The sequence below is a fragment of the Cervus elaphus genome, chromosome X (assembly GCF_910594005.1).
Source record: "Cervus elaphus chromosome X, mCerEla1.1, whole genome shotgun sequence".
In the NCBI taxonomy this organism is placed as follows: domain Eukaryota; kingdom Metazoa; phylum Chordata; class Mammalia; order Artiodactyla; family Cervidae; genus Cervus; species Cervus elaphus.
This window is the reverse complement of record NC_057848.1, coordinates 132,038,665-132,182,843: the sequence shown is the minus strand read 5'-3', so window position 1 is coordinate 132,182,843 and position 144,179 is coordinate 132,038,665. Positions and strand designations below refer to the sequence as shown.

The window sequence follows — 144,179 nt, the reverse complement described above, 5'->3', positions numbered from 1 at the left end:
GACCACCTAGATTCAACATTGTGGCACAAGCTAAGCAGCCTTCACATTGATGTCTTTAAACTTTAACTTATCCGTGTTTAAAATGGATTGTCTTATTATTTAATGCATTAAGGTATATATTTTTATGATACAAGTTTGCTTTAAAATTGATACATTGCAAATTATTTACTTTGAAATCCCATGTGTTTTATTTTAGACTTATACACATTATTCTGAACTGCCCAGAGTTCGAACTATAAAAGTAGATCACTGGGAAAAGCACAGAGGCCTTGCAGCAATTGCAGAGAACACATCTTCCAAAGGACAAGAAAAATCACTGCAGCATTTTTTAAAATGCTGTACTGAAATATATCAATAGTGAGCAACAACGAGCCTCTGGCTCTTTTCTACCTCAATCTAAAGTTCCAAATTGCATACTGTCAATTTGATTGGGAGTAACAAAAAAGATGTGGCCTCTTGACTTTTCTATATGAAAAGTATTTAACCCTTAAAAGAGGTCAGCAAATAGATATCTCCAAGATTGCTTGTTTGCAATTAGTACACAGAAATTTGTGAAGCAGACTTTTTTTCAGGGTTGTGAAGGTACCTGTCTTTTTATTTCTTTTCCTTTTGTCCGCACCAAGTGGCTTGTGGGATCTTAGTTTCCCAACCAGGGATCGAACCCCAGCCCTGACAATGAAAGTGCTGTCTTAATCACTAGACCTCCAGGGAATTTCAAATATATGTCTTTTTAAAAGTTTTATTGAAATATGGTTGACATACAATGTTGCATTTATCCTTTTCTATTATGGTTTATCACAGGATATTGAATATAATCCCCTGTGCTCCACAGCAGTACCTTATTTTTTATCTATCCTATATATAATAGTTTGCACCTAAAGCAGATTCCTATATCAGCCCAAAATGGCACTGCCTTCAGAGTTACATCTGATATTTTTAGAAAAACTTCCCAGCTTTCTACATAGAATTATCACTGTGGGTAGCAGAGTTGATACTAGTTTGTAAATCTTCACTGCTATATTATGGATGTAAGAAAGATGGCTTTTTTCAACTAAGTCAGATAGTAGAAATACAAACCAAATTCCCTGGGATCAAAGGCATCTAATTGTATATTCTTGTTTCAGTTAAAAAATAAAAAACTTATAGTGCAAAGCATGGCAACCCTTGGGTCATCTGCTCTGTGCCTAGGTCAGCTAGGACTTACAGATGGGTTCTTTGAGGAAGAACCAGAATCTGGACTCACACACAAGATACATATAAATACCTCAATACACTGAAGAAAAGGCTCATGATGGAATCAACAAGGTCCCCATTCCATGGTCTCGGACACAAAGAGAATCAATCAGTGAAGAATGCAAGTTTAAGATAATCAGGAAACAAAAGATGGAATAGGAGAGGCTTCCTACTGAGAGGATGATGAGTTCCTTGCTAAATTCCCTGATTCTAACATTATAATTTTTAATGGAAATATTTCTATCCATTTCAATCATTTTAGCACCTGCCATGTGTCAAGGACTAGACAATGAGATCCAAAGGTAAATGACTGTTCTTGACCTCAATGAGTTTGTAGTTTATCATTTTGCATATTTAGGCATATCAGACTTGATACGTTCAAAACAGAGCTCTTCAGGATCCCCATACAGTATCCCGCCACACACACACACACACACATACACACACCCAGTCTTATTCATCTCAGCTCATGTCATCATCCACCCAATAGTCTGGGAGAAAATTCTTTGCTACCCTGGATTTATCTCACATCCCACAGCCAATTTGTCAACAGTCATGGAAGTTAAAGCTTCAAAGTTTTCAAAATTAGACCCACTTCTCACTACCTTCCTCAAACCCACCTGCACCACCACCACCTGCTTGACTCTACTGCCAAGTCCTCTTAACTGATTCTGCTCTATTCTCACCCCCGCTCAAGTCAGGGTGACCTATCAACCACATATGTCAAGTATACTGCCCCTGCTTAAAACCTCCCAACGAGGGACTTCCCAGGCAGTCCTGTGATCAAGACTCTGTGCTTCCACTGCCAGGAGCCCAGGTTTGATTCCTGGTCAGGGAACTAAGATCCCAAAAGCCACGTAGCCCCAGTGAGGTGACAATATATTGATACTTAACAACAACAACAAAAATCCCAACTGCAAACTCTTTACCATAGTCTGCGAGACTACATAATCCTGTCCCTGTCTGCCTTATATCTTTCTGCTTTCCTTCTTATTCAGTACTCTTCAGCCACATTGGTCATATTTCTGTCCTCCTGCACTTACTGGTAAAAAGAAACTCCCTCCATCCCTCCAGGCATTCACTCTACTGCCTCCTTCCCATTCAGGTCTCTACACTACAGAGGCCTCCCTTATAACCTTAACTAAAATAGCTACCCTTGCTGGAGCTACCCCAACCACATAACCCTGTTTTGTCTTTATGGCTGCTGCTGCTACTGCTGCTAAGTCACTTCAGTCGTGTCCGACTCTGTGCGACCCCATAGACGGCAGCCCACCAGGCTCCCCCGTCCCTGGGATTCTCCAGGCAAGAACACTGGAGTGGGTTTCCATTTCCTTCTCCAATGTATGAAAGTGAAAAGTGAAAGTGAAGTCGCTCAGTCATGTCCGACTCTTTGCGACCCATGGACTGCAGCCTACAAGGGTCCTCCATCCATGGGATTTACCAGGCAAGAGTACTGGAGTGGGTTGCCATTGCCTTCTCTGGTCTTTATGGCACTTTGTTCTAAACATTTTGATATGCATGTGCCATTTCACTAGTACCACTAGTCCTCATTCTAGATCCTGGGGATAAAGTATCAATAGTCTGCCAGGTCTTATGACTGCCTGACTCAGTGACAACCACCCCTGACTGTTCTTTCTGTTAGCTAAGTTTGCCTATAAGTACAGTTATTTGATTTCTGTCTAATATCTGCTTATTCTGTTTCTTAAATGTATTCACTTACCTCTCTTACTCAGCTTGAGACAGCTTCCTCTCCACTTTACCTGCTCCTTTTCCCCCTATATGCTCTATTCTCAGAATCAGACATAAGCAGACATCTACCTGATGCTTCCCATACAAAGATAAGCATCTCCTTCTCAGTGCAAACTTTGCCTATTTGCTGTCCTAACAGCAGACCCTGCCAACAATTGTTGTTGGTTTTTTTCAGTTGCTAAGTCATGTCCAACTCTTTGGACTGCAGCACACCAGGCTTCCCTGTCCTTCACCATCTCCTGGAGTTTGCTCAAACTCATGTTCATTGAGTTCATTGAATTCATTGATGGTTGGTGATGCCATCCAACCATCTCATCCTCTGTTGTCCCCTTCTCTTCCTGCCTTCAGTCTTTCCCAGCATCAGGGTCTTTTCCAATGAGTCAGTTCTTTGCATCAGGTGGCCAAAGTATTGGAGCTTCAGCATCAGTCTTTCCAACGAGTATTCAGAATTGATTTCCCTTAGGATTGACTGGTTTGATCTCCTTGCAGTCCAAGGTACTCTCACAGAGTCTTCTCCAGCACCACAGTTCAAAAGCATCAGTTCTTCAGTGTTCAGCCTTCTTTATGGTCCAACTCTCACATCTGTGCATGACCCCTGGAAAAAGCATAGCTTTGAGTATATGGACCTTTGTTGGTGAAGTGATGTCTCTGCTTTTGAATATGCTGTCTAGATTTGTCATAGCTTTTCTTCCAAGGGGCAAGCATCTTTTAGGGTTTATAATGAATACACTAGGAAGTCTTTCATATATGACAGAAGTCTAACAGACCTATGGGAGACCTGACGTAAGGAACAAAACTATGACCCCAATTTGTTCTAGAGATGGACACTGGAGTCTGCTCCTTTTCAAATTGGGGTCATCTAGTAGGTGAGCAAATCAGAGTTGATCAAAGCCTATAGCTTTTGGAACCAGAGTTTCCTCTCTCATTGCAGGACCCATTCATTGATCAGTTGAAGCAGATTAAACCAACCTCTCAGATTCTAGGGCTCCCAAAGCTGCTGAGGGCAGCTCTGCAACTCAGATGTTGCTGAAAAGAGTAGGATTGCAGAGAAACAACTGAGTCAGAAATGCTAGCCCTGTAACCTCAAGTAGTAACTGCTCTGATGCTGCAATGCCTGTGTTGCTACCATCCAAGTCTAATTGCATCAAGCTCACCCACTTGTCTGGCTGTTCTGCTCAGCTATAACCAAATATGGAGCTACAGAATCCAAAATTCATAGGGAACAGAACAGCAATATTCTTTAGGTCCCAGCTTACTAAGGAGGCAGGACATGGGGTAGAGCCACAACTCTAGTCATGACATTTGGCAATCCATAGAGAAATCATGACATTTTCATCACAAGACATGTGCTCCATGCACATACATCCATGATCAATGGCATTGGCCCCATTGTTAAGCCCAGGAAGAGGAACATGGAGGTGAGGGAGGCAATGATCCAGCCCAATGGGCTGCCCAACCTCTAAGTGAGTAGATTTGAGAATGGCTGGAGATCAATTCTATTCACCTTTCCCCCACCATATTCCTTGCTTACCTCCACTGAACAGGATATGGCATCCTGCAGCCAGCCGTGTTCACACTAGCTCCCACACAGGAGGCGTGCCCTACAGGTGGGCTGCTACAGTGTGATGCCCCAGGCTCAGAAAGCCTTTGCCCCTTCTGCTAAGAAGCACCCTGGGCCAGTGGTAGACATTGACAAGCAGGCCCTTATTTGTATCTCCCATTTCCCATGCTCATTTCATCCCTCTGAGCAGTGCTGCTGAATACACCCATCTCCAGTCCAACATGATGGTCTATCAAAGAGAATCTGCAGATTTGTGAACCAAGCCTTGGTCCAACAGTCCAGTAGAAAATGAAAGCCACCTGTTGATGGGTAACTCCTGCCAGGGATGGGGCGATATCTCACAAGACCACCCTATGAAGCAGACTAGTGTCTTACTTTACTGACTTTACCGAGCCTTTGGCACTAGGATTTTTTAAGCTACAAGCTTCATCAGTGTGACCACAAGATCCAGCCACTATTTTTTTTCAGCTGTGCCACCTGACCTATTTATGTATCCCACAACACCTTGCTCATTATATTCATATTATAAGTGCTCCATCTCTACAAGTATTTCAAACACAGAGACAAGGGGGTTGCCTCTATGTTTTATATTCCTGCACAACTGACTTAGTTCCCAGGACCCAGTCCATAGCAAAAGGAGACTCCCTTCTAGAAGCCAGATGAAGTTTGCTAACGCTAACTTGCAGCAGGGGTTGTTAATCCACAGTTTGGCTAATGGAGAGTTCAACCTCTATTGTGTCACCAAGATCAGAGCATAGCCCACTCACTCTGTTTTTGATCCTTCACATGTGAAGGTGACAGGTCTTTATCAAACTATACCTCTGGGATACCCCCAGTCTTGCCAGCCTTCAGAAAGGACTTTTAACTGTTACTGAAGCAGGAGAAAACAATTTGGTTTGGACAATGGCTGGATGCCCACCAACAGCAAGAACAAAACCCAAGACTATGGATGGAATTCGGGCAATTCACCTGGGCGTTGTCTCCTTGAGAACCTATTTCAGGTAGACTCAATAGCTCCAAGGAGCCTCCGTTCACCTCTTCCTTTCACCACACTTGTAATATAGAGATGCCTAGTGACATAACTGACAACCTTTGAGAAACTCTTTGCAACACCTGAATTTGGCTTAGAACCAGGTATGGGAACTTGAAGATCATTCACCCTTCCAAGCCCTGAACATCTCTGGATTTTGTATGAATTTTCCCAGTAACTGTTGTGTCTACACTAGTGGACATCTTCAAAGAAATGGCATATGTCAGACTTAACTCAGGTACCACATTTACTCTATCCACTACCACCTTGCTTAGTGAAACTTTATGACATGTGGGCTAAACCACTTTATTTTTAGCCCAAGTCACATTTTTGAGGATAAGCTCCAGTCTCTTCAAGTCTGTACCCACAGCTCCTTTCCCATCACTCCCAAGCATCTAAGGTACATCAGTGGAGTTTAAGATATATATATATATATATATATATATATATATATATATATATATATATATTTCATATCCCATGAATAACATCAATGTTGCACCTATACTATAGTCAGCAATTTTTGTTGCTGCTATTTAGTTGTTAAACTGTGTCCAACTTTTTGTGACCCTTTGGACTGTAGCCCACCAGGCTCCTCTGTCCATTGGATTTCCCAGACAAGAATACTGGGGTGGGTTTGCATGGATCACCCCCAAAACCATTCCACACAAGCTACAGCTTCTACACCTCTGGCATCTATTCCTGAATGCTTACCAAATGGACAACACTTGGGGTATATCACTCCTCCCCAATATCCTAGAAATCCCCAGCTGCGACCAGTCATTTAACTTATCTCAATGGGTTCTGTTGTTCAGGACTTCCTGGGTTTTTTATTGGAGTAGTCACCCTTGTAAACAGAGTGGATTATCCTATATCTGATTTGGCAACTTGACTTTTTAACTGGCTACTTGCCTTTAAGATTTCTTCAACCATTTTTTAAAACTTTTTATTTTATATTGGAGTAAAGCCAATTAGTAATGTTGTATTATATACACTGTACTATATTTAAAATGGATAACCAACAAGGTCCTACTGTATAACACATAGAATTCTGCTCATGTTACATGGCAGCCTAGATGGGAAGGGACTTTGGAGCAATTGACGCATGTAGATGTATGGCTGAGTTATTTTGCTGTGTACCTGAAACCATTCATGTTTGATACAGCATGAGGCACTGCTACTTACTAGTCCAAGCCCCTCTCTCTGTTTCCAAATAGCACGTGGCCCTCTTTTGGAGCCACTCTGACCTCTCAGCCACTTTCAGATCCATATGTAACTAGCCTGTCCACACCTGCACTGTTATTCTACCCAATAGGTCCTTTCTCTTCCTCGGGGTCCCCCACTGGTTTTACTCCCCAAGGGCTGTCACAACATGGCCACAGCTGAGCTGAGCCTTTGTCCTATTACAGTACAGTACTATAGAGCCCACTATGTTAGTTGGGTACCTCAGCTAACTCTGTTGGACTTAAGAACAAACTGGACTTACAAACGTGCTCTCAGAACGTAACTCATTCATATGTAGGGGACTTACTGTAGTCTACGTGATGTCTTCCCATATGGTCCAGTAGTAGAGAATCTACCTGCAGATGCAGGAGACCTAAAAAACGCGGGTTCGATCCCTGGGTGGGGATGATCTCCTAGAGGAGGGCATGGCAACCCACTCCAGTATTCTTGCCTGGAGAATCCCACAGACAGAGAAGCCTGGCAGGCTACAGTCCATAGAGTCGCAAAAGAGTCCGGCACGACAAAATTCAAAGGCAACTGCAGCCACACAGCGCCCTTACATGGTAAGGAGCAGTGGTGCAACTGGGCAAACCTCTGCAAAGCAAACCGCAACTCAGAGCCCCAGGGGCTTCAGATAACAAAACAGGAAATTCTGCAAAATTTTGGAGTCCAGCAGAGTTTATGGACATGGAATGAAACTCACCTGTCCTTTCACAGACTGGGAAATTGAGGAGGAAAAAGAGATGCACACGATAAAGAAAGAAAGAGGCAGAGTCAAAGTCTTTGCAAATCAAGACCCTTACACCTCAAAGGATATGACTTGACTTAATGACTTTAGTCAATTTTTCTTCACAGTTAACTGCTTAGGTATTTTAGAACAACATGTCCAAGTTTAAGAGGTAGAAGTCACTTGTGGGTAAAAAGCAAAGTCTGAATTAGAGAGACTTCGTGAAGAATAAGAAAAGTTGTTAAAGTTTCCAGTTTATTTTCCTCACTTGCAGACCTAAGATGAGAAAGCAGGTAGAACAGAGAGAGAAAACAAAGGGGATTTACCAACCATGAACTTCAGCTTTTTAATATTCATAGGCACAGGACACAAGTGATGTCTGGCCAAGGAAAGGTTGTTTGTTCTCAAAGCAGGCCAGGCTGCTTTAGTAAGGGCTCTGTGTCACAAGAGAAGTTGTTCCTACAGAGATTAACTCCTTGGATTACTGAAGTATCTCATCAGGTTATAGCACAGACTGAGATGTTTGTTGAAGAACACTATTCTCCAAGAGAAGCCTCTGTCTAGAAACCAGCATGAAAGTATGTAGGTTCCTTCCTTATTCTCAACTGTAAAATTGAGCTGGTTGTACGTGGGACATAGGGGAGAAAGGATTGGCTGCACACCAGGGGAAAAACTGTTTGCAAAGGACACTGAGGCCCTGCTAAGCCACATTTTGGCCAAAATCTTGGCCATTGGCAACTTACAAAACCATTCCAAACAGCCAAAAATCTGACAGACTCAGCTCTCTTTCTTTCAGAAGGAGTCTTGCCCTGGTGCTTTTTGCACAAACAATTATTTCCTAAACAACCAACCACCCATTGGCTGTCTATTTTGATTCATGGTGTGTGCTCAGTCACTCAGTTGTGTCCAACCCAGGGATTTTCCCAACCCAGGGATCGAACCCGAGTCTTTCAAGTCTCCCGCATTGGCACGTGGATTCTTTACCACTAGTACCACCTGGGAAGCCCTGAACTAGGACCTGCGGAGGGGGGCGGGTGGGTGATGATTAGCAATATCCTTGGCAACCTTGTGTTGAAGCACTCCTGCTGAGGATTCATAATAATAGTCTAACAAGAGAAATCCTGTAAAAGACCTACCAGGTATTTTATTAGGTGGAAGTATCATCTGCTAGATGGTTTTTTAAGCTAATTACTCCCTTAAGATAGCAGATTATTTACATTCTCTTTGTTGTAGGGTTCTTGATGCAAGTTTGGGATGTATTAAAGCTAAGATTCTCTGCTCCCCTTCCTCAATATATTCTGTTGCTTTTCTTAACAGTTAAAGGAGTTCTAAAGCCTCTCGGTTAAACTGTATTTATTTACCAGCTCCATTACTAAGCTGTACAGCTGCACAGTGAGAGTTTTTCACTGGAAAGGTAAATCACTCAGACTAAATCAATCAACTGTTTGTCCTCAATTTTTAACAACTTTATATCCTTCTTTGGATATCTTATCCATCAGATATATATATAGACAAAAGGAAGGTAATATGAAGATTGTTGAATAGTAAGGCGGGGAGGGGGGAGGGATTGAGGACAGGAGGAGAAGGGGATGACAGAGGATGAGATGGCTGGATGGCATCACCTACTCGATGGACATGAGTTTGAGTAAACTCCGGGAGTTGGTGATGGACAGGGAGGCCTGGCGTGCTGCAATTCATGGGGTTGCAAAGAGTCGGACACAACTGAGCGACTGAACTGAACTGAAAGCAGGGGAGGGGGGGTGGCTAGCAAATGTTTTGTATCATTCACCATAAGATGCAAGGAGCGCCAGGAAAATAATGCTGAATGAGATAAGTACCCTGCCTTCATGGAGTTTACACAGTTTGTAGGGGAGAGAGAGAAAAAATAATTAAATGTAGGAATCAACGGGGATTCCCTGGTAGCTCAGACGATAAAGAATCTGCCTGCGACGCAAGAGACCCAGGTTCGATCCCTGGGTCAGAAAGATCCCCTGGAGACGGGAATGGCTACCCACTCCAGTGTTCTTGCCAGGAGAATTCCATGGACGGAGGAGCCTGGCAGGTTACCATCCATGGGGTAGCAAAGAGACATGACTGAGCAACTAACACTTTCACTTTCAGGCATCAACCAAATAATTATACGTCATAGATACTATACAGGAGAGAAATAAGGGACTGATAGAGAGGAGATAGAAGGAAAGGGAAATCTACCTTAAAATGGGCTGTCAGAGGAGGTTTCTCTGGGGAAATGACATTTGAGCTGAGACCTGAGGTTAGAAGGAAGCGACTTCCACAAAGATCAACTATCAGGGACTTCCCTGATGCTCCAGTGGCTAAGACTCCATGCTCCCAATACAGGGGACCCAGATTCAATCGCTGGTCAGGGAACTAGATCCCACATGCCGCAACTAAGAGTTCTCATTGCTCAATCTAAAGATTGAAGACCCACATACCACAACCCAGAGCAGCCCAAAGAAAAGATCAAAGATCGGGAAGAACTTGGCAAATACCCCCCTGGGGGCAGGGAAGGGAGGGGAAGCTGGGCATGTTGGAACAAGTGAAAACAAGTCTGGCTGCAGCACACCAAGTAGGGGCAAGTTGTCGATGCCTGGCTTAGAGAGATGAGCATGGACGAGTGTCGCAGGATCTTGTAGGTCATGGGATGGAGGTCGGCTATTGTTCTGGCTACAGAGAGAAGTCAAGGAAGAGCCTTGAGCTAGCAGGTAATATGATCAGTTTCAGATTTTAAGAAGGTTACTTCTACTGCTACTTGGAATGAGGCACTAAAGAAGATCAAGAGTGGAAAAGGAAAGCCAGTTTGGGGCTATGGTAGCGCTCCATACCTGTACTAAGGTGGTGTCAAGGGTGAGTGACAGAAGAGGGCAGATGCAGGATATATCTTGAAAAAGAAAGTCCTAGACTCTGCTGTGGATTAGATCTATGGGCTGAGGGAAGGAAGTATTATCGATATAATTAATAAAATAATAATACCTCAATTCAGTACATGTGCATAAGTGGCTCAGTCATGTCCAACTCTTTGCGACCCCATGGACGCAGGAGCCTGCCAGGCTCCTCCATCCATGGGATTCTCCAGGCAAGAATACTGGAGAGGATAGCCGTTCCCTTCTCCAGGGGATCTTCCCGACCCAGGGATTGAACTCGGGTCTCCTTCATTGTAGGCAGCTTTACCACCTGAGCCACCAAGGAAGCCCCAACTCAACATATATTCCCTGAGAAACCCTGCAGTAGGCACCATGAACTGTTACAGAACATGCAATAGTAGAAGGCATGGGTGATGGCTCAGAGTGATGAATAAAGGTGGAAAGGGGAAGAATGTCTACTGTGTGACAGATTGTCAGCATACTTTACTTCACGAAGCCCTTACAAGATCACTGTGAGGCTAAAATCACTGTGTTCATGTTAGTGAGAAGGAAACTGAAATTCGAGGACATTATGTTCAGTGCCTGAGTCAGGCTGCTAGGAAGCAGTAAAGCCAGAGGTTAGGCCCATATCTGTCTGGTTCTAAAGCCTGTCTATGCTTTCTTCTTTGTTCTTCACAGCCCACAAGGAATTTACAAACCAGTGATGGTATTTGAAGCTTAGGACAAAATTGTATATTGATATTTATGCCACCAAGTTTTGCAAGTGCTACAAAACATAGAAACAAATTTCTAAAACACTTCCAATTGTGTGGGTGCACTGGTTTAGAAAATCAAGGCACACAGTCATCTCTCAAGATTTTCAGCTAGAATCAACTATGTGTATGAACTTTGGTTCTTGATATCAAGTCATCTGGGAAAAGAGAGAGAAGAAAGACGCTTTGAAGAACCCTATATATCCCATATTTGACACTCATAGACATAAAGATTAATTAGACAAAACTTTTCTAAAATGATCTTATTATTTTCATAGTCTACCTTTTCAATGAAGATCTTTATTTGAGTAAAGAATCCCTTTTGAGTTCTTATCAGTACTCTATGAATAAAACATATGCTCGGTTTAAAACAAAAAGATTTTTCAGCTAATTCAAGCTGGAAAGGCAGGCCAGTAAAAGAGCTGCTGAAAGCCAAAATACTTCTGTATTCCAACATTTTGAACCATTTATCAAGTCCACTGAAAAAAATATATGACTTTGGCATGACCACAAGATAGACAAGCCATGGTAACAAGAAGTGCATAAGCTTGATTGTGCTGGGAAGTAAATCTGTTGCAGGACTGCTAATCAGTTTTGCTGCAAGTATTGAATCTTTGAGGTTCCCTGAAGCTTGACTTAAGCCTAATATTAAATTAAGTAAATATATTTTTCCATGGGGTAAGTTTTGGGTTTTGATACATTAAATACAACTTTAGGTTTAAAACAAATTTGAGAAGCAACAATAAGGCATGAAATTCACATGAGGTTTTTGCCTCCAATGAGGTACTGACTCTTTTGGAGATATCATTCATCACTAAAACACAGAAAGGGCAAAGAAAATCATTCCAAGCTTTTTTAATATCGTGAAGGTGGCACAGCCTTGTGAAAATTAAACAATTTTAAATGCAGAGTTTCCTGCATGTCTTTTCCACAAAACCTAGAGATTTTTTTTAACACTACAAATTTATGGTTTCCTTGCTGTCTGTGTGTCATAAGATAAAGTCAAACTTTTGGAAGTAAATTAAAGACTTCTTTCCCAAGAATATTCATAGGTAAGAATCCCTCACCCTCAGCTACCCATCATAGTGGATTGTTGTACTAGTTACCCATGGCTGAGTAACAATTTACCTCAAGATTTGGTGGCCTAAAACAACAAGTATTTATCAAACACTTTCTGTGGGTCGAAAATTTGAGTGGCTTAGTGGGTCGTTCTGATTCAGGGTCTGCTGTGAGGGCGTAATCAAAATGTTGGCCAGGACTGAAGTCACCTTACACTCAAAAAGAATGGAAGCCTGGGGTTGGGGATCCAACTCTAAGCTTACTCATGTGGCTTCTGGCCAGAGGCCTTAGTTCCTCACCAGATGGGTCATACCATAGGCTGCTTGAGTGTCCTCCCAACATGGCAGGTGGTTTCCCTAAGAGGAAAAGATCAAGACAGAGGAAAATAAGGGGGAAACCACAATATGATTATGACTTAGCCTTTGAAATTAAATAGCATCACTTCTGTCATATGCTATTCATTAGAAGTATCTCTTAAGTCTAGCCCACACTTAAAGAAAGTAAACTCCACATCTTGTCTTGAAAGGAGAAGCATCAAAGAATTTGTGAACTTTTAAAAAAAATCACCATAATCACTGAAGTAAAAAAACTAAAATGCTTCCCCATGAAACAGAAAAAGTTCCTATCATACATTAGCGGTGCTCTGTTGTGATTATCTGTTAAGAGTGATGGTGACCTGCTGTGTCGCATGGGAAATCATTTTGATGCAGTCATTAATATTAAGCAAGCTATCCCAGAATCCCAGAGGTTACAGAACAGAAAAGTTCACAGACCAAAGTACGATGCAAATAATAAACATATAGTTTATTAAAGCTATCTGAAACACAATGAGAAACAAGAAGGAAAAGATGGGATAGTTTAATACCCTTAAGATAGGTAGAACAGAAGAACTGCACACCTAAATCTTTAGACTACTCTTTCTTTTCCCCTCTCTCTCTGTTTTCCCCCCTCTCTCTCTTTTTCCCTCTCTCCTTCTCTCCCCTTCTGGGCGACATCAGCCTTTGCCCACTGACGATGGAGTTAGGAAACTGCACTGTGGGTTTCAGGGACAGGCATTCCTGGACACAGATGTAGGCTGTCAATAAGCCTGCTGAACAGCTATGAGATTCATTTGTTTCTCTTGGGAAGAGCACATGTGAAGCCATAATTGAACCCTGCAGGATATGACCAATGTGTGGCCAGTTTAGAGGTGACATGACTGTCAACCAGAGGTAGCATGATCATGATTTGGTCTTGTTTTTTCCATTACTTTATATCCAGACAAGAACACTCTTGTCTATTCTATTCTATCCTTCATTTGTTCTATTTAACCTTGACATATCTTTTAGGTTACTAACTTATTATCTAAATTCAAAACCTCTTAAAAGTTCTGCCTGTCTCACAAGCTACATGCTTACTCATTGTCTATACTTAACACATCCTATGAATTTTGCATATATCTTATGAGCTTCTAGCTTATTACTATTTATGCTTAACACTTATGGTTTTCATCTGTCCCATTTAATTTTCTTTTCCATAGCAGAAACAAATTATTGAATTCTAGCAGAAATATGAATGATAGCAGCTGTATTATTCTCAAATAATAGCAAAAAGAGACATTTTACACGGTCTATAAAAGCAGAGACAGCTCATTGCTGATTGAGGGAATAGTTTTTCTCATTATGTATTTGGATTATATGAGCTCTAAAAGAAATGAGTGATAGCATTTAAAAGAGCTGATCAGGTCACTGAACAATGGACCTGCATAGCCAACAGCTCTCCCGAACAATAGTGGACTGCCCCCCATACATATACCCCACCCCTACCACCGCCTGCAGAACAACCAGTAACAAGCATCAAGATCTACTCAGCAAAATGCAGCAGCTTTAGTGATGACTTCAGGAGCCAGATGGCACCCAAAGAACCTCTTGCAGATTCAGTTCTCTGGAAGCAGATGCTGTGATAGAATCTGGGGTACAAGATGACTGTGTGCTAAATTGCTTCATCATCATGTCTGGTTCTTTGAGTCCCTATGGACAATAGCCAACCAGAGTCCTCTGTCCATGGGATTTTCCAGGCAAGAATACTGGAATGGGTTACCACGCCCTTCCAGGGGATCTTCCCAACCCTGGAATCAAACCTGCATCTCTTACATCTCCTACATTGACAGGCAGGTTCTTTACCACTAGTGCCATCTGGGAAGGCCACAAGATGACTATTAGAGGTCAAAATGTTTGAAAGAAAGGGGAGCAGAGGGAGAAGTTGAACTATGGTGCAGGCCCGATACAGGCTAGTTCAATCCAGTGAGAATCTGTGAAGATGGGATCGTCCATCAGAGGTATCTCCCAGCCAGATAAAACAGCAAGGCCTTTACCCCACTGTGTCCCTTAGTCATTGGATGTGGGCTCCCCTGGAAGAGTATGACTTTTCACAAGGCTGCCTTCTGCAGAGGAAGAGACCCTGACGGCACTGACAGCTGGAGGCTGCCTGCTGACTCCACTCCTCACAGCTAGGAGCAAATCCTTGAAGAAAGAGCTGGATGGTGCATCACTGTGCTGAACATATCAGTCTTCTTCAGTGGGATGGGATGTGGTTTTCTTGATAGGGAGGAGAGGATATTCAGACTGAAAGATTTGAAAGAAACAGTTGTTGGGAAACAGAGACCAAAACTCAAGAGAGAAAAGCCAACTAAGAGTTAGGGAAAGCTGGAGAAGGGAAAGCCTGTGTCTCTGGGCACATCCCTTGAGAGATGGACTGGAAACTCAAATGAAGCAAAAACTTTGATTTTTATCTCTACCCTCTGTTCCTCTTTTCTATAAAAAACTTTCTCTCTTTAGGGACAGGGTAGCCAGAGGGTGTCTCCCATATCTCTGAGAGAGAACACCATGGTGATTTCTAGCCCTGGGAAGTTTCCCACAGTTAAGCCAGAGGTAGCAGAAAGCACCAAGCCCCTAAGAGAAATGTTCTGGATAGAGCATATGCAGAAAATAAGACCAAACCTTTAGACTGTGGCTATAGATAAGGAAAATGACAACTCTTAAAAAAGAAGGGGGCTTCCCTGGTGGCTGAGACGGTAATGAATCTGCCTGCAATGTAGGAGACCTAGGTTCAGTCCCTGGGTCGAGAAGATCCCCTGCAGAAGGAAAGTATTCTGGCCTGAAGAATCCCATGGACAGAGAAGCCTGGCTGGCTACAGGCCATGGGGTCACAGAATCAGACACAACTGAGAGCCTAACACTTTCACTTTCAAGAAAGAAGGGAGGGACCCAGCAAACTCCCAGTTTACTTACAAACTTTCCACATTGTGAAGTAGCTTTTACTGAAATGTTTGCCTCAGTTCAGTTGCTCAGTCGTGTCTCACTCTTTGCGACCCCATGGATTGCAGCACACCAGTCTTCCCAGTCCATCACCAACTCCCAGAGTTTACTCAAGCTCATGCCCATTGAGTCAGTGATGCCATCCAACCATCTCATCCTCTGTCATCCCCTTCAATCTTTCCCAGCATCAGGGTCTTTTCCAATGAGTCAGTTCTTCACATCAAGTCGCCAGAGTACTGGAGTTTCAGTTTCAGCATCAGTCCTTCCAACGAATATTTAGGACTGATCTCCTTTAGGATGGACTGGTTGGATCTCCTTGCAATCCGAGGGACTCTCAAGAGTCTTCTCCAACACCGCAGTACAAAAGCATCAATTCTTCGGTGCTCAGCTTTCTTTATAGTCCAACTCTCACACCCATAGATCACTACTGGAAAAATCACAGCTTTGACTAGACAGACCTTTGTTGGCAAAGTGATATCTCTGCTTTTCAATACACTGTCTAGGTTGGTCACAGTTTTTCTTCCAAGGAGCAAGCATCTTTTAATTTCATGGCTGCAGTCACCATCTGCAATGATTTTGGAGCCCCCAAAATAATGTCTATCACTGTTTCCATTGTTTCCCCATCTATTCGCCATGAAGTGATAGGACTGGATGCCATGATCTTAGTTTTCTGAATGTTGAGTTTTAAGCCATCTTTTTCACTCTGCTCTCTCACTTTCATCAAGAGGTTCTTTAGTTATTCTTCGCTTTCTGCCATAAGGGTGGTGTCATCTGCGTATCTGAGGTTATTGATATTTCTCCCAGAACTCCTGATTCAAGCTTGTGCATTATCCTGCCTGGCATTTCACATGATGTACTCTGCATATAAGTTAAATAAGCAGGGTGACAATATACAGCCTTGACGTACTCCTTTCCCTATTTGAAACCAGTCTGTTGTTCCCTGTCCATTTCTGACTCTTGCTTCTTGACTTGCATACAGATTTCTCAGGAGGCAGGTCAGGTGGTCTGGTATTCCCATCTCTTTCAGAATTTTCCACAGTGTATTGTGATCCACACAGTCAAAGGCTTTGGCAGTCAATAAAGCAGAAGTAGATGTTTTTCTGGAACTTTCTTGCTTTTTTTGATGATCCAGCAGATGTTTGCAATTTGATCTCTGGTTCCTCTGCCTTTTCTAAATCCAGCTTGTATATCTGGAAGTTCATGGTGCGTGTACTATTGAAGCCTGGCTTGGAGACTTTTGAGCATTACTTTGCTAGCGTGTGAGATGAGTGCATTGTGCAGTAGTTTGAGCATTCTTTGGCATTGCCTTTCTTTGGAATTGGAATGAAAACAGACCTTTTCCAGTCCTGTGGCCACTGCTGAGTTTTCCAGATTTGCTGACATATTGAGTGCAGCACTTTCACAGCATCATCTTTTAGGATTTGAAATAGCTCAGCTGGAATTTCATCATCTCCACTAGCTTTGTTCATGGTGATGCTTCCTAAGGGCCCCTTGACTTCGCGTTCCAAGATGTCTGGCTCTAGGTGAATGATCACACCATCATGGTTATCTGGGTCATGAAGATCTTTTTTGTATGGTTGTTCCATATATTCTTGCCACATCTTCTTAATATCTTCTGCTTTTGTTAGGTCCATACCATTTCTGTCCTTCATTGAGCCCATCTTTGCATGAAATGTTTCCTTGGTATCTCTAATTTTCTTGAAGAGATCTCTAGTCTTTCCCATTCTATTGTTTTCCTCTATTTCTTTGCATTGATCACTGAGGAAGGCTTTCTTACCTCTCCTTGCTATTCTTCAGAACTCTGCATTCAAATGGGAATATCTTTCCTTTTCTCCTTTGCCTTTTGCTTCTCTTCTTTTCTCAGCTATTGTAAGGCCTCCTCAGACAACCATTTTGTCTTTTTGCATTTCATTTTCTTGGGGATGATCTTGATCACTGCCTCCTGTGCAATGTCATGAATCTCTGTCCACCATTCTTCAGATCTAATCCCTTAAATCTATTTGTCACTTCCACTGTATAATCAGAAGGGATTTGATTTAGGTCATACCTGAATGGACTGGTGGTTTTCCCTACTTTCTTCAACTTAAGTCTGAATTTGGCAATAAGGAGTTCATGATCTGAGCCACAGTCAACTCCCATTCTTGTTTTTGCTGACTGTATAGAGCTCCTCCTTCTTTGGCTGCACAGAATATAATCAATATGATTTCGGTGTTGACCATCTGGTGATGTCCATGTGTAGAGTCTTCTCTTGTGTTATTGGAAAAGGGTGTTTGCTATGACCAGTAAATTATCTTGGCAATACTCTGTTAGCCTTTGCCCTGCTTCATTTTGTACTCATGCACTCCAATGTTTGCCTAGGAACCAAAATATAATTCTCATATAAATTCTGTATTTTTTGTTTCCATCACAGGTTCCCATAAATGGTGGGTGTATTAGTCAGGAAACAGTAACAAATAAACCCTAAAATCTCAGTGGCTTCACATGACAAAAGATTAATTCTCACTCACATTATACAGTCAAGGGGACACTGTGCTATATACACTCAGTCACCCAAGGTGTAGAAGGTCCACCATCTTGAAGCTATGCCCTTCAGAAAACATGTTCTCCACTCACTTCTACATGTCAGCTCATTAACCAGAATGCAGTGCCATGGCTACAACTTCAAGACAATAGAAGTTGGAAACTGTAACCTTCCTATGTATCAAGATAGTAGAAAATGGAATGGATTTGGTGAGCACATGGCATTGCCTTTTGCACAATGAGGAATAGATGGCAGTTTGGTTCTGTAAAAAATCCTGGTGCACCTTCAAAGCCACTTCTCAGTTACTCTTACTTTTATCTGGGTTAAATAATCCCAGATTTGGCACTGTATATCAGCAACACCAAACAACTGCTTTGGGGAAGAAGACATTAAATTTTGAGACAACTTGGTACCCAGGGACTATTGTCTTAGCTTATCTATACATCTTGAAACTACTGGGGTATAAAAATGATGAGTAGGATTGAAAAGCTATATTAATATATGCTCAAGTTCAAATACTATTTTAGAAACAAAATCTTCACAATTTTAAGAAAACCAGAATCAAGAGAGGACTGGTGGTCTGTCAAAACAGCAAGGAGCCAAAAAAGCATTCTTCCACATTCTCCCTCAGATGGCAAGATAAGGTAGCTCACTGAAGTTGTTTCTTTGTCTCATTTCTTCTAAATATATGAATAAACAGAATATTTCCAGAACATGCATGCCATCTAAACTCACAAACAAATACGGTGTCTGAGTATCTTTTATTCATTCCATCTCTTTCTCAGTTCAACAAAACCATGATAGACTGGTATCACAGGCTGCCTCCTTGAGATGAGTAAATGGTTTACTTTCTCTCTACAAATATGCACTGAACATATATTAAGTGTGAGGCAGTTTTCTCTGAAGATGAAACAGTGGCCATACAGAGAAATTCTCTACCCATTTAAAGCTTTCATTCTAGTGGATACAGATAGACAAATAAATAATTCAGTGAGAAAAATAGTGTGTCAAAAGGTTGTAAGTACTACAAGGAAAAACAAAGCAAGGAAGACAAATGGGAGCTGAGTTGGGAGTTGTCATGGGCTTTGGGTCATTGTGAGCTGGTTCCTGGTGCTCTCAAGGCAGATAGTAGCAGGAAAAGGAGACTTGGGTATGGAGGTTTTGCCAGAAACATGTAGTGTGCTGATTTCCTTCTCATTCCTGTCATTGGTGAGGTGGAGACTGAGGAATAGATTACAGGAGAGACTGTAGAGTTCTGGAAAGCTCCTCCTGAACTCTTGCTCTCCATTGATTTTTCTGCTTTTCCCATTGAACTGTGAATTCCCTGAAGGCAGCGACTGTAACTATGGGGATTCAATAAATGTAGGATGACTAAATAAATCTCTCCTTCTTTTCGAGTGTTGTGACTGAATTGATTAGCTAGCAATCTATAGCAGTGTCTTGGTAACAGTGGTGGCTTTATAATGTGTCAGCTTGGCTAGACGAAACTACATTTTCCAGAATTCCCTTTCTTGTACATTTCCAGTGAGGGTCAGCCACTGGGGAGATTCTTGGGAAATTCGGAACCCAGAAGGGAAGCAGCAGGCATTTTGTAGCTCAGACATATCGATGCTGATCTGCTGACTCACTCACTAGTGTGAGGCTAGATCTGAGATCATTCTACCTTTGCCTGAATTCCCCTGCAGCATCTCCAATTCCTGAGGCAGGTGTGTGTCGTCAACTCTTTAACAACACATCACAGTCACACCCACTAAGGTCAAGGGCAACAAGAATTAACATGGATCTCAGTCCAGGCTGCCTTTTCTCTTTCTACTTTACAGCTATCTTTCCTCCCTGATTGCCTGCCCTGAGGGCATCATGTTCTAGCGTCAGACACAAAGATTTACACACACACACATCCTTGTGGCTCTGCCTCTAAAGCCTAGTTGAACCATAATGGATATATATACTTTAATTATTAATGTCCCTAGAGAGTTATGAGAAACTATTGCATCTGTGAAAAAAAGACTAGGATACTATAACAAAAGGGACATTTAGAAAACAACCCAAAGGAGTTATCAGAACTCAAAACCAAGACAGCAAAAATTTAAAACTTCAGTAGATGGTTTGGAAAATATAGATGAGATAATCTCCCAGAAATTAAAGCAAAAAGATTATAACTTCTGCCTTGCTCACTTTCTGATACTTCTGACTTGCTTGCTCTGATGAAGCCAGCTGCCATGTTGTGATCCACCCTATGGAGAGGTTCACGGGACAGGAAACTGAGAATGGCCTCCAGTCAACAGCTAGGGAAGAACTGAGGCCCCCAGCCCAACACGCGGAACTGAATCCTGCCAACAACCACATGAATGTGATGGGAAGTGTGTTGTCCTCTACTCAAGCTTCAAGGCGACTGTGACCCTAGCCAAGGCCTTGACTACAGCCTCATGAGAGTCCCTGAATCAGAGGCCCCAGCCAAGGTGTACCCAGATTCCTGACCCACAGAAACTGGAAGGTAATAAACGTTTGTTGCTTTAAGCTACTAACTTTTCAGGGTGATTTGTAGTGCAACGTTACATAGCTAGAAGGGCTTCCCTGGTGGTGCAGTGGTAAAGAATCCCCCTGCCAATGCAGGAGGTTTGATCCCTGGGTTGGTAAGAACCCCTGGAGAAGGAAATGGAAACCCACTCCAGTATTCTTGCCTGGAGAATCCCCATGGACAGGAGCCTGGTGGGCTACAGTCTACGGGGTCTTAAAATGTCAGACACAACTGAGAGACTAACACTATACTAATGGTAGGTGATCATTAACCTAAAATAAATTGATCTGTATCCAGAAGTTATAAGTAAAGCATAAGCACTTATTACAGACATATCTTAATGCAATCACGTTCAGGTTAGGTGGAAAGCATTACAATTTTGGAGTGTTAAATGGTATAAACTTTGTTCTAGTCTCTCTCCCTGACTAATAGTAGCATGGATTAAACTTGGCAGCGAACAAGACGTTCTCAGAAGAGAAAAACAGGCTTCCATGGGTCTAGGACTAACCCCAGAATCTGGCAAGTCTGAAGAAAGCAAAATCCTGACTTCTAAGGAAAACAAAGGATACATTTGTTTGTCAGTGATTAGGCTTTCCTAGGAAGTTTTCAGAAGTGAATAACTCATATCTTGATATTCCAAGATACCTATCCCTAGGTGAAATGCGCACTTATTAAGTTTGTGTCATGTACAGATATATGCAAAACTGCCTTAATGTAAGTTACAAATCACTGAGAAGGGCCGAGGTTATGCAACTTCAGGATTGGTCTTAATCCTGAGATTCTTTCTTGGCTCTATGTTTTTAGGGGAATATGCCGACATGCCAACTTGCAACATATTTTTACTGTCAAATGAGTGTGTTGGTCTCATTTTCCTTTTCCAGACATTTGCACAGTGCGTGCACCCATCCTGTGATTAACAACTATTCTATATTTAGCAAATATATTTCATGAAAGCAGTGAAAGTAGTGGTATTTAGATAATGGTTCAAGGATTTTGGTGTGAAAAACTATGTCACCTAGAGCTGTTTTTATAGTTTTTAAACAGATTTCATATTGCAATGAATCCTTCACACAGGTTTAAGGATTTTAAGAATATAGACAATGAAGAGGATGAAATGAAGCCTACCTTGTTGAATTCGAAAGGAATTAGTACACACTTCTCATGTGATATTCCACCACTATCATGCAATGCTCACTTAGTACTGACTTTTTTAATATTTATTTATTTTTAGTTGATTGATGATTGGTTTACAATAGTGGTTTGATTTCTGTCATGCATCAATATGAATTAACCATAGGTGTATTTTTTTTAGTATTTATTTTCTCACTTCAACTCTGTGACTTGCTAAGTGAGTAAGAAAAACTCACCTGTCTGGTGTGTCTTTTTATGACTCATATAGAATGTTTCACTTCCAACACTCTAGCCACCCAATGTGTGGGAGATAGGGTTTCCCCCACCAAGCAATTCTCTGCGACACTAGCGAAGTGTCCTATAATTCAATTTAATTTAATTCTGATACTATCTATCAAGAGTTAGCATCAGCTCCTACAAGGTAAGAGTTCAGGTCCATAAGACTGCCCCAGCCCCACTTCAGATACCAATTGCAAGTCCAGGTTATCACTTGTATTTTTTACGAACTGGCTATAAATCAAGTTCCCAGGATCCCTTCCTTGGGTTGGATAATTTCCTAGAAAACACAGAACTCAGGGACACACTATTTACTAGTTTATTATATAAAGGATAAGATAAAGGGTATATCCAGATAGAAGAGACACAGAGGACGAAGTACATGGGAAAGGACACAGAGCTTCCAGGACCTCTCCAGGAGCACCATTCTCCCAGTACCTCCATGTGTTCATCAATCTAGAAGCTCCCCAAACCCCATACCACTGGAATTTTTATGGAGACTTCATCACTTATGCAAGATTCATCATGAAGGCAGGTTCCAGCTCATCTCCCCTTCCTGGAAGATGAGGATGGGGCCGAAAGTTCCAAATTTCTTGTCATAGCTTGTCTTCCTGGTAACCGGTCCCCACCCAGGAACCCACAAAGCATTGCTTCGTTAGAACAAGAGATGTTCTAATTCTCATCACTTAGGAAATGATAAGGCTTTTAAGAGCTCTGTGCCAGGAACCAGGGGCAGAGGCCAAGGTCTATTATTCCTATGGCTTCACACTAAGTTGTTGTTGTTCAGCTGCTAAATCATATCTGACTCTTTCATGAGTCTGTGGACTGTAACCTGCTAGGGTCTTCTGTCCATGGGATTTCCCAGGCAAGAATATTGCAATGGGTTGCCGTTTCCTTCTCCAGGGAATCTTCCTGACCCAGAGATCGAACTCATGTCTCCTGCATAGGTAGGCGGATTCTTTACCACTGAGCCACCAGGGAAGCCCCCCAGAAGCAAATCAGCAAATAAAACTGCATGTGAACAATTATAGGAAAACATCATAATAAAAATTAACTTCAATAGCTTAAAACTCTCTAAACACAGGGGGACTATCAAATTCATTTTTTATTATGAGACTAGCTTTTAAAATGGAAGAACTGGCTAGAACAATTAGCAGAACTACTTGAACAGCATATTTTTCCTGAAATTCAGGTGGTCCACTTAAAGCTTAACTACTCTGGTAGGTAGCAGTGGTTGAAATCAGGAAAGCATTTACTTGACTTCAGGTCTGGAACTTTTTTCAATGAATAAGAGGAAGATGGCTGAAGAAATATCTAACAATGCACAGGAAACATCTATGCCTTTCCCTCACCTTCTCTTTAATCACCTAAAAGAAAATCCATGCACTAAATCCCATGTAACTTTTTCTTACTAGAGAGTCCTAATTTATCGCTCTGAGTTAATTTACAATTCTAACATATTTCATTCTTTCATTAAACAAATACTGAACACCTACTCTAAGTCAGCTCCTTATGCTAGTTATTGGGATTATAAGAAAATAGGAACAGTTCCTGCTCTAACAAATCTCGCATTGTATAGTGGGGCTGGGGGAGGCAGATATAGATAATGAAACAACACATGATAATAACATATGTAGTATTAATAAAATAAATTTTAAAATGTAGTGTCATTACTGGAGGAGAACTGAGGGAACATGTGTCACAGAAACTAGTGAAGGCAGTCAGGAAAAGTGGACTTTCCAGTCAGGTGGAAGATGATGTCTTTCATTAAGGTCATAGAGGAGGGGTGGTAGTTACAGCAGAGGAAATGAATTTTATTCTAGGTCTGTTGAGTGAGCTTATGGTGCCTACATACAAGTTATATTTTGGTGGCAGTCAGATGAATCTTGTCTGGAGCTCACAAGAGACCTCTAACTTGGCAGTCTTCACCATATGGCTGGTAAAGGATGTGTGCGTGCGTGTGTGTGTGTGTGTGTGTGTGTGCTCAGTCGTGCACAACTCTCTGCAACCCCATGGCTGTAGCCCACCAGGCTCTGTCCACAGGATTTTCCAGGCAAGAATACTGGAGTGACCTGCCATTTCCTACTCCAGGGGATCTTTCACCACCCAGGGATCGAACCTGCGTCTCCTGTATCTCCTGTACCTCCTATATTGGCAGGCGGAATCTTTATCACTAGCACCACCTGGGAAGCTGGGTAAAGGAAGCCAGAGTGGGTAAATGAGCTCACCCAGTCAGAAGACAGGAAATGGAAGAGAGGATGCCTAGAGCAATACAATGAAAGACAAAAACATCTGAAGGTAGAAGAAAAAGAGTTAGAGAGAGAGCTACGAGAAAAGTAAAGGTAGAATTCCAAGACTATAGGGCTCCAAAAAGAAAAGAAAGAGTGCCTCGGGGAGAGAGGGAATGTTGAATGCTGTGGAAAGCCAAGTAAAATGACAACTGGGGAATGTTAATTAAATTAGTGATAAAACACTAGGATAAACTTGACAAAACCAGTTTAAGAATAGTGGTAGAGACAGAGTACAGATTGCTAGAGTGGGAGCTGAATTAGGAGAAACATCAAGTATAGACAATTTATTCTAGAAGTTTGGCTGTGCAAGGGAGTTGAGAGAGCTTGGACAGTGAGTGGGCAGCAAAATGAGGATGAATTGACTAAGTAATAGGTGAAGCAGGATGGGACAAAAATATTTTTTTTTGTCCATTCCCCTCACCCCCTGCTTTTGGTAACCTTAAGTTTGTTTTCTACGGTCTGGGAAACTGACACAATACTGTAAATCAATTGTACTTCAATCTTTAAAAAGAGAGACTTTTTTTCTCTTTGTCTTTTGAATGGGAGATATTTGCAGGTTCACACTTTGATGGGAAAGAGAGTGTAGAAAAGAAAGGGCTAAAAATAAACGTCGGAGAGGAAGATGGAGATGAAGAGCAAGAAAGGGAATGAAAATGACCAGAAATATAAATACTGAAGGAGAGAGAATTCAGAGCACAGTGCCCACTGCAACTGGTAGGAATGAAGGAAAAGACTAGTGTGAATGCTGATAAAGGTTGGTAGATGTAATTGCAGAAAGTTGAGAGGATTTTGTTGTTGGGTTTTCCAGGCCACATAAGATAAAAAACAAGAAATTAAAAGGAGTGGATTTATTAGGGTCCAACTGTTATCTTAAAAGGCATGAAATTCATTTATTTAACAAACGTTCACCTAGTACTATAATAGGGCTTCCCTAGTGGCTCAGATGGTAAAGTACTATAATAGGTTTTATGAGAATATCAAATTTTTGATGAAAAAATTGTCTTAATTTTACAAACCAATGGAAAAAAAATCTTCCCTCTTTTAGTAAATGGTAACCCTACCATTCTACCATTCATCTAGTTGCTTGGAGGAGAACCCAGGAGTCAACATTAACTCCTTCCTTTCCTTCATCTACCCTCCATACATGCACACACAACACACACACACACACACACATCCCGTATCCAACACTGGGAAGCCCTGTCAATTCTATTTCTAAAACAAGTCTGGAATTTGACTGGTACTTGCATCTCCACTGCCTCAATCTTAATCCAAACCACTAACATTTTTCATCTGGACTACCATAGTAGCCTCTGTTAAAGAATAAAAATTCAACTGAATACAATTTATAAACCTTACTGGCTTTATTCAGTGATTCATGAGTTGGGCAGCATCCAATCTAGCAGATACAAAGGAATTCTGAGGAGCCATACAAGGTAAGAATTTTATAGACAGAAGGAAGCAGAAACCAGGAAGTTGGATGAGGTAACAAAGCAGATTGATTATTGCAAGATTACTTTCCTTTAGGGGATGGCAGGGGTTTATTGGTCAGATTACCTAACTAGCACTGATCAGATTGCTGATTGGCTGGTTTAAGATTCCATTAGTGGGAGAGCTGAGAGTGTAATTAAATTACAGCTCAGTTTGGTAAAGTGAGGCTTAGTATAAACCACTCCATTTTGAGTCTTGAGACATTACTTTGCCAACAAAGGTCCGTCTAGTCAAGGCTATGACTTTTCCAGTGGTCATGTATGGATGTGAGAATTGGACTGTGAAGAAAGCTGAGCACCGAAGAATTGATGCTTTTGAACTGTGGTATTGGAGAAGACTCTTGAGAGTCCCTTGGACTCAAGGAGATCCAACCAGTCCATCCTAAAGGAGATCAGTTCTGGGTGTTCATTGGAAGGACTGATGCTGAAGCTGAAACTCCAATACTTTGGCCACCTCATGCGAAGATTTGACTCACTGGAAAAGACCCTGATGCTGGGAAGGATTGGGGGCAGGAGGAGAAGGGGACAACAGAGGATGAGGTGGCTGGATGGCATCACCGACTCGATGGGCATGAGTTTTAATAAACTCCGGGAGTTGGTGATGGACAGGGAGGCCTGGCGTGCTGTGATTCATGGGGTCGCAAAGAGTCAGACATGACTGAGCGACTGAACTGAACTGACTGAACTTGTTTCCTCCTGATAACCAACAGTGATAACATAGATCAGATCATTATACTCACCTACATAAAACCTTCTAACAGTTTCCAACTGCTCAGAAAATAAAAATTATCACCATACCCTGAAAGACCCTACATGTTTTCCTGATCACCTTCCAACACTTCCCTCATTCAAAACACCTCCAAAAAAAAAAGTTATCATAACTGGAAAAAAAAAAAAAAAAGCAAATCATCTCTTCCACACGGGGACATAGGCCCCATCTTAGTTCCTAGAATATGCTAAACTCCTGTTCATCTTGGGGGCTTTGAACTTGCTGTTCCTCTGCCTAGAGCATGCTTCCTCTGGCTTTTTCCATGACTGGCTCTTATTCAACCCTAATGTCACTCTTCCTTGATAATTTCATTAAAAATGTCTCAGTTTACTACCTATGATAGCACTTTAATGATTCCCATCATAACACCAAAGACAATCTGTAGTCATTTTATGGGTTTCCTTTTGCTGTTTGTATTTCCCACTAGAATGTAAATTCCATGAGGAATTTACATGTGTCTTATCCCCAGTTCCTAGAATAGGGCCTGGCATATGGCAGACATTCAAAAATGCAGCTTGAATAAATGAATTGCTCAAAAACAACTAAACAATAAACAAAGCAGAATGAAAGTATACTGAATTACACATAAGATAAAATTTGTGAGAGCACATAAGAAGAGATGATAAATTCTCCTTGTCTAATAAATATAATGACAATGAGAATGTTTAAGGCAAAACTAATCTATGCTATTAGAGGTCAGTATGATGCTTTCTCTTGGAGGGATGCGGGTTCTGTTTCTTTATTTGGGTGCTAACTACCCAACTGTATTCAGTTTGTGCACTTTTCTGGATGTATATTATATTTCCAAAAACAGTGAAAATTGAGGAAAAACATACTTTATATGGACCATGTGACATCAAGGTACAATAACAAATGTTCATAATGGTGGCCTAAGTGATCAATAAGATTAAGTTATGTTTATTGTGAACTACTTTCTAAAACTCCAAGTGTGTGATGTACTTTTTAAAAGATTTCCACGAAAAATAGTTAACATCATGCCACTGAGTTGGGTCTATTATCTGCAAATTTGACTTAAGTGGAGTACCTTGTGCTTCCCTGATGCTCAAGAAATAAAGTATTAATACATTAATGCCATTAGAACAACCACAAGATCCAGGTAAGGACCACTACCCCATTTTACAGAAGAGAACATTGCGGCCCAGAGAAGTTATCCAATTGTTTTATAGTTGCACATGCAGAAAGGCTGGAGTCAAGTTCCTCTGACTCTAGGAGCAGTACAGTATGCCTCTTACTACTCCCTGTATGAGTACATGGCAATCTGGAAAGAGAAGAGGCAGAGCCAATGGAGTTAGGCTTGGGCCATCTCAGGAAGAACCATCTGATAAGAAGATCCTCTGTGAGCAATGACCATCTTCAAGACTCCCTTTAACATCTCCCATGACTCCTCTCCACCTGCTTTGAGTGGCACTTGACATTCTTTTTTTTTTTTTTTTTTTTTTTTTTGGAGCACTGAAACTTTGAATCTTCATTAAGCATTCACTGAGTCTAACCACTGACATAGCTAGGCTCTGAGTGCAGCCATGTTTTATTTCTAGGGTCCTCTGTACATCTGTTCTCTGGTTATAAATAGTAATAAACAGAAATCACCCTGCAAAATTACCATCCTCTGTTGAGGCCTAGAAATTTCACTTCAAAGCTGATGAAATCATTTAGGCCAATGCCTGGGTAACCACTCCTTAAACATCTATGTTCAAGACATTAATTTATGAACCAATCAAGGATTATCAAGTCCTGATTGAATGAGAATGTAGGCTATTAGAGGAAAAGAAGTGAGACGTATAAAGTCATAAAGTGGTCTCAGGAAGTCCAGTTTTCCCAGAATTCTATCAGATCTTGAGGGCTTGGTGCAGGCCTCACCTTGGGCCAATAAGATTAATATGTGTAATTCACATAAACCAACATAACCACATAGCCCCCATGTGAGCGTCAGAAATGACAGTTCTGTATCCCAGGAGGAACCTGAACTTGATCCAAAGTTCTAAGATAAAGCACTAGATAAGACCAAGAATTGATTGGACTTGAGACCAGATTAGATTTAACAAAGCCTAGGGGCTTCCCAGGTAGCCCTAGTGGTAAAGAACCCACCTGCCAATGCAGGAGTCGTAAGAGACCCAGGTTTGATCCCTCGGTTGGGAAGATTCCCTGGAGGAGGAAATGGCAACCCACTCCAGTGTTCTTGCCTAGAGAATCCCACAGACAGAGGAGCCTGGTGGGCTACAGTCCATGGGGTCGCAAAGAGTCGAACACAACTGTGCGACTGAAAACAAGCTCACAAGCTCCAGCTCAGAGTCAGTTTTCTGGGAACAGGGAACCTGACCTCAAACAAACCCTTATAAAATATAGAAGTTATTATAAGTTTGGGAAACTTAAAGGTCATGAATGTAAATAGCTACAATATGAATGCAGCAGAAAATACCTTCCTTGGAATATTATTTTAGAAGCAGTAAATTGAGACACTGAAAGGAGGACAACGTGAAACTGTCACGGGCAAAGCCCATGAACAATGCCCAGGAAATAACAAATAGAATTTGGGCAATAAAACAAAGTCTAACCTTTTGCTTTCCCTTTGTGCTTAGTCAAGTTTCACTTGCTCAGAGGGTGCCGCCTACAGAGGTCTTGCACGCAGCACTTAAGACTGGAGTGGGAAGACCCAGAGGGATCCGGTGGAGAGGGAGGTGGGAGGGGGGATCAGGGTGGGGAATACATGTAAATCCATGGCTGATTCATGTCAATGTATGATAAATCCATGGCTGATTCATGTCAATGTATGATAAAACCACTACAATATTGTAAAGTAATTAGCCTCCACCTAATAAAAATAAATGGAAAGAAAATTAAAAAAAAAAAAGACTGGAGTTCCAGGTGCAAAAAGGCAGCAACCACACCTGGATTCAAGATGATGGCGACAGGGAGTGTGCAGAGATGCTGGGCTTCACCCTGAAATCCTGGCCGTGATTAACACGTCTGCACGGCTGGAGAGAACTCTGCGCCCCTCCCCCTGAACCAGAGATATCTACAAAGCAGCCCCGCCCACAACCTGACCAGTGGTGAAGAGCAAGTTGCTCACACCTCCTGCCTTTCTTTGATGAAGATTAAAAGCTTCCTTTTGTTTCTGAACTGAACTTGATTTCCTTCCATTGGTTCCAAGGACGCCAGGCAGAAGGACCTTTGATGGGGACCAACTCAGGAGGGTCCATAACAAAACTGCAATTAAAAAAAAAAGATTTAGCTTAGACTTCGTTTTAATTTTAGGGATGTTTCAGCCCACAGCTATTTTAGAACTGGAGACCCAGCAGAAGTGCTGAGTTTTTGTCTGTGGTAAACTGTGCATGGAGAGACCAAGGGTTGACACTTTTAATATCTAAAAAGCTCATCTATAGCAATAAATAAAAGCATTAATACTTCAAAAGATATAAATGTTTAATGATGTGAGTAGATAACTCAAAAGCAATCATATATTAAAAACATCTCTAGTAATTTAAACTGAAATTAAACAAAGCAATATTTTCCTTATTAAATTAGAATACATTAAAAAATTATGAAATTCCTAACCCTAGTGAGGTTTCAATAAAATAAGTTCTTATTTATTGCCAGTGGGGTGCAAATTGGCAGTCTTTGGGGGAAGTACTTTAAAGTTTGATAGTAAAACTAAGAGATTAACATCCTTGGTTAAACTAAATCCATTTCTTGGAACCTATCATGGCTTCCGGTCCCATCACTTCATGGTAAATAGATGGGGAAACAGTGGAAACAGTGGCTGACTTTATTTTTGGAGGCTCCAAAATCACAGCAGATGGTGATTGCAGCCATGAAACTAAAAGACGCTTACTCCTTGGAAGGAAAATTATGACCAACCTAGATAGCATATTAAAAAGCAGAGATGTTACTTTGCCAACAAAGGTCTGTCTAGTCAAGGCTATGACTTTTCCAGTGGTTATGTATAGATGTGAGAGTTGGACTATAAAGAAAGCTTAGCGCCGAAGAATTGATGCTTTTGAACTGTGGTGTTGGAGATGACTCTTGAGAGTCCCTTGGACTGCAAGGAGATCCAACCAGTCCATCCTAAAGGAGATCAGTCCTGGGTGTTCATTGGAAGGACTGAAGCTGCAGCTGAAACTGCAATACTTTGGCCACCTGATGCAAACAGCTGACTCATTTGAAAAGACCCTGATGCTGGAAAGATTGAGGGCAGGAGGGGAAGGGGACGACAAAGCATGAGATGGTTGGATGGCATCACCGACTCAATGGACATGGGTTTGGGTAGACTCCAGCAGTTGGTGATGGACAGGGAGGCCTGGCATACTGCGGTTCATGGGGTCGCAAAGAGTCAGACACGACTGAGCAACTGAACTAACTAACTAATCCTCAAGAAACAATTCCAAATATGGTAAAAGTTTTGTTCTACATTTCTTTTCATCACAGCATTAATTCAATTTGCAAAACTGTGAAAACAAATGTGAGACATTAAGCCTATTTATGCATGTGATGGACTGTTATGCAATCATAAATGATTACAAAGAGTTTATAAAAATTTGGGAAATGCTCATAACTTAATGCTAAGTAAAGTTTTAAAAGATACATACATTGTGTATTTCCCCTCTTCTATTGAGTGGAAAATTTCTCTTCCACCTGATATCGCTTTTGGACAACTATATCCCACATTTAAAGTATTTTTTCTCAACAATTTAAGATACTGAAAAGATATTGTATATCTCAGGGGTTTTTTTTTTTTCATTTTAAGATGATCACTGTTGTGTTGGACACGTTTCTTTCACATCCATTGTCTCCAGCAATCAGACAAAATGGTTCACTGGAACTTTTGATTGGAACACAATACAGTAGCAGGTTAAAACACTGTCCCACTGTGGGATAACTTCAAGAATTTTAGGGTTTTTAAATAGTTCAAAGCCCTGGATCATCGCCCTAACTCTATTTGCTCTGGCAAATGCAGTAAAAAGACTTTATTTACTGAACTACCAAAGGAAATTTACCTCAAGGTGACTCAACCCATAAAGCCATCAACAGTGAAACCCAAGGACTTTCTGGCAGAAAGACTGCATCCTGTTGGTGTTGGCTCCTGCAGGAAGAACTGCTCCATCATTAACCAGTTAGTCTACATGCTATGAGTGGTGTACAGCCAGAAGAAATGGTAATGGCTTTATGTTTTATATAAATGTTCCAGAGTAAAATCTACAGTTAGGTACTAGAAACACAGACAAACTTCTGCATTTCTCTGCATTTTTCAAACAATACTTCTTGAGGGAAGAAATGCTAATCGGATAGCTTGATCTGTGACTTAATTCCTTAGCATCACTGCCCTTGATGAGTTTGATACATATAAAAGTCTATTCTGTTACCAGAGCAGTACTTGGGAAATCACTTACATATTACCAAAAAATGTGTTCGTATAACATAATTTAAATGTTTAAATTTGCATTTCAAATTAAAAAAATGATGAGAAATGTATCATTTATCCTCTTGTCATGTATGCATGTGTGCTCAGTCATGTGTGACTCTTTGAAACCCCCTGGACTGTAGCCAGTCAAGCTCCTCTGTTCATGGAATGTTCCAGTCAAGAATACTGGGGTAGGTTGCCATATCCACCTCCAGGGGATCTTTCCAACCCAGGGATTGAACCTGCATCTTTTTCTTCTCCTGCATTGGCAGGCAGATTCTTTACCACTGTGCCACCTGGGAATAAATTTGCAAAAGTTATTTGTAATATGTGTTATCTTGGCTTTGAAATATGAAATCAGTGGTTTTCTTATTTTTTTATACTTTTTTATTGTCTTATTTCTTCTCAGTGGGATATGATTTTCTACAAGAAGGTAATAACAACATGAATTTTAAGAGCATTTGACATTTGTTGTAACAGTATGATTATTTGTCTCAACCACAGATTTACATACACTCCTATACCAAAAACAAAGGGAATTCCCTGGCAGTTCAATAGTTAGGACTCTGTGTCCTAACATGGATTTTCACTGCTGAGGAGGGCCCAGGTTCCATCCTTGGTTGGGGAACTGGGATCCCATAAGTCTCACAGTGTGGCCAAAACCAAAAACAAACAAATAAAAAAAAATCTTTATCCTCAGGTGTAATTCAGTTCAGTTCAGTTCAGTTGCTCAGTCATGTCTGACTCTTTGTGACCCCATGAATTGCAGCATGCCAGGCCTCCCTGCCCATCACCAACTCCCGGAGTCTACCCAAACCCATGTCCATTGAGTCAGTGATGACATCCAACCATCTCATCCTCTGTTGTCCCCTTCTCCTCCTGCCCCCAATCCTTCCCAGCATTAGAGTCTTTTCCAATGAGGCAACTCTTCACATGAGGTGGCCAAAGTATTGGAGTTTCAGCTTTAGCATCAGTCCTTCCAGTGAACACCCAGGACTGATCTCCTTTAGGATGGACTGGTTGGATCTTCTTGCAGTCCAAGGGACTCTCAAGAGTCATCTCCAACACCATGGTTCAAAAGCATCAATTCTTCGATGCTCAGCTTTCTTCACAGTCCAACTCTCACATCCATACATGACTACTGGAAAATCCATAGCCTTGACTAGATGGACCTTTGTTGGCAAAGTAATTAGAGCAAATCGATTTTGTTAAGAGAACAGTCAACATTCAACAGAGTGTATCAAAGATATGGAGGAACTGGAACTCTTGTACATTGCTAATAGGGATGTAAAATAGTACAACCACTTGGCAAACAGTTTGACAGTTTCTTAAAAGGTTGAACACACTCTCACTGTACAATCCAGCCATTCCAACTAAAGGTTTTATCCAAGAGAAATGAAAGTATAAATCTATACAAATACTTGCACATAAATGTTCATAGCAGTTCCACTGTAATAAACAAAAACTAAAATCAACCTAAATGTCCATTCAAAGGTGAGTGAATAAACAAATGTGATATATTGTTACCAAGTCCAAACTCACTCTGCTCGCTGTATGACAGGCCAATCAACCTAGAGACAGGGTGTTGAGGCACGGAATACAACTTCATTTGGAAAGCCAGCTGACCAAGAAGATGGCAGACTGATATCTCAAAATAGCCATCCTATTAGGATCTGGATGACAGGTTCTTTTATAGAACAGAGATGGGGGGAGATGAGGAAGTAAAGTAAAAAGGCCATTAATCTTGCAAATATCTCCTGGAATGGCCAGTCTTGGGAAGGGGATGTGTTAATTTCTTCCTTCCTGTAGCCATCCACAGGTGGACAAAGGCACTTTGGTTTAATATTCAGGCAGAGGGGCAGGGTTCCCCAAGGCTGGCCATTATATATGGACAGTATCTTTTTAATGAACAAAAGCAAAGAGAAGCAAAGGTTAAAGTAAAAGAAACTGATCCAACGTGGAGTCAGTTCTTCTTCTAACATATCTACAGTTGTACATCATCTACAGATATCTCATATCAGCAATAAAAAATGAACTGCTGATATACATAGTATCATGGATGAGTTTCAAAATAACACACTGAATAAAATCAGATAAAAAAGAATACATTCTGTTTTGAGTCCTTGTATCCAACATTCTAGAAAATTCAAGCTCATCTAAAGTCATAGAAAGCTGATTGGTGGTTGCTCAGGAATTAGGAGTCTGCAGGGGTAGGAGAGTAGGATGGAAAAGTAGCTCAAGGAAACTTTGATGAGGGCTGATGAATATGTTCATTTTCTAAAATGTCGTCATGATTTCAGGTGTGTATACACAAGTCAAAATGTATGAAACTGTACTCTAAATCTGTGCAGTTTGCTGTATGTCAATTATACCTCAATAAAGCCTTTAAAAATTGGAAGTCCCCTGGTGGTCTAGTGGTTAGGACTTGGCATTTTTCACTGCCATGGCCCCAGATCCCACAAGCTATCCAGTGCAGTCAAAAAATAAATAAAAATGAAGGGGGCTTCCTTGGTGGTCCAGGGATTAAGAATCCACCTTCCAATGCAGTGGACTTCCCTGGTGGCTCAGACGGTAAAGCGTCTGCCTACAATGTGGGAGACCCGGGTTTGATCCCTGGGTCTGGAAGATCTCCTGGAGAAGGAAATGGCAACCCACTCCAGTATTCTTGCCTGGAAAATCCAATGGACAGAGGAACCTGGTAGGCTACAGTCCATAGGATCACAAAGAGTTGGACACAACTGAGCAACTTCACTCACTTCCAATGCAGTGGACATGGGTTTAATCCCTAGTCAGGGAACTAAGATCCACACACTGTAACTAATACCTGAGGTAGCCAAGTAAATAATAAATTGATAAATATTAATATCATGAGGTCTTTAAAAATAAATAATAGAAGGAATAATGTTCAACAGAACAAAGGTTGTAAGAAAAAGCAATAAGATGTGGTGACTGAATTTCTTTAAAAGAGGAAACAAAATTTATACATCTTGTCTTTTAAAGAATTGCTTAGGGGACTTCCCTGGTGGTCCAGTGGTTAAGACTCCATGCTTCCACTGCAGGGGGCCCGGGTTCCATCCTTGGTCAAGGAATTGCTTGGGAAGCTACACAAGGACAAGCAACAGAACTGGAAGAATCTTATGGAGGGGATAGTTACTTAGTGCCTTTCTATTCACTAGGTCTTCAGCTATATAATAATACCCCTGGGAGAGATAGAGAGTTTATTAAAATATCAACAATAATGCAATCTCTCCATCAGAGATTTGGCGACAGCAAAGTAGAATCCTGAGCACATAAAATCCTGACCCAAATATAATCTAAAGTTTCTCCATCCAAGAGAGAAGGATATAAAAAATTAAAAACCCTTAGAATACAAAGCAGGCACTCACCTGACAGATTGCAGCCTATTCTGTAGGCAAGGAAAGGTGTCTAGGAAGTGCATGTGAGGACATATGTCATTCTGCAGAATCTCTTCTTTTAGTAAAACTCCACCCATGGACAATTTCCCCAAGCATCAGTTAGTATTTAAAAGTTAAACCTAATTGAAAGATTTTACATTTCAGTTGGGTAAGAGCAAAGTAGAGAGAGTGATAACAAAGGAAGGCCAGAAGCCTGGGGGTCTGCTATCTCTGATTTGATGTGCCAGCCACGGAAGCAGATATCCTAAACAAGTTAGGAATATTGGATCTGTCTTCTTCCTTGAAGCAAAGGATTAATCCTATTGAATATATCTTCCCTCTGAGGCTGCTTTGGAACTGTTGTTTAACCCTAAATCTTCTCTGGATCCTTTTGGCATATGGCTTCGAGATAACAATATGAAAATGAGCTTTGGATCTTATTTTTAAAGACCTTCATGAACAGAAAGAATAGGTTCACATCTAAAAGTTCTGACATGAACAGGGAGATTTCCAGGGTAACACAAGGGTGAAACAGACAAGAAAATGATGAGAAAGACAAAGAATACAAAAAAGAGATGAGAAGAGGGAAAGATAAACTCTAAGTCTGATTATTTTGGGGTTGTTGTTTTTCTTCAGTCACTCAGTCATGTTTGACTCTTTGTGACACCATGGATTGCAGCACACCAGGCTTCCTGTCCTTCACTATCTCCTGGAGTTTGCTAAAACTCATGTCCATTGAGTCAGTGATGCCATCCAGCCATCTCATCCTCTGTCACCCCCTTCTCCTCCTGCCCCCAATCCCTCCCAGCATCAGTGTCTTTTCCAATGAGTTAGCTCTTCACAACAGGTGGCCAAAATATTGGATCTTCAGTTTCAGCATCAGTCCTTTCAATGAATATTCAGGACTGATATCCTTCAGGATGGACTGGTTGGATCTCCTTGCAGTCCAAGGGACTCTCAAGAGTCTTATCCAATACCACAGTTCAAAAGCATCAATTCTTCAGTGCTCAGCCTTCTCTATAATCCAACTCTCACATCCACACATGACTACTGGAAAAACCATAGCTTTGACTAGACGGACCTTTGTTGGCAAAGTAATGTCTCTGCTTTTTAATATGCTGTCTAGATTGGTCATAACTTTCCTTCCAAGGAGTAAGTGTCCTTTAATTTCATGGCTGTAGTCACCATCTGCAGAGATTTTGGAGCCCAAGAAAATAAAGTCTGTCACTATTTCCACTGTTTCCCCATCTATTTGTCATGAAGTGATGGGACCAAATGCCATGACCTCAGTTTTTTAAATGTTGAGTTTTAAGCCAGTTTTTTCACTCTCCTTTTTCACTTTCGTCAAGAGGCTCTTTAGTTTCATTCAGATAATGATTAAATTAGCCGAAAAGAACAAATAAAGATCATCCACGCAGAAATTCATAGAGGGAGAATGAAGCCCAGGAAGCAATGCAAATAAAGAGGTGACATTATAAAACATTGTGCTGCTCTTGCTGGTACCTAGAATGTATGTGTAGGAGGTGGGAATTGGGGCAGGAGAGTGGGGGGGCAAACAGGAAGTTGGCATTGGCAATATGACTAGCTAGACTACTGATCTTGTTTGGAATTTACCAAATAACAATATTTTAAAAATTAAAGTATTAGCATTCCAATAGTAATAGGTATAAGTCAAGGGTGACTGCTAATGGTTTATGTGGACTATTATGTAGAAATTACTTCAGTGATGGGACTTCCCTGGTGGTCCAATGGTTAAGAATTCATCTTCCAATGCAGAGGACATGGATTCAATCCCTGGTCAGGGAACTAAGATCCCACATGATGTAGGGCAACCAAGTCCACATACCACAACAAGAAGCCCTTGTGCCACAACAAGAGAAACCTGTGCACCACAACTAGAGGAAACCCATGTATCACAACGAAGACCCAGCATTGTTAATAAATAAATAATTTGTTTAAAAAGAGCACATAAAAAAAGAGAAAGAAATAACTTCATTGATGATTGTGAGCATGCATCAACCTATTTAAGTATATTTAAGGACTTCCCTGATAGCTCAGTTGGTAAAGAATTTGCCTGCAATGCAGGAGACCCCAGTTCGATTCCTGGGTTGGGAAGATCTGTTGGAGAAGGGATAGGCTACCCACTCCAGTATTCTTGGGCTTCCCTGGTGGCTCAGCTGGTAAAGAATCTGCCTGCAATGCAGGAGACCTGGGTTCAATCCTTGGGTTGGGAAGATCCCCTGGAGAAGGGAAAGGCTCCTCACTCCAGTATTCTGGCCTAGAGAATTCCATGGACTGTATAGTCCATGGGGTCACAGAGTCAGACACAACTGAGTGACTTTTCACTATCATTATCACAATCACTGGCATGAAACGCAGACAGCCTCTGTCATATGGAAGCATGCAATCCAGCTGGGAAGCTGAACAATGCAAATAGAAATGAATACACTAAGTTCTTAAGAGTTCAAAATGCGAGCAGTTTTGTTGGAACAGCTGGAAACTTGCTGCAGTGGTAATTCCATGTAGCCCAAAGATAGCAGGGCTAACAAAAGTTTCAGTCTAAGTGTTCAAAGGGTTGTTTGCTGTTTTTCTGAGACGTCAGGTATTTATAAGCAAACTATGACTTTGGCCTATCAGACTTGATAATTTTGTCCTTTGCTCCTCAGTTGTGGGCAAGTGAAGTTTTCAAAATGGTGTAGAAGGGAAAAGACTCTAGACTGACAAAAGACAGATGAACAAGAAAAAACAAGCAGAATTTATTAACATGTGTATGATGTGTGCACATGGAAGCACTTGGCGGTGAGTAACTCAAAGGAGTGGTCAAAACTTGGGCTTATATAGTATTAATATCTTAAGAACAGAACAATAAATTTGCAGAGATTTGACAAGACAAAGAACCAGGGTTTTAGGCTTCTGAGGGTAGCAAAGTGTGGGAAGGTAAATACAGGGCAGAAACTAATGGCAGGTAAAGGTTACTTGTTCAGGCCCACTTTGGTGCTGACTTTGCATCTTCTTCATGGTCATAAAACTTGCCTGGGAGAGGGGATTTATGGCAGTCCTCATTTCTCAGAACTGTCTCCTTGTATATAGATAAGGAAAGCTCTGGAAGGCTTCATTTTGCTTCTGTTGATTCCCATTTGCCTCCAGTTGAAAATGATCTTTATGCCAAAGTGACATTTAGGTATGGCATATTCTGTTATCCTTTGATGGGAACAGCAAAAGTAAAAGAAAATGGATTTCTCTGTTCCCAGAGACAGTGTTTCTGGGTGCATTATCCAAGGAATTTACTCCCTCCTAAACACAGCAGAAGCTAAACATCTGTTCTGATCATTGAAAAAGTAATGACTGAAGTGATCATTGAGACCTAAGAATCAATAGAGATTAGAAAACTTTCAGTGATTTCTAAGTTACAGCTGGTTAACTAAGGCAGATGATCTTTTTTTTTTTCATTTATTAGTTGGAGGCTAATTACTTTACAATATTGTAGTGGTTTTTGTCATACATTGACATGAATCAGCCATGGATTTACATGTATTTTTGTGGCATGGACCCTTTGGCAGTATGGATAACAATTTTTCTAAATAAATAAAGCAAATGATCTAAGATTACAAAGAAAACCAATTACATCAAAACACAGTTATCAAAGTATTAAAATTTTTATGGTACAGTATTAAGCTTAGTCACTTAGTCGTGTCCGACTCTTTGTGACCCCATGGACTGTAGACCACCAGCCTCCTCTGTCCATGGGATTTTTCAGCCAAGAAACACTGGAGTGGGTTGCCATTTCCTTCTCCAGGGGGTCTCCTCAACCCAGCGATTGAACCCACATCTCCTCTGTCTCCTGCATTGCAGGTAGATTCTTTACCTGCTGAGCCATAGGGAAGATTGTAACACAGGATACGTGTGATTTTTTAAAAATTTTTTTGTGTGTGTGATTTTTTAATTAGTACATTAAATAGAAAGGTGTAGCAGTGGACTTTATAACTAGTTTGAAGTATTGTAATAAGTACAAACGATTTTCAAGATTGTTGCAAGAACTACTATATAACAATGCTTGTGATTCTTGTTGGTGACAAAGTCACAGGTATTGCTAATATTACTGGGGTTTGTTACCCACATCTGAAATTGAAAAAATGCTAATTTCATTTAGAGGTTGGTGAAAGTGTAACCCAGCAGGACCCTGTGAGACTCTTGGGCACTGAAGCCTTTCAAATAGTTGCTAATTTGTTAGGGAAGAGGCTTTCCTGGTGGCTCAAATGGTAAAGAATCTACCTACAATGCAAGAGACCCAGGTTTGATCCCTGGCTTGGGAAGAGCCCCTGGAGAAGGAAACGGCAACCCACTCCAGTATTATTGCCTGGGAAATCCCATGGAGAGAGGAGCCTGGCAGGCTACAGTCCATGGGGTTGAAAAAGAGTTGGACACGACTGAGCGACTGACACCTTGGGCTTCCCAGGTGGCTCAGTGGTAAAGATTCTGCCTGCCAATGAAGGAGATTCAGGAGATGTGGGTTTAATCCCTGGGTCGGGAAGATACCCTGGAGGAGGAAATGGCACCCCCTTCCCGTATTCTTGCCTGGAAAATTCTATGGACAGAGGAGCTTGGTGGGCTACAGTCCATGTGGTTGCAAAGAGTCAGACAGGACTGAGCCAGAACATGAATAAGGGAAGAGAGGGAATGCAGAAACAAGGGAGGAGAAGCCAAGAAACAGTAGTACAATCTTGGGTCAGGGCCCTGGTTCCACCTCAGGGGATGCACATAACAATATCTCTGAGCTCTTTACAGGATTGAAACCCCAAAAGGATAGAAGATGTCAGCATTCTTCTTTCCAGAAAGAACTACCTGAGGCCAGATTAAAGAAACTAGAGAAACTCATCAAGAGACAACCTGAAACCACATTAAAGAAGTGTAAGCCCTATACATACCCTTATCTTTATCAGCAACCCCACACTTGAAACATTGCTATAAAACTCCTCATCAAATCCTCCCGGGTTGAGACACACGGTTTTGAGGGCAAAACCCCACTGTGTTCCCCTTTGCCTAGCAAAGCAATAAAGCTATTCTTGTCTACTTCACAAAACTCTATCTCCAAAATTCAATTCGGCACTGCTGTACGCAGGATGAGTTTTTAGCATCAAAAATGAAGATGTAAGATTTTTCCTTCTCACAATTACAGATCTTCCTGAATTCTATTAGTTAACCTTCATTTAAGAACCCCCAAAAATCTGTGGTCTTCTCAAACATCCCCCAAAACTGGCTCTGCTAGTGTGTCCTGAGAAAATCCCCATTATATACCAAGCTACATGCTCAGACAATACCCAAGGCTTTCCAGACCCCCACCCCCTTTTCGAATCATAGAAAAGTGGTCAGAAGACTGGGCAGTGTCTCTGGCTCTGCTATTTGCACAGTATCTGTTCATAACTTTTTACCCATAACTCTCTCAGCTTGCCCTGTATCTGATGGCCTTATGTAACTTATCTTTTGAAAAAAAAATTATCATAATCATGACTTCAGACTTTAGTTCCCTCAGGACATTTAAAAATTTTTCATCTTAATGTATCACAAATGTACACTGAAAGGATTTCTGTGAACACAGTTGTTCTGTACTTGTAGCAAGAGCTGTTAGATCCATTTTTTTTTAAACATGGAATGTGAAGCAATTGAAAATAATGAAGCTGACTCAGACTCATACTTATCAATCCAAACTGTTCTAAAGAACTTTCACCTCCATGCAAAGGATCATGGTGATGATAAAAGACACCGGGTCACACCTTCTCTTTTTAAACATTCTTTCCCAGCTCAGCAAATTTAGAATGGTATACTCAACCATGCATATACACTGGGATTACAACTTCATTTCTGAAATATTTTAAGGGACTCATTCAAAAATAGAACATAGAAAGTAAACATAGCTCCAAATTCTTGCTTCTCAGAGGGTCACATTGATGCAGTTGACTGGTAATCAGGAGCCTGATCAGAAATACATGACAATGAGTTTTTTTTTTTAATAAATAAAGATTGATTACATTCCATGTTGAAAGTCAAAGTGTTAGTTACTCAGTTGTGTCTGACTCTTTGTGACCCCATTGACTGTAGCCTGCCTAGCTCCTCTGTCCATGGAATTCTGCAGGCAAGAATATTGGAGTGGGTTGCCATGCCCTCCTCCAGGGGATCTTCCCAACCCAGGGATCAAACCCACATCTCTTATGTCTCCTGCATTGGGAGACAGGTTCTTTACCACTAGTGCCACCTGGGCTGAATTTACATTCCATATTAAGCATTGATTATTGTATCCTGTTTTGTTTTGTTTTTAAGTAACTAGAGTTGACCTTTCAGGGACTCCCTTGGGCATTTTTTAAAACTTTTTATTTAGTATTGGGGTATAGCTGATTAGCAATGTCATGATAGTTCAGATGAACAGAAAAGGGACTCAGCCATCCATGTACATGTATCCCAGATGGGATTTTTTAAAATAGGCTTTAAAGAAGGGAACATTTACAAAAGTATGAACTGCATTAAGGGAACCAATAAGAGATGCTAAAACTTGCAGGAATTAGCCATGTTGGAGAGCCATTACTTGGCCTAACTGGGCATGGGGAAGAAATGAAGGAGTTAGAGGAAGACAACCATGGCCATGACCTCATACCACTGGGGAGAAAGTGTGGGGGCGGGAGAAGGGGGACAGAGATGTTGAAGTTAATGGAATATACACTCTGACCTTTCTCCCTTGCCCTTCACTCTCTTGGCACCTCCCACTCCTATGGCTTAGCCCAATGAGAAGTTAAAGGGCAGGAGTCCCCAGGCCATGTATTCCATGGGTGTCAGAGCAAGGTAGAGAAGGGTGGAAAATCAATTTGCAGAAGGGAGAAATGGGGAATAACCAGCACACGGCCTCAGCTTTTTTGAACAGTATTTATACAAAAGAACAAGTTGGGGAAATTGAAAACGGTTATCTGGTTTATAATTCAAGTCCCTCAGAAGATGATGCTTTTAAGGAACGTATTGTTTGCCTGTCATTCCAGTCCCTTATTGATCAAATTGTGGATATAATTGTTTGTTTACCTTACTATCTGACATTGTCTTCCTGGTCCCAGTCAGTGGAAATGCCTGGAGCTTATCTCTAAAGTGAGACAGATTTGAGCTTAAATTTTTTATCTGCTCCAAGGAAAGCACTGCATGTTTGTTGTTGTTGTTGTTGTTATTGTTTAATCATTCTTGTTGTTCAAATTCTGTCTTGAAATATTAAAAGTTAAAAGGATGATTCAAAGAAACCGGACTTCAAATTGCCTAGAGCAACATGATACAGAAGGTTCTCTGACTCTTCGACTGTTGAGGTAAGGGAAAAAGTAAACACGTTTATAAATGTCAGACACAGCCCCTCTAGGGGCTATTGATGCAGACAGCCAGAGACGGCATTAAAAAAATTATCTAAAGGGCTTGATTCAATATCATTGCTGACCAGAAGTCTGGGAAAGAACTGATGTTGATGTGCTTGAAAAGTCTTACCTATCCCCCATCAATGTCACTGCACACAAGACCCTCTTTAAAGGGGCCAGCAGCTGAGATAACAAAGTTGGTTTCTATCTTACTGCTCTACATTCAGTGCCTTGCTCTGTGCTTAAGTCACGTGTTACTGATTCAGAAACTCAACCAACATTTCTACTTCTTGGATGTGGTACACTCTTCTGAGAATTTCATTCAGTCCACATATGCCCTATCTCTGGTCATCACCATGATAATCAGTGTGGTTCCTTCCCACAGTGGGGTTTTATGTAAAAGTATTATTCTGTTAGTGTTCTCTGATTTTCTCTGCCCACCCTCCCTTCACGGATACACAGAGGGTCAATTTCACTCTCCTCCAGTCTACATTGTAGATGAAATAAAGAAATCTTAAAGATATTCAAAAAACTTCTAGCTTTGTGTTAAATGAAGAGTCTCAGAAATGTGTGTACCAGTTTTTCCTCTCCCAGAAATTAGTTGAGACAGAGTTTAGGCAAAGTGGGAAGAGATGGCAAAACAGAAGCCCAAATGGAAGAAGCACTGAATAGTGGGAAGAATGAATTTTCTGTCATAACAACCAGAGTGCTGAGTAAAAGGAATCCCCTCCCCCTCTCCTAGCCAACTGATAATCTCCAGACAAACACCTTTTGAAAATACTGGACATGTATAAGTCTCTTTTCCCACCCCACCTTTGACCACAAGATGGGGATGGCAGGTAAGAAAGGAGAATCTTTGCCCCTGGTAAGCTGGACCTAAACAGAAACATTTGGGAGTATCCTTTTTGAGCAGGGAAACAGTAGATAGAATTTACTGTCTCACATTCTTTTAAAGAGTTATATTGGAAGCATTACACAGAGTTACATTGGAAGCATTAAGCTCGCTGCTTGTGACTCAAACTCCAAATAATAATGGCTTAAATAAAAGGAAATGTATCTCTCATGTAAAAGAAGTCTACAAACATACATACTCCTTGCATCTTATGACTCTGCCAGCCTCCTTTCATCTCATAGTCTCAGGGAATGGAATAGCAATGGGAATTCCAGCCTTCATGTCCATATTCCAGGTAACAGGAAGGAAAGATGAGGGGACAATCTCTCCTTTAAGAAAACTTTCTGGGAGTTTCACTTGATATTTCCAATTATATCTATTTGCTAGAACTTGAAACCCAGCTTGAACATCTGGAAGTTCACATATTACTTGGAGAATTTTAAGCATTACTTTACTAGCATTTGAGATGAGTGCTATTGTGTGGTAGTTTGAGCATTCTTTGGCATTGCCTTTCTTTGGGACTGGAATGAAAACTGACCTTTTCCAGTCCTGTGGCCACTGCTGAGTTTTCCAACTTTGCTGGCATATTGAGTGCAGCACTTTCACAGCATCGTCTTTCAGGATTTGAAATAGCTCAACTGGAATTCCATCACTTCCACTAGCTTTGTTCGCAGTGATGCTTCCTAAGGCCCACTTGACTACACACTCCAGGATGTCTTACTCTAGGTGAGTGATCACACCATCGTGATTATCTGGGTCGTGAAGATCTTTTTTGTACAGTTCTTCTGTGTATTCTTGCCACCTCTTCTTAATATCTTCTGCTTCTCTTAGGTCCCTACCATTTCTGTCCTTTATTAAGCCCATCTTTGGGCTCCAAAATCACTGCAGATGGTGATTGCAGCCATGAAATTAAAAGACGCTTACTCCTTGGAAGGAAAGTTATGACCAACCTAGACAGTATATTAAAAAGCAGAGACATTATTTTGCCAACAAAGGTCTGTCTAGTCAAGGCTATGGTTTTTCCAGTGGTCGTGTATGGATGTGAGAGTTGGACTATAAAGAAGGCTGAGCACCGAAGAATTGATGCTTTTTTACTGTGGTGTTGGAGAAGACTCTTGAGGGTCCCTTGGACTGCAAGGAGATCCAAACAGTCCATCCTAAAGGAGATCAGTCCTGGGTGTTCATTGGAAGGACTGATGTTGAAACTGAAACTCCAATACTTCTCCCACCTGATGCGAAGAGCTGACTCACTTGAAAAGACCCTGATGCTGGGAAAGATTGAGGGTGGGAGGAGAAGGGGACGACAAAGGATGAGATGGTTGGATGGCATCACCGACTCGATAGACGTGGGTTTGGGTAGACTCTGGGAATTGGTGATGGACAGGGAAGCCTGGCGTGCTGTGGTTCATGGGGTCGCAAAGAGTCAGACACAACTAAGTGACTGAACTGAACTCAAGGAAGGCTGGAAAATTACAGCCTTTATTCTGAGCAGCAAAATCTGTGGGTTCCATTTCTAAGGAGAAAAAGGAAAACAGATATTGGGGTATAACTAACTGTGTCTTCCATGAAGATAATCACAGTGATCTTCTTTCATTTTGTTAAAAAGAAGACAACAGGCCCCAAATGGGGTCACTTATGCTAAGCCCCACGTCATCATGCTGTGCTGTGCTTGGTTGCTCAGTCGTGTCCAACTCTTTGTGACCCCATGGACTGTAGCCTGCCAAGCTCCTCTGTCCATGGGGATCCTCAAGGCAAGAATACTGGAGTGGGTTGCCATGCCCTCCTCCAGGGGATCTTCCCAACCCAGGGATCTAACTGGGGTCTCCTGCATTTCAGGCAGATTCTTTACCAGCTGAGCCACCAGGGAAGGCCTCCCACATCATCATACTGTGGCTTAATTACAATTTCAGCTCTCCTAGAAATGGAATTTTAAACCAGACAATCAGGAATTGCCTGATAAGCACAAGTTAGGTTAGCAAGATAGAGCCCTGTCATCTCCAAAGGGAAAGTAACGGTGCAATCACCAGTATACTTTTTGCCTAGTGTAACTTTCTTTTTCCTGCTCTCCTCTGCCTATAGAAATCTTTCATTTTGTACAGTGCCTTGAAGCTCCTTTCGTTTTGCTAGATCGAATGCTGCCTGATTCTTGAATCATTGAATAAAGCCAATAAAATCTTAAAATTTTTACTCAGTTGAATTTTGTTTTATAACAATTTATAATGGAATAAAAGATGGGAATTAACAGAAAATTAGAGAGGGAAAGAGATAAAATAACAGAAAAAATGCATAAATTCTTGGCATTTATCCTTTTTAAGAGTGGAGTATGGTAAAAAAAAAAATATTAACCTGTAATGTGGCAACAGATATATGAACAGCCAATTTTAATATATTTATACTATGTGCAGTAGAAGATGTAATACAGTAGGATCAGAAGACAGACATTTATTCAAGATTGGAGCCTGGTCAAAGAGGGCTATTGTCAAGGGCCAGTTTCATAATTTGCATGGCCCCATGCAAAATGAAAAGACAAAGCCTTGTTCAAAAAGGACATCACTAATGCCACATGCAAGTGAGGCAATAAAAAACAGAGAACATGCATTTTGTGTTTATCTCCTCAGTTCACACGCATGTGTCATTGTCTCCTTGGGCTTCACTTACAAAACACAAGTTCAAAGATAAAATTATTGTTTCATGACAGTGACTTCAGGGTGTTAAAACAATGGCAGGACCCTCTTGATCGTGGAGCCCTGTGGGACTGCACAGGTCACATGCCCAGCAAGCCAGTCCCAAGTGCTGTCGTAGACATGTGCCACTCATTTCCCTCTTCAAGAAAGGACTCTCTCTAAATAACAGACTGGGAACTGCTGTATAGCACAGGGAACCACACTTTAATAACGTGTAATAGAAAAGAATTTGAAAAAGAACATACATATGTACATGTGTGTGTGTGAGAGAGAGAGTAGCTCAGTTGTGTCCAGTGCTATGTGACCCTATGGACTGTAACCCACCAGGCTCCATTGTCCATGGGATTCTCCAGACAAGAATGCTGGAGAGGGTTGCCATTCCCATCACCAGGGGATCTTCCCACCCAGGGATTGAACCTGGGTCTCCTACATTGAGGGCAGATTCTGTACTGTCTGAGTCACCAGGAAAGCCCATATATGTGCATGTGTATGAATATGTACATAACAGAATCACTTGGCTGTACAATTGAAACAAACAACATTGCAAATTAACTACATCAATAGAAAAGATTTAAAAATTTGACAGAAAGGGGAAAAAAGAGAAAAGAAAGGACCCTCTGCCCAGGCGAGGAGTGTGGTTAGCTCGTGAGCTCTAGATGTGATTTTTTTCAGAATCTGTCTCAACTTTAGAGCCTGCTTGGCAACATTCTTGGGGAAGCACAATCCAAGAATTAAGCAAAAGCAGTCTTGTTAAGGGGCTTCCCTGGTGACTCAATGGTAAAGAATCTGCCTCTAAGGCAAGAGACGTGGGTTCGATCCCTAGCTCGGGAAAATCCCCTGGAGGAGGGCTTGGCAACTCACTCCAGTATTCTTGCCTGGAGAATCCCATGGACAGAGGAGCCTGGTGAGCTACAATCCATAGGGTTGCAAAGAGTCAGACATGACTGAAACAACTGAGCATACATGCACAGCCTTCTCAGGGCAACTCCCAGTGATGACTGAGCAAAGCTCTGGTACTCCAGACTGGCCATTTCCACCCAACTTGGGGCTCCTCTGATGGTACCCTTTGCTTGGGGCTCCTGCTGAGTGGTCAGCAGTTAGATCTGCAATGCTGCCCAATTCCACTTCTGCCCTTTTCCTTTTCTACTAAACTTTTTGCATTCCTAGTTTCAACTCAATATCTGCTACCCACAGAATCCTTAATCTATGACAGCCTCATTTGGAAATTAGGTCTAGAACAATGGATACAGAGCACTTCCCTGGTGGTACAGTGGATAAGAATCTGCCTGCCAATGCTGGGGACATGGGCTCAATCCCTGGCCTGGGAATATTCCACAAGCTGAGGAGCAAATAAGCCCATGGGCTACAGCTACTAGGTCCATGCTCTGGAGCCCGGGAGCCACAGCTACCGACGCCCATGTGCTTAGAGCCTGTGCTCCAAAACAAGAGAAGCCACCACAATGAGAAGCCCTTGCACTGCAATGAAGAGGAGTCCCTGCTTATGGAAACTAGAGAAAGCCCACGCAGCAACAAAAACCCATTGCAACCATAAGTAAATAAATAAATAATGGCAAAAAAAATCATATAGAGGAAGAATGAAGCCCCGGAGGCAGCACATTAACAGAAAAATATGAACCACTGTGCTGCTCTTGCTGGTGCATAGAATATGTGTGTGTTGGGAGTAGGGAGTAGGGAAGCAGAATGTAGAGGAGCGTGGAGGGCCAAACCAGGAAATTGACATTGACAATACAGCTAGACTGCATCTCTTACTCAGAGTTTACCTAATAGCAATATTTTAAAAATTAAAGTGTTAGCTCTTCAATAGTGATACGTATGTAAATCAAGCATGCTTGCTAAGGGTCTATGTGGTGTATCATTCAGAAATAACTTCAGCGCTGCTGTGAGCATGTATTAACCTTTGTAAGTGCATTTCCTGGTTTTGACAATGCATTAATAACATAATTATAGGAGTTTCTTAGGAAGAAATCACTTAAAAAAGATGCAATAATCCAAGTTAGAGTCGAATTTAACCCAAAATTAAATTAATTTTAAATTAATTAAATTTAAAATCCACAGGTTGAAAGGATTTATAACACACATATACAGTCATATTATTCTCACAAAATTGTTTAATTTCAGAAGTAAATAAAACAATTTCCTGTAAGTATTCTGAAAATAAAGACATATTTTAAAAAGATATTAAAGTGAAGTGAAGTTGCTCAGTCATGTCCTACTCTTTGCAACCCCATGGACTGTGTAGCCCACCAGGCTCCTCTGTCTGTGGGGATTCTCCAGGCAAGAATACTGGAGTGGGTTGCCATTTCCTTCTCCAGTGGATCTTCCTGACCCAGGGATTGAACCTGGGTCTCCCACACTGCAGGCAGATTCTTTACCATCTGAGCCACCAGGGAATCCCTAAAAAAAGATATTAAATGAAAATGCCAAATAGATCCTAGATCTATGTTTAGGTATAATCATCATCCCAATTAAATCAATCACCAGAGTTTTTAACTGATGAAATGATTCTAAAATTCGTTTAACTCTACAGGAATATATTAACAGAAAGAATATGTGAGAAGATAACAAATAATTTGTAAAAAAGAATATTAAGAAGGGATTCATCTTTCCTTCTGGTAAAACCTACTATAAAGTGACAACAAGTAAATCAATGTGGCGTTGATGGCAATGTGGCAAAAATAAGCAGGTCAATAAAACAGAAAAAACAGTTCAAAACCAGATCCAGGATTTATCATATGATATAAAACAAATCAGTGGGAAATGAAAAGATTTTTTCAACAGATAGTTTTGTTATGATTGATTAACTATTTGTGTGTGTGTATGTGTGGAGGGGTGTTATTTAGAACCTCATTCTACAGCACATAACAAAATCCATACCAATAGATTAGGATTAAATAATTCATTTTTAAAATATCAAACCATCAAAAAAAAAAACAAAAGAAAACATAGATTTTAATCCCTTCCAGTCTCTAAGTTTAAAAGCAATGGAAGGGAGTTCCCTAGTCATCTAGTGGTTAGGATTCAGAGCTTTCACTGTCATGGCCTGGGTTCAGTCCCTGGGTAGGGAACTAAGATGCCACAAGCCAAGTGGCATGGCCAAATAAATAAATAAATTTTGTTTGAAAGCAAGGATTATTTCACTAGAGAATAGGTAGGATCACATACACTGAAATTTTCTGCATATCTAAAATGCCATGTGTGTGTTTAGTCGCTCAGTCGTGTGCCCTCATGGACTGTGGACTGCCAGGCTTCTCTGTCCATGGGGATTCTCCAGGCAAGAATACTGGAATGGGTTACCATGCCCTCCTCCAAGGGATCTTCCCAATCTGGGATTGAACCCAGGTCTCCTGCATTGCAGGCGGCTTCTTTACTGACTGAGCCACTAGGAAAGCCCATAAATACTGGAGTGAGTAGCCTATCCCTTCTCCAGGAGATCTTCCTGACCCAGGAGTCAAACTGGGGTCTCCTGTATTGCAGGTGGATTCTGTACCAGCTGAGCTACCAATACTGCCACAGATTTAGGGTAAGGACTGAAGGCTGTGTGACTTTGTTCTGATTGGTGGGTGGTGAGATATCAGGGCGGTGTTCCAGGAATCTTGCGCTCAGCTTGAAGTTACCATCCTCCACCTGGATGAGATCCTTAGTTCCTTTGCTCAGTTGTGTCTGACACTCCATGACCCCATGGACTGTAGCCCACCAGGCTCCTCTGTCCATGGGATTTTCCAGGCAAAAATACTGGACTGGGTTGCCATTTCTTTCTCCAAGGGATCTTCCTGACCCAGGGATCGAATCCAGGTCTCCCACATTGCAGGCAGACTCTTTACTGCCCGAACCACCAGGGAAGTCCAAAACAACACTATAAACAATACTAAAATATGAGTTGTAAAAAGCTACCTGCAGTGAAAATACCAAGTAAGTGGTTAATGCTATTTTATAAAGCACTCATAGAATCAACTACAAAAAGACAGGCGTTGATCATCCACTACAGAAGAAATTGAACTGGCTATTAAATATGTGAAAAAATTGTTTCATTAATAACCAAAGAAACACTGATTTTTAGAATTCCAGCACCATGTTGACTTTTCAAGTTAATGGTTAAAAAGTTAACTTGCTTGATGTTGCAGTTGGGGTAGTAAGAAGACAGCCATTCTTAGATATTGCTGATGAGGTGCAAAACTGGACAATTTTTCAGACAAGAAATTGGGTAATTTCAATCAAAGAGCTTTAAAGATGCTGCTACTGTCTTGCCCAATAATTCTATTTTTAGGATTCTATCTCAAGGAAATTCTAAAAAATATGTACCATAACTTATGCACAAAAATGTTCAACTCCATGTTTATTATATAAAATAAATGGAAAGTATTAAATGTTTAATGTGATGATTAAGTAAATTATAGTCCATGACATTAATTCTTTAGAAATTAAAATGTGGGCATGTATGAGTCATTATTCAAGTATTTTTAGTCATTTGCTCATTGAAATCTCACTACAAGGGTACTGGATATCTTCTCTTGGCCTTTGAGGTGTACTCACCACTTTTCCCTAGCCTATTATGTCCCTTGAAGGCTGACTTGTATGAACTGCATCAACAGGTTTCTTTGCCTTCTAGCTTCTGGTTGTCTTAGGTCAATGGAGAGAACCAGCAGGAGATTGTTGGAGGGTGAGAGGTAGGGGGTTTATGTGTCCTGGATAACTCTCTCTGGGCTTCCTGTGGGCTGATTGCCTTTCAGAACTAAAGGTCACAGCTGGTATCAGGCAACCCTTTCCAAACACCTCTTTCACCAGGTTCAGATTACTGCTGTCTACTCCTACCCCTTTATAGTGATGTCACCAGGCTGGAGGTACTGTGCAATTCCTTGTGGTTTTTCTCCATCTTCCCATATCTTTTTATTTTTTAAATAAATTCATCTGTACTACTTTTTTGGGGCTGCACTGCGAGGCATCAGTCAATCAGTTCAATTGCTCAGACATGTCTGACTCCTTGTGAGCCCATGGACTGCAGCACGCCAGGCTTTCCTGTCCACCATCAACTCCCAGAGCTTGCTCAAACTCATGTCCATTGAGTTGGTGATGCTATTCAACCATCTCATCCTCTGTTGTCCCCTTCTCCTGCCTTCAATCTTTCCCAGTATCGGGGTCTTTTCCAATGAGTCAGTTCTTCACATCAGGTGGCCAAAGTATGGGAGCTTCAGCTTCAGCATAAGTCTTTCCAATGAATATTCAGGACTGATTTCCTTTAGGATTGGCCGGTTTGATCTCCTTGCAGTCCAAAGGACTCTCAAGAGTCTTCTCCAAAACCACAGCTCAAAAGCATCAATTCTTCAGCTCTAAGCTTTCTTTATAGTCCAACTTTCATACCCATACATCAATACTGGAAAAACCATGGCCTTATCTAGATGGACCTTTGTCAGCAAAGTAAGGTCTCTGCTTTTTAATACGCTGTCTAGGTTGGTCAAAGCTTTTCTTCCAAGGAGCAATCATCTTTTAATTTCATGGCTGCAGTCACTATCTGCAGTGATTTTGGAGCCCAAAATATAATGTCTATCACTGTTTCCATTGTTTCCCCATTTATTTGCCATGAAGTGATGGGACCAGATGCCATGATCTTAGTGTTGAGTTTTAAGCCAGCTTTTTCACTCTTCTCTTTCACTTTCAAGAGGTTCTTTAGTTCTTCTTCACTTTCTGCCATAAGGGTGGTGTCATCTGCATAACTGAGGTTATTGGTATTTCTCCTGGCACTCTTGATTCCAGCTTGTGCTTCATCCAGCCCAGCATTTTACATGATGTACTCTGCAGATGAGTTAAATAAGCAGGGTGACAATATACAGCCTTGACATACTCATTTTCTAATTTGGAACCAGTCTGTTGTTCTACGTCCAGTTATAACTGTTGCTTTTTGACCTGTGTACAGATTTCTCAGGAGGCAGGTAAGGTGGTCTGGTATTCCCAACTCTTTAAGAATTTTCCACAGTTTGTTGTGATCTACAACAGTCAAAGGCTTTAGCCTAGTCAATGAAGCAGAAGTAGATGTTTTTCTGGAATTCTCTAGTTTTTCTATGATCCAGAGGGTGTTGGCAACTTGATCCCTGGTTCCTCTGCCTTTTCTAAATCCAGCTTGAACATCTGGAAGTTCTCAGTTCACATACTGTTGAAGCCTAGCTTAAAGGATTTTGAGCATTACTTTGCTAGAATGTGAAATGAGTGCAATTGTGTGGTAGTTTGAACATTCTTTGGCATTGCCCTTCTTTGGGACTGGATTGAAAACTGACCTTTTCCAGTCCTGTGATCACTGCTGAGTTTTCCAAATTTGCTGGCATATTGAGTGCAGCACTTTCACAGAATCATCTTTTAGGATTTGAAATAGCTCAACTGGAATTCCATCATCTCCACTAGCTTTTGTTCATAGCAATGCTTTCTAAGGCCCACTTGACTTCACTTTCCCGGATGTCTGGCTCTAGGTGAGTGATCACACCATTGTGGTTATCTGGGTCATGAAGATCTTTTTTGTGTAGTTCTTCTGTGTATTCTTGCCATGTCTTCTTAATATCTTCTGCTTCTGTTAGGTCCATACCTTTTCTGTCCTTTATTGTGCCCATCTTTGCATGAAATGTCCCCTTGGTATCTCTAATTTTCTTTAAGAGATCTCTAGTCTTTGCCTTTCTATTGTATTCTTCTTTTTCTTTGCATGGATCACTGACAAAGGCTTCCTTATCTCTCCTTGCTATTCTTTGGAACTCTGCATTCAAATGGGTATAGCTTTTTCCACTGTGGGATGTGGGATCTTAATTCCCCAACCAGGGATTGAACCCTCCCCCGTCCCCTGCATTAGAAGTCAGAGTCTTAATCACTGGACTACCGGAGAAATCCCTTCCCATATCTTTTAAAATATTTCCTTTGTAATACTTTCTCCAAATGAAGTTTCCTGTTTTCTGCTGGAACCTTGACAGACACAACAACTTAAGAGATACTATGGCTGAGATAGGCAGAGAGAAGTTAAGTAATTTGCCCAAGGTTCCAAAGGAGGAAATGATACTTGTAGGATATGTCACAATTATTTATGTATCTATCTTAAACTAACTTGCATTTTTTATTAGAAAAGATAAGCATAATATTCAGTACAAATAAGCAAAATGAAGAGAGAAAATACATTTCTGCCCATCTATTCCATCCATTATATATTTAATAAGATTCCCACATTTTAATCTCCAAATTCCTACATTGAGCCTCAGGCTTTATATTCAATTTCTTATCATATATGCTTCATTTGGATGTCTCAAAGGCACTTGAAACTCAACATGTCCAAAAACAAGTTCTTTCGTGATCTTCCAAATCCTATCCACAACCAAGTCCTGTCAATTTTACATGTAAATGTCTCTAGTATGTCCATATCTCTCCAGCTCCACTGCCACCACCCACCTTAGTCCAAGACACCACCATCTCTTTCTTCGGAGAACTCCAAATCTTGGTCTCCCTGTATTTATCCATCTACTCTTGTCCACTTCAATCTATTATTCATATGGCAGACAGAGAGACCTTTTCAAAATTCCATCCAGTCATAGCGCCCCTTGCTTAAAACCAGGAAGTGGCTTCCACTGGTTTAGAATACAGACCAAGGATCTTATTTTGGCCCAGCTGATCTCAGCAACTTTGCCTCCTGTGCTTCTCTCCTTGCCATAGCTCCATGGGTTGGCTTTCAACTGTTCCAATGAACTATGCTTCTTTCTACTATGGGGCCTCCTTGTTCTCTCTTTCTGGAACATTTTTACACACACCCTCCCTGGCAATGTTAACTTCCAGAATGGTCTAGACACTCTGACACTTTATTGCTATGGACCTTTCCAAAATAATATTTATCAGAGTTTGAACTGACACGCCAACCATGTGGTTTACTTCCTCCACAGCTCCTCTAGTAAGCTGTATGGCAATGAAGGTCTCCAACTGTCTTGTGTCACCTGTGTATCCCAAGTACCTTGTCCCATGCCTAGCCCATTGTATGAAATCAAATATTTGAATGAAAATAATGCAGTGGGACTAATGAGAAAGTTGGACAGAATCATATTAGAAAGTGCTGAATTCTTTATTATTTCCTGTTTCTTTGCTTCCAAGTCTAAAAATGATACCAATTTAGTCATGTTTCAACTCCTTTACTAGAAAGTAAAAACTATTAAAACTGGATAAAGAAAAAAATTAAATTTGTATTTTAGTTTCCTCAAGAAGATACTATTTGATACGAATGGAGGTATCAGGGTAGGCGGGTATGCAAGAGAAATGTTTGTAAGTGCCAATAGATTTTCATTAATTTCTTAGAGTTCTCAACATTTACTCTGAATTCACGTCAAAATTACATCTTTTTGAGGGCTCTAGTGATGACAAATCCAGCTCTAGGAGGATAAGGTGGAAATTAAGGGATAAAACTAGCAAAACAAGAGACTGATTGAACAATAAAACATATGCACTTAATATTCCTTCCAGTTGAACGGGAAATAAGCTTTCTTTTTTAAAATTTGTTTCTGCACTTTAGTCATTCATTGACCTTCGCTTTTAAACTGTACGTCCCACTTAATCTGTGATTTTGAGTTCTTAACTTTTTTGCCTACTTGCTTCGAGTTTGCTAAAGAACTTCAGCTTGAAAAACCCTATAGACCCCCAATAACTGCCAAATCTTCCCCTAGGGACACCTCTCACTGCGCCCCGCCCCCTCTCGAGGGAGGGACCGCGACTGCGCAGACCTCCCTGTGATGTCACAAAAGAGCCAAACCAGGTGGCGGGGAGTTGGGGGGGGGGCAGCCCTGCTATCGGCCTTTCAGGTCCGCTTCCTTCCCTAAGACCACCCCACTACCCCCGCCCAGTCCTCCCCTTTTAGTTAAATCGTTAAGAATAAAAGCACCAGGTTGAATCTCCACGTGGCCACGCCCATACTCTCGTCAGGCCACACCCCCTACTTGGGTGGCGTCCCCCAGGCACCACCGGCAGGAGGGCTCCCGCGCGCGGCGCGTATGGGCGGGGAAGGCGGAGCCAGGCCTCTCCAGCGCCTAGTCTTTCGGCCCCATAGCGGGCCTGGCTCCCCGGGCTGGGCTCTAAGAGTGCCGATCCCGGCCAGCTTGGGCGGGAGAGGCGCGCGCCCCTGAGTGAGGGGTGAAGGAGAGTAGAACATCGCCCCCAGCCCCGCTCCCCCTCCCCCGCCCCGCGCTCCAGATCAATGAGCGCACCCAACTCGGCTGCCCCCTTCAGCAACGGCCGCCGCGGCGGGAATGGGCGCGAGTTACAACGCTCGCCGGGAGTCGGAAACCTCCCGGCCCAGATTCTGGAGGCCGCCAACATCGCGGGCGTAGCCTCGTCCTCCTCGTCCGGGAACACCAGTTCAGAGTGGTTGACCTCCCACCAGCATTCCAGCTGCCTGTCGAACACGTCCACAGCAGCGGACGCCAGATACACCCGAGGCTGCAGCGCGCCCTCCCGACTCATCCCGGGTTTTGGCTTAAGAACTGACACAGGTCTCAGGGTTGGCATCTGGGGCTTTGGCGCCCGCGGCCTGAACGACAGGGTCCGTATGTCTGCCTTCCGCCCGACCACCACAGACGAGGCCGCCTCGGCCTCTAACCTGGGCCCCAACAACCCCCGGGTATCCGTACAAGGATCTGTCCCGCCCTCAAGGTCTCCCCGATTGCCCCTACAGAACACCTTGCACTCAGCACCGGACTCCACCCGGACATCAATAGGAGACACTCCTAGTCCCACTAACACCTTCAGAGGGTCGGTGCAGGGGTCCATCTCGCCCGTGAAGCCCGCCTTTATCAAAATATCGGCACCAGCACCTCCACCACCCAATAACACTCCCCCAGTGTCACTTCTTGGATTAACCTCGCCCTCAGTATCCGGCTCCCCCTTGGGTTCGGAGCAGGGACCACCCAAACCCAGTAACTCCCCCGCACTGTCAGGACAGGAGTCCAACCGTGTCTCCATGCCCGACTTCCAGCAGTTAGCTGCAAAAAGATCTGCCCCGCTCTCAGCCTTGTCCCGAGAGTCGGTACAAGAGTCTACCCCGCCCTCGGTGGTCAGCTTTCCTGAGAGTTTGGTGCGAGGATCTATCACGATTTCGGACTCCTCCCGAGTGTCGATTCGAGGGTCCCCGCCGCCCTCAGATCTTAGCACCCCTCGGAGTTCGATACCAGGACCTCTTACTCCCGTGAACTCTCAAGTGTCCACACAAGAGTCCACTCAGCTCTCAGAGCAAAGTTACCCCCAAAGATTAGTGGAAGGATCGGCTCCACCCCCGGTTTCCCCCGGGGTACCAGTACCAGGGGTCGCTCCGCCCTTGGAGCCCGGCTCCGCCCAGGAATCGGTGGAGGAATCGGCTCCGCCTTCGGGCTCCCCCCGAGACTCGGTAGAAAAGTCCGCTCCGCCCTCGGCCAGACCCACTCCTGTACCCACGCCCCGGGAGAGCCGCAACCAGAGCATGGAGAGTCTGCAGAAGACGAGTGACGCGGGCCAGATGTTCGACGTAGTCGTGATAGGAGGCGGCATTTCAGGTCAGTCTGGACCGTAGCACTAGCCTGAGGGACCCTGGCCGGCCAAGTGTGGGGACTTGCCGTCTGAAAGTGGCGTTTGGGGGCGGAGGTGGGGGGGAGGTGGGGGGGGGGTCTCCCTTGTGCATGCGAGACTGCTACAGCTGCCGGGCCCCCGATCCTGCGAGGAGGGAATGGGATTGAGCCGGTGGTGTGACCTGGGGGAGGCAGGCACAATAATTTTTACTACTACTACGAAATACTAATATTTAATTAGCTCTTGCTGTGCAGTTGCATTTAGCAGTTTACGTGGATTTTCTCAGTCCTCAGCGGTCCTGTGAGGTGGGTACTCTACTCGTCCCTATTTTACAAAACCTAGAAACGGAGGTAACTCTGAGAAGTCACGTCACCCAGCTGGGAAAGTGACAATGGTTTTCTCTCACGTGAGACCCTTACTCCTAATTCCGGCGGTGGTTGTTCTGCCTTGCTGATTTCACGCCCTTTGCCCCAAACAGAACAACAGTTTATGGATTTTTGTAGTATATCGAAGTAGTAATAGTGTTGTTCCAGTCCTGCTATTCTCCAAGTGTTTTTCCTTAGAAAATCTGGTAACTGGAGAGGAAGGAGGAAGAATCTTTTAGGAAAAGGTTTCTTTCTTTAAAAAAAAAAAAAGGTGGGGGCAGGGGGAGAAACATGGGCTCTTAGTTTTAACCTACTCCAACCCCCCCCCTTTTTTTAGAACTCATTTATTGCTCAAAGGGAATCCCTCTGTGAAGCAGGGGCTGCGGGCAGATAAGGGAATACCTTGTTTGTGTCTTTCTCCACCGACTGAATCTTGCCCTGTTATGAGGAAGCTGGCAAGCCTATGTTCCTCTAGTCCCGGTTTGGGTTTGTAGCTGACCAACTGAGTGGTGTAGGAAGTTTCCTCGGATCTTCCTGGAAACCTCCTCATGATTGAAACATTAAATTGTCACTTATGATGTCATAATTGGTAAAATGTTTGAAATTTAAGAATTGTGTTTCACATCTAGATAGAGTCCCACACTAGTTTGTCCACGACCAGGGAGGATGTTAATCACTTCTGAAATATACCTGCAGGATCTAATTTAGAAGGAGGGAGAAATGAGGTGGGAGGGAGTAAGTAGGATGCCTCCAAGTAGCCATTTTTATGTATAATCCTTTGAGGAGACTCTGAACATGCTTACAAATGAATTTTGCTTGGAGATAGCTTTTGACTTGGCCTGTTTCACGTAACATTTTTAACCACCAGGGAAGAAACTGACTTGAGCTATTGCTCTGACAACTCCAGTCAGGGCCAGCAAAAACACATGTATGTCAGAGCATTAGGAAAGCAGATCTTGGTTGAGAGTATGAAAAAGTATTTCTCTTATTCCCCTTCATTCATTTATTAGCTTCTTTATTCATTCAGCAAACACTTGTTGAGTGCCTGCAATGAAGTAGACTGGTGTTTCTAAAAGCCTGATTCTTGTATGCAAGCCCCTCCTAGATAAGCAATGTGATTGTTCATCACTGGAAAATAAAGATGATGATAATGTGTTGTGTAAATTGACTAGGAGTTCCGTCTCCGTTCCCCATTTCCATATCATTCATATTTCACAGTTTAGGGTTCTTACTGTGATTTTATGCCTGTCTTCTTCTTGTTCTAGTATCCCTTAAGGAGCATTTTGTCTTTTACTTTTTCTCTGTCTGATGACTGGCTCTTCTCCCTTTCCACACTTTACTCGAAGTAGTTGGTCATGAACAGAATTGGATTTACCATGTAGCTGATGTAAGGTTCTACAGCCTTAAAACTGCAGGTCCCTTCTGGTTCTCATCCTAAAAAAAATAACCAGTTTCATACTGAGTCTTGTATTTGTAATTTTGTATTCTTTTTTTTTCTTGAAGAGGCAACCAAATTATGTAAGCTTTAGGCTCCTCAAAATCTGGATCTTTCCATGGTCACTAAGAATTATTACTTTGTTCATTTCCACATGAGAGAAGAAGAGAGTATTTCTTGCATGGTAGTTCACACTCCTATTCCAGAACCCAACTTCCACTTCATCAGTGACAGTGGAGAAGGCACTGGGATTCCTTTAATATCATCTCTTATCAGTCAGATTTGATTTTAACACCAAAATTGACCAGAAACATTGCTTTCTGGCTGTGGTGTCTTGCCAGATGCTTCACAACTAAAATGAAAGAAAGTAGATGTAAGTCTAGCTCAGGATAAAACCTGCACATAGACAGGGTGTTTCCCAAGCAGGTGAGAGAGGTTACTTTGCAATGGTTCTTGAGCTCTGAAACACATCATCTTTGTGTGTTCTTAGGAGTATCCCATGAGTTACTTAATAGTCCCCATATCAGTTTTAAATGCTTTTGGGTATTTCTTAAAACTCTTGTCAGAACTGGCACATTTTAATGTGCCACATATATACATACTTACAATATATGGCCAATACTTTGCATCTGCTGTGTTATTCCTGTTATATAACAAAATAGCTCTGCAAAACATACAAATCCTAAATTCCTCAAAAGCAATCCATATGCATGGAATTATCTTTCATTTTTTGTAACTATCTCTGCACAAAGAACAGCAACATCTTAAGGTATCTCCCTTTTGTCATTAAAAATCTTAGAACTGAGCATGTCTTACAACCACAAGATCCCTTTTTCCTCCCACTCACCAGTTAAATTTTATGTATTTAATTGAGAAGGGGCAACCCTTGCTACTCATTTGTAAGTAGTGTTATGGTATCTTCAATGTGCTCTGACCCTTCATCCATCGTCTGTCATCCATCACCAAGTCCTTTCTGGAACTTCTTTCATGCTTTTTGTGACATCATCAGATCATGAATTTTTATCCTACACTGATTGCTCCTTTTCTAGTCCTTTCATTGGGCCCATATTCTTGCAACCTTCTGGTTTTGAAATGGCCTCAAGGTTCAGTTATTCATCACTTTGGGGCTAATATGCACTCTCCTCCTCTCTTTTTCATTCTAGGACTTCACCTTTCACTTTATCTACACAAAGCTCTTAAGTCTCTAGTTTGAATCCTTTGCTTTGTCCCAACTCCTGTCCCATAGCTTATCTGCTCTTGGATATTTATACTTCAGAGTTGACTGTCTTATTCTTACTTCATATTCAACATGTTCCAAAGCCTCCTTGTTGTCCAACCCAGCTTCTCTTACTCACTTCCTCAACTCTGTTCTTGGCACCACTATCCTTTCCATCATTTGGGGCACTCCTTCTGTTTTATCTTCTATGGCCAATCAACAGATCCTTCTAACGCCTCCTCGAAGCTCTTTCATCTCTTGTATGTCCGCCATCCCCAGGAAGGACCCTTAACCCCTTTGACTAACCAGGTTTTAACTATCTTCCTAATGACCACCCTTTGGGGTCTCCCTTCATGTCCATCCCAGACTTGATTTTTTAAAAATACTTCTTTCATCAGCTTGTTCTGCTCAAGACATTCAGTGGTCTATTGCCAGCCTCTCAAGCTCCCTTCCCCACCCCACACAAGTATCTAGTCCCACCTTGTTGGACAAGTAGCATTTCCCACCATCCCTAACATGGCTTTAGTCACACTGCTGTCTTGTCTTTAATGCTACACCATGTTTATTTTGTTCCTCTGGTCCTTCCCTGTTTTTGTTTCTCTTAACACAGAAATGCTTCTCTCTGAACATTTGCATCCTATCCATTCTTCAATACCCGGTTAAAACCCTTTTGCTTGATCCTTTTGCCTCTCCTTGACTTTTCTCTCTTGTGGAGCTTGTAATCTATATCTGACCATTTGAACTTATTTCATGTCCTATGTCTTGATGTTATTTTAAGGATAGCAGTTGAGTCACTGACATTACATGCTAGTTCTTACTCACGAACCAACACAGGTAAAGCAAATGACAGAAACCCAGTGGTGTAAGATTTTAAAATCTGCCCCTGGGAATTTCCGAATTAGCTCTCTTTAGGAAGAGAGAATAAGAGGGAAAGAGAAGGGGGGAGGAAAAATCCCACCTCCAGGGGACAGTGAATACTTCAGAGTCTTTGGGCCAAAGGAGTTTTTAAAAGACAGTCTAGTCCAGTCCCCTAAGATTTTAATCATCTCCACAGCATCTCCTGGCTGCAGCTTTGAACAAACACATCTAGGGAAAGAGAATGCTGTACCCCTAAAAGCAGCTCATTATGAGCAGGGGTGGCTCTGGGGCCTGGAAACTCATTCAAGCATTTTGGGAGCTGCTACCATATGCCTACCAGATCACAGAGCTAGAGGTAGATAAAGAGGAATAACAAGTGTCCCAGCTTACACAGTGCCCCATCCTCTTGTGAACAGTAACCAAGTGAGAAAATAATTGACATTCATACAATGAGAGAAATATTAATATTATGAATCTGAACAGAATGCCAGGACCTTGAGAGATAAGTAGGATTTTTAACAGGTAGAGATAAGAGGATAGAAAAAAGACATATCAGAGAGTCCAGAGGAGTACAGATACAGAGTCGGGAAGCCCTAAGCCACATATGAGCAGTGTTTAATTTAAACCTATGCCACGAGTCCCAGGGAAGGAAAACAGTTGCCTGCTGTGCCTCTAGTGATGTGATCCTGGTAGTCGCTGAGGTCACACTGGTGTGTCACGTCTGCCCCCATGGTTAGCCAGGACACAGTGAAAGCACTTTCATCATAACACTGGATAGTCCTGGGTGATTAAAGTCTTTCCATGTTTTTTTTTTTAGATTAAATTTCAAGTGTCTTATAGAGAGAGGTATTTCTAAATAGTGACTAAGCAGCAGAACCTCCCTGTATTTATATCCACAAGCTGAGCTCCACTAAAAGACTTGAGAGCACTAGCCACTCAGAACGTTGTGCTGTGTAAGAGCAGCAAGGATGGAATCTTTCTTATCACTGGAGACAGAAAAGTCATTTCGCAAGACTGACTGTTGTTCTGAATCCTGCCAGCGAGTCCACAACATACCACAGTTTCCCTTTTTGTTGAACTACACCACCATGAAGAATCATTTCTGCTAGCAGTGTTTTAGGCATTTTTAACCCAGAACTTGGCAGCACATACTGTATGGTTTTGTAGTGATTAAGAAAAGCTTACAATACACTTAGTTTCCATGCCTTAGTTATTTAGATACTCTGTGGTTCACTGCAACTTAAGCATTCATTTTCTGCCTCTCAGGACCACTTCTTTGCCCCTATTTTTTTTCTCTAAGCTAGGATTCTTTAACTTTATTAACTTTTGATGGTGAACAAAGAATACAAGAATTAAATTTATTTGGTTCTGATTTTTTGATGTCTTCATGGTTGAATGAGCTTTGGGGTTTATCTGACATTTAATGGGCAGTTTTAGCATTTGGCCAATACTAATTTATATGAATCTATACGTAATTCTTGGCTATTTAGTAATAGATCTAAGGACTTCCCTGGTAGTCTAGTGGTTAAGACTGCGCTTCCACTGCAGGGGGCATGGGTTTAATCCCTGGTTGGGGAACTAAGATCCCACATGCTGTGGCATTGCCAAAAAGGAAAAGCAAACAAAAAACCCAAACAAACATAAAACAATAGATCTAAGTATAATATAATTATAGAAGTATAGTATAACTATAGTATGGATCACAGAGACCAGTAGTTGAGAAAAGGAAATGTGGAAATCTGTTATTGGCAAGTATTGGGTCATGCAGCCTTTGTGCAGGTGTGACATACACATATATTACATATGATAAATCTGGCCAGTATTTAAATGCAGGTATACTCCCCAAAACTGAGGTAATATTGCAGTTTCGTATCACACACAGGGGTTTGCAAGAGTGTAGACATCCAGTCAGCGCTGGTTTGAAAATGACACTTGCATGTGTGAAGTGAAGTGAAGTTGCTTTAGTTGTGTCTGACTCTGCAACCCCATGGACTGTAGCCTGCCAGGCTCCTCTGTCCATGGGATTTTCCAGGCAAGATACTGGAGTAGGTTGCCATTTCCTTCTCCAGAGGATCTTCCTGACCCAGGGTTCGAACCTGGTTATCCTGTATTGCAGGCAGACTCTTTACCTTCTGAGCCACCAGGGAATTCCTTGCATGTATGAGGTAGATGGATTTCATAATGATAGTTACTTTTCATTTTAAATTCAAGTGTTTAGAACTGCATAAAATGAATCAAAAGAAGTCAAGTTACATTTTAAATGTAACTGTTTGAGACAAGTTGATTATTACGACTACTTTATCCTTTTATTTGAAAAATGTTTTGCAGTTTTACCAGCAATTTGTGTTTTCCTTTGGATGATCTGTTTTTTATTCTGTTGTCATCTAGACTTAGGAATTAAGGCAGCTTAACATCTTTGACAGTTCTGTCATTTGTAAACTTAGAGGTTGGATTAAGTTATGCATGATCTATCTTCCAGTATCTTTGTCAATATAGTTGGTTCAAGGGTCTGTCTTCAGCTTTCTCTTTTGGACCCCTTCTTCAAAGCTTTTTCTTTTTTTCTTCCATGTTGTATTTTGAAAATGATTTTCATCATTCTTCATATTGATATCCTACTCTAACTTAAATCAGTATTTGGGTCTTTCTTCCAGATACTCACTCACACTGTCCATCACCAACTCCCAGAGCTTTCTCGAACTCATGTCCATGGAGTCAGTGACGCCATCCAACCATCTTATCCTCTAACACCCAATTCTCCTCTTGCCTTCAATCATTACCAGCATCAGGGTCTTTTCCAATGAGTCAGTTCTTTGCATCAGGTGACCAGAGTATTTGAGCTTCAGCTTCAGCATCAGTCCTTCCAATGTATATTCAGGACTGATTTCTTTTAGGATTGGCTGGTTTGATCTCCGTACAATCCAAGGGACTCACAAGAGTCTTCTCCAACACCACAGTTCAAAAGCATCAATTCTTCGGTACACAGCTTTCTTTATAGTCCAATTCTCACATCCATACATGACTACTGGAAATCATAGCTTTGACTAGACGGACCTTTGCTGGCAAAGTAATGTTTCTGCTTTTTAATATGATGCCTAGGTTGGTCATAGCTTTTCTTCCAAGGAGCAAGCGTCTTTTAATTTCATGGCTGCAGTCACCATCTACAGAGATTTTGGAGCCCAAGAAAATAAAGTCTGTCACTGTGTCCAATGTTTCCCCATCTATTTGCCATGAAGTGATGGGACCAGATGCCATGATCTTAGTTTTCTGAATGTTGAGCTTTAAGCCAACTTTTTCACTCTCCTCTTTCACTTTTAAGAGGCTCTTTAGTTCTTCTTCACTTTCTGCCATAAGGGTGGTGTCATCTACATATCTGAGATTATTGATATTTCTCCTGGCAATCTTGATTCCAGCTTGTGGTTCATCCAGATAGAACAGTGAACCTGCCTATTTTGAAAAGAAAGAACTTGGGGAGAGAACATTGGTGAAGAAAATGGAAGGCTGTGGTGGTCAATGTGATTTTTAACTACTAATATTGGCATTTACAGATTTTATGTATTGAATTGAAACCATCAGTGTTAAATATACATTTCAATTTAATATACATTTGTAATAACAAATAAGGTCATTGGTCATTGAAGGCATCTGACAGAATTCAGACCCAAATGGAAGAGTTAAGTTATGTTAGTCCATTTATCTATCCAGTGACCGTGTGAGGCATAGGCCCCCTCTATGTAGCAGGGGTTACAACTATGAACCTGAAGTGGCCTTGATGTTTGAGGCTAGTTCAGTGGTGACACAAAAAGGAGAAGGAAATGACAAACAGGAAAGTGTTTCATGGTGGAAATAATGCTTGACAGAAGTGCTGTGGATCCTGGATGAAATCTGAAATGTAACAAGAATGACCTTTCAAGTGACTTTTTTTTTCAGGTTAAATTAATTAACTGTTATCTGTGGCCTAAGTTAAAAATCTTTTTCTTGCATGTCTGCATATATTCTTCACTCATTTATTTATTTATTCAGTAAATGTTGATTGAATGCTCAATATGTGCTTTGAACAAAATTTATGGTTTTAGCTTTTTTCCGTCTTTGGGAACATTGCTTCTAAAACTTCAGTATGAACTGATGTTTGACTGTACTTTTTTCCTTGTAGTATTTGACCCAAGAGTCCAAAAGTGCCATTAATGTAAGAATCCTTTGGTCAGAGAACACGTCACTGAATAATAGAAAATTAATAAAATATTTAATATGTGATATACACTATACACATTCATAGGTGGTGATGAACGTCAAAGTTGAAGAAAAATCCCACTTTAAGAAATAAACAGGAAGAACTAGGAGAGCCAGCAGAACATAAACGATAGCTACACTAAAGCTTTGCTTCAACCCTTAGCTTGTGCTCTAGGCATTGTTCACTTGGGACCCTGCTTAGGTGAGTTTATTACTAAATAGTTGCCAATATTTTAAGCAATGAAACCAGATTTCCCAAAGTGTATTTTTTAGATGTAATTTTTTTTAGGCAAAAGGTGGAGCAATGCTAAGTTAAAGGAGTCTCTTCACTGCAGGACTTATCAGAGCCTTTAGTATGCCAGCATGCATCATAACATTTCCCAGAAGGGAAAACAGCATATGTCCCAACTTCCGTGACCATTGATACTTTACCCCAGAGCATCTTGAAGACTAGTATTCCATAAAACATCTTGGAAATTGCTGCCTAACCACAGTGCATCCGAGTATGTAGAATCTGAGTACAGCAGTGTGGAGTGCCCCTGAGTGTATTTTCAGTTTCAGTGAAAGAATGGGGCAAATAATGAGTTAGAGGGTAATTGCATTCCCTAAGTTGGGTGAGATCCATTTATCTAAAGTGAAGATGAATGCTAAACAATAATCAAATAAATTAGGACTGTCTAGACAACCAGTCTGTCGAATTCAGGGCAAATTAAAGTTAATTGCGAGTTTTTATCTATTTATCATTTGAGACAGTTCTGTCTTTTTAGCTTATCAAAGGGATTAGAAGATTTGGCATTTTCAAAAGCAGATAATTATTTCTCTGAAAGGAAGCGCAAAATGCAGGTAGATATAGATAGATAGATAGGTAGATAGATAACAAGAATGGTTTTATCATGTGTATGTATGTAGAAAATGTACTAGTAGTATTAAGAATCTCCTAACTTACTTAGGCATAAAGGTTTAAATGACCAGGCACTCTATCCTTGTCAGTCTTTCTTAGTTGCTTGAGATAAATATAATCTAAGTAGCTTTGGAAGCTTGACTGTTGCCCTCATCCAGGGCACGGTTTTGTTTTCTTGGTATGTAGTTCCTCTGTTCATTGCAACAAGCGTTTGAGCACCTGCAACTCAGCAGGCTCGATTCCAGGGATGCAAAGGTGTATAACACATATTAGACACTAGTCAAGAGGCAGATCTCTGGGCGGGTGGTTATGTTGCCTTGGACAAGGGCAAAAGGCCACAGTGGTTTGGACAAGAGTGGCCAGGACTACAGTGGTGGGAAGCAGCAGATGTATAGAGAGTGCCAGGTGGTGATGTGTGCTAAGAAGAAAAATACAGCAGGGTAACAGATTGTGAGAGATGATTATATCACTTGTCCATATTGAAAGTGGGGTCACTGAACATTTTTCATGAGGAATATGCTACATTTCAAGGTTTATTCTAATCATTTGTTGTAGAAGGAAAATCAATAATTGAACTGGAAAGGGTAGCACAAGTCAAATGGACAAATTTCGTCTTTTCCTAATGTGAATGTACTTGAAGAAGTAAGGTAAAAGAAAGGGCCCTTGGCGAGGAGGTAGAGAAGGCAGGTATGAAGCTAGGTTCCACAGTTACAGATTATAGCCCAGAAAGCAAAGGGCCATTTCCTCAAAGTCTTCGTTGCTGATATTAATTCCTTCTCCAGGTGTGCTGTGTGGCTTAAATCATTTCCTATCCCATTTCTATGGGGAGGAGCCATCTCAGGATATCAGAAGCACTGCTGAATCTGTGGAAGCACGGTTTCCATGGGCAGCGGCTGTAAGAAGCTGGAGCTTGGTTTGAGGTTGCTATGGCAACACCCATGCTGGCTGCATACATCATCTCACCCAGGCTTTCCTGATCTAATAACCAGGATTAACAATTGCCTGAACTCTCATATGAGGTGTGCTTTTAGCAGACTTGAGTTTTTTTTAAGCCTCTCTAATAAATCCATTAACCTATTTTATTTTGGTTTCTCTAAAACCCAAATGGTTGAAGAGAGAGAAGCCAGAAAAGAAATTATATTGTTTTAAGCTCATCATCCTTATTTAAAATACTTAACTGCAAAGTGATTAAAGGTTCTCTTCTGCCGTTTTCCCTTTTTTGGGTTTTTGCATTTTGAAACTGATCAGATCCTTATATACATAATAGGGCTTTAACAAACTCTCTGTGCATTTATCTTCTCCACAGAAGACCATTGTGACAGAAAACCTACTACTGTCACAGAAAACCACTGGACATTTGGGAGTTTGGGGCTCTATTCCTCCTAATGAACTTGGTTTGCCACGATTTGGGAGAGGAAGAGCTCTTGGTGCAGGTGCAGAAATATTTTACCAGTGCCCCCCTTAGATCTCTTTCTTCAGACATGCCCATGGGAGGTTCACAGGCTAGATACTATGACACTTATGAGTCCAGGATACCAATGAATCTCATACACTTGCAAGTTTAATAGATTGCCTCTGCAAGGCTTGTTTTTCCTTCCCATCTCTGACATGAGTCCAGGAGTCTGTAGGTCTAACAGCATGTGTTGGAGCCAGCTTCTACTGTCTTGAAAGGACTGAGCCTGATCGAACATATGTCTTCCCAGTTTCACGTTCAATGATATCACACTGGTAGCTTGTAATCACTCTGATGAACCAAATCAGCCATGATGAGAGTGTATATATATCATGGAGATACAAATGTTGCAAATCGAGTGTCCTCTCCATGGCCTGAGGCCAGGGATGGTTGTTAACCATTTACTAGCCTACCACTATTAAAACCCTTTCCCCTATCTTGAAGGTGGGGAGGGGTGCCAGGAGGGGTGGGTGGGAAGCTGGCTTCTTTTATTGCCCTAGATTCCATGTGGCCATTAAATGATAGAAAATGAATGACAGGAAGAGCTATCATGCACAATACTCTTAGCTTTGGCTAATCTGTATATCTCTGGCACAAAATGAAATAGGTTTATATGACATTTTCTCTTTCTATAACAAATATGAAAATAAAAAATTTGATTTTAAAATTTATTTTTAGTAGCTACATTGTATTTGATGACTTACCTTCAGACTTAAAAATCTTTTCTTTTCTAGCAATTTTATCCCATTTACCAAAAAAACCCAACTTCTATTTATTGATTTTGAAATATATGTCAAAAACCCTTAAACTAATCTGTGGAGTTGACATTTGAGAGATGATTTTTTCCCATAGGTGGTTATTGAATTTTGTCGTGATGAGGGGAGGGTAGAATGCATAGTGATTACACAGAACAAGGAGGAAAAAAAAGAATTAAGAAATATAACTGAATACTTATACCTTGAAGCAGGCATTATTTTAGTGGTTTTTTTTTTTCCCCATTCAAATCAACAGACAGTAGTTGATATATTAGATAAAGCCCTTTTGGACCACGAGTGTTTGCCTGTGCTTTATTTATGACTTAACTGAGTTATTTATTCAAAATTAGCTATTGTTCAAAAGTAAATTTTCTAATGGCATCTTGACTGTATTTTCATATTCTGTATTTTCTAGCTTTAAATTATCATGGAAGTTCTTTATCAGAGTCTTCTTCACAGTAAATATGCAAGCTGAAACATTCACTCCCCACCCCCAATTTATTCAGCATCTTAGAAAGTGTATTTTTTTAAATGACTTAAATCTTTCCCTTTAAAATTCCAAGGCCTTGTTTTGCCTGAAGTTTTACTTTCATTTTGGGTTTGAAGGATTCGTTAACAAAAGAAACCACTTGTCACACACAAATAAAGAATGTCAATGTAGGACAAAAACCACTACAATATTGTAAAGTAATTAGCCTCCAACTAATAAAAACAAATGGAAAAAAAAATTTTTTTTAATTTAAAACAAAAAACAACAAAAAAAAGAATTTCAATTTTTAATAGAAGTTTATCTAACTTAATTTCAATATGCAGTCATTTAAATGAAAGGTATAGAAACAATAGAGAGAAATAACAGTGTATACATCACCAAATTGAGCTGAAACCTGCCTCTAGACTTGAACAGCACTGGGAAGCTCCAAGTAACAGCAATCTGGAGTCCCAGTTGGGTAAAGGGTCCCTGCCGGTGCCTCCATCCCACTGGCAAGACTTTAGATTGCAGCTTTGGGGGTCCTGCTTATAACCTTAGGCCACAAACTGGTATTATCATCAGTTTGCATGCAAAAATCCAGCTCTGTTTTTTTTAACTTTTACAATGCTGTTTGTTTCATCTTGTGAGTCTTAATAAGATTCCTTAAATCCTGGGGGCCTGGCTAGGTTCCCAGGGGCTTAAGGAATTCTAAGACCTACTCTTTCTTATCTATAAAGTGCCGCTTGACTTGCTGATAACAATTGGTGTGCTTATAGGCAGACATGTAGTCCAAGAAGGATCAGAAGTTGGTCAGAGGCCTGCTCCCCTACTTCTGAAGCCTGAACAAGACTGCTTCCATTTTAATTTCCCTAACAGATCTTTTGAAAACCTTTTTTTCTGGAATCCCTTTGAAAGGTTTTAAACATGTTACTTATTTCTCAAACTAAGAGCTCAAACTTTTTTGGCCCTTGCTGAGACAGGGCCAATCATTTTCCTGTAATGTAGAAACCTTCCCCCCACCCCCAAGCTTTTAAATTTTGTTTATATCCTTAAATGCCAAAGTACAAAATGACCTTTGTTACTGGTGTGCTCATTTGTCCTGGCTCAGCTAGCCCTGCTTCCTCCACCTCCTTTAGCCTCTGGAGTAGTGTTCATTTACTACTGTCACTGGACCCCACTCATCAAGCTTGTTTAGAATTACACATTAGATTCTACTTTATTGAGGCTCCAGCTTTATAAGTTAGTGTGTAAGAAATAAAATTTTTCACTTTTTAGGAGACTTTGTTGTGGACATATCAGGCACTTGGTTTCCTTATCGGGAATATGGGGGTAATAAACCTATTCTGAAGAAAGACAGAGGCAACAGGGAAGGCACCTGAAATTGATCTGTAGGATGTGAAGCCCTAAACCAACTGTCAGGCTGCCTCGGGGGGCATGATTGCTACAGGTCCCAACAGCTGCTGGAATTCAGAGCCACCTCTGCTTCTCCTTAGGCAGCATGCAGAGGGCAAGTTCCTCCTCCCTTAGAAGAGGAGCTAATCAAGTAATTCTAGCAAACCCAAGGGTGTTTTAATCAATCTAATTGGCTTATGGTTAGATTGATTAAGGGAAACTGGGAAGAAGTTAAAACTTTTTGCATCTGAGTTTCTCTGCTTTTCAATATAGAGCAGTGCTTTGAGCCTAAAAAATGTTCATATCTTTTGACCTAGTAATCTGCCTTACTAGGATGTAATCCTACAGAAATAAACATAACAAAGATTTTTGCGTAAATATGTTTTTCATCACACCTTTGTCCTTTTTCTTTTCTTATGATGGTCAGCAGAAGAGGCCTTTGGCTCTGTCCCAGAAAACACATTGCACCAAAGTTTGCAGACATTGGCTCACATTTATTTAAACTGTCACGGGATGCCTTTTTTGTGAGCAGATTCCAAATATTTGTTGCATACCTAAATCTTGGATGGATGTCAGTAATGCAAGGGTACACTGTACTTGAAGGAGTCAAAGGTGCATGCAAACATTAGCAGAGAGCAGCACTGGATATTATGGTTTAGCCTTCCTCCATTTTAGATCTTATAGACCCAAACTCATTCTTGATTCTGGGTATGTATACTTTATACCATTCTCTGTATCAACAAAATACCATGTCATCCTCTGAGAGCAGACATCAAAACAGAACTAGCCATGTTTAGAAGTTTGTTATAGGAAAATGCTGGTGAAGGATAAAGGGGGAGAGAGAGCAGGAGCAGGCAAGTTGTTTTTTAAAGAATGAAAGAAACCAGGTACTCCTGTATAATTTCCTACAGTCTAGATTTTGTTGATTGCGTCCCAGTAATATTATTTAACATGTTCTTCTGGCCCCAAGTGTCATATCTAGAGGCTAGATCACGTTAGAATTTAGTTTAGTTGCTCTTTCCCTTTCTCCCCTTCCTTCCTTCCTTCCTTTCTTCCTAATTACTTCATACATGGTGGTATGCACTTCCTTTAAGAGACTGGTAGTGTCTGGTTATCTCTCTCTTGTGTGTGTCATGTTAGCATCTGTTGACAATCATTGCACTATATCTATTAATTCCTTAAAGGTTGCAAAATGCTGATATTCTAATTATTTCTGTCTTCACTTATTAACTAGTATACTTTTATACAGTGAAATCTCCCTTTGTTAGCTACCTGGTTACTTTGAGGTTCAGTGCAAATAGGGAAGATAGGATGAATGCCAAATTCTTCTTTTTTTTTAATAAGTTGACTCCTTAGTATTTTCCAAAGGTGACCAATGAGAGTTTTTATTTATTTATTATTATTATGAGTGAATTTAAGCCATTCCAGCTGGGGGTTGTTGTTGTTTTGGCCATGTTGCACAGCTTGCTAGGATCTCAGTTACCCAACAAGGGATTAAACCTGGGGCACTGCAGTGAAAGCCCAGATTCCTAACCACTAGGCCACCAGGGAACTCCCTGCAGTTGTTTTTATTTGATACTCAAACTGTTCCATCTTTGGCCAGTGGGAATTATTACAGATAGATTTCTGAGCTGTTTTGTCACGATCCTAGTGGTCTCTGTTAGCCTCCTTGCTCTCTGTTATGATTTGATGTTCCAGACCCATCTTGTACATTTCTTGCCCCAGATTTCTACTTAGTCTCATTGTTCTTACATCTGAATTTCCTATTTCTAGGCCCCAAATCCTGGATCACAGTGATAGCAGCCTGATTACTCATTTGCTTTGTTTCACATTACATACATAATGGCCTCAAAATAACAATTCTAAACCTAGCACCCACAAAATGATTACTGATTAAAATGTTTGCAGTTCTTTTCTGTTTTTAGGATATATACCATTAGAAATGAACTATCACCTTACTGGGCTTTAGAAATCACTAAGAACAGTTCCTCTTCTTAACCACTTGTACACATATTTAGGTATCATTTTACTAATCTTATCTCTGGTGTCATTCTTATTTCTCTTTCACCCTGATATTCTGACATTTTTTTCTCCTTGAGTATATTTATCTATGTAGTCTGCTTCATGTTTTTTTTTATAATAGAGGAGTATAAAGATAACTAGGTATAAGAGAAATTGAAGTACAAAAAAGGTAGATTTTAAAATGTGTATACATGCCCTTTTTTCCTTACTCTGTGAGCTGAGAGGTCTTAGAAACATGATTCTCTAGTATCAATGGGCATGCTTAGAGCCCAGATCTTGGTTTCTGAAACTGTTCTGTAATAAAAGAAACCAGTGCTCACTGGAGAAATAGCTGATTGTAGGGCTGGGCAGAGAAAGACAAGCCTGGTACATCTTGTAATACCAGAAAGTAACGAAGTCCTCAAATACATACATACACACAAAATGCTAAGTGGCCAAAGCTGAAACAATTTGAGCAACAAAAGAAGTAACAGTGTTGGATTATAACCAAAAGTATAAAACAACTGTCTATGAATCCATAAGGATTTAAGTAAATGGTTAAATAAATAAATAAGTGGGGTAGAAGAGACAAATCTCCTATGCAGATGAATTTCAAATAATTTATGTCAGTACTCCACCCTCAGAGAAGGGCATGGCAACCCACTCCAGTATTCTTGCCTGGAGAATCCCCATGGACAGAAGAGCCTGACGGGCTACAGTCCATGGGATCACAAAGAGTCGGACACGGATGAGCAACTAAGCACTCCACCCTTGAGGAAGTAGGACATAACTCTCTACTTCTAAAGTGCAGACTTTACATAGACTTCCTTCCAAAGAGTATAGCATGGAAGGGGAGAAAAAGAATAGCTTTACAGTGGAGAAACCTGGCCAAACACTACCTCAACCTCGGTGATCAAGATTAACATCAGTGATAAGTCATGTTCATAGCATGCACCATTGATATAATGTTAATCTACAACATTTGCTTCTACTTTTCTGGTATTAACTACACTGTTTTTTTTTTGTTGTTGTTGTTGTTGTTGTTTCTTTCATTTTGTTTGATTTGACTTGGCTTGTGGAATCTTAATTCCCCAACCAGGGATTGAACCTGGGCCATGGCAGTGCAAGCAATGAGTCCTAACAACTGGACCACCAGAGAATTCCCTTACTATACTGTATTTAAAAATATACTTTTTATGAAAATTTTTATTTATGAGTGAAAGCCTGTACTCAACTTTGAGCAAATAAATAAAGTATGAAACATGGTTCCTGCCTTTGGTAATTTTTAGTCTAGTTGGGAAAACAAGATCTAGCTAGCATGTGATCCATATATAGATAATCAGGGGTCATTATAGGGGGATTTAAATTGAGTAAAGCACAGAGATACTGTGGGCTGGTCTAAGGTAGGGCGAGTTTCCAGGAAAACACTTCTGTTTATACAGTCAGGATTTCTAGAAGAGCGGCATGATAAGGGTTGATTGAGGAGTTCAACAGATTCTTTTGCATATGATTTGATTATCACCAAACCCCCAAATATATATATATATATATATATATTTTTAATTATTACATTTTTAACCAACCTTATGATAGATAATAAAATTAAATTATGATACATAATATAATATATGCTAGATTATAAAATTTTGGGCTCAGTAATCACAGTGAGGTGATTAGACAGAATCACAAAATTTATTAGACAGGACAATCAATGAATTGTATATGATGTTCTGCATTTATATTATATGTAGACCTGCTTAAATCTTCAATGTTTCACATTTAGATGTTAATATGTTCTTCAACTTTTTTTTTTTTCCCCTTCTAGGATTATCTGCTGCCAAACTCTTAGCCGAACATGAAGTTAATGTTTTGGTTTTAGAAGCCCGGGAGAGAGTTGGAGGAAGAACATACACAGTGAGGGTAAATGATTTTGATACCTACATAAATACAAAATCTCACACAAACTAGAAGTGGGGTCATTGGAAGTTCCAGAGCTGGGGGGAATGTCAAGAGTGTATGCAGTTAAGCCATTGATCCACCATAGTCCTAGACTACTTTATTAAATAAGTATCTGTTCTTTTCAACAAACACCCACCAAAGAGTGTCAGCCTCTAACCTTCAGTAGCTTACATTCTAGTGAAGAAAACAAACCTGGACAAATAATTTCAATACAGCATCATCATTTCCATACCAGAGACCTAAATAGAGGATATAGTATCTCAGGTGAGGTAAGGTTTAGCTGGACTTGAAGTGACTATACCTTCACCACATACACATACACACACACACACACACAATATAGATTCCTTGTTTATTTATCCAAGGACACACAACTTAAAAGAAGTGTGACCACAGAAAGCAGAGGCAAATGTAACGTGTTTCTGTGCAACTTTTTCCTTAGCCCTTGTTCTCCAAGAGGTGCACTGCTGAGAGAGGCACTCTTTGCTCAGGTGGGGTCAGTGAGACATGAGAAGGAATCCCAGCTCTTGCTACATCACAGCCTTTTATTTATTTTTTTTCATTTATTTTTATTAGTTGGAGGCTAATTACTTTACAATATTGTAGTGGGTTTTGTCATACATTAACATGAATCAGTCATGGAGTTACATGTATTCCCCATCCCATCACAGCCTTTTAATACTTAGACTTACATCACCACTTTGGGGAAAATGCAAGCTAACTGGTGTTTACAACTATTTAAAGAAATGGTTGCAGGTTGTTGGATCTGTGGAGATCTGATGAAAGGATACAGGGAAGGAAGAAATAAAGACAAAGATGGAAGTTGAGGAACATGAAGATTTGAGTAGCGGGTAGAGGCAGAGGAGGAAGACCAGATTGGGGCAGTGCCATGAAAATCAGTAAAGAGGATGGGATGATAAACAGAATCAAATGCCAGGGGCATTTGACACAGGATGAAGGCTGTTAAGAGGCTCTTGTATTTGGCATTTAGAAGGTCATTAATGAGCCCCTTTGCTAAAGCACACAAATCGAGCATTAAAGGCTGAGGATTGGCAACAGGGACAAAACCAGACTGTTGAAGTGACTGGAAGGAGAGGAAGCATCTAATTAGAAGATGTATCAGACTTATAATAGAATGGCTTATGCAGTGATAATAATGATGATTTAAGCAATCCAAACATTCAGTCCTTTTATATAAGAAGAAGTCTGGTGGTTTGTAGTCCAGGCTGGTGCAGGGGTTCAGCTCTGTCAGCAAATCTTTAGGATCTCTCTGTCCTTCTGCCCAGCCATTCTTTTCCTGTTGGCTTCTTGCCTAGTGGTAACCAGATGGCTTTAGCATCTCGCAGCATCAGGCCCTCACTCGAGGCAGGAAAGGGCGGTGAAGAGGCGGCCCAAGTCTTATCTGCAACAAAGCCTTTCTTTTTCCAGAAGACCCCGTGAGACATTTGCTTTAGTCTCATTGGCTAGATTTGGGGCACACAGCTACCCTCAGCTGCCAGGGAGCCTGGGAAAGCAAGTATTTAACATTTCCAGGCTGCATAATAGAAGCAGGCATGGGAAAAGGAACATACATGGGTATAAAATAGTCAACCAACATCTAAACAAGGATATTGTACCAGCTCTTTTCAGTCACACCAAGCCAAGCTCCCCTTCTGTCCATCACTTTCTGCCTTTTCAGACGTACAAGGATGTATCATAGGCCTATTTTTACTTTCCTCAGCTCTAAGAGAACCCTACAGCCTTGCTACTCAACGTATACTGTGAGCTACCTGTCTGGGAATCACCCTGGAGCTTGACAGACATGCAGAGTATCAGGCCCTGTCCTAGACCTGCTGACTCTGCATTCTGACAAGATCCTTAGGGGACCCTACAGAAGTACTGCTCTTTGCTGTAGGCTCGCTTGCTTTAAATGAATGTGAATCTACATAAACTGCATTTGAAGCTTTTGAGTACCTCCTCAGAAGGAGGCTATTGGTCTGGGAGTGAGGAGACTGGGGCTCTGACCCTTGTCTTACCTTGGGTAAGTACTATTAGCACTTTACATCTCAGTTTTCTCATCTGGGCAGTGAGATATAAATGGGCTTGAAGCTCCCCCCAACTTCAGGTTCTAATCAAAGGTAGTGTGTTGTAGTGCAAAAGAAGGATTGCATATTCTGCCTGTACCACCTTAATAGATATGATTCATCTGTCATTTTCTGAAGAATATTCCTTCATTTTGGAGATAGGTATTAAGTTGTCCCTTTGCCCTACTTTTCTTATTTAAATAGGAGCATCAGTCATGTTGTGGATTTTTCAGTTCTCTTTTGGCAGAACTTAGTTTTGTTTTTGTTTTTAATTGAAGTATAGTTTCCCTGGTGGCTCAGATGGTAAAGAATCCCCCTGCAATGTGGGAGATCTGGGGTCAATCCCTGGGTCGAGAAGATCCCCTGGAGAAGGGAATGGCTACCCACTCCAGGATTCTTGCCTGGAGAATTCCACAGACAGAGGAGCCTGGCGGGCTATAGTCCATGGGGTTGCAGAGAGTCAGTAATGACTGAGCGACTAACACACACATTGTTGATTTATAATATTATATTGTTTTAGGTTATAGCATAGTGATTCAGTATTTTTACAGATTATACTCCGTTAAAAGTTAATATAAGATAATGGCTGTAATTCCTTGTGCTCCACAATATATCCTTGTTCCTTATCTATTTTATACATAGTACTTTGTATCTCTTATTCCTATGTCCCTAGCTTGCCCCTCCTCCCTTCTCTCTCCCCTCTAGTAAATACCAGTTTGTTTTCTATGTCTTTGAGTCTGGAACAAGTTTCTTTGGGCAAGGGAAATGAGAATCTCAATGTGCTTAGCCCCATCTATGTTATTGCCCCAGACTGCTTTTTCATGCTGCATCATTTATATATATATCAGTGGCATATAGGAACTATTGTGTATTGAGTATGATATTAAAATTCCCTTTTGGAATGTGAGAAATTAACTCTGAAATGCTGAGAAACTAGGACTTGACATCTATAAGATTTCAAATGAATTCAAATGAATAGAAGGGGTAAAAAGGGCTTTACAAAGCAGGCACAGAAATGGTATCTAATCAGAAACTGAATTGAATATTGTTACAGTTGTTTCTACTAGCATAATCAATTAGAGTGTGGGGAGGAGATGCCATAAAAATTACTCTGGATCTTTAACTACTGAAATATCAAATTTTATATTGTCCCTTGGCAGTGGTTCAGATACATCTTCTATTCATTCAAACTTCCCAGTTTGTGCTAGCGTGATTCCCCCATAATTCTTCAGGACCAGATGAATGAAGTTGAAATGCCTGCAAGGCTACCACAGGGATGGTGTATTAGTTTTCCTAATATGGTTATGTGTTTATGGCTTCTTCAAAGGCTGAGTTGTTGTTCAGTCACTCAGTCGTGTCCGACTCTTTGCAACCCCATGGACTGCAGCACACTAGGCTTCCTTGTCCTTCACCATCTCCCAGAGCTTGCTCAAACTTATGTCCCCATTAAGTCAGTGACGCCATCCAACCATCTCATCCTCTGTCATCCCCTTCTCCTGCCTTCAATCTTTCCCAGAGTAATGAGATCCAAACCAAGATCCTAAAGACTGAGGGGCAGCATAGCAGAATATGGTGTTATAGTTCTACTGTCTTCCTGCTGAAGCTGGGGCATCTCCTTTCCAGTGCTTCCACTTTGTAAAGAAAGATTCTATGAAATGTCTCATTCTTTTTACTGCTTCGCTTGGGATTATTTACTTTAAACAGTGTTAGTATTCTAAAGACATCCTGTTTAGAAACTCCCAAGAGTCATCTTGCTGTCTTAGTTAAATTTATTGGACTACTGACTCCAATTTTGTTCTTCACATCTTAATAAGGATGTTGGAGACTGGAGAAGGTTTGGAGCACAGCACCAGTAGTTAGTAAAAGGGAACATTAGGATTATATGAGGGACAGAAGTCAGAGGAACACTTCATTTCTGGTATTATGGTGGAATGACTGACTGTCCCTCTTAAAATAAGTAAAATGCTGAATAAAATATATTGTGCTACCTTGAAGTGAGAAAATTGCAGATCTCCTGGATGTTAAGCAGACATCTCAGATCTAACACATCCAAGCTGAATTTCTTGTCTTCCTCATCAAGAACACTATTCCTACAGCCTTCCCCATAAGGGAGGATGGCAACTCCCCAAACACCTGGAGTCATGTTTAACCCCATGAGGCCCTACATTCATTCTGTCAGGAAATTCTTTTGGCTCTGCCTTCAAAATATATCCAGAATTCAACCTTACCCTCCACTTCCAGGGCTACCACCTGGTAGCAGCCACAGTCATCTCTAGGGAAAGTGTTAGTCACTCAAGTCGTGTCCAACTCTTTGGGATCCCATGGACTGTAGCCCACCAGGCTCCTCTGTCCATGGGATTCTCCAGGCAGGAATACTGGAGTGGGTTGCCATGCTCTTCTCCAGGGAATCTTCCTGACCCAGGGATTGAACCCACGTCTCCTGCATTGCAGGCGGATTCTTTACCATCTGAGCCACCAGGGAAGATTATCTTAACTACTTTCTCAGCTTTTACCCTTGCCCCATAAAATCTACTATTAGTGTGACAGCCAGAATGAGCTCTCAAACCTAAGTCAGATCTTGGCACTTCTCTGCTTGAAACCTTCCAAAGGCTCCCCTTTTCATTCAGAGTAAAAGCTGATATTCTTTCAATGCGTTGTGAGGTGTTCCATGACCTGCCCTCCCCACCCTTGACTTCTCTAATCTCATCTCCAGTTCTCTTTTCCTTGCTCACTCTGTTCTAGACACACTAGTCTGTGTTTTGTGAACACACCAGGCACATTTCTGCCTTAGAATCTTTACACTGACTCTTTCTTCTGCCAGGAATGTTCCTGTCCCAAATAGCCACATGGATAACTCCCTTACCTCCTTCAAGTCTGTATGAAAAGATCACCTTTTTTTGGAGGCCTACGTGTCACTTGTATTTGAATCTGAAATCTTTCCTTCTCTCCTCTGCAGTTTTAATCTGTCTTGTCACTCTCTAGTTTTTTCTTTTTTAAATGTTATCTACTTCTAAGATATTTATTTATTATGGTTCATTTTCTGTCTCTTCCTACTAAATGAAAGCTGCTTGAGAGCAGAGATCTTTATTTTGTTCACTGATATAACAGAAGCTTCTTGATCTATACCTGGTACCTTGTAGGAACTCAAGATATAGTTATTGAATGAACTAATGAGTCCCCAAAGCAAAGTGAAAACATGAAGCTTAGGAATTCAGTGAGCTCAAAATTTGAGTTTCACCTTGAATGCCTACTGAACCCTGAAGACTTTGTAGTTCCACTGGGATGGATGTATGGCATGCAGAGAACAGGAGATAAAATCCTCACCCTGTCAAAGGTAGGAAGTTTAATAGGAAACACTCCAAATTGGAATCCCCTGTGCTATACTCTGTACGTGAAAGCAAAATAAATCTTACCATTCAAAGGGATACAAATAAACCTTGCCTTCATCTGTGGCTTCCATCTAAATTCACACTACCTATATGGCATGAAAAAAACCTTAGAATATATAAAGTACCAAGGATGCTGGCAGAAATAGACTCAATTCCTGTCCACCCAGGACAAATAACTTACACAGAAAAGGTTCTAAAGAAAATGAACGACTTATAGTCAAAAGTAACAGAGCCAAAGAAAAGTGACAGAACATACAAGGAAGCTAGGCACTAAAAGAAATGTCTAAAAGAGTAGGCCTGAGTGTATAAGTAGAAGAAAAAACTTCAAAAGAAACAAAAGAAAACCCTTAATCCCAAAGAAGGAAAGAAATCAGGCAGGAAACCGTTAACAGTGGGACAAATTGAAAGCCATAATAAGTGAAATTAAGACATTTTAAAAGAAATACAATATAAATAGGTTAAACTCAGTTCAGGGGGGGAAATGTCAGAATAAAGAACACTTTAACTGAGAGATAGAAAAAGAGATAATATACAAATACTAATCTAAGCTGTTTTAACTAGATTAATACCAGACAAAATAAGGTTTAAACAAAAAAATGTTTCATTGAATTAAGTATCAGTACAATAGTGATAAGAGACCTGGAAGACCAAACAGTTCTAAACTTGTATATCCTAAATAACGTAGCCTCAAAATATAAAGCAAAAATTGATAGTAATCAAACATGAATGCCCAATAGACTAGGGGATTTTTAACATACTTTTCTAAATTAATAATAAATGAAGCAAACAAAGGCTGAGCACAATTAATCTTTTTCTAATGGACATATATAAAACATACATATTACTTAACAGAAGACTATATGTTCTTTTCATTCTGGAATGAAAAATCTTTGAAGATCAACCATGTGCTAGGTCATAAAGTAAACCTCAAGGATTGATACCATATAATCCATTTTTTTTTTTACCACAATGCAGTTATGACAGAAAGATAACTAAAAAGAATTCCAGCTATAGATATTAAAACAGCAAAACTTTTAGAAACATTGATTTAGACAGAAATTGTATTGGAAATTTGCAAACACTTAAAACTGCACAGTAATGGAAATACTAAAATAAAGTTGTGTAGTTAAAACCATATGAGAGGAAGATTCATAGCCTAAATTTTTCTATCAGAAAAGGATAGGAGGCTCAATATGAATAAGCTAAGCATTCAAGAAATAGAAAATTGAGTGTAAAAAATCCAAATAAAGGAAAAAGGAGCATAAGTCATTGATATATAAAATAAATACTCAATAAAAATGATCAGTAATAGAAAGGTTGATTTTTTTAAGTCTTATTAAAAACTGACATGTCTGCTAAGATTTTTTAAGAAAAAGGAAAAGGAGAGATCTCTAAACAAATAAAAGGGATGAAAATGAAGATATAACCACTGATGGAATAAACAGTAAATGAGAACAGGAGGTCCTGAATTTTATAGCAATAGTTTTGACACATATGAAATATATATATTATGAGAAACTATAATTTCTAAAAATTAACAGATTAAGAAATAGAAAATATGAGTAGTGCTTTAACCTCAAAATAAACTAAATCTGTAGTTTTAAGTTTTTCCCACAAAGAAAACACTAAACCTAGATAGCTCTACAGGTATGTCCTACCTACTGTTCAAAGAAGAGATTATTCTGTTTACATATGAACCCTTCTAAAAAAATAATAAAATAAAGAACAGAAGAAAGTATGATCACTAACTCATGAGATTAACAATACTGTAATGCTGAAAAACAGACAAGGGCTGGAGAATAGAGGAGACTCCTGGGGCAATCTCAGTATCACTTATAAACATAGATATAAAAATTCTAAACAAAAGGTTAGCAAAGCATATCCAGCCATGGGAAGATAATATCAGATTATATTACCCCAGGAAGGCAAGGTTCTAGGCATTCAATTTTATGGAAATAGCAGATAAGGTAAATTGTCCCAGCCCTCCTACTATATACAATGATACTAGACAAATTATACATAGACACCACACACATACACACACACACACACACACATCTTCAAAGCACCAGAGAGCTAACAAGGTAGTGAAGATTCACTAGACCAACATCCAGAAAACATTGGCCTGCTTTTCCCCTGGGGGTGGGGAGGTGGGAGTTTTTGCTGACTACTAGAAAAGCAAGTGAGAGACTGAGCTCAGTTCAGTTCAGTCGCTCAGTTGTGTCCGACTCTTTGCGACCCCATGAACCACAGCACTCCAGGCCTCCCTGTCCATCACCAACTCCTGGATTCTACCCAAACCCATGTCCATTGAGTTGGTAATGCCATCCAACCATTTTATCCTCTGTCGTCCCCTTCTCCTCCTGCCCTCAATCTTTTCCAGCATCAGGGTCTTTTCAAATGAGTCAGCTCTTCGCATCAGGTGGCCAGAGTATTGGAGTTTCAGCTTCAACATCAGTCCTTCCAATGAACACCCAGGCCTGATCTCCTTTAGGATGGCAGCAGTACTTTCAAAATCTTAACAAAGCTAGGGCAACTGAAGGTCAAGTCCAGGGCCCACCAAAGTGTGTGTTTATGGAAGGAGGTGTTTGTAAACTCTTGTGCTTTGGGTTGGGCTTCATCCTAGCACAAAAGGAGAACAGTAAAATGACTAGGCCACGTTGCATTTCAACCTGCTTTCAAATCATCTCAGGCACAGAAAATGCAATAGAATTATCTAGTAATGTTAGCATCCCCAAGTGCTGGGTGGAAGCAGACATAAATCCTCTCTGAGAAAGATATAATCCTTCCTGGATTCAGATTATTTCTGCATTTCTCATGTTCAGGGAATGGCACACAATAAAAAATAATCAGGCAGGGGACTTTCCTGGTGGTCCAATGATTAAGAATCTGCCTTCCAATGTAGGAGACTCAGGTTCCATCCCTGGTCTGGGAGCTAAGATCCCACATGGTGCAAGGCAACTAAGTCCATGGGCCACAACAAGAGAGCTCAGCCAAATAAATATTAAAAACAAAAACAACTGGGGAAGGCAAATTTCATGTTGCTTTAACCAAAAAATAAATAAATAAAATGGGATCAGGAGGCCACCAGTTTGGGCTGACTGAAGAGTTCATCTGCTGGAAATCAGAAAGTTAGGCCTCATAAATCTCTCGGTGGCCCTCCCAGCAACAACCCCAAAGAAAAGCACAGATGACCTAAATGCTTTGAAAAAGACCTAGGTGGGCAGGATGTACTATAGTATTCTTTATTCTTTGTGCATGTTCTTGGCAAATTGTCCTCACCAGTAACTAAACAAATGGGATCGCTTAGTGACGTCATACGGGATTGGGGATCAGTTCTTGAGGCGAAAGGATTGCTATTTTCAGTGGCCCTTTGTAAGAGAGATGTAAGGCACATTTAAACTGTAAAAAATAAACAGGTTCTTCTTGTTTTTATGAGACTTAGCAACATATATATATATATATATATATATATATATATATATATTTTAAGTTCTAACCAAAGTCTTCTGGCCACTTTTTCTCTTTCTACAGAATGAACATGTTGACTACGTAGATGTTGGCGGTGCTTATGTAGGCCCAACCCAGAATAGGATCTTACGGTTATCTAAGGAACTGGGTTTAGAAACTTACAAAGTGAATGTAAATGAGCGTCTTGTTCATTATGTCAAGGTAAGCCTGATGTTTTACTCAAGTGTTTTACTCAGTGGGGAGGCATTTTATTTGGGAAAACATTGGGTTTTGTTTTCAGTTTTGTTTTTTTTTTTGTCAAAGCAATCATGAAAGTAGGTTCTCAGCTTTAAAGTAGTATTCTACCTTGCTTTCCTTCTTTTTAAAAAAGTCCTTGTGGACTCCTGCAGTCTCTGAAAGTGGGCATTCTTCAGCTTGGTCCTCTTCCACCTCACCCACTGTGGCCCTAGAAGGCCACACCCCACCTCTAGTCCAGCTGGAATAGGGGTGGAAGGCTCTCAGCTTCCTTTCTTCCCATCCCTCTGGGGCTGAGGCACCTGAAATAAACACACACACACACACACACACACACACACACACACACACACACACACACACAGAGCCCAGGCAGCTCCTGAGGCACCTATGAGGCAATTCTAAGGCCCCAAGGAACACAACTGTTTGAGGCCACTTAAGACACGAAATGGGTCGTTCATCCTCATCCTTACCTGACATTTCTTTGCACACTTTGATCGTTTTCTCTACACCTAGCCATGACTCTTGGGAAGTCTAGCTCAGTTGTGTAATTTCCTACTGTTTAAACAAGAGATTGTTTGAACTCAAAGTGCTGCTATCCCCTCAAGGAACAGCAGCTGTTGCCCGTGTTATTCTTTCTTTCTGAAGCCAAACATGGAGCAGATGGAGTCTGAAAAAGCACCTGGAGAAATCAAGTTTCTGGTCTGATACTGCAGCCCACTTCCTGGAACTAGTGTCACCAGAGCAGGGGTCATTTACTCCTTCTAATGCCAGGATTCCCACACCACTAACCATATCACTTCTCAACAGACGCATCACCCAACCCCCAGCAATCATGTGGGTGTGCCATCTTCAGGGCCTTTCAGAGCAGGGATTTGAGGATCCTTGAATGTATGTATGGACACCAATGCCTAGTTGGTGAGGTCAGGAATCTTGGGAAACTCTGATTAGCTGCTTTGGGTTGGTTTGCAATGCTTGGGGGAGTTTGGCAGACACATGAGAAAAGAAACCAGCAGCCTTTAGAAAAACTGGGTTCAGAGGTCAAGGGAGAAATGGAAAAAGTATAAAAAAAAAGTTAGACAAAGTAAATTTATGCACACTGGCTTCAATAGGCCATGATCTAAAAGGAAAAACTCCTTTGCTTCCCCACTTTGTCTTCTCTGCACGGCGTGATGTTTACCTGGACAATAACAAAGGTAAGAGTAATAGCAACTATTAAATAACATGTATTGAGCACTTTGACCTGTATTATCATATTTAATGTAGGGAGAGAAACCAAATCCTTTGTACTACTCAACTGCTAGTTAAACAGTCATCTAAATTTACTGTCTAGTCCAACTAGGACTGAAATGAGTCTGGCGATTATCTTGGAACCTGAGCAAGTTTATACTCCGCTTTACAGAGGAAAACACTGAGGTTCGGTGAGGTCAAGTGACTTGACAGAAGTATAAAACTAGTAATGGTCTACCTACCCCCTGAACATACGTGCTCTTTATGAATTTTAGGATTTACTTATATTCTTAAGATGCTAAAGATTGTTCTTTTAATTTAAGACAGTCTCATCTAATGGAAATGTGGAGAATAGACATGCTGTTAGGAAATTCCCTGGCAGTCCAGTGGTTAGGACTCAGGACTTTCACTGCCATGGCCTGGGTTAGATCCCTGGTTGGGAAATAAAGATCCTACAAGCCACGTGGCACAGCCAATAAATAAATAAACACTTACCATTAAACCATCCTCTCACATACTTTAACCTGCCAAGGAGTACCTATTTTCACCCAAGGTAGACTACAAAATTAAGGTTAAAAAAAAAAAAAAAAAACAACTAGTGCACCAGTTAGAGGTTAATTTATTTTACCTGAATGAATGCCTTTCTGCTAGTGTTTCTGATAAATCACATCATTTCTGCAATGAGAAATACTCAGGGTAGTGGATGTTTTTAAAATGACCAGGAAACTAGAAAGTGAGGAGGCCAGATTAGGGAAAGTGCAGGAAGATATTTAACTATTCCTGGTAAGATTGATAATCAACTGTATATGCTTAGTCGCTCAGTCATGTCCAACACTTTGCAACCCCACAGACTGTAGCCTGCCAGGCTTCTCTGTCCATGAGGATTCTCCAGGCAAGAATACTGGAGTGGGTTGCCATGCCCTCCTCCAGGAGACCTTCCTGACCCAGGGATCGAACCCAGGCCTCCCGCATTGCAGGCAGATTCTTTACCGTCTGAGACACCAGGGAAGCCCAGTTAATTGTATAGCAAAAAATAATCCCACTTATTTAAGAATATCTCAACTCTCAGTGTTATGTTTGCTTCTAGGGAGAAGAAAGGATTTTTCTTTCCTGCCAGCATGATCGTGCATTGGGCTAGTAATGCAAATTGTTTATGTGACACTCTACATTAGCTCTCCTCACAAGCTCAGCTTCTGTAATCTAATATAGTATATTCTTTTCAGTAAATAACACTGAAATGAAGTGGGCAAATAACTGGATCATTGCGGCTATCTAGTTAAACCAAGCCATATTCTTTATGATCCAGATTGCTCTTAAATTTTCCTAATCTGCAGCCTTCAAGAATTCCTCCATTGTTTTTTCTGTCAGCAGACTGTAGTACATTCAGTTTCCACCTACTCTAGGATGATTTTCACTATTCACCAGAGAGCTAGTCTTGACCTTAGCTAGATTGTGTTTATGGGGCAAATTTTGATTATGTGGTCCCAACCCTGAGCCTCTGAAGCACTGGGGATAGATGCTGGGTGGTGTTTTCCATCCTGTCCCTTCCCCAAGAGAACTAAGTTTATCTGCTTTAGTGGGATCTTAGTTCCTCAGTTCAGTTCAGTTCAGTCGCTCAGTCATGTCTGACTCTTTGTGACCCCATGGACTGCAGTATGCCATCACCAACTCCTGGAGTTTACTCAAACTCATGTCCATTGAGTCAGTGATGCCACCCAACCAGCTCATCCTCTGTCATCCCCTTCTCCTCCCGCCTTCCATCTTTCCCAGCATCAGGGTCTTTTCAAATGAGTCAGCTCTTTGCATCAGGTGGCCAAAGTATTGGCGTTTCAGCTTCTACATCAGTCCTTCCAGTGAATATTCAGGACTGATCTCCTTTAGGATGGACTGGTTGGATCTCCTTGCAGTCCAAGGGACTCTCAAGAGTCTCCTCCAACACTGCAGTTCAAAAGCATCAATTCTTCAGCACTCAGCTTTCTTTATAGTCCAACTCTCACATCCATATATGACTACTGGAAAAACCATAGCTTTGACTAGATGGACCTTTGTTGGCAAAGTAATGTCTCTGCTTTTTAATATGCTCTCTAGATTGGTCATAACTTTTCTTCCAAGGAGCAAGTGTCTTAATTTTATAGCTGCAGTCACCATCTACAGTGATTTTGGAACCCAGAAAAATAGTCTGTCACTGTTTCAATTATTTCCCCATCTATTTGCCATGAAGTGATAGGACCAGGTGCATGATCTTAGTTTTCTGAATGTTGAGCTTTAAGCCAACTTTTTCATTCTCCTCTTTCACTTTCATCAAGAAACTTTAGTTCTTCACTTTCTGCCATAAGGGTAGTGTCATCTACATATCTGAGGTTATTGATATTTCTCCTGGCAATCTTGATTCCAGCTTGTACTCCATCAAGCCCATCATAGAAATGATGTACTCTGCATATAAGTTTAATAAGCAGGGTGACAATATACAGCCTTGACGTACTCCTTTTCCAATCTGGAACCAGTCTGTTGTTCCATGTCCAGTTCTAACTGTTGCTTCCTGACCTGCATACAGGTTTCTCAAGAGGCAGGTCAGGTGGTCTGGTATTCCCATCTCTGTAAGAATTTTCCAGTTTGTTGTGATCCCAACTGGGGATCAAACTCAGGCCCCCTCCCGTGGAAGCATGGAGTCTTAACCATTGGACTGACAGGGAAGTCCCTATCTACTTCATTTTTAGAAGGTTCTTATGGTTATGCTAAATTCATTCATTGTTTCAGTAAGTAGTCACTGGACAATCAGCTGTGTACCAGATATTGTTCTAGGCTGGATATAGACTGATGTATACATGATTCAGGTTCCTGCTCACATAGAGCTTGCCATTTCAAGGGAGGAAAAAAGTAAATAACAAGCAGTAAATAAGTAATATTAAGTAACATTTATGCCTGTATTCCTTATGGATCTTGCGAATAGAGTTGCTATTCTAACTCTGGTTTAGTAAATCCAAGTCTCATATCGTAGTTTCCTGATTCCTACAGTGAACAGGTTTTATATATGTTGTGAATTTGATATGGCTTTATTTGGGAGACTGTATCTGATTTGTGAAATTAACAGAAATCAATCACGTCTTTAACCTAAAAGGTGGGTTTGAGGTGGTGTCAGCTAGATACTTTAGTTTAAAATGCACTCTGTGGAACTTTTCTTTTGGAAGGTGTACAGGAAGCAGGTGGACTTGAATGTCTCTTGGACTGATTGATTGATTACTTGTATTAGTAAAGAAGATGCACCATCATTGCAGTTGTTTTATGAATTACTTTCATTGAGTTATGGAGACTTTTGGGTTAAGTTTTGCATTGCTGCATCTTGGAAAAGGAGGAAGAAATACTTTGTTTTCTTTTCTTTTGCTTTCTGTGGGTTTCTTCAGACCATAATAATGCAGGTAGGGTATCACGAGGGTAAACACTGCCAGAGATGGAGCAAGGCTTTTTGCAGGGACTGCTTTAAAGGAGACATGGATATTTTTACACATTCTCACTTTCTGCCTGCTTTTTTAATCCTCCCTAAATAAAAATACAGACTAGATAGACCACACATTTGTTTTTAGAGAATGATGTGATAAAGATTTGTTTGAAACAGTCTAGGCTTTCCTGGTAGTAACAGTTCAGCAAGCAATTTTTCTGAGTATTGGTTCTGTTCTTCCCACACATTTACTCCATGTTTCTATGCCAACGACTGAAATCAAAGGCTTTTCAGAACGTGTGTGTTCTGGAATGCTAAGTAATTTTCTTTGTTGTTGCTAAGAGGTGAATTTTGTTTTTGCCAGTAGGCTGTGTTGAAAGCAGAGGATGTGTTTTTTTTGTTAGTTCATCTTAATGCTTGCCAGATATAACTGTGACTTTGACCCTTTGCTTCTAATAAGGTGTTTCTTTTGGATCGGGGACATATATTTTTAAGCTGCTTTTAACACCTTTCCATACCAACTCACAGAAGTCTTTTCTTTTGTCTTCAAAGAAAGTTATGCTTTCACTTTCCACCCCTCTCAGTAGGAAACCCAAGGAGCCAAAAGTGTTAGGCTCTTGTAGGGATGTCGATTGTCCTGTCTGCCTCCTTTCTTTTAATCACCTGAATTCATCCCTCCTGATTCCACGCATTGATGTTGCCTTCTATCTGTAATATAAATGTATCTGTGTTGCCTCATTTGAGCTTCCCAGTGATCCTATGAGGTAGTAGCATTATTTACCCCATCTTACACATGAGAACACTGAGGCTCAGAGAGCTTAGGAGCCAAAGTGGGGCTTTCCAGGTATTGAACTCAGGTTCTGTGAGTTACATCACACCATTCCTTATTCTGTGGGCAGAGTTAACTTGTGAACCCCTTTAGTAAACTGCTCCGAGATATGACAGAAATCATCTTACCCCAACAGGCTTTGGAGTCCTCAGATGCCACTTTGGCAGCAAGGGCTCCTATGGATTCCAGGGGTTGGTGTGGAGTGGGTATGCCTAGGAGTCATATGTGGCACCATTCACCAGGGTGGCCTCATCTCTTATACCCTTAGCCATAGATCCGGTCCCCCTCTGGCCTTCGGTGAGGACTTGACTCCTGAGAAAGCCCCAGGCCGCCCCAGTTAGGCTCAGCAGGCTGAAGAAGATGGATTTTGTTATTGTGTTAAAATACTAAAGCTAGAGGCCTGGGGCATGGCTTAGAATTGTTGGCTATATATTCTTTTTTATAAGTGACTTATGTAAACTTATTAGTCAAAGTATGATCCATAGGAGTACTTTATTTTATGCCATTGTACTCTGCCTGGTTTACAAAAGAAAAAGAGAGAATTTAAAGTAATTTGTATAAGTCAGAGTAGAAGATGAGAAAAGACAATTAGGTAAGGGCAGGCAAATGGTAATGGGCTTGTGTTCATGATAAGAAATTATTTTGATCATAGAAATGAAGTAATACAAAAAGGATGTTTTTCTCTAAATTCAATTATACATAGGATTTTAAAAGCAAAGAGACTAAAATATTTACATATTTTCACTCTGCTCTATCAAGTATTCAGTATAAAGAAATATAGACATAGCTTATAAGAAATTGTTGCTAGTAATTTCCATTCTTTTTTTCTTCTCTATTTTAAAAGACTTCATATACTTCTTGTGGATCATAGGGAAGCTTAATGACAAATTACCCTTAAAGCCTTGTGCTGTTTAGAAAGTTAGATCAGCGTTAACCATTTTCTCAATATACAGCAAAGTCAGATTAATTATTAGATCTTTCCCTTTCATTAATTGAAAAAAAAAACTGTGATAAAATAGACATAACCTAAAAGTCACCATCTTAACCTACTTAGGTGTATAATTCAGCGACATTAAGTACATTCACTTTTTATATTCCTTTCATTCATTCTCCCTGGTGGCTCAGACGGTAAAGCGTCTGCCTGGAATGCTGGAGACCTGGGTTCGATCCCTGGGTCAGGAAGATCCCCCTGGAGAAGGAAATGGCAACCCACTCCAGTACTCTTGCCTGGAAAATCCCATGGACGGAGGAGCCTGGTAGGCTACCGTCCACGGGGTCGCAAAGAGTCGGACACGACTGAGCAACTTTACTTAATTCACTACAGAAATCATTTTTCTAGCCATTCATTGAGAAGTAGTCTAGAATCACCCACCCGCCTTGGACTGGCCTTCACTGGCAGCATAGAAAAGGCAATAGGTCACACACAAAGCTTTTCTCTCACTGAGGCTGTGGGACTTTTCAATTACCTCTTCAAATGGGACTCTGGCATTTTGGTTAATGGCCTAAAGAACTTGTGAATAGAATGACACATTACAAAAGCAGCTCCCTCAAGAGAAACTGTGCTAGTCTCCATGATTACCCAACTCCAGTTTCCAGCTAGAGATCTCCCCCTGCCTCCCCACACCTTGCTTTCTACTTCATCCCTCAGTAGCCCCTATTCCCACCCTAGAGCACACATCCAAGCATCCCAACCAAAAGGCTTAATCATTCAGTTCAGTTCAGTTGCTCAGTCGTGTCCGACTCTTTGCAGCCCCAAGGTGCTGGATTTTTTAACTTTTTTTTAAAATCTTGTCCATTCTGAGCCTTCTGAAGAAGGGAAAGTTCTCTTGTCCCACTGGCCCAGCCAGAAAGTCTTTTCTGTCATTGCCCTGTCTTGCCACTTAACAGGATCAATAGCCCTCTGTCTCAGGTGTGGACTCCAAGCCTTTTCACTTGTATATCAAACTCAGTGAACAAATACCTTTCGAAAACCTAGTGGATCTCAGTAAGTGACAGTTATCCTCACTTTAGAGATAGGAGAAAGGTGTAAGAACGTTAATGTCAGTTCATGTGCCCCATGTACAATGAGGCCAAATAAACTGAAAGGTTGGAGTGTGGAGCAGAGAAAGGTTTTATTGCAAAGACTTGCAGTGAGCCAGGTGGGCTCATGCCCTAAAAACCCCTGAGCTCCCTGAAGGGTTTTGTCAAAGCACTTTTAAAAGCCAGGTGAGGAAGGGGGAGTCACCGGGTCTGTGACCAGTTTGTGCACAGTTCTCTGGCTGATGGTGAAGTAGCAGGGTGGTGTCACAGGGGTTAACATTATTAGTCCTTAGGCTACAGAAGGCCTGGGGCTATATGCTTCTGGTGCTCAAGCAGTTAACATCTTCCATTGTTGGAGAGGGTGTGTCACTAAGTTGTGTCCGATTCTTTGCAACCCCATAGACTGTAGCCAGCCAGACTCCTCTGTCCATGGAATTTTCCAGGCAAAAATACTGTAGCGGGTTGCCATTTCCCACTCTAAGAAAGGGGAAAGTTTTTAGCATCTGTAAAACAACTCAGGAAATGTGCATCAAGTACTATTATCTAGGTACTTCAGAGAGGAGCTAAAGCAGAGGATATGGGGGAAGGCCTGTCTCAGGAAGGCCCCATAGCATCCTGTTCAGTTATAGGAATGCAAGTATTTGGTTCCAGGTCCTACAAGAAGTGAATGAGAGACAAACAGACAGATAGGCAGATGTGAAAGCCTAGTTGATAATTACTCTTAGTAAACACAGAACTTGGAACTGAAAAACAACAAATAATGAAAATAATGTTGATACTTTATATTTGAATGGTCCAGTATTGTTTTCATAGCACTTGATTGTATTTTTTGCCTTGTGATTGGATTTGGTGCAACTGGAAGAAGAAAATTCTAGGTGGGATCACAGAAAATTTGAGTGTTAATTATTGTTAAATGTAATGAATACTTTGCTCGCAAAAGCTGTTGAGCCGGGTCCTCTTCATTTCAAAGACTTTGCTTATGTCAGATTTTTCAAACAAAGAGAACAATTACCAAACTATTAGTACATTTGCTTTCATTCCCATAGCTCTCATGTAATTTGTCAGACTCAGATGATACACAGTGAACCTCAGGCTGAGATTTAATTTTGTGTGTTTGCCAAAGTACCCAGTGGCCTAGTTTCCACAGCCATATCCAGCAGATAAACGGCTCTGAAAAAAAAACATCAGGCTTTAGAGACATGGTAGGAAATCACCATCAGCTCACACTTCCTGACCAGTAGCAGGTGATAAAGTAGACCCTGGGGCCTAGCCGTGGGTGCAGTCACTCACTAATCCACATAATTGTTTGGGCACCCACCCGAGAAGTCCTGAATATCTGCGATTTTCCCCCAATTAGTAGATTTAAAAAAAAAAAATACTTTTCTGATGTCCAAATGTTGGAGAGATTGTGCTAGGAATCTGATGGTTTCTGGTCCACCCTCCCTCCCACTATAAGCCCTCATCACATCTCTACCAGCCTGAGTGCAGGAGCCATCACAGACGAAACTCCATCCAGTACAGGGACAGGGCTGCCTCTGCATGGTCACTGGGATACACAAAGTGAAAGCTCTCAGTTAACAGCCTATCTGGCAGCCTATCTGCTTTGCCCTTGACCCTCTCAACCTGCTCTGCTGTACTTTCTGTCTGTACTGCCCTGTTCCCAGTGGAGCAGAGACCCAGACCTGAGACTCAACACAGAGCCCTTGCAGTTTTAGCTAGATGTACAAGTGACTTTGTTGCAGGAAGGAGGACCCCTTCCAGGGCTCAAGAGTGGGCTCCTGTCTCACACTTGGAAATGAATTGTCCGAGGACACACATGGTCACAAAGAGAGAGACTATTGGGAAGGGGCGCCCAGGCGGAGAATGGCAGGGAGTCTGGGAGAACCTCTCTGCCACGTGGCTCGAAATCTTGGGTTTTATGGTGATGGGATTCGTTTCTGGGTTGTCCCTGACCAATCATTCTGACTCAGGGTCCTTCCTGGTGGCACACGCATTGCTCAGCCAAGGTGGATTCCAGAGAGGAGGATTCTGGAAGGTTGGTAGGACATATGGACTGGAGTCTCGTCCTTGCTTTTGACCTTTCCCAATTCTTCCAGTTATTGGTAGCTTCTTAGTTTCTCATTCCTTACCAGGACCTCCTATTGTAAGATGCCTCCTGAATGTGCTTACTGTCAGGCCTGGCCAAGGCAGGAGGTTTCAGTTAGTGGTTCCCCTAACAACTTCATCTGACTTCTGTTTGACTCAGTGTTGTGGAACTATGTGCCTTTTGTCCAGCAGAGGTATGCATAAGAATTTATTCCCATTTGTAGCATTTGGAAAATAAATATTCTATTTATTTTGGGTTTTCTTTCTAGCCTGTGTTTTCCTGTGTTCTCTCAGGCCCCTACCAGTGACAGCCAGCATATGAAGAAAGCATGCCTAAGGGAATATTTTCCAAGCAATTTTATTTCCAAAAATGCTTTGCAAAAGAAGGAGTTTGTTGGTTGGATAAATTTTGAAAGTGCTCCATATTCTAAGCCTGTCTTTGAGAGCCAACATGTCCATTAGCAAATTAGAAGTATTATGAGGTCTAGCAGTTTTTTTTTAGGCTGTTTAACTATAAGTCAGCATTCTCCAGATTTATGGCCATGGAACTCATTTTCATATAGCATACAGAAAGATCAGAGTGAGAAATGCTAACGTAAATGTGTTTAGAGATTTAGGTTCCCTAAGAAAGTGAGTCTTTCATCTTTCTCCTCTCTTTGGCATCTTACACATATTGAATTCTAGTAACTTTGATGGTAATTTACTAGATTTGGTAATTACTGCCAATGGTAATATTGATTATGGTTATTTTTAAAAAGCTATGCATGTGAATTGATAAGGAAAAATCAGTGCCAAATTGGCATTCATTTGAAGCTCTTGTCTGAGTTGGGAAAAGAGGGGGTCATTTGCATAAAAAGAGAGTGGATCCTTTCTGGGGACTAGGGGAACTAAATGTGATAGGAGATGGGATATAAAAAAGCAAGATCTCCAGTCTTTCTCTTATTCCTTCATTTAACAAGCATTTCTTAGAACCTTGGTATTTATAATACAAGACAATGTAGGAAATGAGGCATAATCCTTCTCAGGTGTGTTGAGACTAGTCCAGAAGGTAAGACATGTACTTAACTCAGTTTAATACATTGTAGGGAATGGCAAAGGGCTTTGAACAAGTGAACAAAGTGCTCTAGTGCATTCAGAGGAAGCTAAAGTGGTTTCTGATCCAGGCAGCTAGGTGAGATCTTTGGGACCATGTCCCTCTCAGATCAGTATTCACTCATGCCTACAATCTCTAGGCATGGAAGCACATCCTAATAGGTTCTCAGTGGAGGGTCCAGTTTAGTGGCTTTGCAGGTCCAATCTTTCCGACATGGAGACTGGGACACAGAACTGGGGGCCAGGGGAGTCTGGACCAAAAGCATGGAGACATGAACTCTGGTTCCGCCACTGCCAGGTACCAGCTGAGTTTAAACAAATTAGAGACACACACATACACACAGGCATATCTCAGAGATACTATAGGTTCGGTTCTAGAACCACTGCAATGAAGCAAAAATATCACAATAAAGTGAGCCACACAACTTTGTTTCTCATTACATGTAAGAGTTATATTTACACTATACTATTAAGTGTGTAAGAGCATTATAGGACTTCCCTGGTGGCTCAGATGGTAAAGAATCCACCTGCAATGCAGGAGACCTGGGTTCGATCTCTGGGTCAGGAAGATCCCCTGAAGGACAGCATGGCAACCCACTCCAGTATTCTTGCCTGGAGAATCCCATGGACAGAGGAGTCTGGTGGGCTACAGTTCATAGGGTTGCAAAGGGTTGGTCACAGTTGAAGCAACTTAGCATGCATGCATGCATGCCTAAATGAATAAGAAGAATTTTACACAAACACTATAATGTGATAAGACCTAAGTTTTAGTGAATATTAGAATGACCTGTGGGATTTGTTCAAAATATAGATTGCCTGCCCACACACCCTTGATTAATAGGCCTGATGGCAGGATCCCTGTAATCTGTACCCTGAGTTATCCTGAGGCAACTTCTGCTATCAATCCAGAAATCCTGCAAATGGAAAGGGTTGAATTCTGGAAAAGTTTATGATGTTCATTCACATGTGTATTACTCTACAGCAGGGTTTCTCAACCAGGACATTACTGACTTTTGGAACTGGATAACTCTTTGTTGTAATGGGGCTGTTCTGTGCATTGTAGGCTATCAAGCAGCAACCCCCAACCAATTATGACAACTAAAACTGTCTCCAGACATTGCCACATATAACCTATGTTACATGACCATAGTCAATTCTGGTTAAGAAGCACTCCTCAACAGGGACCAAAGCCCCAGGAGTCAGACTAGAGACAGTGATACTGATCTTTCTAGATCAAATCTGTTAACAGTGAAGAGCACCTTTCTCTAAAAACTTGAGGCCTCAGAGAAAACATTCTCAAAAGGGTCTGTCTACCTGTCCTCTAATGTCTCAGCTATCCCACTCAAGTACTAGACACACCAAACACTAATAATGAGCTTATGTAGACTTTGGTATAAGACACATTTCCCCTATACACTTTCTACTGGAGTGTGTATCACTCAAAATATCCCAAAGATCTCAATATAGCACTTTACCAGCCTCCGTAGATAGAACCTGAAGTGTAGGCTGAGTTATAGAAGGGAAGGAAATAAATGCCAATAAAGGGTTAATGAGTTGTTACAGCTGTGGGCAACTGAGGCTCAGTTCCCCTTAGTTCTACCTGAGAAATTATGTGGACTATGCCAAAGAATTGCCCCCACCAAGAGCAGAGAAGCTAAAAAAAAAAAAAAAAAAGAACAGAGAAGCTGAGAACATTTATCCATGTTCCTCATTGGCTGGAGTTGCCCTTATGTCCCATGGTGGATGTTGACCGTTGAACATCTGTTGCAGAGTAAGCTTCAATAATCAGGTAAAATATGATCCATCCTTAGAATATCAGCCTCATCAGTCAAGTTTCAGTGAGATAAGCAAAATGACTAATGGATTTATTATAGGGACTTGGCCTTACCTAACTGTGGGGAAATAAGTCTTTGCATCTGATGCTGGAGTTTGAAGGGTGGGCAGTCAGGAAGGGAAGATAGACGTATGATGGGGGAAAGCAAGAACAAGCTGGAACCCACAAGTGTGAGCTGGAGTCCAGATTAGTCTTTGTTGCCTCTGATCTTGACACTATGGGTGTCTTGCAGAAGCCAGGATTCTTCATCATAGAGCTAAATACATATACCTGGCCTAAGAATTGGAGAAAGTGAAGGAGGATCCCAGAAGGGAGGAATAGTTGCAGGCCCTCATGCCATGAAAATCAGCAGCAATATGTGTGACCCCCAAAAGGAGTGGCTGCTTCACTTTTACTCTCTAGATTTCCCATAAGAATCTTTCTTGTGACCTATCCTAACCAGAAATACATAGGAAAGAAAACTCAGAAATCCAATTCGGCCTGAACAAGTTGACAGAGTACAAAGCCATTATATTATCTCTTTCCTCTATCACTTGCTCAGTGAGCCCACATACAAAATGGCATCCATGGCATCAAGGATGGAGACAATGTATGGGCTCAACAATATGACCTTCCACTCACCAAGACAGATTTGATTTTGGCTATCATTAGTCATTAAGGAAATGTAAGTCCGAACCACAATGAGATACCACTTTGCATCCACCAGGGTGACTATAATCAGAGAGACAGACAATAACAAGTGTTGGCAAGGATATGGAGATATTGGAACCTTCATACATTGCTGGTGGGAATGTAAGTTGGTGGCAGCTGCTTTGCGAAATACTTTGACAGTTCTTCAAAATGGAGTGGGAGAAAATTGAGAGTGACTTTTAATGAATAAGGGTTTCTTCTTGGGTTGATGAAAGTGTTCTAAAATTAGCTGTGGTGATGGTTTCACAACTCTGAATATACTAAAAAGCATTGAATTGTGCACTTTGAATGGATGGATTGTAGAGTATGTGACTGATACCTTAGTAAAACTGTGAAAGAAAAACAGCCACTTATCTTCATACTGTAATATTTTCATCTTTTTTCTAACTTCCTGGCTCTCTTGAGTTAATAGCATTTGCGAAAGAGGAAAAGTATTTTTTCAATGCCTTGTCAGTTATCTTTACTTACCCAAGAACCTCCAGAAGAACTCGTATTATTTCTATATTAATTGCTTTATTTGTAATGTTTGTATAACCTAGAGTCCCTTGGGAAAGATGGCATAACTATGCATTTGAAACCTTTTATTCTTGATGTTATGGTATCATTTATACCTGAGTTTAATGGTTCTCTTTTTCCAGGGATGAGATTGCACAACTCAAGTGCCCATTGTGTTAGCTATACAAGTCCTGAGAGAGGGGACTGAGCATAAGATGAAAATGAGGTCATGAATTTAAGAATGTGCTGCTAGCCCTTGAAGTTGTATAAGAGGTAGAGGGAGCAGAGGCATGAAAAATGCAAGCCATAATGCTGTGCAAATGAAATAATAACAAATCCAGATGATGAATGAGTTCCCCAGGGAAATGGATGGGCCAAGGAAGGCTGACGATTAGACCTTGGGAGAGTCAGTAGATCAGAGAAGAGAGGGTCTTACAAAGAAGAGCAGAGGAAACAGATGGCCACTTGGGAGAACCAGTACATTAAGATAAGATATGGGAATTCCCTGGCAGTCTGGTGGATAGGATTCCACACTTTCACTGGGGAAGACCTGGGTTCAATCCCTGATCCTTGGGGAATTAAGATCCCATAAACCTCGTGGCATGGCCAAAAAAAGGGGGAGGGGGAAGATAGGATAGATGTTTCCTTGTAAATTATGATGGCTTTTTCTTGGTGAAGTAGCACTATGTATAATGTTTGAAAAGAGTTTTGCTACCCGCATATGGAAAGAGGTAAAAAAATGATTTTTTAAACTACTAATACAACACGATCCTATTTAATGGGTCTCTTTTTAGATAATTTCTTTATTTTAAGCATCATTATTAACTATAGAAAATTAAACCACCAAAAGATTTCTCATACAGGCTGGTCACAAAACAGTGAGACTAGAAAGGTGCCAGGGAATTCATATGGGTTGCACAGACATGTTCCTAAATCTATCCAGAACATATCTGCTTATTTTCAATATGATTAATGAAAAATATTTGTCACCTTCCCTCAGTCGCCTATGATACTCTTTAATAACACTAATTCCCTTCTGTTCAACTAAATATTAAAAGTACAGAGCTGAAACTCACCACCATGCCAGTTGGTAAATGCTACTTTCTGGCTTATTTTACAGGACCAACAATAAAGCTGTTGGGCTTCCCTGATAGCTCAGTTGGTAAAGAATCTGCCTGCAATGCAGGAGACCCCAGTTCGATTCCTGGATCAGGAAGATCCCCTGGAGAAGGGATAAGCTACCCACTCCAGTATTCTTGGGCTTCCCTTGTGGCTCAGCTGGTAAAGAATCAGCCTGCAGTGCAGGAGACCTGGGTTCAATCCCTGAGTTGGGGAGATCCCCTGGAAAAGGGAAAGGCATTCCAGTATTCTGGCCTAGAAAATTCCACAGACTGTGTAGTCCATGGGGTTGTGAAGAGTCGGACACGACTGAGTGACTTTCATTTTCACTTTTCTTTCAACAATAAAGAATGATGTGGGAGCCATCAACTGTCCTCCTCTCTTATTTTTGAGCTTTATGTAAATTGACTCAAACTCTATGTATTCTTTGACTTTCTTCTTTGACCAGCATATTTTTTAAATTGTTTTTGGCCATGCTTCATGACTTGTGGGATCTTAGTTCCCCAGCTAGGGATCGAACCAGGACCCTGGCACTGAGAGCTCCAAGTCCTAACCAATGGACCACCTGGGAATCCCCTCACTGATATATTTTAAAGTTACATCCATGTTGATTGGTGTTGTTCATAGTTTATTCATTTTTACTGCTCCAGAATGGACATTCATGTGTGTCTTAGTCTGTCTATCTAAAGCTCAAAAATAGGCAAAACCAAACAATGTATTATGCAGGTATGTATACAAGGGAGATGGAAGAAAAGGAATGTTAGACACAAAATTCACTACAGTGGCTCCCTCTTGTACAGAGGAGACTGGATGTGATTGGGGAGAAACATATGGTATACGTCTAAATTTCTGGTGCCGTCATGCTTCTCAAATTGGATGGGGTGCATGTGGTTGTTCATTTCTATTATTTCTCTTTAACCTATCAATTTTTTAATCATATATAGCATATTTCGTAGTAAAAATTTAATAGCATTAAATAGCTTGCTCAGTAACATTGATGTGTTAAGAACGCCCTCCCCCTGCCTTAATTGGGCGAGCATCCAAAAACTTAAAAAAAAAAAGCTACAACAAACTATCCTCTCCTGGCAACAGTCTCCCTTTATTATGAACATTGGTAGAGTGAAGATGTGGTTTCTCAAGGAGACTTAAGTATTTGGGGCACAATTCCAGGGACATTGCGTTCTACTTGACATCAACAACTCTGGCTGTGTCAAAGACACAGAGATTACAGGCCACTTAGAAAGGGTACAAAGGTTTCAGAGTATAGGCACAAAATTAACTTTACTTTTACCCAAGATTTTTAAAAAAATTTTTGCTTTAGCCATGCTATTTGGAAAATGAGAGATCCTGTCTCACATTCTTAGGTTATAAAGGCATTTCTTGCTGAGAAGTGGTTTAAGATTGAGAAACACCTGACACTTTGGGGAGAAAACTATAGAATCATCTGCCAATGAAGGAGACATAAGAGATGGGAATTCAATCCCTGGGTTGGGAAGATCCCCTGGAGGAGGACATGGCATCCCACTCCAGTATTCTTGCCTGGCAAATCCTCATGGACAGAGAAGCCTGGCGGGCTACAGTCCATGGGCTCACAAAGAGTCAGATATGACTGAAGTGACTTAGCACGCACACATGCATAGAATCACATTTAAGATAACGTGAAGGTGCATTCCCAAACATTTTTCACCCAGTTAAGAGCCATCTCCAGGCCCTCCCACTGCCCTGTTTTAGCGATTTACCCAGGCAGAAAGTAGTCTTGAATTGTCTAGTTTAGAAGCAGGCCATGGAGGAAATAAGCCTTCAGGGACTGGTGAGAAAGGAAGAGGTACGTGACTGTTTCCACATACATACATTTCTTCAGCACATTGAGATTTTCTGTGAAATAAGAACAAAGAAGCCAAACACTGCTAAGAGAGAAACTCATGAACACCTTTTATCAACTTAGTACCTCTGTCAACAGGATAAAAATTAACATCATGGCGGGCCTCTATGATCTCCTTTTAAAATATTTCATGACTCCCATTTCTAAAAAAAGATGGCCAGGCTAGACCCTTCTTGCTCACTGAATGCTTCATCTCTCCTGCCACCTCTCTTTGTTGTTCAAAGCTCACACCACAGGGTCTTTAGAACCTTGGGTGAAATCCTATTCTGGTTGGTATCATACTTATCATATTTATTTATCATACTTAATGTCCCCTGATGATTAGGCATATTTAAGGATTTTCAGTGAAACTAGGCTATGCCATGTGGGGCCACCCAAGATGGATGGGTCATGGTGGAGAGGTCTGACAGAATGTGGTCCACGGGAGAAGGGAATGACAAACCACTTCAGTATTCTTGCCTTGAGAACCCCATGAAGAGTATGAAAAGGCGAAAAGATAGAACACTGAAAGAGGAACTCCCCAGGTCGGTAGGTGCCCAGTATGCTACTGGAGACCAGTGGAGAAATAACTCCAGAATGAATGAAGGGATGGAGCCAAAGGAAAAACAATACCCAGCTGTGTATGTGACTGGTGATAGAAGCAAGGTCTGATGCTGTAAAGAGCAATATTGCATAGGATCCTGGAATGTTAGGTCCATGAATCAAGGCAAATTGGAAGTGGCCCAACAGGAGATGGCAAGAGTGAATGTCGACATTCTAGGAATCAGCAAACTAAAATGGACTGGAATGGGTGAATTTAACTCAGATGACCATTATATCTACTACTGTGAGCAGGAATCCCTTAGAAGAAATGGAGTAGCCATCATGGTCAACAAGAGTCCGAAATGCAGTACTTGGATGCAATCTCAAAAATGACAGATTAATCTTTCTTCGTTTCCAAGGCAAACCATTCAATATCACGGTAATCCAAGTCTATGCCCCGACCAGTAATGCTGAAGAAGCTGAAGTTGGATGGTTCTATGAAGACCTATGAGACCTTCTAGAACTAATACCCAAAAAAGATGTCCTTTTCATTATAGGGGACTGGAATGTGAAAGTAGGGAGTCAAGAAACACCTGGAGAAACAGGCAAATTTGGCCTTGGAGTACAGAATGAAGCAGGGCAAAGGCTAGTAGAGTTTTGCCAAGATAACGCACTGGTCATAACAAACACTCTCTTCCAACAACACAAGAGAAGACTCTACACATGGACATCACCAGATGGCCAACACTGAAATCAGATTGATTATATTCTTTGCAGCCAAAGATGGAGAAGCTCTATATATTCAGCAAAAACAAGACCTGGAGCTGACTGTGGCTCAGATCATGAACTCCTTATTGCCAAATTCAGACTTAAACTGAAGAAAGTAAGGAAAACCACTAGACCATTCGGGTATGACCTAAATCAAATCCCTTATGAATATACAGTGGAAGTGAGAAAGTAGATTTAAGGGGCTAGATCTGATAAACAGAGTGCCTGATGAACTATGGACGGAGGTTCGTGACATTGTACAGGAGACAGGGATCAAGACCATTCCCATGGAAAAGAAATGCAAAAAGGCAAAATGGTTGTCTGAGGAGGACTTACAAATAGCTATGAAAAGAAGAGAAGCAAAAAGCAAAGGAGAAAAGGAAAGATATTCCCATTTGAATGCAGAGTTCCAAAGAATAGCCAGGAGAGATAAGAAAGCCTTCCTCAGTGATCAATGCAAAGAAATAGAGGAAAACAACAGAATGGGAAAAACTAGAGATCTCTTCAAGAAAATTAGAGATACCAAGGGGACATTTTATGCAAAGATGGGCTTGATAAAGGACAGAAATGTTATGGACCTAACAGAAGCAGAAGATATTAAGAAGAGGTGGTAAGAAAGACAGAACTATACAAAAAAGATCTTCATGACCCAGATAATCATGATGGTGTGATGAACCACCTAGATGGCTCTAGGTGTGATGATGCATCTAGAGCCAGACATCCTGGAATGTGAAGTCAAGTGGGCCTTAGAAAGCAACACTACGAACAAAGCTGGTGGAGGTGATAGAATTCCAGTTGTGCTACTTCAAATCCTAAAAGATGATGCTGTGAAAGTGCTGCACACAATATGCCAGCAAATTTGGAAAACAGCAGTGGCCACAGGACTGGAAAAGGTCAGTATTCATTCCAATCCCAAAGAAAGGCAATGCCAAAGAATGCTCAAACTACCGCAAAATTGTACACATCTCACGCTAGTAAAGTAATGCTCAAAATTCTCCAAGCCAGGCTTCAGCAATACATGAACTGTGAACTTCCAGATGTTCAAGCTGGTTTTAGAAAAGGCAGAGGGACCAGAGATCAAATTGCCAACATCTGCTGGATCATCGAAAAAGCAAGAGGGTTCCAGAAAAACATCTATTTCTTTTTTATTGACTATGCCAAAGCCTTTGACTGTGTGGATCACAACAAACTGTGGAAAATTCTGAAAGAGATGGGAATACCATACCACCTGACCTGCCTCTCGAGAAACCTGTATGCAGGTCAGGTAGCAACAGTTAGAACCGAAAATGGAACAACAGATTGGTTCCAAATAGGAAAATGAGTACTGTATATTGTCACCCTGCTTATTTAACTTCTATGCAGAGTACATCATGAGAAACGCTGGGCTGGAGGAAGCACAAGCTGGAATCAAGATTGCCGGGAGAAATATCAATAACCTCAGATATGCAAATGACACCACCCTTATGGCAGAAAGTGAAGAGGAACTAAAGAGCCTCTTGATGAAAGTGAATGAGGGGAGTGAAAAAGTTGGCTTAAAGCTCAACATTCAGAAAACTAAGATCATGGCATCTGGTCCCATCACTTCATGGCAAATAGATGGGGAAACAGTGGAAACAGTGAGAGACTTTATTTTGGGGGGCTCCAAAATCCCTGCAGGTGGTGATTGCAGCCATGAAATTAAAAGATGCTTACTCATTGGAAGAAAAGTTATGACCAACCTAGATAGCATATTAAAAAGCAGAGACATTACTTTGCCGACAAAGATCCGTCTCGTCAAGGCTATTGCTTTTCCAGTAGTCATGTATGGATGTGAGAGTTGGACTATAAAGAAAACTAAGCACCGAAGAATTGATGCTTTTGAACTGTAGTGTTGGAGAAGACTCTTGAGAGTCCCTTGGACTGCAAGGAGATCCAACCAGTCCATCCTAAAGGCGATCAGTCCCGGGTGTTCATTGGAAGGACTGATGCTGAAGCTGAAACTCCAATACTTTGACCACCTGATGTAAAGAGCTGACTCACTTGAAAAGACCCTGATGCTGGGAAAGATTGAGGGCAGGAGGAGAAGGGGATGACAGAGGATGAGGTGGTTGGATGGCATCACCAACTCAATGGACATGAGTTTGGGTGGGCTCCGGGAGTTGGTGTTGGACAGGGGGACCTGGTGTGCTGCAGCTCATGGGGTTGCAAAGAGTCAGACACGACTGAGCGACTGAACTGAACCGAACTGAACTGAACTGAAGGATTTTCTTAAATTGTTTTTTTTTCAAAGCAAAGGTAAGTTTTGTATAAGACTATTACTTGAGTATAAAATATAGATTTTTTTTAAAGTTTCAATTAAGGAAAGAATTGCAACAAAGCCAACTGTTCTGAAGGCTGCTGGCAAACTATTATTTAATCCAGTCTCTCTCCTGTACATAGTTATTTTTCTGTCTGCCAGTTTCTCTCAGAACATTCTTGCATATTTTCCAAAGTTGACCCTGTTACCCTTGAGCTTCTTAGTCTCCTTGTTTATTCCTTAGAAACATAAAAGATGTGTGGAAGATTTATAAGGTTCACATTTCAGAGTTCTCTTTCTTTTAGTCAGGAAGTTTAAGATGTCTCTTGGACAAAACTATCTCAACATTCCATCAATCATATAAGAGGCCGGAAAGCTTATTGTTTATGAGCAAAAGCTGTGGGAGCAGGAAATTTCTGTCCTACTGTTTTCTAGCTAATATCACTAAGCTTTGGTTTCCTCATTTGTAAAATGGGAACATTAATAGTTCTTTCCTCCAGAGGGTTGGGGTGAGCATTACAGGAGACAATGCATAGAAAGAGCTTAGGCCAGTGCCAGGCATGGAAAAAGATCTTAATGATTATTAGTAATAATAGTGGTGATGGTGGTAGTGATGATGATAAAGGATTTGGAGTCTTTGTCTTGCAGCACTACAACACAGCATTTTCAGATAAGAAATGAGATCATATAATCTGCCAAGGTTATTTGAATTTGCTACTCTGGAAGGGAAAATTACTCCTTTGTCACTTAATGGCCGCCATGTAGTCTTACTCAGTTGGAGAGTGTGTGAGTGTGCACCCATGAATGCTAATGCTCTTCTGTCTTGTGTCCCTGCCTTGATGATCAGGAGTCTTACTTTAGCCCTTTTTGAAAATCTAGCTCTTAATATTGTTCAGTGCACACAGTACACACAGTAGGCTTTCTACAAATACTGAATATGCTTCTATTCAATAAAATGGAAATTGTGTGCAAAATGTATTAATAGACAATGTTTTGACCTTATGAAGATTTACAAGATGTTTTAAAGAAAAAAGAATTCAGTTAGGAAATAAAGGGAATTCCATGGCGCTTCCAATGCAAAGGGCACGGGTTCAGTCCCTGGCAGGGAACTAAGATCCCATAAGCTGTATGGCGTGACCAAAAAAAAAGAAAAAGAAAGAAAAGAAAGCCTTAGGAAGAATCTAGACCTGCTCTCTTTTCCTAAGGATTCACCCTTCCTTCATAGTAGCACAGTGCCTGTCGCACAACTGAAATGAAGTAAATGGTGGCTAAGTGGTTAGGATTCTAGGTTTTCATTGACAGGGCCCATGTTCAACCCCTGGTCTGGGAACTGAGATCCCACAAGTCAAACAGCCAAAAAAAAAAATCAGTCAAAACCAGCTAAAATGACACTAGGGAATTCTTGATAATCTAACTGTAATTTGAGTCTTATATAGGTGCTGTCCATCATTGCTTTTTGACACAGTAGAGGATCCTGTTTCTTTGAAAATGGCTCTGAGGTTGACTGGTTGGGATTTTTAGAATGTCATCCTAATTTAATATATTATCCTTTTCTTTTAGGGAAAAACTTATCCATTTCGGGGTGCCTTCCCTCCAGTATGGAATCCCATTGCCTATCTGGATTACAACAACCTGTGGCGGACCATGGATAACATGGGAAAAGAGGTAAAGTGTGTGTTCAGCTTGCCCTTAACCTGTGACTGAAATCAATAACAAATGTTTAATATCCTTCCACAGTGCAGGGAACATTGATGCATATCATTTCCAATGTGCCCAATAACTCTGCCACTTTGGTAGTATTTCTGCTTTAGTGAGAAGAAATTCAGTGCCAAGGGGTTACATAATTTCTCCAAGATCATACAACAAGGGAACCAGGATTCAAACCCACACGTCTCTGATACTAATGCGTGTACCTGTGTGTTTTCAACTCTATACCACCGAGTATTTATATGACATATTTTTACTGGGAATCCTACTTAGAGTGATCTTATCCATATATTATGCCACCTGAGATAATAAAGGGGAGAAAGATTTGATTCCTCAAAATGTTTTTTCACTGAGTATCAATAACTCAATAACTGTAATATCCATCTCTCCCATCCAAGTACTAACCAGGCCCGACCCTGCTTAGCTTCCGAGATCAGACGAGATCGGGCGCGTTCAGGGTGGTATGGCCATAGACAATATCCATCTCTCAAACTTAATTTGGGAATTTAAAATGGCTGTTGTGGGCACATGTGTGCATGCTAAGTCTCTTCAGTCATGTCTGATGCTTTGCAACCCTATGGACAGTAGCCCACCAGGCTCCTCTGTCCATGGGATTCTCTAGGCAAGAATACTTGAGTAGGTTACCATAGCCTCTTCCATTAGCTTTCAATAATAATTATGATGATGACCATCATAATTACATATTAATTTATATTAATGCGTATATTTAGGTATTATTTTGGCAACAACATTAGGGCATAGAATCCAAACAGCTATCCATCCCAAACCCACCACTGGGTGCATAGTATACACATGTAGTGTATACATACACCACTGTCTATATGTACATAGGATTCTATGCACATCACACATTCCAACATAGAGAAACCAGTTTTCAGAGTTTCTCCTGAGCGCTTCTTGGCAGTCCAGTGGGTAGTAACCATCAGACCTAAATGTCAGCCTTCCTTTCTTTGCAGATTCCAACTGATGCACCATGGGAAGCCCCACATGCAGTGGAATGGGATAAGATGACTATGAAAGATCTCATCGAAAAAATCTGCTGGACAAAGTAATATTGACTATTTAAAATGTACTTTTTATCTTCCCTTCATATCGTCCCTATCCTATCTTGAACTTCAGAGTTTTTCTTCATAAGTTATAGGAAAAGTTAAGGGAAAACTTAATGACCTTTCCATCAATAGTGACTTTAAGGGCCCTTGAGACACTCAGAGCAGGATTCAACATAAAGTGAATATAAAACATAAGAAGAAAAGTAGGTGAAGGAAGTTGAACTTTTTTTTAATGAAAGAGTTGTGCGCTTTGCCATAAAAGAAGTAATTGTGTTTTCAAATAATACAGAGGTCAGCTGCAAAAGCAATTTGGAAAGGAGTTAAAGTAATTTCATATAAATGTAGGATAACTTGAGGGAAGCTAGTCTATATTAATAAAAACTATAAACTGTATGTTTTCAATGAGAATCTGTGTTATTAACTGAGTTACAGATCATTCTGTCAGCATTTTGGGGCTTCTGTGTGAAGGCACCATATGAAGCACTGCGGAATGGTGGTGAACTTATGATGCATGGCCCCTAACCTCATGGAGTTGATATATTTTTAGCAGGAGAGACTGTAATTATACACATGTTACATAATTCTAGGAGAGATTGAAATGGGGGAACCTAACCTCTCTTGAGGGTGAAGGAGAGATTCTTTGTTGAAACAAAGGAGTTAGTACATCAACTAAGAATGAGCCACAGAGGGTGGTAAGGGACAGGGAAGGATGGATGGTGTGAGGGCAAGCTATCTTCCAGGAATGTGCCTAATGGATGAAGGAAAGAGGAAAGATAGATGGTTTGAGAAAATGGCATCTTCAATGAATGAGCCATAATAGATGGGGGAGACAGGAAGGGTGGATGCTGTGGGAATTAAGAATCTTCATTGAAGGCGCCATAGAGGGTGGGAGAAGACAGGAAGGGTGTTTAGTGTGGGTAAATGGTATCTTGCAGGATGATTAACAGGATAGGGGAGTTAGGAAGAGGGGATGGTGTGAGGAGATGGTATATTCCAGGAATGAGCCAGTAGATGAGGGAGACCAGAAAATGGATGCTGTGAGGGGATGGTATCTTTCAGGAATGAACCACAGGGGATGGAAGGAGACATAAAAGATGTGTGTGCACATGGTGTGTTTTAAGAATGAGCCAGTTGATGAGAGAGAAAGGAAGGGTGGATGGTGTGTGGGGTGCTGTGTTCAGGAATAAACCATATTGTGTGCAGGGGACAGGAAATAGTGGATGGTGTAGCAGACTGGTATCTTCTGGGTGTGAGCCTCTGTTGACAGGGGAAACAGGAAAGATGGATGGTGTGGAAGGCAGGTATGTGCCAAGAATGAGCCATAGTGCATGGATAGAGACAGGAAGGATGGATGATATGGTGGGATGGTGTCTTCCAGGATAAGCCACAGTAGATGGAGGAAGGTGGGGAGGTTGTGTGGTTGTGGGGATAGTATCTTTGAGAAATGCACCAATTGGTGGAGGATATAAGAGATATATTATGTGAGACAGTGGTATTTTTCAGGAATGAAGCACAGTGGGTGGGGGGAGAGAGGAAAGAGGGATGATATGTGTAGATGGTATCTTCCAAGGACAAGTCAGTTGATGGAGGAGACAGGAAGAGTAGATGACGTGGGGAGATGGTATCTTCCAAGAATAAGTCAGTTGATGGATGACAGGAAGAGTATATGGTATGAGGGGATGGTATCTTCCAGAAATGAGCCACAGTGGATGGGGGGAGATAGTAAGGATGGATGGTTTGGTGCAATGTATCTTCTAGGAGTGAGCCATAGTGATGGGAGGAAAAGAGGATGGTGTGAGGGGATGGTATCAACAAGGAATGAGCAGCAGTGGATGGTGGAGAAAGGAAGGGTGGATGATATGAATGGTGACATCTTTCTGAAATGAGACACTGTGGATGGGGGTAGATGGAGAAAGGTGGATGATGTGGCAGGATGGAATCTTCCAATAATGACCTGCAATTAATGGTGGGAAGCTGTCAGGAAGGATGGATGGTGAGGAGGATGTTTTTGTCCATGTATCTTAAAGGAATGAGTCAGTTGATGGGGGGATATAGAACTGATGGATGGTGTTGGGGGATGATGTGTCTTCCATGAATGAGCCCAGTGGATGAGTGGAGATCAGGGTATGGGGAGGATATATGTTCCAGGAATAAATCACAATGAATCGGAAACAGGACCAGTGGATGGTGTGGGGTGTTGGTATCTCACAGGTGAGCCACAGTGATGGAGGAGGACAGGAAAAGTGGGTAATGCAATAAATGGTATCTTTAAGGAATGAGCCATAGTGGATGGAGGAGACAGGATATATGGTTGGTGAGGAGGGGTGATGTTGCAGTAGTGAGCCATAGTAATGGGGAAAAAATAGTAAAGGGAGAGGGATGGTTTCTTTCGGGAATAAGTCATAGTGGATGGGATGGATGGAAGGATGAATGGTTGAGGCATGGTGTTTTCCAGTAATCGACCACAAATAATGGTGGGAGATATGAAGGTTGGATAGTGTGGGAAATGCTCAGCCCCATGCCCAGTATAGAAGGGGCAGCTTATGAAGGCCCCCAAGATGGGTAGATTGACATGTTTTAACAATGAGTGAACAGTATGTATGCCTAGACCATAAAGATGCCATGAGGAAATGATGTATAGGAGTTTACAGAACTTGAGAGGCTGATGGTGCAAGACACATTATTGACCATATACAAGACTTTTTGCCCTTTGCCGTTAACGTCATTGAAGGGTTAGAGAAGGAAATGGCAAAGCACTCCAGTATTCTTGCCTGGAGAATCCCATGAACAGAGGAGCCTGGCAGGCTACAGTCCATGGGGTCTCAAGAGTCGGACATGACTTAGCAACTAAACCACCACCACCAAGCAGAGTGTTTATTTTTTGTTTATTTTGTTTGTTTCTTAGTTTTGGACTGTGGAAAGACTTAATTGGCCATAATGTAGAGAAGGATCATGAGAGGATGTAGTCATATGACTAGGTAGGGATACCCAGAAGCAGCCATCACTGTTTTAACCCAGGTGAGGGACAGTGGTAGCCTGGACCAGGGTGGGGGCAGTGGAGGTGTTGAGGAGAGGAAGTTTGTTCAAATAAGTGAAAACAATATCCTCAATGAACCCTGACAAGCATATTAGCCTTTTAGACTGCACTGGAATTAGCATGTTTGGAGCTAACCCATAATTTCCAACAAGTCAGGAAAAAATTATTTTCCCTGAGAGTTCAAATCTGCATTCTGTCAGACACTGAGTCCATGAGTATTTTTTTAAAGGCATAGAAATGGTTTCTAACCATACTAACTTATGTTTTTAAAAGATAATGTCATGTAAAGCATGTATGTATTTACTCCTGACCCTTGTTCTATGACCAGGACTGCTCGGCAGTTTGCATCTCTCTTTGTGAATATCAATGTGACCTCTGAACCCCATGAGGTGTCTGCCCTGTGGTTCTTGTGGTACGTGAAACAATGTGGAGGCACCACTCGGATATTCTCCATTACCAACGGAGGCCAGGTATGAAGTGTCCATTCTCACACTAAACTTCATGTCTGATTTTATCCTCAGCCAGTGCAGTATATTTTGAAACATGAGTGAATTTGAAACAATTTCAAAAAAACTTTTCTGAAAACAAAATTTTCTCATTTCCAAAAATAGGTTCACGACTAAAGAATATTTCATTTTGAATTTTGTTTGAGGAATTCAGTTCCTTCCTTTTGGAAGTAGGTGAAATTAGACTATGTAGGAGGAGCTCAGTTATTAAAATCAACTAATTTTCAAAAAAATCTAGTGCTTGTAAAATTGTCATTAAAGTCATCTCTGTTCCAGGCATGAGACTTTTGGTCCCATTCTGTGTCTCAGAGTTATTAGTTTATGTTAACTGTTATAGCATGGAAGTGACTATTCTTCTAATACAAGTGATTTCTGGTTACTCTTTCAATAGTAAATTCTACATTTTGGGGATAAATTTTGCTGCCTACTAGCATTTGCCCTGCTTCCATACTACATCCTAAATCAAATCCCTTATGGTTATACAGTGGAAGTGACAAATAGATTTAAGGGACTAGATCTGACAGAGTGCCTGAAGAACTATGGATGGAGGTTCATGACATTAGATAGGAGGCAGAGATCAAGCCCATCCCCAAGAAAAAGAAATGCAAAAAAACAAAATGGCTGTCTGAGGAGGGCTTACAAATAGCTATGAAAAGAAGAGAAGCGAAAGGCAAAGGAGAAAAGGAAAGATATACCCATTTGAATGCAGAGTTCCAAAGAATAGCAAGGAGAGATAAGAAAGCCTTCCTCGGTGATCAATGCAAAGAAATAGAGGAAAACAATAGAATGGGAAAGACTAGAGATCTCTTCAAGAAAATTAGAGATACCAAAGGAACATTTCATGAAAAGATGGGCACAATAAAGGACAGAAATGGTATGGACCTAACAGAAGCAGAAGATATTAAGAAGAGGTGGCAAGAATACACAGAACTATACAAAAAAGATCTTCATGACCCAGATAATCATGATGGTATGATCACTCACCTAGAGCCAGATACCCTGGAGTTCGAAGTCCAGTGGGCCTTAGGAAGCATCACTACGAACAAAGCTGGTGGAGATGATGGAATTCCAGTTGAGCTACTTCAAATCCTAAAAGATAATGCTGTGAAAGTGCTGCACTCAATATGCCAGCAAATTTGGAAAACTCAGTAGTGGCCACAGGACTGGAAAAGGTCAGTTTTCACTCCAATTCCAAAGAAAGGCAATGCCAAAGAATGCTCAAACTACCGCATGATTGCACTCACCTCACACGCTAGTAAAGTAATGCTCAAATTTCTCCAAGCCAGGCTTCAACAGTACATGAACTGTGAACTTCCAGATGTTCAAGCTGGATTTAGAAAAGGCAGAGGAACCAGAGATCAAACTGCCAGCACCCCATTCGATCACCAAAAAAGCAAGAGAGTTGCAGAAAAACATCTACTTCTGCTTTATTAACTATGCCAAAGCCTTTTTGACTGTGTGGATCACAACAAACTGTGGAAAATTCTGAAAGAGATGGGAATACCAGACCACCTGACCTGCCTCTTGAGAAATCTGTATGCAGGTCAGGAAGCAACAGTTAGAACTGGACATGGAACAGCATACTGGTTCCAAATCGGGAAAGAAGTATGTCAAGGCTGTATGTTGTCACCCTGCTTATTTAACTTCTATGCAGAGTACATCATGATAAACGCTGGTCTGGCTGAAGCACAAGCTGGAATCAAGATTGCCAGGAGAAATATCAATAACCTCAGATATGCAGATGACACCACCCTTATGGCAGAAAGCAAAGAGGAATTAAAGAGCTCTTAATGAAAGTGAAAGAGGAGAGTGAAAAAGTTGGCTTAAAGCTCAACATTCAGAAAAGTAAGATCATGGCATCCAGTCCCATTACTTCATGGCAAATAGATGGGGAAACAGTGGAAACAGTGGCAGGCTTTATCTTTTTGGGCTCCAAAATCACTGCAGATGGTGACTGCAGCCATGAAATTGAAAGACGCTTGTTCCTTGGAAGGAAAGTTATGACCAACCTAGAGAGTATATTAAAAAGCAGAGACATTACTTTGTCAACAAAGGTGCATCTAGTCAAGGCTATGGTTTTTCCAGTAGTGATGTATGGATGTGAGAGTTGGACTATAAAGAAATCTGAGTGCCAAAGAATTGGTGCTTTTTTTTTAAAGTGGTTCTTTATTCATAAACTTGATGCAAGTTTACAAATTTTACTGTACATTGCCAAATAAATCTGCAATGAAAAATAAAGTCCAAAAATACCCCCAGAACCAAAAACCACAGCATGTCAAATGTGCAGCTGTCAATCTGCCAGCCATCAGGATAGTAAAGAATTCAATAATATATTCAAGATTTAGCCTTAGGTTTAAGGAACTTTAATGCTTTCAAGAATTCTGCCTTGTCACTTGTTATCTGAGCAACTGACAATCAGAAGCTTATACAAATTAACCAAGTGAACAAGAATGCTGGAAAATCTTTTTATACTATCCTCTTAACCAAAATAGAAAAAAAGAGAAAGAAATGAAACACAATAATGCAGAAGTGCCAAGTCTTCAGATGTGGTTTACAAAGTTAAAAACTGAGTCTTAAGACCTAAGAAACACTTTTGAACTTTGTAACTGATTTGTGCAAGGAAAATGTGCTTCTGGATTTCTTTTTTTAAGTGCTTAATAACTAGAGTTTACTTTTAAATCAAATTTGGGTATATAAAAAAAATCTATTACCAACCTAATAGGACTGATTCAGGTAAGGCAATAAAATGGAGAGTACACTGATTTGAGTCTAGATTTTATCAAAGAATTAATATATGTAGAATTCCTATTAGTCTTTCAATGTAAAAGCCATTATTATGACTATGGAAAAAACTTAGCATTCAAATAAGATACTTTTTGTACTTAACTGTACAGATTTTGTTCAAGGAGTCTTTGTGCAAATCACTATATGAGGTTATTAGTTTACAACTGATTGCAATATTCCATTAATAAAATGGAAACGTAGAATGACTTAGTATTTTAAATAATTAGACCTCTATACTTCAAGATCTTCTTCATAAGAAATATTGAGCCAACAAGAAGCAGATTCAACTCAGCAAGACTCTGATGCCCCAGTGAATTTATGCTTTTGAACTGTGGTATTGGAGAAGACTCTTGAGAGTCCCAGGGAGTGTAAGGAGATCAAACCAGTCAATCCGAAAGGAAATCAGTACTGAATATTCATTGGAAGGACTGATGCTGAAGCTGAAACTCCAATACTTTGGCCACCTGATGCAAAGAACTGACTCGTTTGAAAAGACCCTTGTGCTGGGAAAGATTGAAGCCAGGAGAAGAAGGGAACAATAGAGGATGAGATGGTTGGATGGCATCACCGACTCGATGGACATGAATTTGAGTAAACTCCAGGAGTTGGTGATGGACAGGGAGGCCTGATGTGCTGCAGTCCATGGGGTTGCCAACAGTCGAACACGACTCAGCGACTAAACTGAACTGAACTGATACCACAGCCATTACTAATGAACGTAACTCATCTGGCTCCCTGGTTGGATACACAACAAGCCAGTAGTAAAGCCAGAATTTCAATTCCCGGATTTTCCAAACTCTGTGATTCTTTATTTCAAGACTCTCCCTTAGTGAAAGAAAATGGGTGTCTCTTTTCTAGGAATGTTATGCCTCGATGGGATAAGGTTTAATTGGGAGCAATTTAGTTCTAACTTATGCTCTGTTTCACAGTATGAGGTGTAGAGTCATTGTCAACTTAGTGAATTATTCCTCTCCTTGGGAGACCTCCAGAAGTCCCTAAGTTGTTCTTATGGTTGCCAGTTTGACCTTCAGCTTTAGCAAACATAAGGCAGTCGAATTTTTTTAGTGCCTTTACATCTAGAAAACCCATATTACTCCTTTTAACCTATATTGGTCTTTTGGAAATATCTTGACTCAATTTATATATATATATATATATATATATATATATATATATATATTTAATTTATTTTTTAATTGAAAGATAATTTCTTTACAGTACTGTGTTATATTCCTCATTCAGAGGAGCCAAGATACTTCTAGGCAAACTCCACATGACCTTTTGGAGGGCATAGTTCAGATTATGAATGTAAAACCATTATCACAATACCTTTACAAAGAACTTAGATTTATCCTTTAATAGTTTAATAGTTATTTATCCTTTAATAGTTTAGTTCAACAAATACTAGATATGAAGATGGAAAAGAGTTCCTGGTCTTTCCACTATACTAACATTCAGAGTAACTCTTGGAAAACAGAGGTCAAATTATTAAATGGTTCCGGTTTTGTGAGGATGGACAGATCATGAAACCAAACTACTTTGGTGATGTTTTTAAAAGGAGCTATAGTGGTATCATTAAAACAATAGCCAGTTATTCAAGTGTAAAAATTATTGTGTGGCTGCTGGCACAGGCTTTCTGGAGGAACGTGATTAAGGTACCTAATTGAACAATGTTGGGCTATGCTTCAGTCTGCCTACTTGTATTTCTAATCATTCAAAGAATGGTCGATCTCTAGCAGGCTAAAAATATTCCCCCGGTTCTTACAAAATACACTGTATTAAGGACTGACCTTAGATTAAGCTGGAAGCATTTCCATGGTGAGTGTAGCAGATGGCACTAGGGTGCAGCACTCATGGTCTTATAGAGCTGCTCAAGGGAGCTAGTCCACAATGTCTGGAGGAATAGGCAGATGCTTAGCCTTCACTCTTCTGTCCTCCCAGTGAAACTTCCAGGCATTTTGGCAAAAAGTTCTCAACAGCTGAGATTTAGATTCTTAGAACATCTTTTGGTGATGACCAGGTGATCCTTGAGAGCACCATGAGCCTGTTGCGCCTAGACAGTCCTGGCCTGGGACTTTAAGAAACTGAGGGGAGTTAAGAAACTTCATCCCCATGAGACAAGTGCTCAGGCCTGGTGCACTGGGAAGACCCAGAGGGATCGGGTAGAGAGGGAGGTGGGAGGGGGGATCGGGATGGGGAACACATGTGTTCCATGGCTGATTCATGTCAATGTATGACAAAAACCACTACAATATTGTAAAGTAATTAGCCTCCAACTAATAAAAATAAATGAAAAAAAAAAGAAACTGCATCCCTATCTCAGTGAAACTAGAAAAAAATAATCTTTTTTTTTTTTTTAAAAGGAAACCGCCTCCCCCTGTGAGAATCGCAGCACCTTCCCTGTTGCCAGACACCCTCCATCCACTGCACTCTTGGGCATTTGAAGCTTGCTGATATTTGCATTCAGTCTAGGTGCCAGTGGTCTAGGGAAACCTTCCTTCTGATTCTGTGATTTGATTTTAAAATTTTATTGAGATATAGTTGATTTCCAATGTCATGTTAGTTTCAGGTATACAGCAAAGTGAATCAGTTATACATACGCATATATCCACTCTTTTTTTAATAGATTGTTTCCCCATATAGGCCTTTAACAGAGTATTGAGTAGAGTTCCCTGTACTACACAGTAGGTTCTTATTAGGTATCTATTTTATATATATAATGTCAGTCCCAATCTCCCAGTTCATCCCTTCCCACTGATTCTGTGATTCCATAAACCAATAACAGCTTTTTGTCACGTGAAGCTGCACAGAGCATGGTGACTGAGGTGTCTTGGTAGACTGTCCCTGTCCTAATGAGTTCTAACAGTTAACAGTGCAGAGAGTGGAGGTATGGCCTGTGATTTTCCAGAGGTTTCTAATCAGTGGTAAATATGGCTTTCCTTCCTGGGGCGTTTGTCACATTTCCATCCCTGCCTGCCTTTTCCTGTAGGAACGGAAGTTTGTAGGTGGATCTGGTCAAGTAAGCGAACGGATAATGCAGCTCCTAGGGGACAAGGTGAAACTGAGGAGTCCTGTCACCTATGTTGACCAGTCAAGTGAAAACATCACCATAGAGACCCTGAATCGTGAACTTTATGAGGTAATTCAGTTTTGTCAAAAGAAATGTGTATTATGGGAATTCCCTGACGGTCTAGTGGTTAGGACTTGGGGGCACAAGTTCCATCCCCTGGTTAGAGAACTAAGATCCTGCCTGCCTCATGGTGTGGCCCATAAATGAATAAAATTTAAAGAGCTTATATTGAGTAGGTCTCTGGCAGCCTGGTGGCTCAGATGGTGAAGAATCTGCCTGCAATGCAAGAGACCTGGGTTCGATCCCTGGGTGGGGAGGATCCCCTGGAGAAGGAATGGCCACCCACTCCAGTATTCTTGCCTGGAGAATTCCATGGACAGAGGAGCCTGGCGGGCTCGCAAAGAGTCAGTCACAACTGAGCGACTAACACGTTTCTGTCTTCTGCAGCTTCTAACCAAATATAATCCAAGCAGTGGCATGATTGATGCTGGCATATTTCTGACTCAGTCTTCCAAATTATTAGCCTTAGTTGATGTGACGACTGAGCAACTGAACTGAACTGAACTGATGTGCCTTTTTCTGTGTTGTTGCCTCACAGTGGTCTCATACTATACATTGTGACTGCTTAGTGTCCCTCAAAATGATAAATGTGATGTTTCATGTCCCCTGCAAAGACTGTGACTCACATTTGAGATGGTATTTTGTGTCTCTTTGTTTCAGTGCCGATATGTCATTAGCGCAATCCCACCAACTTTGACTGCCAAGATACACTTTAGACCAGAGCTTCCATCAGAGCGAAACCAGCTGATACAGCGTCTTCCAATGGGGGCTGTCATTAAGTGCATGATGTATTACAAGGAGGCCTTTTGGAAGAAAAAAGGTAGGCTGTGTTTATTCATGTTTAAATTGTATTGAGAGAAGACTGCACTCTTTTTTAGGAACATATCAGTTCATTTCAGTAGGAACATATACTACACATTGAACGGAAAAAAGATGTGTTTCCAGTTGGCAGAGAAAGGATCAGAAATCTCAGTCTGTCCATTTCTTCATAGTCCCCAGCAACACAAAATGGCCCCAAGAGTGCTTGCTGGCAGTGAGAGGCAAGGAAGCAGGCCCTCCAGTTGCAGGGCCATATTGCCCAGGCCCCTGGCATATGTCTCACCACTTCCTCTTCATGAGCACAGTGAGACAAAGGACCACCGTGAAAGAGCGCTCCTTTGAAGTCATACATTCCTGGACCCCACTTGCTTACTAGCTGTGTTGCCTCAGGTGACACTTCACCTCTCAGCCTCAGCCTCTGTATAAAATGGCAACAACGAGACTTCCTGTCGGGGTGTTGGCATGAGGCAGGGTCTGGGCGGATATGGTGTCGGTTGTTGCTAAGCCTTCATCTCATACTAAAAGGATTCCTTCTTGCCATTTCTTCCCTGGTGTCCCAGAGGCAATTCCTTCTAACACATCCTACTGTTTCTTGTGATTTCCACAACACCAAGGCCATCTTACAGTTTTACTCATGCATTGATCATACCTGACCTTTATGTAAAGGTCATCGAGATGGGTCATTTTCTAATGTGTCTGGGTGACCAAACATCCTTGTTTAATCAGTGAGTGTATTTAATGGAAAAGAACTTCTGGAATCGGGGCAAAGACCAATAGTTTAAGTTTTGCCTTCCTCTTAGCAAAATAGTTTTGTATATATATTTTAAAATGTCCTTCCTAAATCCCTGATGAAGTTTCTCAATCCCCTATTATTTTTCTTCTGGTTAAGATTACTGTGGCTGTATGATTATCGAAGATGAGGAAGCTCCAATTTCAATAACGCTGGATGATACCAAGCCAGATGGATCACTGCCTGCTATCATGGGGTAAGTGAGACCTGGATGTTCTGCATTTTGCAAACTATGTTGGTATCTTGGTGTGGGAACTGGCAGAGCATGTTGTTTTGGACTCAAGCTCAGGCAACGCTAAGTAACCCTATAGACAACATATCATGTTTTCATGTATGGTAATATTAGAGTCATAGAGTATGTGGCATGAGAACATTGGGAAACTTTACTAAAGTGAACACAACTTTGAACTTGTGTCCATTGGTTTCTTTCCCCCATGAAACTTACATGTGGAGGACAAGAGTGAAAAATACAGCTAGACAGATGGCATGGTAGACCACTTTGCCTACAGAATGTTTACAGCCATTCTGGAACGAGAACTATTTTGTCCTGTAAAACCTTCCAAAGTTATGTTTTCTGGGCTCCAGTCCTCTCTCCATTCTAGACAGCACTACATAGCAAATGTTAATATTTTAATTGTTAGAATTCCCTGGTGGTCCAGTGGTTAGGACTCCAAGCTCTCAATGCCAAGGGCCCAGATCCGATCTCTGGTCAGCAAACTAAGATCCCACAAGCCATGTGGCATAGTCAAAAGAAAAGAAAAGAAAAATTTGTTCACTGTTACCCTGGGAGATAAGATGAATGACCAATGAAGTGCAGTTTGAAGGAGAGCCAGCCAGGCCTTGAATGTAGGGCACTTTTTCCAGTAAGTCACTCCATGGCTCTCCTCCATGAGGAATAGTGCCAGGGCAAGGTTCTGCGTCTGGAAGAACTCTCTTTTCCTCTCCTGCCTCACTCAGCTGCTCTGCCCTCAGGAGACTAGGGGTCCAGAGAGGGAATTGGAGCTCCCACAAAGAAATTTCCAAGGAGTGCCATAGCCTCCAAGTCGTCATACTTTTTAGTCCTCCTCAAAGCAATACCAACAAAAGGGCTATTTATCCTAGTACATTGCAATAAAAGAACACAGCTTCTCTGGCAGTCAAGTGACTTTTGGAGACCATTGGTTTTCCCCTGTGCCTCAGGAGAGTTAAGTTCATGTGCATTGTGTCATTGAAGGGAAATTGCAAAATCAAAAGGAGCACACCCATGACCCTAGGGACTTAGAAAGCAGACTCTGTCTGCTACTGGACTGCCAGCAAAACATTTTGTAACTGCTTCTCTCCCTGTAAGATGTAAGAAATAGCACCAGCCTCCCTGGCAAGGGAAGGTGCTCACAATGTAAAGATTATAGGAACATTGTACCCTATTCATCTCTGACCCTGCTGGGCAAGAAAATACATAGATTGTTTGGGGAGTTTGCTGTCCCTTTTTATGTGCCAAAGAAAAGCAAGAAGTTGAGGCAGAGGTTTCTGGAGACTACTGGTCAAGACCCATCTGACTGTAGATGAAAGAATATTGATGTTTTTCTTGCCCTGGGAATGAAATACTGTGGCATCCACTGTTCTGGGCTTTCTTTAGCTTTATTAACAAGGACATGGACTCCCCTGGTGGCTCAGATGGTAAAAAGTCTCCACTTGCAATGCAGGAGACCTGGGTTCGATTCCTAGGTAGGGAAGATCCCCTGGAAGAGGGCATGGCAACCCACTCCAGTATTCTTGCCTGGAGAATCCCCAAAGACAGAGAAGCCTGGCAGGCTACAGTCCACGGGTTGCAAAGAGTCGGACATGTGTGAGTGACTAAGCATAGCACAGCAACAAGGACATGGATTGCAGAAGCCTTCTAGATGGTAATGGGATTATTTATGCAGTTCCTGCAGTCCATGGGGTTGCAAAGAGTTGGGCACAACTAAGCACTAACACTTACACTTAGACAGTGATATTCTAATATGTTTTATCTGGACAATTGCTTCCACCCTGTTCTTGCCTTGAAGCTATATTGCCTCCACCCTGCTCTTTGCTCTAGGCAATGAAAGCCTTGAAGATAGGGATGCTGTAATTGCCCAGCACTAAGTGTGTGATAACTACTTGCCTTTGGAAACTTGAAAGGACCTTGTACTTTAGAGCTGTGAAATGTTCCCACCCCAAAGCCAGGGTGTATAATTTCTCCAATAAAACACCAAAGAAAGTTGAACAATAATTGTCCATTCTTACAGTTAGGTCAAAGAGGTTATTTCATTCAGGACTTGAGATTTGACAGACAGAGCCAACACTCGCTGCCCTTTAGAAAAGGAACTGTGAAAAGCACCCAGGATCTAAAAGGCTTTCAGATAGATCATTTAATCTTCTATCAGCTATTGGTGATTTTCACTGAAATACCCACATATGATTGCTGCATAAACCTAAAATTTAACTAAAATCATTATTACTATGGCTTCCCAGGTGGCACAGTGGTAAAGAACCTGCCTGTCAGTGCAAGAGCTGTAAGAGATGTGGGTTTGATCCCTGGGTCAGGAAGATCCCTTGGAGGAGGGTATGCAACCCACTCATGTTCTTGCCAGAGGAGCCAGGCGGGCTATGGGCCACAAGGTCACAAAGAGTCAGGCATGACTGAAGTGATTTAGCACCTAGCACCTTACCAGCAAGCCACAACATAAAGTGTTAGTTAAATCGAGCAAAATCATGACTATATCTCCCAGAGTTCAATGGTTCAAATTTCTTAAACAGTCCACAGCTTCCTCTGAAATACTGTTCTCTGGGTGAACACAAATACATTTTGTATCTTTGCTTCCCAGCATGATCTCAAATAACAACTCTAAAGGAATGGTCAATCAAACTGAGGAACAGTTTAATTGGGGGAGAGGGATTTGAGGGAGAGGACAAAATTTCTGTCTTCATCCCTTGCATTTTCAGTCCTGATCTACTTGTCTTTGTCTAGAACAACAACAAAAAATACAATTTTAAAAGTTTTCTTAAATGGAGAAATTGCTCCATTGTCCTTAAGCTCATTTGGATTTTTTGGCAAGCTTTCTAATCATAGTATAGCTAAGGATTTCTTGTTATAATTCCATTCTTTAAAATATACATGCAATTAATAATAGCATAATAAGTAGAATCTACTTGATCAAAGGGAAGCAGACAGATCATAACTGAGTTTTACTGAGTCACTGAATTTGAGGACTGTGCTAGACTGGTTTCCCAGGAAGTCAACTCAGAGGTAGAGATTTGGGTTCAGGAGGTTCATCAGGAGTTGCTCTGTGGAGTGCTGCCTGGGCTTCCTAGGTGGCGCTAGTGGTAAAGAACCAGCCTGTCAACGCAGGAGATGCAAGAGATGCGGGTTCTATCCCTGGGTTGGGAAGATCCCCTGGAGGAGGCCATGGCAACCCACTCTAGTATTCTTGCCTGGAGAATTCCATGGACAGAGGAGCCCAACAGGCTACAGTTCATAGCGTCCCACAGAGTCGGACACAACTGAATCGACTGAGCACACAGATGCATGCTACCTGTTGGGGAGGGACGAATCAGGATTGGGCAGAGGGAACAGTTGGGCTCCAGTGTTGTCCCAACAGAGGCCTCAAAGTAAGGATTGCCTTTCAGAGGTGTCTGCACTGTGCGGTAGGCTTTGGTACCCACTGCACTCTGGCATTCGTTCTGAGAAGGGATGGGACCTTGCACCAGGCAGTTCTCTGCTGCAGAGTGTAATTGCTAGGGAGGGATTTGGCTGTGAGCTGAGGGTAGTGAGTGTTTGGTCCTGAGGAGGAATCTGGGTGGCCCACCATGGCATCCACTTCAGGCACTTTATTGATTGATTGATTGATTGATTGATTGATTGCCATGCCTTTGACATGTGGGATCTTAAATCCCTGACCAAGGATTGAACCCATGCCCCCTGCAGTGGAAGCTCGGAGTCCTAACTGCTGGACCACGGGGGAATTCCCAACAAGCACTTTTTGATATGTTTTTTCAGCTTTTATCAAGTAACTTGACAGATGGCAACAGTCATTACCAAGCTCATCATTTAATGCAACATTAATTCATCTACATAGTCAATTTCCTACTATATGCCAAGAACTGTACTGAACTTTGGCTATAAAATATTGAGTAGGTAGTGATCTATTGTTTAGGAGCCTACCCCTGGCAGGGGTTTTGGACCCAGAAGCAGATGAGGGCAGCTTGGCATTTGCTCTAGTAGATGGAAATAATGGGAGAGTGTGGGAGAGTGTATTAGTGCTGAGTACAGTATGTCCCCTACTTACAGACCATCAAGTTGTGAACTTTCAAAGATACAAACGTGGGTGCCAGCCCCATATACCAGCTGTTGTACTATACTCCTGTACTTTTCTAGGTACTGTACTTAAGATTAAAAGTGTTTATTTTTGTGTTTGTTTTTTATGTATTATTTGTGTGAAAAATATTATAAGCCTTCTTCCCTTGTAGCTCAGTTGGTAAAGAATCTGCCTGCTGTGCGGGAGACCCAGGTTCAATCCCTGGGTTGGGAAGATCCCCTGGAGAAGGAAATGGCGACCCACTCCAGTATCCTTGCCTGGAAAATCTCATGGACAGAGGAGCCTGGTGGGCTGCAATCCATGGGGTCGCAAAGAGTCAGGCGTGACTGAGCGACTAACACTTACTTACTTACTTATTAGAGTATAGTACTATATAACTGCTTGTGTTAGTTGGGTACCTAGGCTAACTATGTTGGACTTACGAACAAATTGGATTTACAGATGCATTCTTGGAATGAAACTTGTTTGTATTTAGGGTATTACTGTAGATATAGGCAAGAACACTTTAAAAAGAAGAGGCAACTCTTAAGATAAACCACTGTCACCTAATCGTTCAAATGTAATTTCTCTCTCCAGCTTCATCCTTGCTCGAAAAGCTGACCGGCTCGCTAAAGTACATAAAGATATAAGGTAAGAATTTACATCTGAAACATGTAAAAGATTAGCTTTATATTGTGCTTGTTGTACTAACAACACTATAATAACATTATGAAAAATGCAATAATTTGTTAATCTCAAAATCCCAACAAATCAATTTTTTTGTATTTTGCTAGCCCCCCTTTTGACTCACTCCTGCCCATGTGCATATATTAATTTAGTTTTACATCTCTGTATTTGTTTTACGTTGGTTAAGAGATAGGGTTTCTCAGTAAGATGGATGGAGAAAAATAATAAAAAAAAGTTAGATCTGAATAAAGCTTAAGAGGCCAAGTCCCAGTGACCTTTATTCGGTCTTGAAGGTTCTCCAACATGTGCTTTTTCTGAAAAGCAGATCCATACATAGGTGTTCAAACCTATTGCATGTTTGTCAGCAAGGTGATGTCTCAGCTTTTTAATATACCATCTAGGTTTGTCATAACTTCCCTTCCAAGGTGCAAGCGTCTTTTAATTTCATGGCTCCAGTCACCATCCACAGTGATTTTGGAGTCCAAGAAAATAAAATCTGTCACTACTTCCACTTTTTCCCCTTCTATTTGTCATGAAGTGATGGAACCAAATGCCATGGTCTCAGTTTTTTGAATGTTGAGTTTCAAGTCAGCTTTTTCACTCTCCTCTTTCACCCCCACCAAGAGGCTCTTTAGTTCCTCTTCATTTTCTGCCATTAGAGTGGTATCATCTGCATATCTGAGGTTGTTGATGTTTCTCCTGGCAATTTTGGTTCCAGCTTGGGATTCATCCAGTCCAGCATTTCACATGATGTACTCTGCATGTTATAAGTTAAATAAACAGGGTGACAGTACACAGCCTTGTCATACTCCTTCCCCAATTTGGAACCAGTCCATTGTTCCATATCTGGTTCTAACTGTTGTTTCTTGACCTGCATACAGGTTTCTCAGGAGACAGGTAAGGTGGTTTGATATTCCCATCTCTTTAAGAATTGTCCACAGTTTGTTGTGATCCACACAGTCAAAGGCTCTAGCGGAGTCAATGAATCAGAAGTAGATGTTTTTCTGGAATTCCCTTGCTTTCTCTATGATCCAACATATGTTGGCAGTTTGATCTCTGGTTCCTCTGCCTTTTCTAAATCCAGCTTGTACATCTGGAAATTCTCAGTTCATGTACTGCTGAAGACTAGCTTGAAGGATTTTGAGCATAACCTTAGTATGCTCAGTTCACTCATGTGAAATGAGTGCAACTGTATGGTAGTTTGAACATTCTTTGGCATTACCCTTCTTTGGGATTGGAATGAAAACTGACTTTTTCCAGGCATGTGGTCACTACTGTTTTCCAAATTTGCTGGCATATTAAGTGCAGCACTTTAACAGCATCATCTTTTAGGATTTGAAATACCTCAGCTGGAATTCCATCACCTCCACTAGCTTTGTTCATAGTAATGCTTCCTAAGGCCCACTTGACTTCACACTCCAGGATGTCTGGCTCTAGTTGAGTGACCACATCATCGTGGTTATCTGGGCCATTAAGGCCTTTTTTGTGTAATTCTTCTGTGTAGTCTTACCACCTATTCTTAATCTCTTCTGCTTCAGTTAGGTCCTTACCATTTCTGTCCTTTATCGTGCCCATCCTTGCATGAAATGTCCTCTTGGTATCTCCAGTTTTCTTGAAGAGATACCTAGTCTTTCCCATTTTGTTGTTTTCCTCTATTTTTGCATTGTTCATTTAAGAAGGCCTTATCTCTCCTTACTATTCTCTGGAACTCTGCATTCAGTTGGGTTTTTCTTTCCCTTTCTCGCTTACCTTTCACTTTTCTTCTTTCCTCAGCTATTTGTAAAGCCTCCAGAGACAACCACTTTGCTTTCTTGCATTTATTTTTCTTGGGGATGAATTTGGTTACTGCCTCCTGTACAGTGTTACAAACTTCTGTCCATAGTTGTTCAGGCACTTTCTCTACAGGATCTAATCCCTTGAATCTATTCATCATCTCCATTGTATAATCATAAGGGATTTGATTTAGATCATACCTGAATGGCCTAGTGGTTTTTCCTACTTTCTTCAATTTAAGTCTGAATTTTGCAACAAGGAGCTCATGATCTGAGCCACAGTCAGATCCAGTCTTGTTTTTGCTGACTGTATAGAGCTTCTCCATCTTTGGCTGCAAAGGATATAATCAATCTGATTACATCTGATGATGTCCATGTGTAGCGTCATCTCTTGTATTGGTGGAAAAGGGTGTTTGCTATAACCAGTGTGTTCTCTTGACAAAACTCTGTTAGCCTTTGCCCTGCTTCATTTTGTACTCCAAAGGCCAAACTTGCCTGTTACTCCAGGTAGCTCTTGACTTCCTACTTTTGCATTGCAACCCCCACGTGATGAAAAGGACATCTTTTTTTTGGTGTTAGTTCTAGAAGGTCTTCATGAAACTATTCCTCTTTCAGCATTACTGCTTGGGTCATAGACTTACTGTGATTAGATTACTGTGATGTTGAATGGTTTGCCTTGGAAACGAACTAAGATCATGCTGTCCTTTTTGAGATTGCACCCAAGTACTGCATTTCGGACTCTTTTGTTGGCTATGAGGGCTACTCCATTTATTTGAAGGGATTCCTGCCCACAGTAGTTGATATGATGGTCATCTGAATTAAATTCGCCCATTCCTGTCCATTTTAGTTCATTGATTCCTAAGATGTCAGTGTTCACTCTTGTCATCTCCTGCTTGACCACATCCAATTTACCTTGATTCATGGACCTAACATTCCAGGTTCCTATGCAATATTGTTCTTTACAGCATTGGACTTTAGTTTCACCACGAGACACATCCACAACTGAGCATAATTTCTGCTTTGGCCCAGCTGCTTAATTCATTCTTTCTGCAGATATTAGTAATTGCCCTCTACTCTTCTCCAGTAGCATATTGGACACCTTCCAACCTGGGGGGGGCTCATCTTCTGGTGTCATATCTTTCTGCCTTTTCATACTGTTCATGGGGTTCTCACAGTCAAAATACTGGAATGGTTTGCCATTCCCTCCTCCAGTGGACCACATTGTCTCAAAACTCTTCACTATGACCCTTCCATCTTGGGTGGCCCTGCACGGTATGGCTCATAGCTTCATTGAGTTATGCAACACTTTCATTACGACAGGGATAACCCTAAATCCTTTGTTAGCTTTTGAAGAGGGTGTGCATGCAAATGTATACTTCTCTCTGCATTTGATTTAAAAATTAAGCAGCAAATCAACTAGCAGATCTTGCTTTGAGAGTTACTTTGATGACTTTGCAAGTTAGGGAAAGACCGCAGACGTTCCCACATTTGCACACGGGTTTGTTTATTTCAGCAACCATGAGATTTGATGTCAGGAAAGGGGAACTATTTCAGTGTCTGCCTACTCACTCAATAGAGGAAGAATTTGGGGGTCTGGTGATGGGGAATGATTTGTTCAACGCTCCATAGTCAGCTTGTGACAAAGTCACGAATAGCATCTAATGTGTACTTTTTTTCATTATGTCATACTAAGCTTGACATTTTCTTTTGGATTTCCTGCCTTCCCTCCTTATTAATAGTAAAATAAATACCAGCCTGGATGTAGACATTTGGTTTTGATTCCACATAGTGGCTAAACTTCTCAAAAGTTTTTATAAGGCAAAACCACTTAGAATGCTGAATGTTATTGACTCAAGTAATAGCTCCCAGAACGAACTGCGTCAACATTTCCCAAAGGATGTTTGGAAAATATATTTTTTCTGAGGCTGATAGATTATGATTTGGTAGGTTAGGGGTGGGGCCTGAGTATTTGCATATTTTAACAAGCCTTTTGAGTAATTATGATGAGCAGCCAGGTTTAGAAACCAGTAGGTATATCCAACTTGCACAATGACTTCTTTTCTACATCATTTAACGTATGCTCTGTTATTTTTAGAGCCCAGCTAAGCAACCAGTGCATTGCTGTACCATCCTTATCTTATATAACTTTTCTAAAAAATTTTTATATTAATGGGAGGAAGGGATGGAGAAGATAATTTCCTTTGTGTTCATTAGAACTCATCATTGACTCATTTAATAATGTGAAATACAGTCAATAATGACAAATTTCTATGATAACTGGTTTACTGTTCTTGAATGAAAAGTTAACTATAGAGTAGTTTGATTACATTTTAGGGTTCACTCTGTTTTAACAAAGATGTTATTATATACCTAAAGTAAACGAAACATTGTTAAGTTTTCAGGATAATGACTGTCAATACTTTTGTTTTCTTATTGACTCAAAATGTCAGAATTATTTCTTGCAACACTCATGTGAAGTAGGTAAGAATCAGTCATATCATAGAGTATAAAAGAGGGTACCACACTGGACTGAGGATGGATTTTGATTCAGTAAATTTTTATTGAGCACTTACTACAGGCGGGATGCTCAGGAGGGTAGATCCTTGACCCTGCCATTAGTGAGCTGAGTGATGTTGAACTAGTCTCTTGAGCATACTGAGCCTCCGTCTCCTCATGTCTGAAATGAGTGGCTTGGATTACACAGACAGAGACAGACAGTAGTCTGACTACACAGTAATCTTGAGACTTCTTCCAGTTCTACCTTTCGTTTATCATTATTGAGCTGTAGTAGAAACAGCTCCTTGAAGGACAGTGAATCTTGCCTGTCTGTACTGGAACTTAAATAGCTATCTAATGATGTGTGACATCACCTCAGAAGTGGCATCTGTCTCTCCCTTAAAACCTTCCATGGTAAAGTGGTGTCGGTAAACAACATTTATCATTCCACCTCCTTCTCTTGATTTACCACTATATAGCCATGAGATGGAAACTCTAGGAGTTGTATAAATCATGTAAGTGTGAGCATTCAGATAAATGTATAAAGTTACACTTTGTCCAACATTATTCAGAGAAATTGGGAATACCTGTGAAATTGGGAACACTTGTTTTCTATTGTAACTGGCAACATGAAATTGGCATCTTTTTAAATTTATTTCTAATAACTATAACCTTCCCTACCTCCTTCCTCCCCCCCAATATTTTTTTTGCCATTTGTCTCTTTAGCTTTTAATGCTTATCTTACAGATTTGAATTAAACCCTTTATCGCATTTTTAGCAATTTTTTTCCAGTCATTTATTAGTATATAAGAAAGTATTTTGGAGCACTTTCAATATTTAACCTATATAAAGACTAAAGAAGATAAATACCTAAAGTGTATAACTGGATCAGTGTTAACCTGTTTAAACAATTTCTAAAACAGAACTATTCATTTCTAAAATGGATAATTTTAGTAAATTAGAGCTTTTAAACTGCACTAAGAGTGATTGTGAATTTAAAATGTATCTGTTTCAAGAAGTACTTAGATAGGGATTCTCTGGCAGTCCAGTGGTTAGGACTCAGTGCTTTAACTTCTGGTTCAATCCCTAGTTGGGGAACTAAGATCCTGCAGGCCAAATGGCATGGCCAAATAAAAATAAATAAATAAATAAAATGGTAATTTTTTTTAAAAAAAGAAGTGCTTAGTTGAATAAAGCTATTGATTTTTAAGATATAGTATGTACCATGTTCTGTGCTGGTCATTTGCATAATGAATTATGAGGGTGGTCAGAGACTGTTTTAAGGTAATATCACATAACACACTCCAGTACTCTTCCCTGGGAAATCCCATGGACGGAGGAGCCTGGTAGGCTACAGTCCATGGGGTTTCAAAGAGTCGGACACAACTGAGAAACTTCACTTTCACTTTTCACTTTCATGCACTGGAGAAGGAAATGGCAACCCACTCCAGTGTTGTTGCCTGGAGAATCCCAGGGATGGGAGCGTGGTGGGCTGCCGTCTGTGGGGTCGCACAGAGTTGGATACAACTGACGTGACTTAGTAGCAGCAGCATATAACACATCATGCCCACTGCCCCTCCATGCCCTTAGGACCCAGTACTGTGTCCACAGAAAATTCTGTCAAGTGACAGATTACTACCCTGGAATGACCATAGGCCTCTCCTAGTATAGCATGTGTTATGTTACATTTAAAAGATTAAATGAGCTTTATATGTTCGTAGATATTTAAAACATAAACATAGGATAGTTAAAAGACACCATCATGCTTACTATAGACTTATAAAAGAGATTACTTTAGAATTTCACATATTTCCAAATAGTGACTTAGAATCAATTCCTAAAACTGAATTTAATTCAATCTCATTTTTCTCCCTTTTAATCTTGAATAGATATGGTAGTAGGTAGTGGAAGAGGCAAAAATGTAAAAGAGAACAAAGAGTCGGTTGAATCTCCAAAGCACATAACTCTGTCGGGGAAAAGAGAGTTAATTTGAGGGCAGAGATTCAAGGAACTGTTCATTTAGTGTAGTTACTGAAGGCCATTGATTTTAATTTTTCACTTAATAAATCTGGTTCATTGCAAGAACCCTGGAACTCGCTGTGTTTATTCCATACTCATCAGTCATTACTTCCTTCACATTCTTTGGTTCTTTTTTTTATAGAAAAAGGAAAATCTGTGAACTGTACGCCAAAGTGCTAGGATCTCAAGAAGCTTTACATGTAAGAAATCCCCATCTTTAATCCCTAGCAGGTTCTGCTCTGTTTGCTCTGAGTGGTAAAGCAAAGCAGATTCTGGTTTCCTGACAGTCTTATGAAGAGAGTATAAAGGGATATGCTTACTGGAGGATTAACTTCAGCAGTCACAAAGGGCCATTAAAACGCTGCTGTCGGTGCATGCAATTTCTGATGCAGCAGTTCCTTGGGCTGTTTAAATGTTCGCTGGATAACTGGCAGCCAGTAGTAATGAGAGGCAGAAACTGCAGGTATTATTTCCAGGGTGACTGAGATCAGTCTCTGAAACAGAGGCCATGCCCTCTTGTCAGTGTCAACTGATCGCTGCCAAATAAAATCCCAGCTATATCATTATTTGTTGATGAAGGCACAGCAGTATATACTTGATAAGACAGACTGAATCTGGACTCTCTGCCCAGGTCAAAGTCATACTAATTTGTTTTTCCATCTGCAGACTCAATTTACACTTCATTTAGGAATTTCGGTGCTCTCAATCCACCACTGAAAGCAATTAAGAGAATGAAATTCTTTTTAAAGACCCTAGCAGGTAGTGGGGGGCTCTTCCAGGGGATTTTCTCTGAACTGTTGGAAGATTAAACTTGCAGAATGTGTTAGAGAAATCAGAGAAGGTCCTCTCACGTCCCTTGGGAAACATTTTTCATCTTTAACTGTCCTCTTTTTAATAGGATTCCCATCATTCACATTTCCAGCTGAGAGAAGTGGTTCTGAAAAAAGCCTTTTTCAGACACTATGCTTTCCTTCTACCTTCTCCCCACCCCCTTTTCAGCAGTAATGCCCTGGTAGATGGGGAAGTAAGGTCTGTTATTTAAAGAATGCAGAGATTTGAGCAGACCCTTCCAGAACCTGATTGTTGATAGAGTCTTAAAGACTTCAGAATCCACATAGAGATACCCTCTCTTCCAGATATTGGAATACTTCCTGTCTCTCCTAGGCAAGAGGTTGAGAAAGAAAGTCAAAGTATATGCGTTTTGTCTGTTGGCACCTCACAAAAGGCCATTACTTGGTACGGTCATGTTTCCCCTTAAGTTAGAAAAACAGGGCTACTTAAAAAAAAAAAAAACTTAAACTTTTTGTTACAGTAAAGCACATAAGAGCCTTTATTGTTGACTGGCAGCATTTCAGCTTTGTCTTCCCTTTGAAATTTTCTCCCCACTGAACTGCAGCCGGTGCACTATGAAGAGAAGAACTGGTGTGAGGAGCAGTACTCCGGAGGCTGCTACACTGCGTACTTCCCCCCAGGGATCATGACTCAATATGGAAGGTACTACCCGAACACTATGCCAATAGATACAAGACGTGTGCCAAGCTTAAAACTAGATAAGCCAAGCTCAGTGGGGATTTTAGAAACAGGAATCAGCATTCCTATATGTAATGTCCCAGATAGTTTGTATATTCTAGGTGTCCATAGGAAAAGAAGTATGTCCATACGTAGAACAGTACCTGGCAGCACATAGAACAATCGCAGAGCACTGGCAAGGAATTCAGGGGCCATTGGTACACGTGAGAATCCTGCAAGCTGCAGTGTCCTCCAAGGGACCTTCTTTAGCTCAACTAAACATTTAGCCTTGCACAACTACCCTAGGCTCCTGGGCTCCAATCTACATGGGCTAAAGATGTCTTGCCAGCAGAGCAGCATCAGACATTCCTCTTCATGGGGAAGCATCTCACTGTGTACGGCTAAGGTGTGAACAGTTGATATGTGCACAAGATGGGAGAATTCACCTTAGCTTAGAAACCCCTTAGCTCACAGGAGCCTTTGTCTCTTAAAACAGCCTCATAGGCAGTGTCTAGGTTCCCCACAAAGGACATGCCCAATTACAAGAGGCAGCATACTCAAGAAATCCCAAACATTTCCCAGATATTTAGACTCTTTCCAGATATTTGCAATTTATGAGTTTTCCCAGCCTAGATACAAGTTACCAGTGAGGGGGTGGAGGAGAGCCATTTTTACCATAAGCAGCGGTTGCCTGGTAACATATATGGCCTTATGCCTTCATCAGGTTTCTAGAGGAACAGATCTAAAATGTTAACTCAAGGTCATGTGTGTCCATAGAGAAGGCAGAAGGGTTTGTTAATCCTTTCCTTATATGAGCTTTTTGTTTGTTTTTCTTAAGTGAATTATTAATTGTGCAATGATTTTAGTTCAATAGACACGTGTAGTATTTCAGTGAAAGTCATCAATATCTGATGAAAGATTAAATGATTCACGGGAAACCCTGTTTAGATCTTGGGTGCTTAATTCCTTTTCCAAAGGGCAGTTAGTGTTGGCTATTTCTGTCAAATCTCAAGCCAAGAATGAATAGCCTTTGTTAGTGATAACAGTATTGATGAACTGGAGTGGTTCTGGAATCAAAGTGGAAGTCTCGGAGAGGGGACTAGGATCAGGGATAGATGAAGCCAAGGATTCCTGAGTTGGAAAAAGGCATGACAGCAGGTTGAGGTGAAGTCCTTTGGGGTGGAGATACATGGTTTAGGAGATTTCACGTAAGTGTCTGTAGGAATCAAAGCCAACAAGGTAGGAGGGGATGGTGGCTCATTCAGCCCAGCCTTGCCATGGTTCTCTTCACCAAGACCTCTTTGTAAGAGAAAGCCCATTTCACTACCCTCAGCCAGTCTCTAGATACATCCATAGAAGCTAATTGTACAGAGGTTTTTTTTTTTTTTTTTTTGTAGTTGATTTACTGTGTTGTGTTAATTTCTGCCATACAGGAAAGTGACTCAATTATGCATTTTACACATTCTTTTTTATGTTCGTTTCCAGTATGGTTTATCCCAGGACATTGAGTATAGCTCCCTGAGCTATACAGTAGGGCCTTGTTGTCCATCCATTCTATATGTAACAGTTTGCATCTACTAACCCCAAACTCTCAGAGGTTGTTTTTGAAGAAGGTAGACATATAATCCTTTGAATTTCTCCTTTGCTAGAAATGAGTTCCTCTTCCTGTCTTCCCACTCACCACCATTGTTCCTCCCGGCAGTCAGATGAGATCTCATGAAGAACACACCCCTTACTGTAGATAGCAGAATGGACGGCAAATAGGAAACATGAGGCAAATGAATCTTGAGTGTGGACCTAATGTATGTTCTTACATTTTAATTCTGACTAGCTAGAAAAAGGTCTCGTTACCTTTAGCAATTGATGATCTCATATCCTGATTCTCTCTGGCTTGAAAGCTCAGATCCTTTGGTGCAGACCCAGGAAACAAGGAGGAGCCTTTCACCTTTGGCTGAGTTGCATGGGAGTTTTGGAAACAATTTGAGTTTCCTTGTCTTCTGTGGGGTTTTAAGTGAGGGCCACGATTGGCTCATTTACCCTCAGCGCGTTCCCAGGTAACTGCGTGACCTCTCTGTTCCCTTGAAGGGTGATTCGCCAACCTATAGGCAGAATTTACTTTGCTGGCACGGAGACTGCCACACAATGGAGTGGTTACATGGAAGGAGCAGTAGAGGCCGGTGAACGGGCCGCTAGAGAGGTAAGACAGGAAGCCAAATGGCTCTCCCTCCTGAGTCCACTGACATAGCTGTCATCTGGTCTTTCCAGATCGTGCCACTGACCATCTGTCTATTAATAGATATCCACTTCTCTGCCCTCACTCCACTCATGAGGTTCATCTGTGGCCAGCAGGGCCTTGAATCTGTCAAAAGTACAGAACCTCATAATACCATGGCCACTTTGTTTGAGGTCTTTTCTTTTTCTTTTTTTTTTTTTTTTTCTTTTTTGTTTCTTTCAGGTCTTGAATGCTTTGGGGAAGCTGGCTGCCAAAGACATCTGGATCCAAGAACCTGAAGCTAAAGTAAGTTTGGCAGCTCCATCTCTACAGAGCAAGAATCGCATATAAAAATCTCAACTTCTAGCCTGTGATGTCCTTGTAGATGCCACTCTCCAGGGCAGATCCAGACACTGATTTTACAGATATATTTTGCCACTCCTTGTTCCCACAAGAGTTTTTTGCTAATGATCTATGTTCATTCACCCAGGATGTTCCAGCTATAGAGATCACCCCCAGCTTCTGGGAGAGAAACCTGCCTTCCGTATCAGGCCTGCTGAAGATCGTTGGGTTTTCCACATCGATAACTGCCCTGTGGTTTATGATGTACAGATTCAGGCTGCTAAGCCGATCCTGAAGTTTTGGCTTCATGCTTTCTGCTTAGCCTTCCCCGGTATCATCAAAAGCAAATTGCCGACCCATAGAACAGCCGTGCAATCAGATCATCTTTAAGTGAACCGATTTAACCCCTCAGTTTAATCTCAGTGTATGACCTCCTTAATTTCCGGAAGATCAAGCTCCATCTTGTGATTTGTCTGTAGACCAGCTCGTGTTGATTGGTAGAAAATAACCTTGTGATCAATTTCTTAACATCAAGAAGTTAAAGTTGACATGCTCATGAGAAACAGTTTCTGTGTCCTATTTTTCTCCCCTTTAACATAAAATACCTGATGATCACAGGAATGAAGCATTTAACTTTCTCTCTGTAGAGGTTGAGTAGATTAAGGCCCAGCCTGTGACTGTCCTTTGAAGTCCTTAGCAAAGGGTAGAGTGTAGGCCCAGACTCGAAGCTTCCTGGGTAAGCAGCCCCCACTTTGGATGAGGGAAAGCAGTGGAGGTAGGGTTCAGACCCGCAGACCAGAGCGGGGACAACATCTTGTGGGCTGCTGTCTCAGGGATCTCCTGACCACTTCTAATTCCTGTGAAGTTTCTAGACACTGGTAGCTCAGACCGCAAAGAATCTGCCTGCAATGTAGGAGACACAGGTTTGATCCCTGGGTCAGGAAGATCCCCTTAAGGAGAGCATGCAACCCACTCTAGTATCCTTGCCTAGAGAATTCCATGGACAGAGGAGCTTGGCAGGCTACAGTCCATGGGGTCACAAAGAGTCAGACACGACTGAGTGACTAACACTAAAACTAAACTAAACTAGACATCTAGTCTTCATGCTAGCTTGTTTGCATTTTTCCTCTTTTTCTTAAAGAGCACAGTGTTTACCAAGGAATGTTTAAATTAATTTGCTGTGACTGGTATGTAACTCCCTAGATGAGCAAATAGTGGCAAGACCGTCCCCCAGGAGGGCTTCCTGTTTCACTCCTCATGAGACCAACTGCAGTAGGCTTCTTCACATCCTCCTGGAAGGTGGCTAGACATTACTTGGCTCATTGTCCTTGATAACATTCTGCCAATTCCAAGGAAGCAGTATTTTCCTTTCTTCAGGTAGACCCTTCTGAAGGCCCCTAGTGGCAGATATTTTTTTTCTTTTTTTTCCTATAGCCATAATAAAATCAGGCTTAACTTAAGTATGTTTTTCACATGGTTTGTTATTGTTGTTTACTGGCCCAGTCGTGTCTGACTCTTTGTGACCCCATGAACTGTAGCCCACTAGGCTCCTCTGTCCGTGGGATTTTCCAGGCAAGAATACTGGAGTGGGTTGCCATTTTCTTCTCCAGGGGATCTTTCTGACCCAGGGATCGAACCTGTGTCTCCTGCATTGCAGGCAGATTCTTTACCACTGTGCCACCAGGGAAGCACTTCCATGTGGTTACCTTTGAGTAATACCACCATGCCAGTTTCTCTCAAATAAGTACTGAAATGCAGATGATAAATTTCTGATTGTTATTTCATGAGACTAATCAAGCACAGAAAGGAAATTAGGGCTCTACTTATAACCTCACTTGCTTTCATTATTAAGCTTTATAAAAGACATGAAATTGAATGATTTTATATATGAAAACTAACTTTATCTTAGGAGAAATGTGAGTTCAGAACAGTGCTCACCTCCTATCTTTCCCATTTTAAAAACTGTTGGGGGAGTTCCCTGGCGGTCCAGAGGTTAAGACTCTGTGCTTTCACTGCCAGGTCCAGGGTTTGATCCCTGGTTGGGGAACTAAGATCCTGCAAGCTGCCCCATGTGGCAAAAAAAAAAAAAAAAAACTGTCAGATTTTTTAAAAACCCAAAAGTTTCAGCCATAAAGTGTGTGTGTGTGTATATATATATATGAAAATCAACACAGATGTGATCAAATAAAGCGGTTGAGAAGATTCAGAAGATTCTGTGGACTCAGCAACCCAGGTGGTAGATACCCAGTAATATCCTGCATCATTGATGAATGAGGCATTTCGTTTTAAATGAAGTTTCTAGCTAGCTGAAGCTTGTTCTTTGTGTGCCAAAATTTTTAAATCAACTAAAATTTTGATGGAGTCACTTCCACACATTTAGTACATAAGCTAGATTCAAATTCCTTTTTTAGAATTAATCCTGTCAATCGTTCTATCTCTGGATTATTTTATACTTTTATAATAGAGTATGCCATTTTTAATAGAGTGATACCGTTTTTAATAGAGTGATACCACTGTCTTTGCCCCTGTACTAAATGCCGCACTGTTGTTTCATAGCCGATGAGTCTACTGCTGCTTCTATCTTCTCCGATATTCAGTATTCATGTCACATCCTTATTTCTATTACCTCCCAGTAACTCTTAATCTAATCTGCTGTCTATTTTTTTACTGAATGGGAATTAAAGATTGCCAGAGGAACCAACCCAAGTTTATTACATAATTAACCTTATTATAAATCCAAAATTACATCCTGAGAGCAAAAAGCAGGATTTTCTGCCAGTCTATACCTTGCAATTGAAAAGCATTTTAGCTAAGTTGGGAGTTTTGGTATTATCTTGGATATGCCCTAATGCGTAAGAACTTGCTGCATTTTATACCAAAGTGCTTTGAGAAATCACATCCCTGATCTATTTCAGTTATTTCTGTTTGCTTACTGATTAACTTGGTTCTGACACACCTCTGGGGAAATGCTGACAAATTTAACTGGCAACAGTTTTAACAGTCATTAAGTTGTTAACATAGTTAACATGTCTCGAATGTCAAAGGACTCCCAGAATATGGGATTTACCCTCTTCTCAAACTTTTTAGCAAACCCATTAATTCATCCTAATTAGATCAACCCTGTTAAGCTACAGATTGAGTATTAAAAATGAATGCCAGCCCAGGTGGTTCCTATGGGTGAAATGGCAGCTGAGAACTTCCCCACATACATGAGGTGATCCAATCCTGAGATGCCACAGGTCTTCTCTTCCACCCACTCTCAAGTCAGTTTAAGCAGCTGATCAAGCCTGGCTCTGTTCAGTCACCTGCTTCACAGTTCTGAAGGCTGTCAGCCTCACTCAATAGTAAGGTTAAGAATGAGATTTGAAAAGTTAACCTTCTTGTCACAACTTTTAAATAAGGACGTATATCAGCCTGAAGACACAGTATTGAAGGATTGTGAACCATGTTTAGTCTGTGAACTTGGTGCCTAATGTTCTGTCTGAAGTGTGCCCCAGTGTTATACGTGGGAGTACACCTGTGTGTATGTATTGACACTGAAGTACAGTTTTGCCTGTCTGGTATTGTTTTGTTTGTTAATAAAGTGCACTATCACCTCTGATTCAGACCTGGCTCCTCTATTTAGGTGATGGCTTGAAGGTTAAATGGCTTCTTATAGCAGGAGGTTACAATGAGGTGTCGTCCTTGAAGGATGGGCTTAAAAAGCCACCTGGTATGGACTCCAAATTCTCAAAGTTCAGTTTGAGTTGGATTTTTTCAAGGTTTTCTGGAAGCTGATTAAACGCTAGACTGTTATCTGCCCAACTGGGTCACAAAAGATGTGAATTTGATCAGAGCCTTTTCACTTAATTAGCTTATGATTCCTTGAACAAATGTCTTGGTTTTCTGCCTCAGTCTCCCCATCTGGAAAAGGGTGGGTTGACCTTGATGATTCCCAAGGATTCTTTTCGTGGCAACATTATGTGATTTATGCATTTGTTGCCAGGATTCTGTGCTTGCCTATCTATATGGCAGGACGAGTCACTCAGCCTTTCTGTATCTCCGTTCACTCCTTGTTCTAGAAACAGACTCTGAGATGCAGAGTCAGGGCAGAAAGTTATTTGGGGATGACTCTCAGGAAATACACACAAGGGGGTGAGGAAGGCAGGATTGGGCAGGAGTTGACCTACAAAGCAGTTGCAGCCAGGGCCTCAGCAGATCTTAAGGGGGAGCTGAAAGGGCCCTTTAGAATCATCCCCCATTGAGGCAAGGGGGTCTGGCTTCTGTATCCCTTCATTAGCTTCCCTCTGGAGTCTTGCCAGGTGACTCAGCGGTAAAGAATCCACCTGCTAAGCAGGAGATGCAGGTTTGATTCCTGGGTCAGGAAGATCCCCTGGTGAAGGAAATGGCTACCTACTCCTGTATTCTTGCCTGAAGAATCCCACAGACAAACTGGTCCATGGGGTCACAAAGAGTTGGACACCAGTGAGCGACTGAAAAGCAGAACAGAGCTGGGAAGGGTTGTTATATTGGATGAGGAACTGCTGCTGTGAACTCACCTCAGCCTGAATTCCCAGCAGCCAAGGGAATCCAGGCAGGGGTACCCACAGTATGGATACTCTACACCATCCGAAAATGGAGAGAGTTGCCCTTTGTCAGGTAAAAGATATTATGGACTTGAGCTTTGGTTTTACAGATAGAATGGAGCTGTCTCCGTGAACCTATCCCTGTTAGGTAAGGGAATTGCCTTTAAAGATGGCATTCTGCACTGTTTATGTGGAAGAAAAATAAAATTGGAAGTTACCCTGGAAGTGATTCGAACTCTGTCTCAACAATGGAACCCCCCTCTACAGGTTACTAATAGAAAGATTAAAATGGAGGAGGGATGTGCATTTACAAGCAAGAGTCCAAAATCCCATGTCTTCAGGAGTCAGGAAGCTTAAAATGAACAGCAGCAGGCATGAGACATTAGGGAGTAGTACGGACTGTAGCTGACCTGGGAAATAGCTGCCCCTCAGAAGAACATTTATATCCAAATTCCTTTAAAAGATTCCTAACCAAGCAAAACATATGAAGGCTTTGCTCACAGGTCCAGATTATTCTCAGTCTCAAATAAATGCTAGGTTTGGTTTTACATCACATGAATGCCAAACTCTTCTCAGATGCCTTTGATGTTCTGAGAACCAAGACCAGCAACCAATTGGTAAAACTATCAGGAATGGGTAAAAAAGGCCTGGTTAAGGGCAAAAAGAGAGGGGCGGAAAAGACAGAAAAAAAGCTCTCCTAGATCAGAAATCCCCCTCATGAAATAACACTTCCAGCGGCCCATCCCAAGGCACTTCTTATCTTCTGCTGTGTCCATGTCATGATTGATAAGAGCAGTGCCAAAGTTTATTGGGAAAAATGCACCCTCTCTGTAAGATAGAAATCGTAGCTCTTCGGTCAGCATTTAATCTCTGCTGACTATAATTCTTTTGTTTTCTATGATACAGTTCTAGTAAGCAACATATCAATACTGAATGGATTAACTTTTTAAAACCATACCATCCACTTTACACTGACATGGTGGTAAAACTGCAAGATACATCCCTTAGCCTGGAGAAACTGGCTGAGACATTGGAGGAACAGGATCCAAACAAAGGAAGGTGCTGGGTATCTAGTAAGAATCTCTTCTCTGTCAGAGCTTAAGGCTCTGTTCCCTGGTATTCAGCAAGTAAGACAGGTAGAGCCTACCTCATGGAGCCCGTAGTGCTGCAGACACCAGCACATTCACGAGATACGAGGGGGAGTTTCTGGAAGGACATGAGATTTAAGGGGAGGTGTTGAGGATCTGTCCTCAAACCTCTATAAGCATCATCACTGTGGGACACATCAGTGAGAACCCTACGCAGGGCTAGGGCTTCCCTGATGGCTCGCCAATGCAGGAGACTTGGGTTCCATCCCTGATCCGGGAGGATCCCACGTGCTGCAGAGCAACTAAGCCCATGCATCACGACTACTGAACTTGTGCTCTAGACCCTGGGAACCACAACTACTGAAGCATGTGTCTAGAGCCCATGCTCTGCAACAAGAAGCCACCGCGATGAGAAGCCCGAGCACCACAACTAGAGGGTAGCCCCTGTTCACCGCAACTAGAGAAAACCTATGCAGCAACAAAGACCCAACACAGCCAAAAAATTAAAATTTGTGTAAATATATATGTATATAAACACTTATATATACATATATATATTTTTATATATATATATATATATATATTCACACATAAAAGACAAAAAAATAACCTTATACAGGGCAGAGAAAGGAAATAAAAAAATAATAAGATCGTCATCTTAGTCTGTTTGGGCTACTATAACATAAACGTCATAAACTGCATGGCTTATAAACAGCAGTAGTTAATTCCTCCCAATTTTGGAGGCTGGGAAGTCCAAGATCAAGGCCCTGGCAGATTCGAGCTCTGGCAAGGGCCTGCTTTCTGGTTCATAGAGGTCTAGCTGTGTCCTCACATGGCGGAAGGGGCAAAGGATCTCTGTGGAGCCTCTTTATAAGAACACTAACTCCATTCATGAAGATGCCACCCTCATGACCTGATCACCTTCCAAATGTCCCAGCCCCAAATACCATCAACTTTGGGGTTAGAATTTCACCATGAATTTTGGGAAGATACAAACATTCAGGCCAGAGCAGATAGCATGGCTAAATGCTAAAGAAAACCACAGGTATCATCAGTAAGCGCTAAATGCTAAGTCCCTTTTGCTCCATTGACTATTGTTCATCCCTTCAGTCATTTTCTGTTCCTATCTACCCGGCCCTTCTCTGTACTCCGAGATCTTTATCCACTAGGACTCAGTGTCTGCCAGCCCTCTGTGCTAAGGGGCTGCCTAAATTTGTTTTCAAAGAGTGCCATCTTCTGGCCAAACACTGCTGTTTCCTTCCAACAGGAATCCTAAAGTGTTCAAGACAGTTTCTTCTTTCAAGAAAATAAAAGGCATTCCCTGCATTCAGAATTTCCTCCAAACACACTTGCCTGTGTTTCTCTTAGTTTCCAGTTGCAACATGGGTCAAAAATATTAATGTCTAATATCCACAGCCTTTCCACTGTCTTAATTACCCAGTAAGATTTTTGGTTAGAACTGCTTGGTCCTTTGATCTCTGTTGTATTCATCTTGGCAATGGATGAGGAAGAACGTTGGTGGGAGCTGAAAGAGGTGGAATTACTTTCACCTTAAATTGGGCAGGGAACTAATTTGGGAAAAGCGGGCAAAGGGAAGAAGGAAGGAGAGGAGAAAATTTCAGAAAAAATCGACTTGGGGCTATGGAGTGCAGGTGGAGAGAAGGAGGGGTTTTCAAAAGCTGCCTTGACAGCCTAGGGAGACAGAATGTAAGGAGGGTTTTTAGGAAGTTTAACTTGGAGTCATTTGGTGCAATAAACATCTACAACTCCTCATTAAGCATTGGGAGTCAAAATTGTGGCTACACATTATATTGTACTAGGACCACCTTGGAAGCCCCCCAAACAACCTATATTATTCTGGGCTCTATGAATTTAGAAAACATATGGGTAATAGTGCCTGACATTTTAAATGATGCCAAAGAGTCTCATAGGTTCAGTTATGGGATCTCAGTGGAACTAAACAGAAAGAACCTCAGCCACTCTGCCCTGAAAAGAGCAACATCTAAGCTGGTAAACCATGCACCCCAGGCTGAATAGACACCAAATAGGTCTAGCAGTGAATTAGATTTTATTTTAGATACAAAAGGATTGGAATCTGTGGTCCTCAGACGCAAATGTGTTTGCCTGACACAAGCACAAAACAAACAAACAAAAATTTGTACCTTTAATAAACTAGAGACCAGAAATTTCTATTCTCCTATCCAAGTAAATTTCTATTTTCTAATCTAGCAGGCCCCAACCTTTTCAGCACTAAGAACTGCTTTCGTGGAAGACAATTTTTCAATGGATGTTGGGGTGGGGATGGTTTTAGGATGATTCAAGCACATTACATTTGTTGTGCACTTCATTTCTATTATTATAATATCATCTCCATTTCAGATCATCGGGCATAAGACCCCAGAGGTTGGGGATTCCTCTTCTAATCTAAAACATTTCAGACTCTACACACAACTGAGTAGTGTGCTCTTATAAGAACCTTCTTAGGCCTCCCCTTAGGCAACAGAGCTTCCTACCAGACACTTAGCTGCTGACCTCCCAAAAGATTACCAGGAAACATGTCAAATCAAGCAAAGCTTATTTTACTAGACTCACTGCTGTGAACGTGAACATCACATTAACAGAGTCTTAGCCATGTCTCAAAGTGGAGAAATTAGGGCAGAGTTTATAGGTATACAGGTTTCTCTGGTGGCTCAGACAGTAAAGAATCCAACTGCAATGCAGGAGACAGGTTTGATCCCTGGGTCAGGAAGATCCCGTGGAGGAGGGCATGGCAACCCAGTCCAGTATTCTTGCCTGGAGAATCCCATGGGTCACGCATGACTGAGGGACCAACATTTTCACTTATAGGTATATAGATTTTATGGTTTTGTAGGGTCTATAGGTTTCAATTTGGGGTGGGTGCTTTTTAAAGCCAGTCTTAAAAGGCAGAAAACTGGTTCAGATTGGCAGAGTCGATGATAGAATAGCTTACGATTGGTAGGCACAGTGAGGCTGGGGTCTTGAAGTGCGTCTTGATAAGCAAGCTGTTAGTCTCAAAAAATAAACTATTTTTGTCAATTCAGCGTTTTGTATTCCAGCAGCAAGTAATTCCTGGGACAAGTAGCCAACTTATTTTTGATTGGTTCCCATATACTGTTTAGCTCAGGGACAGGAAAGCATGGTAGTTTCAGTTTTAAGATTTAACACATAACTGAGAATACTTGTTCCTACATGTTCATTTTGATTTACGAGTGCTAAGAATTTTCTTTGGAAGCTGATTCTTCGTTAAATTACCCTTCTTAGTAGGAGAGCTTAAATGTGAACAACTCAGGTTTCTGGAGCCAACTCAGCCTGGCTTTGAATCTTGATATTGAATGTAGATTTTCTCACCTGTTAAATGGTGCTTTTCAGTTGTTCTGAGCATTCAGTAGGATAAGGCAGGTAAGGCTGTTAGTAACAATAAGTGTTATCCTTAAAAACAAAAATTCATGGGGGAGGGATAAATTAGGAGTTTTGGATTAACATATACATGCCACTATATATAAAACAGATAACTACTGTGGACCTACTGTATAGCACAGGGAACTCTACTCAATATTCTGTAATAACCTACATGGGAAAAGAATCTGAAAAAGAATGGATGTATGTATATGTACAAGAGATTCACTTTTTTTGTACACCTGAAACTAACACAAGATTGTAAACCAACTATAGTCCAGTGTAGGGGCCTTTCCTGGTGGCTCAGTGGTAAAGAATCTACTTGCCAGTGCAGGAGATGCTGCTGGAGTCACGCAATTCCTGGGTCGAGAAAATACCCTGGAGGAGGAAATGGCAACCCACTCCAGTATTCTTGCCTGGGAAATCCCATGGTTGCAAAAGAGTCGGACACGACTTAAGAAAAATTAAATTTAAAAAAATGAAAATGAAGATGCAAATAGCAGTCCATGGTCTATTATGACTACTGCTTCTAAAATTACAACTTGAAGTACTTCTCTCTGTACTATCCTCTTTCTCATCAGTCTTCTATCAAAATGCCCTGGTTTCCTTTTGTTTACCACACCACCCAGTAGCCTAAGGGATCTTTTTAAAAAATGCAAATCTGAGCCTCAGTCAGAGACAACATCCCTTCAATGGCTGCTGTTGCACTGTGGATGCGACAGACAGACCAGGGCTCACAAAGCTTCGCATGCTCTATCCCCTGCCTGCTTCCCTATCTTCACCCAGAGCCACTCTCCTCCCTCAGAAGCTTCCAGCCATCTAGTTCTGCTTATAAATCCTTAGACACAGCCAGTCCTTTTCAGTCTCAGTTCCCTCATTCTGGAAGGTTCTTTTCTCCATTCTTCACTTGATTAAATCCTTCAGGTCACCAATAACATCACTTCCTCAGAGATGCCTTTCCTGATAATCCTTTCCCCACTGTGGATTCTCCATTAGAATGCCTTTTCATTGTTTTTGGGCTTCCCTGGTGGTTTAGATGGTAAAGAATCCACCTGCAATGCAGGAGACCTGGGTTCTATCCCTGGATTGGGAAGATCCCCTGGAGGAGGGCATGGCAACCTACTCCAGTGTTGTTGCCTGGAGAATCCCATGGACAGAGGAGCCTGGCAGGCTACAGTCCATGGGGTCGCAAAGAGTTGGACACGACAGAGCAACTAAGCACAGCACATCATTATATTTACTTTCCCTCCATAAAGATTTAAAATTACATATATGTTTAAATGATGTTTCATGTCTTCCCAGATGATAAGGCCGCCTCAAATGGGTGCAGAATCTGGAGGCCATTAACCCTCTGGGCGGAGGTGTCGTGTGGCTGGAGCCCTCAAGTTTCTCACTTCCAGGCCTGGACTGACCTTGCATGCATGCGTACTCAGTCACTTCAGTCATGTCCGACTGTTTGCAACCCTATGGACTGTAGCCCTCCAGGCTCCTCTGTCCATGGGATTCTCCAGGCAAGAATACTGGATGAGGTTGCCTTTCCCATCACCAGGGGATCTTCCCACTCAGGGATCGAACCCGGGTCTTCTGCATCTCCTACATTGCAGGCAGATTCTTTACCCTCTGAGCCACCTGGAGTAAACTTATCCATTTACAAAATATGCCATATAAATACAATCATTTTTTCTCTTTGTGATATGACGTGGACAAGTTTGGAATGCACTGCCTTAAAGATAGTATTTGGGGTACACATAGAGATATAAGCAAGTAAGGATCAAGGATCTTCATTAATATTCAGATTTTACTGTGAAACATCATCTGCAAGAGAAAAATTAAAAACCCTCTATCATTTTCCTGGCCCAAAATTTCATATGGTGCCCAGTATCATAATGGTAATGACATAGCTTCAAACATATCCAACCACAAATTCAAGTTTTCTGCTCTTTAATTATTTTGCTTCCATAGTAACATGTCCTCAAAGGAAGGAATTTAAATGAGCCAATTAGTAACCGGAGGTCAGTCTGGAAGAAATAATTGACAAGACCAGTCCTCAGATCTCACCAGGGCTCCTTGGATTTAAATTGGAATCCAAGAGAGAAGCATTTATTCATTATTTATTTCACTCGATCATTTATGACATGCCCAATCTTGAGGGGAAACCAGGTGTCTGGCTGAAATACAAAATTAACAAATTAAAATTAACAAGCACAGAAAGGAACAAATCCAGTCTTGCCTCAGCTCACTTCAAGGGCTGGGACTGACACAGAAACATCTAAGAAGGGCACCCCTGGCTTCTCGAAGTTGGGCCAGTCTTTTCCTCCACCTTCTGCACCCCCAAGTCAAGCATGCTTGAATATGTCCAATGTAGACATTTCTAGTTAGGTAAAGACACAGGACAGTATTAGGACAGTATGAGCATTGTTTGGGCTTCCCAGGTGGTACTAGTGATAATGAACCTGCCTGCCAATGTAGGAGGTGCCAGAGACATGGGTCAGGAAGATCCCTGGGTCAGGATGATCCCCAGGATGAGGCCATGGCAACCCACTCCAGTATTCTTGCCTGTAGAATTCCATGGAGCCTGGCAGGCTCCAGTCCATGGGGGTCACAGAGTTGGATATGACTGAAGCGACTTAGCATG

At 41.1% G+C, this 144,179-nt stretch overlaps 1 protein-coding gene and 1 long non-coding RNA gene across 2 annotated transcripts; one reads left to right on the top strand and one right to left on the bottom strand.

Annotated features, from left to right (window-relative positions):
- Positions 1-27,687: 27,687 nt before the first annotated feature.
- Positions 27,688-56,708, bottom strand: LOC122689561. Its single transcript, XR_006339851.1, has 3 exons — positions 56,589-56,708; positions 29,600-29,734; positions 27,688-27,788 (listed from the first exon to the last, which is right to left on the bottom strand). It is a non-coding gene; the product is annotated as an uncharacterized LOC122689561 (long non-coding RNA).
- MAOA (monoamine oxidase A) lies at positions 56,539-136,075 on the top strand. The gene is made up of 15 exons (XM_043896123.1): positions 56,539-56,819; positions 73,730-73,824; positions 82,850-82,987; positions 104,857-104,961; positions 105,981-106,072; positions 109,439-109,580; positions 115,390-115,539; positions 116,191-116,350; positions 117,239-117,335; positions 122,035-122,088; positions 128,554-128,611; positions 129,808-129,905; positions 132,006-132,117; positions 132,376-132,438; positions 132,623-136,075. Exons 1-15 carry the CDS (start codon positions 56,747-56,749, stop codon positions 132,767-132,769), a joined length of 1,584 nt encoding a protein of 527 aa, XP_043752058.1. The 5' UTR covers positions 56,539-56,746; the 3' UTR covers positions 132,770-136,075.
- The last annotated feature ends 8,104 nt before the right edge of the window (positions 136,076-144,179 follow it).

What these genes read in the sequence shown, in the direction of transcription:
- MAOA (XM_043896123.1), top strand. Translation starts at nt 56,747, where the DNA reads ATGGAGAGTCTGCAGAAGACGAGTGACGCGGGCCAGATGTTCGACGTA. An exon ending in TGGATAACATGGGAAAAGAG is followed by an intron (nt 104,962 to 105,980) that starts GTAAAGTGTGTG and finishes CTTTCTTTGCAG; the next exon opens with ATTCCAACTGATGCACCATG. An exon ending in GATCTCAAGAAGCTTTACAT is followed by an intron (nt 128,612 to 129,807) that starts GTAAGAAATCCC and finishes ACTGAACTGCAG; the next exon opens with CCGGTGCACTATGAAGAGAA.